The 144,179-nt window shown below is 44.6% G+C and overlaps 1 protein-coding gene across 5 annotated transcripts; it reads left to right on the forward strand.

Moving 5' to 3' along the window:
- The first annotated feature begins 39,300 nt into the window (after positions 1 to 39,300).
- On the forward strand, positions 39,301 to 111,668 carry fli1 (Fli-1 proto-oncogene, ETS transcription factor). 5 transcript variants are annotated; one of them, XM_070894266.1, is made up of 10 exons: positions 39,301 to 39,378; positions 40,173 to 40,256; positions 47,074 to 47,279; positions 48,803 to 48,957; positions 49,418 to 49,621; positions 62,064 to 62,132; positions 88,091 to 88,153; positions 90,413 to 90,472; positions 92,155 to 92,202; positions 109,697 to 111,668. In XM_070894266.1, the coding sequence occupies exons 2-10, from the start codon at positions 40,218 to 40,220 to the stop codon at positions 110,224 to 110,226; spliced, it is 1,374 nt and encodes a 457-aa protein (XP_070750367.1). In that variant the 5' UTR covers positions 39,301 to 39,378; positions 40,173 to 40,217; the 3' UTR covers positions 110,227 to 111,668. The 5 variants fall into 5 exon arrangements, 4 of the variants coding, with proteins under 4 accessions (XP_070750367.1, XP_070750366.1, XP_070750369.1 ...); XR_011595921.1 differs by lacking the exon at positions 39,301 to 39,378 and adding an exon at positions 100,553 to 100,709 and having other exon boundaries at positions 39,733 to 40,256; positions 109,697 to 109,782; XM_070894265.1 differs by lacking the exon at positions 39,301 to 39,378 and having other exon boundaries at positions 39,739 to 40,256.
- Positions 111,669 to 144,179: the final 32,511 nt, after the last annotated feature.

Below are 144,179 nucleotides of genomic sequence, written 5' to 3' on the forward strand. Positions count from 1 at the left end.
GTGGGCGCCTCACAACAAACCTGATCGTAAAAGGTGGGGTCGAGAAACAGAGGGGGTTCGACAGCGAGAAGCCCCCCCCACACCCACCCCCCCCGCCACATTCAGAAAGGAACAAAGTGCAAAGGCTGAAAAAATAAAATTGAAAAAAAGATAAAAAGCAGATTTGAGTGAAGAATCGGATGAGGAGGTGTTGACAGCGAGCTTCCTCTCTGAGACCAAATCCAACAACAACTCGTATTTATATAGCTCCTTTAGTAGTGAACCGTCCCAAGGGTCTTCGCAGGAGTGTCATCAACAAAAGTTGACACCGAGCCACATAAGGAGATATTAGGCCAGGTGACCAAAAGCTTGGTCAAAGAGGCTGGCTTTAAGGAGTGTCTTATAGGGGGAATGGGAATTGCAGAGGTTAGGGAGGGAATTCCAGAGCTTGGGGCCCAGGCAACTGAAGGCACAGCCGTCCATGCTGGAGCGATTATAATCAAGGATGTGCAAGGCACCAGACACCACGTATACCATGTGACTAAAACCAAGGAAACGTACACCGAGAGACAAAATGCAGGGACCACCTACACCCAGAGACCAAATCCAGGGACCACTTTCACTCAGATTCTAAAATAAGAATCAGAGTGCCCCAGTATGGGGAATAATGATGGCGGCAAAGCCAGCTCGAGTGAAGGTGAATCAAATGGCAACTGCAGGAGCCCGGTGACGTGTTTTTGTTAAGCCCTTCATAGGCAGTTTGATGATTGGATGTAACCAGGATCCACCTGTTCTTGCACCAAAATCCCACGAGCTAATGCCACCGGTGTTTTTTCCTGTGAAAAATATAGAAATGCAAAAGGAAAGAGGGAATCGGGCTTGGGCTGGAAGAAAAATCTTTGGATTAACCATTCATGAAGCTATTTTGTGAGTCGTCTGCATGAGGTAAAACATTTAATGAAAAAGGATGCATCTAGCGATAATGGCGGTGTCAGTCGTGATTTCTAACTCTAACTCCTAAGCCTAACACCTGAACCAATAACCTCAATCCTAATGAATAATCACCAATGTTCCCATTAAGCTGAGCAGCCACGCAGCAGTCCGGAGGTCGTGCGCAGGCCGCTCAATGGCTTTATATGCGAGAAAACTTGAATTGGCCATGCTGCCCATGAAAGGGGCCATGTAGCCAAAAGAATTAGAGGGAACATTGATAATCACTCACCCTGAATTGTGCAGTCTCAGTAGGGCCTTGTTGTGGTGTCAATCATTGTTGCGATGTCACCAATGATGCAGGTAGAGCATGCTGTTAATAGTCACTCCGAGCCTGAGGAGCGGGAAAGTTCATCCAGAGAGAGTTACTTTATTTGAACGGTAAAGGTTAGAGTAAAGCACACAGATTGCCATGGGAAGAAAGGACACCTCTTTTCCCTTCTTACAGTTTTCCTCCCACTGTTAAGGACCCAGAAATAATGCTTACAAGGCGTGTACAGCAGTTCTGATGAAGGGTCATTGACCTGATACGTTAACTCTGCTTCCTCTCCACAGATGCTGTCTGACCTGCTGAGATTTCCAGCATTTTCTGTTCTATTCCAGATTCCAGCATCTGCAGTATTTTATATTTGTGTACAGCAGAGAGCGTGATTTTTTTTTTCATTCACGGGATGTGGGCAAGGCCAGCATTTATTGCCCACCCTAATTATCCCATAGAAGATGGTGGTGAGCTGCCTTCTTGAACCACTGCAGTCCTTGTGGTGATGGTATTCCCACAGTGCTGTTAGGGAGGGAGTTCCAGGAGTTTGAATCAGCGACGATGAAGGAACGGCAATGTGCTTCCAAATCAGGATGGTGTGTGACTTGGAGGGGAACATGGAGGTGGTGGTGTTCCCATGTGCTTGCTGCCCTAGTCCTTCTAGGAGGTAGAAGTCGTGGGTTTGTGGAGTGCTGCCGAAGAAGCTGTGAAGAGTTGCTGCAGTGCATCTTGTAGATGGTACACACTGCAGCCACGGTGCACCGATGGTGGAGGGAGTGGATGTTTAAGGTGGTGGATGGGGTGCCAAACAAATGGGCTGTTCTATCCTGGATGGTATCGAGCTTCTTGAGTGTTGTTGGAGCTGCATTATCCAGGCAAGTGAAGAGTATTCCATCACACTCCTGATTTGTGCCTTGCAGATGGTGGAAAGGCTTTGGGGAGTCAGGAGGTGAGATACTGACCTGTTGCTGCAAAATGTCCAGTCTCTGACTGGCTCTTGTTGCCACAGTATTTATGTGGCTGGTCAAGTTAAGTTTCTGGTCAATGGTGACCCCCAGGATGTTGGGGATTCGGTGATGGTAATGCCATTGAATGTTAAGGGGTGGTGGTTAGACTCTCACTTGTTGGAGATAGTCATTGCCTGGCACTTGTGTGGCACGAATGTTACTTGCCACTTATCAGCCCAAGCATGAATGTTGTCCAGGTCCTGCTGTATGCGGGCAAGGACTACTCCATTATCTGAGGAGTTGCGAATGGAACACTGCAATCATCAGTGAACATCCCCACTTCTGACTTGATGGAAGGAAGGTCATTGATGAAGCAACTGAAGATGGTTGGGCCTGGTCCACTGCCCTGAGGAACTTCTGCAGCGATATCCTGGGGCTGTGATGATTGACCTCCAACCACCACAACCATCTTCCTTTGTGTTAGGTATGACTCCAGTCAGTGGAGAATTTCCCCCCCTGATTCCCATTGATCTCAGTTTTACCATGCAGCAAGACCTGAACAATATTCAGGCTTGAGCTAATAAGTGGCAAGTAACATTCACGCTAAGTACCAGGCAATGACTATCTCCAACAAGCAAGAGTCTAACTATCGCCCCTTGACATTCAATGGCATTACTATCACAAAATGCCCCACCATCAATATTCTGGGGGCCATCATTGACCAGAGACTTAACTGGACCAACCACATAACTACTGTGGTAACAAGAGCAGGTCAGAGGCTGGGTATTCTATGACGAATGTCTCACCTCCTGACTTCTCAAAGCCTTTCCACCATCTACAAGGCACAAGTCAGGAATGTGATGGAATACTCTTCAGTTGCCTGGATGAGTGCAGTTCCAACAACACTCAAGAAGCTCAATACCATCCAGGACAAAGCAGCCCGTTGATTGGCACCCCATCCACCACCTTCAACATTCACTCCCTCCACCACCGGTAGTACCATGGCAGCAGTGTATACCATCCATAAGATGCACTGCAGCAACTCGCCGAGGCTTCTTCAACAGCTCCTCCCAAACCCGCGACCTCTACCACCTAGAAGGACAAGGGCAGCAGGCACTTGGGAACACCATCACCTGCAAGTTCCCCTCCAAGTCACACACCATCCTGACTTGGAAGTATATTGCCGTTCCTTCATCGTCGCTGGGTCAAAATCCTGGAACCCCCACACTAACAGCACTGTAGGAACAACTTCACCACACGGACTGCAGCAGTTCAAGAAGACGGCTCACCACCACCTTCTATGAACCTACAAAAGTAGGAACAATGACAGACAGGTAAAGAGCATGTGGTCCATCGAACCTGTCTCACCCAATTGCGATACGTTGTGCATCACAACTTACACACTCCACCCCACCCAAAACCAAGTGATCTCCTGGGAGAGGCAAAAAACAGATAAAAAACCCAGGCCAATTTGGGAAAAAAAAATCAGGGAAATTCCTCTTCGACCCATCTAGGGTTAGGGCTAGGATTACCTAACCCTAAAACTAGTCCAGGAGATCACTCTGGCCATTAAATTGCCTGCAGTACCTACCTTCCGTAAGAGTTAATCTCTGCTGCAGCCAGAAATAAATCCAGCTTTTGCTTGAAGGAGTTCAGTGAGTCTTAATCCACGACATGAGAGGCCACCTTGTTCCAGAGGTCTACTTTTCTCTGTGAAAAGAACCACCTCCTGATATCTAACCTAGATTTTGCTTTATACAACTTAAATTTGTGCTCCCTGGTCCTGTCTAGCCGATTTAGTTGAAATAAATGGTCAGCTGGAACACCGTCTTTTCCCTTCATTATCTTAGAAACCCCAATCAGATCCTCCCTGAGTCTGTGCTGCTCTAAGGTAAAAAGTTCCAACTCTTTTAACCTATCTTGACAACTAAGATGCTTTAGACTTGGAATTAATCTAGTGGCCCCTTTCTGCACCCTTTCCAGAGCCTCAATATCACCCACCATGGGGCCAAGTTTCAGCCTGAGTTGCTCCTGTTTTTTTGGAGCAACTGGTTTAGAATGGAGTATTCTAGAAATTGCAATTCTCGGCATTTACTTTGCTCCAGTTCTAGTCAGTTAGAACAGTTTCACTTTGGAACAGAATTTTCTTTTCAAAAAGGGGCGTGTCCGGCCACTTATGCCTGTTTTCAAAGTTTAGGCAGTGAAAACTTACTCCAAACTAACTTAGAATGGAGTAAGTGAATATTTTTATACGCTCGAAAAAACCTTGCCTACACTTTACAAATCAGGCGTAGGTTACAAATTCGGCATAGGGAACGAGGGGGGGGGGGGAAGAGAGGGGGGGAAGGGAAGTAATTAAATTCTACGATCATTCAGCAGTCATACTTATACAAATAAAGATCCAACCTGAATAAAAATTTATAAGCAAAGAAAAGATTAAATAATCCATGTTCCTACCTGTGTGAAACAGCAGCAGCCTTTGAGCTGCTGTGCTTCAGGCAGGCCTTCCATGTTGGAGACAGGGGTGGCGTCAGTGTCTCGACGGCAGCCCAAAAGTGGCAGCAAGCAGTCTCCGAGCTGCGGTGCTTCAGGCAGGCCTTCCTACCATCAGTGGTTGGACGGCAGCTGAAGAAACAACAAGCAGCCTTCGAGCTGCGAAGGGGACTGAGGCCATTCGGCCACACGATAGGGGCGGTGTCAGTGGCTGTCCGGCAGCCGAAGGTACAGCAAGCAGCCTTCGAGCTGCGAGGGGACTGAGGCTATTTGGCCACGGGATAGGGGCATCGTCAGTGACTGGACGGCAGACAAAGACACAGCAATCAAGCAGCCTTTGAACTGTGAGGGGGACTGAGGCCATTTGGCCAGGGACAGGGAGAGGCAGCCACATAAACACTTTTAAACTTAAATTTGCAGAATGGGTGCTGCATTGTCAACACCACGTATTATGCAATGGTTCACCATCAATTCACTGCATAGGAGAGAATTGATTAGAGCTCACTGCACCAGGGACATCATAGCCCGTAGGTTGATGGGCAGGAGACCTTACCCACATCGACAATATCGAGCCAGGCGCTCGTACCTGGACATGAGCGAGGCTGATTGTGTCAAAAGGCTGCGTTTCCGCAGAGAAGTTGTCGCTGAGATCTGTGATATGCTGAGAGCAGATTTGCAGCCCAGAAGCAGAACGCCAACTGCCCTGTCTGTTGCAGTGAAGGTAACAGCTGCACTTTCTTTCTATGTCTCGGGATCATTTCAGGCTACAACTGGAGATGTGTGTGCCATCTTTCATCGTGCAATACATGGCTGCATTTACCAGGTCACGGCTGCACTGTATGCGTGAAGGAATGACTGAATCAATTTCCCAATGACCGCACAAGCGATCCATGAGAGTGCTGTGGGCTTCTTCAGGATTGTCGGCTTCCCAAATATACAGGGCTGCATTGATTGTACCCACATAGCCTTGCGAGCACCTGTGGAGGTTTCTGAGTAGTACCGAAATAGGAAAGGTTTTCACTCTATCAATGTGCAGCTCGTGTGTGACGACAAGCAGCGCATCATGTCAGTCGATGCGAGATACCCTGGCAGCACCCACGATGCGTTCATCCTACACGACAGCGTTATATCTGACATGTTTGAGCAGCAGCCAGAAGGGCAGAGCTGGCTACTGGGAGACAAAGGGTACGGCCTGACCACCTGGCGCCCCTACACGTGACACAGACAGAAGCTGACCGTCAATACAACATGGCGCACATTGCGACGCGCAACATCATTGAGAGGACCATTGCCATATTGAAACAGCGATTCCGATGCCTGGACCATTCTGGAGGATAGTTCCGATACTCTCCTCAGATTGTCGGTCACTTCACTGTTGTGTGCTGCATGCTTCATAACTTAGCCATCATGAGGCAGAAGGAGCTGGTAGTGGAACCAGAAGACCTATGTGAGGGTCCAGTGCATGATGATAATGTTACGGAACAGCAGGATGTGGATGATGACGATGATCAGGAAAGCATGCAAGTGCCTGATGCCGGAGCACGAGGTCGGAGGAGGGCCATCCATCATGCCCCTTTAACAATTGCTCGAGCCTTGCGCCAGCAGCTCATCCGTGAACGCTTCAACGACTGATGCCTGAGGGCTCTGCGACCACTGTTGAGCATGGACATGTTTATTCTTTGCAGTTGTTCCAACGTTGTGTTGTGTTAATGGAACATGAAACAGTTTTAATGAAAAAATATTTTATTGAAAAGTTAACGTCACTGTAATAAAATATTTGTTGTATCAAACTATACTTTTTAATATGACTCTTGAAGATGACTTAAAAACTTTAAGATCACTTATAAACTTGTAAAGTTACAAAAGTTACAACACAGTTTCAATGTGAAAAATCTTACACTCTGATGAACACTTAAACTTTAGGATCACTTTTTAGGTGCAAAATTAAATAAGATACAAAATGTGAGAGCATTTACACTATAAGATCACTTAAAAACCATAAGATCACTTATAAGTTGTAAAGTTACAAAACTTACAAAACAATTTAAATTTGAAAAACACTACTACAGCTACATCAAGAACAAGAACAAAAGCAGCAAAGAAAGGCTGCAACCATGTCTCATCCATATCTCAGTGAATGTTCACTTCTTCATGGGGGTGTCATTTGATTGGCCAGGCTGTGTGCCCTTAGTGCAGCAGCTACCTCAACCAGGCCCTCCCTGACGGCCTGTGCCGACACTTGCATGCCCTCCCTGATGGCCTGTGCCGTCATTTGCATGCCCTCCCTGATGGCCTGTGCCGTCGATTGCATTCCCTCGGACATTCCCTCCCTCAGTTCCCGTATCATTACTGCTATTTCTCCCGTCAGGACCGTCAACTCTTCACCCACTGCACTGACGCCACCGATGAGTGATCGGGTAAGCTTATTGGTCTCCATACCCAATGCCACAACCTGAGCTGCATCTGTTGCACGCTGCATCTCAGGAGAACGTGTCTCCAATCTCCTTCTCCTCTGCCTGGGTCTGCCTCGTGGCACCGCTACACTGGGAGGCGCGGGCACGGACGGTGGGACGCTCGGTGTTGCAAGCAGCACCACTACACAGGGAGGCGCGGGCTGGAACTGTGGGATGCTCTGTGTTCCAGACGGCAGAACTAGAGGGAGAGGCTCGGGCTGGGATAGTGGGACGCTCTGTGTTGCAGATGGCAGTACTAGAGAGAGAGGCTCGGGGTGGGATGCTCGGTGTTCCAGACGACAGCACTCGAGTGCGAGCCGTGGGCTGGGATGGTGGGTGAATGGGTGTAAACTGCTCCATGATATATCAGCAGCACCACTGGGACCCGCAACAGCGGAATCAAAACCATGGAAGATAGAACCAAAACCTATGCTAGGGGTTGAAACTCTGATGCCCCTTGATGGGGGCTCATAAACATTAATTTGGAAGCTCTCCCCTGCAGACATTTCATCATTGCTGCGATCATCCAGTCTGGTTCGTCCGCATCTGGTTGTACTGGTTCTTGTTCTGTATCATCAGGATCGTCAGGGTTGGCAGCAGCAGCAGCATCATCAACATCATCATCAACATCATCATCATCATGTTCTGCAAAATACATCAGAACAGTCAAATGTTTAACAGCAAGGGAGGGGGGCGGATGGGTGGCATGAGTACTCTCACACATAGCAGGCTAGGCAGCAGGTTGATTTAAAGGGCCACGATGCTTTTTCAGGACTTACCCTCTTCCTCGCGTGCGGGCCCAGCTTGTGCTGTACTGATTGCTTTTCTCCATGTACGACTCATCATAGCAGCTACCCTTTGTCCCAAGGGTGTCAGTGGATGCAGATTGGGCACGCCTCCTCCTGTCCAAGTTGCCTCCCTTTTGTTGTGGGCCAATTTCTTCTGCAAAGAGTAAAATCTAACTTTTTACAGAGTGTGTCAGTCTGCAAGGTGGGACATACAGATAGCCAGGTTACAATTACGATTAAATTAAAAATGGAAAATATTACTTACACTATCTCCTTGACCAAGGTCGTGCCATTTCTTTTTACACTGGCTTCCAGATCTCATGGTATGCACCACTGCGCAGTAATCTTCTGCAACTTGGTTCCAGTGTTTCTTCATTTCTTTTGGTGGCACTTTTATGCGATTTCTGTTGCTGGTATCTAGCTCCTGCCATCTGTGCTCAATTACATTGACTAACACCTCCACTTCCTCATGCAAGAAATTCTTTGTTCTTGGTGGTCGTTGATCCATTGCAAAGTTGAATTGGCACTCTTATTTCTCAAAACACACAGTCCTTAATTTGCATGCACCAATGCAGCACCTGTTCTGCAAGTTTAGCAGTGGAGGTGGGTGGGGTGGCTTAACCCATCCACCTCCACGGAGGTATGTGGGGGGCCTGACCCATCCACCTCCATGGCACGAACCTGGTATTGCAGTACTTCCAGGAACGGTGCAGTGGCTCTAGGCCTTTTGGCTAAGAGCATTGGCGCAGAGTGATCCTTGATGTGTGCAAGGTGACCTCTGGCGTTTGTGATTTGACAAAGAATTGGAACGATTGGCTACGAATTTCAAAAAAAAAAAGCTGCACTCACTGATTTCAACAGGTGATTTATTCAACAGTGCTGCTAAAAGCACTCCTTCACACACAAAAATATCACTAAAATTAAATCACAAACCTTTCCAGGGGTCCACGAGACAAATCTTCACTTTTCGTCTAGTCCCTTTAAAAATGGCCGAGTGCCAATGTTTGTTTCACACTGCGCGTTGCCGGCACGACATTGCCTTATTTAAATTAGGTCCGCCCCCCACTGCTTAGAGAATCGGCGCAAGTGTCTGGCTCCGTCCCCCGCTGTCTGTGCGCGCCGCGCCAAGCTGGTGAAGAGCTCCGAGGAGCCGGAGAATCTCGCAGTTTTTTTCCTGCGCACTTTTGAGCACGAAAAACGGGCGTCCAGCTCGAGGCTGCGCCGTTCTAGCCGCGGCCCGAAACTTTGGCCCCATGTGAGGAGACCAAAACTGGTCACAGTATTCCAAGTGCGGCCTGACTAAGGTTTTGTACAAGGAGAAAGCAGTATGCCTCGTCTTCTACTCAGTTGTCCTATGGACACACTCCAACACTCTATTTGCTCATCATCATCATAGGCAGTCCCTCGGAATCGAGGAAGACATGCTTCCCACTCCTGAAGTGAGTTCTTCGCTGTGCGGCATTGCTCATGTACCTTTAAGGATGTATGCACTAGAATGTCTAAATCTCTTTCTATTTCCACCATCTTTAATGCCATTCCGTGGAGGGTGTATGAATTTTGAGCATTTGCCCTGCCCATATGCATAATACTGCACTTATCTAAATTATGCATCATTTTCCAGTCATGAGCCCAGTCTCCCAACAAACTAAGATCTGCCTGAATCAGATGACCTCTTCCACAGTTCTAGTGCTCACACAGATCTTGGTATCATCTGCAAATTTACAAATTGTGCTGCCAACCCCTGAATCCAGATCATTAATAAAAATAGCTAAAAGCAACGGTCCCAGCACTGATCCCTGCGGGCACCACTGGTGACCGGTCTCCAAACAGATCCAAATCCATCTATAACTGCTCTTTGCTTGTGTCCTGCCAGCCAGTTCTGTATCCAACGCAGTGGGGTCAAATTTCGGCCTGAGTTGCTCCTTTTTTTGGGAGCAACTAATTTAGAATGGAGTATCTTGGAAATTGCAATTTTCGGCATTTAGTTTGCTCCAGTTCTAGTGAATTAGAACAGTTTCATTTTAGAACAGATTTTTTTTTCAAAAGGGGGCGTGCCCGGCCCCTTACGCCTGTTTTGCAAGTTTAGGCAGCGAAAACTTACTCGAAACTAACTTAGAATGGAGCAAGTGTAGATTTTTGTACGCTCAGAAAAAGCTTGCCTACACTTAGAAATCAGGTGTAAGGAAGAGCGATTTGGAGGGTGGGGGTTGGGGGGGGGGGTGTGGGGAGGGAAGTTTACACATCACTTTTACAAATAAAGAGCCATCATCAATAATAAATGATAAATAAATCAATAAATCAACCAATAAATCAATCAAAAAAATTGAAAAATAAAGAATACATTTTTTTTTAAAAAATCAATAAATAAAAAATTAAGTTTCTCCTCACCGACTGCAGCACCGGGAGCCCTCCAACAGCGTGCTAGAATGGGGCCCTCCCCAGTGTCTGTCCCTCTCTCTCTGTCTCTGTTAGTGTCTCTCTCTCTGCCTCTGTCAGTGTCTCTCTCTCTCTGTCTGTCAGTGTCTCACTCTCTCTCTTTGTCTGTCAGGGTCTCTCTGTCTGTCAGTGTCTCTGTGTTCTGACAGTGAGAGGTGGGGGGAGGAAAGGAGGAAGGCGGGAAGGAGGAGGAGGGGGAGGGGAAGGGGAAGGGGGGTAGCAAGTGGGGGAGGGGGGAAGGAGAGGGGGGAGGGGGGAGGGAGAGGTGGGGGAGTGGAGCAGGGAGAGGGGGAGGGGGAAGAGGAGGGGATGGGAAGGAGGGAGGGGGAGAGGAGAGGGAGGGGGGGAGAGGAGAGGGAGGGGGGAGAGGAGAGGAGAGGGGAGGGGGAGAGGAGAGGGGGGGAGAGGAGAGGGAAGGGGGGAGAGGAGAGGGAGGGGGGAGAGGAGAGGGGGGAAGAGGGTGGGGAAAAGAGGGGGAGGGGGAGAGGAGAGGGGGGTAGAGGAGAGGGAGGGAGAGAGGAGGGAGGGGAGGGGAGAGAGTAGGGAGGGGAGGGGGGAGAGGAGAGATAGGGAGGGGAAAGAAGAGGGGGAGAGGAGAGGTAGGGACGGGGAAAGGAGGGGGAGGGAGGGAGGGGGGAGAGGAGAGCGAAGGAGGGGAGAGGAGAGGGAGGGAGGCGGGAGGAGGAGAGGGAGGGAGGGGTGGAGAGAAGAGGGAGGGAGGGAGGGAGCCTGAACGGGCCCGGCCGATGAGAGGAAGCTGGGCCGAAGACTTCGGGCAAGATGCTGGGTGGGCGGGCCCCGCCGAAGACGTGGATGGAGCGGGAGCGGACCGGGAGAGAGCCAGCTGATGAGGAGGGGGGGGAGAGAGCCAGAGGGAGCAGGACCTGAATGCCGGGGGGAGGATGGGGGGTTGGGAGCCGGAGCAGGAGCTGAAGAGGAGGGATGTCCAGTCCGATCTTCGCCGCCCCAGTGAGCCCATTCGGCCAGGGCTAGGTGCGTTGTGCTTCGGGCCCCTCCCACACAGCCTCAGGCGCCTGGAGCTACTGCACATGCGCACACACTCTAGTGTGCATGTGCAGAGGTCCCGGCACTGTTTTCAGCACCGGTACCTGGCTCCGCCACCGCACAGCTTGTGCGGCGCTACGCCAAGAGCCTGTAACGTTCCAGCAGTGGGGAGAATACCGAGGTAAGTTTTAGGCGCGGTTTTGAGCGCGGAAATCAGGCGTGGCTCGCCGGGCTGCGCCGATCTAGGTGCGGCCCGAAACTTGACTCCAATATATTTCCACTAATACCGGAGGCTTCGATTTTATAGAGAAGCCTCTTGTGCGGTACCTTGTCAAAAGCTTTTTGGAAATCTCAGTAAACAATGTCGACTGGGCTTCCCTCATCCACCAACTTTGTAATTTCTTCTTCAAGGGCAATTAGGGATGGGCAATAAATGCTGACCTTGCCAGTGACGCACACATCGTAGGAACAAATAAAAAAAATTAACAGTACAATTAGGAGTACAGGAAGCCAAACAAGACAGGTATATTTGCATTAAACAAACCATCCTTTGATACGTATAAACCCAGTACATTGAATTCGACTTGGACCAGATAGAGTGAATTCCACCAAGCTTCGTACATTTACCCAGTACAGTGATTTCCAACAGGAATTCTACGTGGACCCAGTACAGTGACCAGAATGAGATGTGGCTCAGTCTCAAGCCAGTCTTTGTGCTCAACCATTTCAGAGATTCCAGGACGATATGGATTCATAGAAATTTACAGACAATCGACCCATCATGTCTCTGCCGGCCAGAAAAGAGCGATCCAGCCCAATCCCACTTTCCAGCTCTTAGCCCATAGTCTTGTAGGTTGCAGCACTTCAAGTGCATATAGAATCATAGAATCCTAGAAATTTACAGCTCAGAAGCAGGCCATTTCAGCCCATCGTGTCCGAATACAAGTACTTTTTAAATGTGATTACAGTTTCTGCTTCTATCACTTCTTCAGGCAATGAGTTCCAGACCCCCACCAGCCTCTGGGTTAAAAAATCCCCTCTAATCATTTATATATATCTAAAATAAAAAATGTTTAAAATGGTGAAAGATGGAATGGAATAGATCGAAGCAGACTGTTTTCTGCAGTTGTCAAGACAAGAAGCCACAGATACAAGATTAAATCTAAGAAATTTAGAACAGTGAACAAGAGAAACTTCTTTACACAGAGAGTTCATTTCCAGGATTAGTGGTTAGGTTATAAAATGCTGAAGTGACAAGTGGCTCTCATGTTTTTATCTAAGACAGACATCACCCCAGTGATTTGCTTCAAATATTGATGCAGTGGTTCAAGCTAAGAGGAGCCAGGTATTGTAGAGCAGCGCAGTAAATAAAATCTCAGTGTAAGTAGGTACCAATATAGTTTATAATTTCTGTTTTAACAACTTTTTCTGAATGTGGCCCACGCTAAGTGCCAGAATCATGCACATCACACACATCATAGAAAATGAGCTTGATACCCCTGATCTAGGATCTGGACAGTAGTTAAACAGCAATTTTTAAATTCTACTTAAGTACAAGGTTCTGATTTGAAAGCCATCTGAATGTTTCACCCAAGCTTCTCCCTGCAGATATAACCAGTTCATACCGAATGAGTTATCATGTTACATTACAAATCTCTTACCAAACAACGGAGAGTACAACAGTCTCAAATTCAATGCAAAACTTCCTTTCTAAATTAGAAATCTGTGATGTATATCAGGATGGCTTGTCTTGGGCTTGTGTTGCCAAGCTATGAAATAAACATTGAACAATAGAATCCAGCAGCCTTTATTAATGTTAATTTGCATTTAACAAAACCATCCTTTGATACGTATGGACTCGGTACAGTAAATTCCAATAGGGTTTCGATCTGCACCCAGTACACTGAATTCCAACAGGATTTATACCTGGACCCAGTGCACTGAATTCCAACAGGATTTATACCTGGACCCAGTAGAGTGAATTCCAGCAGGACTTCGATCTTCTGAAGTATGGGTTCACCTATCTCAAGTGATTTATTTAGTTGAGTCTGGAGACTGAATGGTGTCACGATATCTCATTTCCAGATTTCTCGATCTGACAAAATATAATGGAACTGTTACAAACTCAAGAAATGTGATTCTCCTGTTAATAGCCTGGACGTGTGAGGCTTTGCCTGTTTGCACAATAATTCGCTTTCAACGCCCTGTAGCCACTGGCTTTTCCATAAATGGCCCAGTGGATAAGACTGCACCAAGAATGTCATGGCTTATCGCCTTGACAGATACAAAAGCAGACCTGGAGCATCTATAGTTTTATTATCTAAATATACACTCACACAGCAACAACAGCAACGACTTGTATTTATATAGCACCTTTAATGTCGTAAAACATCCCAAAGTGCTTCACAGGAGTGTTATAAAAAATTGACACTGAGCCACATAAGAAGAAATTAGGGCAAAGAGGTAGGTTTTAAGGAGCTTCATAAAGGAGGAAAAGAGAGGTGGGGAGGTTTAGGGAGAGAGTTCCAAAGCTTAGGGCCCAGGCAGTTAAAGGCATGGCCACCCATGGTGGAGCGATTATAATCAGGGATGCTCAAGAAGGCAGAATTTGAGGAGCGCAGATATCTCAGGGGTTGTGGGCTTGAAGGAGATTACAGAGATAGGGAGGGGCGAGGCCATGGAGGGATTTGAAAAGAAGGATGAGAATTTTGAAATTGAGATGTTGCTTAACCGGGAGCACAGGGGTGATGGGTGAACTGGACTAGGTGTGAGTTAGGACACGGGCTGCCGAGTTTTGGATGACCTCTTTATGTAGGGTAGAATGTGGGAGACCAGCCAGGAGTGCATTGAAATACAAGCAGTCTAGCAATTTAGAGACTGTGGAGTGGTCGAGAGAAGTGGTCAGGTAGATCTGGATGTTGTCAGCATACATGTGGAAACTGACATCGTGTTTTCAGAAGATGTCAGCAAGGGGCAGCATGTAGATGAGAAATAGGAGGGGGCCAAGGATAGATCCATGGGGGACACCAGGTATAATGATGCGGGAGCGGGAAGAGAAGCCATTGCAGATGATTTTCTGGCTACGATTAGATAGATAAGAATAGAACCAGGTGAGTGTAGTCCCACCCAGCTGGACAATGGCAGAGAGGAGTTGGATGAGGATCGATTGGTCAACCATGTCAAAGGCTGCAGACAGGTCGAGAAGGACGAGGTGGGATAGTTTACCTTTCTCACAGTCACAAAGGATATAATTTGTGACTTTGATGAGAGCCGTTTCAGAGGCGGAAGACGGACTGGAAGGATTCAAACATGGAGTTCCAGGACACAGCACAGATCTGAGCAGGAGCGGTGGCATGAGAGGAGCACCAGAGATGGCCCAGGACACAGCGCGGGCCGGAGTGAGAGCGCCAGCATGAGAGGAGCACTGGAGATGGCCCAGGACACAGCGCGGGCCGGAGTGGGAGTGCCAGCAGTGGAAGCGACGTCTTAAGGGGAGCTGAGGCCAACTTAAAAACCAAAAAAAACAAGTGATGTCACAGGACAGCAGGTAGGTAATTGGTTACAGTCTAGGGGAATGGATTAAATTCAGAACTGAGAGAGTATTAAGTATCACTTTATTGAATTAATAATTTTAATGAAATTAACTAATTAAAACTAAAAATTAAAACTAAAAATAATCATGTGACTAAAACTAATTAATTATATAAATAAAATATGATTAGATAGAGATGGCAGTGCAGGTGGTGTGTCGTAACTGCAGCATGTAGGGATTGGTGAAGATCATTGAGATCCCGAGCAACCACATCTGCGGTAATGCCTCCAGCTCGATGAACTCCGCCTCTAAGTTGTTTAAGCTGAAGTCCAAGCTTCAGACATTGCGATGCATCAGGGAGGGGGAGAGTTACCTAGACACTTTGTTCAAGGAGGTAGTCACACCCCTTAAGTTAAGTAGTACTTTAGAATTAGGCAATGGTCAGGGACAGGAGGGTGTGACTGCGAGTCAGGAAGGTATGGGGACCCAGGATATAGTGATGGAGGAGCCTCAGCTCTTGACCTTGCCCAACAGGTATGAGGTACTTGCTGCCTGTATGGATGGGGGATGGAAAAACAGCACGGCGCCGTGGTACAGGTAGCCATTCAAGTGAGGGGAGCAAAAAGGAATGTGGTAGTGGCTGAAGAAGAACTTGGAGTGGGAAAGGGAGGATCCAGTTGTTGTGATCCACGCAGGAACTAACGACATAGGTAGAACTAGGAATGAGGTTCTGCTGAGAGACTTTGAGGAGTTGGGGTCCAAATTTAAAAGCAGTAGCTCATAGGTAATAATCTCTGGATTGTTACCTGAACCACGCACCAACTGACATAGCGATAAGCAGATTAGAAGGCTAAATGCATGGCTGAAAGGGTAGTGTGGGAGGCAGCGGTTTTGTTTCATGGGCCACTGGCACCAGTAGTGGGGAAAGAAGACGCTGTTCCATTGGGACAGGTTCCACTTAAACTAGGCTGGAACCAGTGTCCTGGCGAGTTGTATAACTGGGGCAGTAGACAGGGCTTTAAACTAATGAAGGCCGGTGTTGGTAGACGGATTCAGAAAAAAATTAATTTAAAAGCAGCAAGAGAAAGGTTAAGGCTCCAGAGCAGAACAGAGTTTCTGGTAAAAATAAGCAGAGTGGGTCAGGAAGGGACAGAGAGAAGAATAAAGATATTAGGGCATCAGTGACTAAGGTGACAACAGGGAAAAATAGAATAAAGCCAAAGCTAAAGGCACTATATCTGAATGTGCGAAGTATTCACAACAAAATAGGTGTCATATTTGACCCCGAAATAAGTTTCCAGCCACATATCTGCGGCATAACTAAAACCGCCTTTTTCCACCTCCATAACATTTCCCGCCTCTGCCCCTGCCTCAGCTCTTCTGCTGCTGAAACCCTCATTCATGCCTTTGTTACCTCTAGACTTGACTACTCCAACTCACTCCTGGCTGGCCTCCCAAAGTCTACACTATATAAACTTGAGATCATCCAAAACTTAGCAGCCCGTGTCCCAAATCGCACCAAGTCCTGATCACCCATCACCCCTGTGCTTTCTGACCTATATTTGCACCTGGTTAAACACATCGATTTCAAAATTCTCATCCTTGTTTACAAATCACTCTATGGCCTTGCCCCTCCCTATCTCTGTAATCTTTTTCAGCCTCATAACCCCACAAGATGTCTGCGCTCCTCAAATTCTGCCCTCTTGAACATCCCTCATTATAACTGCTCAACCATTGGTGGCCGTGCTTCAGCTGTTTGGGTCCTAATCTCTAGAGCCCCCTCCCTAAACCTCTCCTCCTCTCTACCCTCCTTTAAGACGCTCCTTAAAACCTACCTCTTTAACCAAGCTTTTGGTCATCTACCATAATTTCTTCTTTTGTGGCTTCGTGTCAAATGTATCTGTTTTGTCTTGTAACACAGGTGTGAAGTGCCTTGGGATGTTTTATTATGTTAAAGGCGCTATATAAATAAAAGTTATTATTATTTAAAATAGATGAATTCATAGTGCAGCTTTAAATTAACACGTTTGATCTAATAGCCATTACGGAGACGTAGTTGCAAAGTGAGCAAAGTTGGAACTAAATATTCCAGGATGTTTAACTTTTCAGAAGAGAAAGGCAAAATGGAAAATAAAGAATGGGATAACGACAGTCGAGAGAAAGGATATTCGCTTGGAAAATGAAGAAGTAGAATCAGTTTGGATGGAGCTAAGAAACACCAAAGGATAGAAAACATTGGTGGGAGTTGTCTCTAAGCCCCCAAACAGTAGTTGTAATGTAGGGCAGAGAATAAATCAGGAAATTAGAAGCGCAAGTAACAAGAGTAATACAGTAATCACGGGGGACTTTAATTTGCATATAGACTGGGAAAATCAAATTTGCAGTAATAGTGTGGAGGACGTATTCATGGAATGTATACAAGAGTTTTCTAGATCAGTATGTAGAGGAATCAACTGGTGAATAGGTTATTTTAGATCTAATATTGTGCAATGAGAAGGGGTTAATTAATCATCATAGGCAGTCCCTCGAAGCGAGGATGATTGCTTCCATGCAAAAAAGGGATGAGTTCACAGGTGTTTCAATGTTCCAGATTCTGAACTAATATTCTAGATCCTGAACTACATCTTGAAGGGTGGAAGATGCCTGTGCGTGGATTTTTTTAACGTGTGGTGGCCATTGCACACCAGCCACCACACGGGCTTGACAGAGCTAGGTCTCAGTCCAGTGGCAAGGATTAACCAAGACGACTGGAGACCAGCTCTGCTGCATGGACCCAGCGCACACACATATCGCAGTGTGGGCTGGCCCGTGCTGCCCCTGGACCATCGCCTGCTCTGAGCCCCAAACTCATGCCTCTCCTGGGTCCTGGTCACCTCCAGCTACAAACTCTTGCCATTCCTTCGTCCCTCCTGCTGTGCCTGCCCGCACTGCAATCAGCGACCTGGCTACACAGCTGTCACCCTCCTGCAGCAGCACGCGCTGCTCCCTGCAGTGGCATGGCGCCGGCACGCTGCTCCCTCCAATGGCCCCGTTCTGCTGATGGTCTTACAAGCCGTAACCGCGCCGATTTCCGGGCTGGGCCGCCGCACGCTGCTCCCGCTAATTAATGCTCCCTCCAGTTAATTAATAACCTTGTAGTAAAGGGGCACTTAGGGAAGAGTAACCATATTATGGTAGAATTTTATATTGAGTTTGAAAATGATTTAGTTAAATCTGAAACTAGGGTCTTAAATCTAAAGAAAGCAAACTAAGTAGGAATAAGGGGCGAGTTGACTTTGGGAGATTGGGAAACTACATTAAAGGGTATGATGGCAAGAAATGGCTATCCTTTAAAAGAATTAATACATAATATTCAATAAATATACATTCCTTTAGGCACAAAAATCCCCAAGAAAAAAATGGTCCAAACGTGGCTAACAAGAAAAGTTAAAGATAGTATTAGATCAAAGGAAGAGGCTTATAATGCTGCCTGAGGATTGGGAGGATTATCATCATGGGAGGATTTTAGAATTCAGCAAAGGAGGACCAAAAATTGACAAAGAAAGAGAAAAAAATAGGAGAGTAAATTAGCAAGACACATAAAAACTGATTGAAAATGTTTCTACAGGAAACAATATTATCATGGAGAGGTTTGCTAGTGCTGTTGTTGAGGGTTTTGTCATATGTCTTACATTATTATATATAACTGTATCCTAACATGATATACATGACTGTAATAAGATATGACCTGTAACCACCAGCATACCTTTCCACCAGGGGTGCACTTGCAAGAGACAGGTATATAAGGACAGGTCTTAGGCAAGTGCAGCATTCCAGAGCTATGAAATAAAGGTGCAGGCCCAGAATGACCTTGACTTCACTACATGCCTCGTGTGAATCTGTACTGAGGGGACATGACTTTACAGTAGCGATGAGTTACAGGATTACAGAATCCACAGAATGGCGAACAACGTATCAGATGAAAAGTACAATGCGGGAGACAATTGGGAGGACTTTATAGAAAGGCTCCAGCAAAGCTTTGTAACCAAAGACTGGTTAGGCGATGATAAGGCAGACAAGAGAAGAGCCCATCTCTTGATGAGCTGTGGCTCGAAAACATACGCTTTAATGAAGGATCTGCTGGCACCCGAGAAACCAGCAAACAAGTCGTTTGAAGAATTGAGCACACTGATAAGAGACCACCTGAAGCCAGCGAGCAGCCTACACATGGCCAAAAACAGGTTCGACAACTACAGACGCTGTGTGGGCCAGAGCATACCCAACTTCGTGGCGGAACTTCAGAGGTTGGCTAGTTTATGTGAGTTCTCCGATGAACTGAGGAGAGAAATGCTGAGAGACTTTTTCATTGAAGGAATAGGCCACGCAGGCATATTCCGAAAGCTCATAGAGACCAAGAACCTGACCTTAGAGGCAGCAGCACTGGTTGCACAGACATTCTTGGTAGGGGAAGAAGAAACGAGGTTGATTTACAATGCAGGTACGACAACTAACAAAATATCGGAACAAAAATTCACAGTACTAAACAAGCTGCTACCCCCACACACAGACAAAACCAGGAGAACAGGCTCTCGACAGCAGGCAGTGGCGCTAGAAGCCGTCAAGGGCCACAGGAACGGCTGTTCATATCTCATCAACCCACAATGCAAGCAATCAACTACAAACTGAGAGAAGCTCAAGAGAGATCATTCTTTGGGAACACTTTGAACAATCGAACCGGTCTGTGCTGGAGGTGTGGGGGTGGGCACTCGTCAAGGCGGATGTCGATTTCAGCAGACTATTTGCAGGAACTGTGAATATACAGGGCATTTGGCACGCATGTGCAAAAAAACGGCAGCTCAGCTGGTATACGAATCGGATGGGTCGGAAAGCGGACCAGAAGACGGTGGGGACAGTACCCGCGACACTGATGTACAGTGGATCAACACGATCAATGGCCGCTGCTCCTACAACAGGACGCCTCCTTTAATGATGAGGGTCCTACTCAACGGGATACCTGTCAACATGGAGCTGGATACGGGAGCGAGTCAATCTCTCATGGGCGCTCAACAATTTGAACAACTGTGGCCGCATAAAAGAGACAGACCAAAACTCACAAGGGTCGACACCAAACTAAGGACCTATACCAAAGAAATCGTACCAGGCCTTGGCAGCGCCATGCTCTCTGTCACACACAAAGGGACAGTGAACCAACTTCCCCTGTGGATTGTCCCTGGAGACCCCGCAGCACTGCTGGGGAGAAGCTGGCTGGCAAAACTAAACTGGAAATGGGATGATGTCCATGCCATGTCATTAGAGGAACGGACCTCTTGCTCAACAGTTATAAAGCGATTTGAACATCTCTTTCAGCCAGGTGTGGGCACTTTCAAAGGGGCCAAAGTCAAAAGCTACATCACACAGGATGCTAGACCGGTCCATCACAAGGCCAGAGCTGTAACCTATGTGATGAGGGAAAAGATTGAACACGAACTAGACAGGCTTCTGCGGGAAGGCATTATATCACCTGTAGAATTTAGCGACTGGGCAAGTCCCATCGTCCCAGTCATGAAGCCTGATGGATCCGTACGAATCTGTGGGGACTACAAATCTACCATAAACAGAGTCTCCCGACAGAACCAGTACCCACTGCCCAGAGCGGAGGAATTATTTGCCACATTGGCTGGAGGGAAACTTTTCTCAAAACTAGACCTCACATCTGCGAATATGACGCAAGAATTGACCAAGGAATACAAGCTACTCACCACCATCAACGCACATCAAGGCCTTTTCATGTACAATCGATGCCCATTCGGCATCAGGTCGGCAGCTGCCATATTCCAGCGCAACATGGAGAGTCTGCTCAAGTCCATCCCAGGAACGGTTGTATTTCAAGATGACATACTTATCACAGGCAGGGACACCGACTCCCATCTCCGTAATTTGGAGGAAGTACTAAAGCGGTTGGATCGGGTAGGCCTACGAGTCAAGAAATCCAAGTACCTGATTCTCGCACCCAATGTTGAATTTTTGGGAAGAAGGATTGCCGCTGATGGAATCTGCCCAACAGAGTCCAAAACAGAAGCAATTCGCCTGGCACCCAGGCCCCGGAATGTCTCAGAACTTTCTCGGGCTACTCAATTACTTTGGGAACTTTCTGCAGAACTTAAGCATGCTGCTGGAGCCTCTCCACATGCTACTCAGGAAGGGGTGCGATTGGTTTTGGGGGGATGCCCAGGAATGCGCCTTCAACAAGGCACGCAACCTTCTGTGTTCCAACAGTGTTTTGACTTTCTTTGATCCAGGTAAAAAGCTAGTTCTCACATGCGATGCGTCAGCATAAGGGGTCGGTTGCGTTTTGCAACATGTCACTCGTGCGGGCAAATTACAACCCATAGCTTATGCCTCCACGTCACTTTCGCGGGCGGAGCGCTGGTACGGAACGGTAGAGAAGGAGGCACTCGCGTGCGTGTATGGTGTCAAAAAGATGCACCAATACCTTTTCAGGGCCAAGTTGGTATTAGAAACTGACCACAAGCCCCTCACATCCCACCTATCCGAGAATTCAACGGTGGGCACTCATGCTAGCGTCCGACGACTATACCATAAGGCACAGATCAGGCACAGACAACTGCGCCGACGCGCTCAGCAGGCTACCCCTGGCGACCACGGAAGGGTCTGACAAACAGGACTGTGAGATAGTCATGGCAATCAATGCCTTTGAGTCCACAGGTTCGCCCATGACGGCTCGCCAAATCAGAGCCTGGACGGCCAGCGACCCCACGTTATCCTTAGTAAAAAGATGTGTCCTAACCAGTGACTGGGCAGAGGCTCGCGATGCCTGCCCCGAGGAATTAAAACCCTTTCACATGCACGTGCATGAGCTATCACTACAAGCAGACTGCCTGATGTGGGGCAGCCAAGTAATCATGCCTCTGCGAGGCAGAGAGGCATTTGTCCGGGAGCTCCACTGCGAGCACCCGGGGATCGTTCTCATGAAGGCCATAGCCATATCCCTCAACTGGTGGCCTGGTATTGACGCGGACTTGGAGTTCTGCGTCCGAAGGTGCACCATTTGTGCCCAACTCAGCAATGCCCCAAGGGAGGCTCCACTGAGCCCCTGGCCCTGGTCTACCAAACCGTGGTCGCGGGTGCACGTAGACTATGTGGGCCCATTCATGGGCAAAATGTTCCTCGTAGTTGTAGATGCATTTTCAAAGTGGATCGAATGCACCGTTTTAAACTCGAGCACAACCTCCACCACTGTGGAGAGCCTCGCAACCATGTTTGCAATGCACGGAATCCCTGACATATTGGTCAGTGACAATGGTCCGTGTTTCACCAGTGCAGAATTCCAAGACTTTATAATTGACCACGGCATAAATCACGTTAAGACGGCACCGTTCAAGCCGGCCTCCAACGGCCAGGCAGAGAGAGCAGTGCAAATCATTAAACAAGGCATGCTTAAAATCCAAGGTCCCACGCTGCAGGGTCGCCTGTCGCGACTGCTGCTGGCATAGAGATCTCGTCCACACTCATTGACTGGGATCCCCCCCGCGCAACTGTTGATGAAAAGGACTTTAAAAACAAGGCTCTCATTAATCCTCCCAGACATGCACGAAATCCTTGAGGCAAAGCGCCGTAAGCTGACTGAGTACCATGACAGAAATTCGAGGGGGAGATGGAATGAGATAGGGGACAAAGTGTTTGTACTAAACTATGGCAGGGGTCCCAAATGGCTTGCAGGGACAGTAACGGGCAAGGAAGAAACAGGCTACTGGTAGTACAAATTGACAATGGCAAAAGCTGCCAGAGGCATGTAGATCAAGTCAAAAGCAGCTTTACCAACAACACTGCGGAACCAGAGGCAGACTACAATGTGGAACTCGCACCACACCTGGTGGACAGACAGAGGGAACAACCTGAGGAAAGGGCAATCCTAACAGACAGCCCAGGCAAGTCAACAACAATCACACCAATCGAAACAGGCAGCCCCAGGCGAGATACCAGCAACCACACCCAAAGAAAAACAGACACCAAGGCAAACAACTGAACCATAACTCAGACGCTCCACGCGAGAGCGTAGACCACCTGAGAGACTGAACCTATAAAGACAATAAGACCTTGGGAGAGGGTGATGTCATGTATCTTACATTATTATATATAACTGTATCCTCACATGCTATACATGACTGTAATAAGATATGACTTGTAACCACCAGCATACCTTACCACCAGGGGTGCACTTGCAAGAAACAGGTATATAAGGACAGATCTCAGGCAAGTGCAGCATTCCAGAGCTGTGAAATAAAGGTGCAGGTCCAGAGTGACCTTGACTTCACTGCATGCCTCATGTGAATCTGTACTGAGGGGACAGGACTTTACAGGTTTAAACTAATTTGGCAGGAGGATAGGCACCAGGATTACAAAGGGGGAATAAGTGCTCAAAGGATTGGGAGAGGCAGAGAGCACTAAAGTAAGAAATAGTAATGTATTAAGTGAGATCCAACCAAGTGAGAATACAGGATGGTCTAAGATGGGTTTACAGTGTATGTATGTGAATGCATGAAGCATAAGAAACAAGGTAAGTGAGCTGCAGGCACAAATAACCACATGGAAATCTGATGTTGTGGCATTAATTGAGACCTGGCTCAAAAAAAAGGCAGGATTGGGTATTAAATATTCCTGGTTATAAGGTTCAGGAAATAGAGGGAAGGACAGATAGGAGGTGGTGTGGCAGTATTGGTTAAGGAGGAATGTTACAGTGCTGGAGAGGGAGAATCTCCTGTAGGGGTCAAGGACAGAATCTATATGGCTAGAGTTAAGAAATAATAGAGGTGCCATTACATTCGAGGTGTATTCTATAGACCACCAAATAGTGGGAAAGAAATGGAGGAGTAAATTTGCAGAGAAATTACAGAGAGATGCAAGAACTATAGAATAGTGATAATGGGAGACTTCAACGATCCTATTTTAGACTGGGGTCATTATAGTATTAAGGGCAGAGATGGGAAGAATTTCTGATGTGTGTTCAGGAGAGCTTTCTTGATCAGTATGTTTCCAGCCTGACGAGGGAGGCGGCATTGATGGATCTGGTTCTGGGAATGAGGAAGGTCAAGTGAAGTAAGTGTCAGTAGGTGAACATTTAGGGAACAGTGATCATAGTATCATAAGGTTTAGATTAGTTATGGAAAAGGACAGGGAGCAATCTGGAGTAAAAATGTTTAACTGGGGGAAGGCCAATTTCAGTGGGATGAGAACGGATCTGGCCCGGGTGAACTGGAATCAAAGATTGGCAGGCAAAACTATGGTGGAACAATGGGCTGCCTTTAAAGAGGGAATAGTTCGGACACAGTCGAGGTACATTCCCACGAGGGGGAAAGATAGGGGAATTAAAGTCAGTGTTCCCTGGATGACGAAACAAATGGAGAATATGATGAAGCAGAAAAAGAGCACATATGGCAGATGTTAGGTTGCAAATACATCTGAGAATCAGGCTATATATAGAAAGGTCAGAGGAGAAGTGAAAAAGTTAACGAGGGGCAAAGAGAGGGTATGGGAATAGAATAGCAGCCAACATTAAAGCTGATCCAAAAGTCTTCTATAGGCATATAATTAGTAAAAGGTTAGTAAGGAGACCTACATATGGAGGCAAAGTGTATGACTGAGGTACTAAATGAGTGTTTTGCATCTGTTTTCACCAAGGAAGAGGATACTGCCATAGACATAGTGAAGTAGGAGGTAATGGAGACACTTGATATGATAAAAATTGATAAAGAAGAGGTATGAGAAAGGCTGGCTGTACTTAAAGTAGATCAATCACCAGGAGCGGATGGGATGCGTCCTAAGATGCTGAAGGAATTGAGGGCGGGAATCGTGGAGGTGCTAGCCATAATATTCCAATCCTCCATAGAAATGGGAGTTGTGCTGGAGGACTGAAGAATTTCAAATGTTACACCATTATTCAAAAAGGGGAGTAATGATAACCAGTCAGTTTAACCTCGTTAGTGGGGAAGCTTTTAGAAACATTAATCCATTAATCAGGGACAAAATTAACAGTCACTCTGATAGGGGTGGATTAGTTAAAGGAAATCGTATTTAACCAACTTGATCGAGTTTTTTGATGAGGTAACAGAGAGGGTTGATGAGGGTAATGCGGTCTAGTAAGAAGGAGGAACTGAGGGAAATCCTTATTAGTCGGGAAATTGTGTTGGGGAAATTGATGGGATTGAAGGCCAATAAATCCCCAGGGCCTGATGGACTGCATCCCAGAGTACTTAAGGAGGTGGCCTTGGAAATAGCGGATGCATTGACAGTCATTTTCCAACATTCCATTGACTCTGGATCAGTTCCTATCGAGTGGAGGGTAGCCAATGTAACCCCACTTTTTAAAAAAGGAGGGAGAGAGAAAACAGGGAATTAGAGACCAGTCAGCCTGACATCGGTAGTGGGTAAAATGATGGAATCAATTATTAAGGATATCATAGCAGCGCATTTGGAAAGAAGTGACACGATAGGTCCAAGTCAGCATGGATTTGTGAAAGGGAAATCATGCTTGACAAATCTGGAATTTTTTGAGGATGTTTCCAGTAGAGTGGACAAGGGAGAACCAGTTGATATGGTCTTTCAGAAGGCTTTCGACAAGGTCCCACACAAGAGATTAATGTGCAAAGTTAAAGCACATGGGATTGGGGGTAGTGTGCTGACGTGGATTGAGGACTGGTAGGCAGACAGGAAGCAAAGAGCAGGAGTAAATGGGTACTTTTCAGAATGGCAGGCAGTGACTAATGGGGTACCGCAAGGTTCTGTGCTGGGGCCCCAGCTGTTTACATTGTACATTAATGATTTAAACGAGGGGATTAAATGTAATATCTCCAAATTTGTGGATGACACTAAGTTGGGTGGCAGTGTGAGCTGCGAGGAGGATGCTATGAGGCTGCAGAGTGACTTGGATAGGTTAGGTGAGTGGGCAAATGCATGGCAGATGAAGTATTATCTGGATGGTGACAGATTAGGAAAAGGGGAGGTCCAACCAGACCTGGGTGTCATGGTACATCAGTCTTTGAAGGTTGGCATGCAGGTACAGCAGGCGGTTAAGAAAGCAAATGGCATGTTGGCCTTCATAGCGAGGGGATTTGAGTACAGGGGCAGGGAGGTGTTACTACAGTTGTACAGGGCCTTGGTGAGGCCACACCTGGAGTATTGTGTACAGTTTTGGTCTCCTAACTTGAGGAAGGACATTCTTGCTATTGAGGGAGTGCAGCGAAGGTTCAACAGACTGAGTCCCGGGATGGTGGGACTGACCTATCAAGAAAGATTGGATCAACTGGACTTGTATTCACTGGAGTTCAGAAGAATGAGAGGGGATCTCATAGAAACGTTTAAAATTCTGATGGGTTTAGACAGGTTAGATGCAGGAAGAATGTTCCCAATGTTGGGGAAGTCCAGAACCAGGGGTCACAGTCTAAGGATAAGGGGTAAGCCATTTAGGAGCGAGATGAGGAGAAACTTCTTCATCCAGAGAGTGGTGAACCTGTGGAATTCTCTACCACAGAAAGTGGTTGAAGCCAATTCACTAAATATATTCAAAAACGAGTTAGATGTAGTCCTTACTACTAGGGGAATTAAGGCGTATGGCGAGAAAGCATGAATGGGGTACTGAAGTTACATGTTCAGCCATGAACGCATTGAATGGCGGTGCAGGCTCGAAGGGCCGAATGGCCTATTCCTGCACCTATTTTCTATGTTTCTATGTTTCTATGTTTCTATGACATAGTGTGCATGGATTTCCAAAAGGCGTTTGTTAAAGTGCCACATAATATGCTTGCTTGCAAAATTGAAGCCCATGGAATAAAAGCGACAATGCCAACCTGGATACGAAATTGGCTAAGTAACAGGAAACAGAGAGTAGTGGTGAACGGTTGTTTTTCAGACTGGAGGAAAGTATACAGTAGTGTTCCTCAGGTGTCAGTTCTAGGACCGCAGCTTTTCTTAATATATGTTAATGATTTGGATGTGGGTGTACAGGGCACAATTTCAAAATTTGCAGATGACACAAAACTTGGAAGTATAGTGAACAGTAAGGAGGCGAGCAATAGACTTCAGGAAGACAACATGGAATGTGCGAACACATGGCAGATAAAGGTTAATGCAGCAAAATGTGAAGCAATACATTTTGGTGGAAAGAATGAGGTGAGGACATATAAACTAAAGGGTACTATCCTAACGCGGGTGCACGAACAGAGAGACCCGGGGATATGTGTGCATAAATAATTGAAGGTGGCAGGGTCGGTTGAGAAAGCAGTTAAAAAAGCTTACAGGATCTTAGGCTTCATAAATAGAGGTATAGAGGACAAAAGTGTGGAAGTTATGATGAACCTGTATAAAATACTGGTTTGGCCCCAACTGAAGTACTGTGTCCAATTCTGGGCACCACACTTTAGGGAGTAAGTGAAGCTGCAGAAAAGATTTACGAGAATGATTCCAGGAATGAGAGACATCAATTACGTTGTGAGTCTGGAGAAGCTGGATTTGTTCTCCTTGGAGCAGAAAAGATTGAGAGGAGATTTAATAGAGCAGTTCAAAATCATGAAGGGTCTGGACAAGGTAGATGGAGAGAAACTGTTCTCATTGGCAGAACGGTCGAGAATAAGAGGACACAGATTTAAGGTGATTGGCAAAAGAACTAAAGCCGACATAAGAAAAAACCTTTTTACGCAGCGAGTAGTTAAGATCTGGAATGCACTGCCTTAAGGGTGATGGAGGCAGACTCAATTTTATCTTTCAAAAGGGACTATCTGAAGGTAAAAAAATTGCAGAGCTACGGGGAAAGGGCAGAGGAGTGGGACTAGCTAAGAGTCGGCATGGGCTTGACGGGTCGCATTGGCCTTCTTCCGTGCTGTAACCATTCTATGATTCCACGATTCAATGTATGTAAATAAGAAGAGATTAGTGAAAGTAAATGTGGGCTCATTAGGGGCAGAGACAGGAGAAATTATAATGGGCATAGGGAAATGGCAGAGACATTAGACAAATACATTGGGGGAATTATTCCAGGGGGTCAGTGGGTGCATATGGTGGCGGGTCAGGTGTGAAATTAAACATTTTTGACCATGGGTCAGGACTCCACTGTCCAACCGCCGCCACACACATTTTCCAGATGCCAGGTCTGTCAGCGCTGAACAGACCGAACACGCGGCAATGGGGAGGCAATTCAGGTCGTTATGACCTTGTTAACAGCCCATTAAGAAGTATTTTGAGATTAGGTTTACACTTTATCAGGTCAGCCACAGGGTCCGCACTGCTCGGGGATCATGTCAAGTAAGGAAGTCGGGAGTTGTATGACCATGGAATCATCTCATTACTTGACAGCTGTAAATGTGCTATAAAAGCTCCCATCTCACAGCTGTTCACTTTGCAAGCTCAGAAGCTGTTGCTCACTGCTTTTGGAAGGCAGATTGAACTTTATGCAGGTTACAAGTGTTTGCAGTAAATTATCCATTGTCACCTCATTGGATCACTCTCTCTCACCATTGACAGATCGCTTCTGTTATCTCAAGTTCACCTGCCATCTATTACATCAGCATCGGTGCCCCTGAAACTATCTCACCTTGGTCCTCAGAATCACAGCAGCACCAGGCACACCAGCAGCACTAGCAACAATACCAAGCTTTCTGCAATCAACTGATGATGCACAGGACACAAGGCATCAGCACATGACCACATTGCTTCCCAAGAAGCTAGGGATGGCCTCACCATGGCCAGATTTACTTCACTTGATGCTGTACATCTTGGCTGCCACATGGTGCACCAGGTTGGCACCACGCCACACTAGCACCATAAAGCATCCCTACAGTGTTCAATGTAGGGATGCTTTATGGTGTTGGTGTGGCGTGGTGCCAACCTGGTGCATCATGTGGCAATGTACAATGTTCAAGCCATTCCTTTCACACTCATCACCATTGCTTGGGGGGGGGGGGGGGGAGGAAAGTTAGGGGATTTTCCAAAGCATTAAACACTTCACTTTTACCAATAAAGAGCCATCATCAAAAATAAATTATAAATAAATCAATAAGTCAACCAGTAAATCAATCAAAAAATTAAAAAGTAAAAAAAAATAAAAAAAATCAATCAATAAATAAAAAATTAAAAGTTTGTACTCACCGACTGCAGCACCTATCCGTTCGGGAGCACTGGAAGCCTTCCAACAGCCGGCCGAAGAGCTGCTGGTCGGGCGGGGCCCGCCACCGAAGAGGTGTTTGGGCGGGGCCCGCCACCGGGGAGGAGTTTGGGCAGGGCCCGCCGCCGAAGATCTGCTGGTTGGGCGGGCCCCGCCATCGAGGAGGTAAGGGCAGTGGCGATGAGGCAAGACGAGGGACGGTGAGGCAGGCAGGCAACTCAGCCCGGGGCGGCAAACATCGTGACATCCCTTCGGCCAGGGATAGGGTCGCCCAAAGACAGGACGCGCTGGGAGAGACAGGACGCGCTGGGAGGGCCAGGAGCTACTGCGCACACATGCAGCTGCTGACACTCTTTTCGGCGCAGGGCTGTAGCTCAACCCGCAGCTGCTTGTGTTGAGCTGCGCCAACTGCTAAACAGTCCTGCTGAACACCCAGACTTGCAAGGTAAGTTTTAGGCGCGCTTTTAATTCTACAAAATAGGCAGGCCTCTCTCGGAGGTGCGCCATTCTGCGGGACAGCCGAAACTTGGCCCCATAGTGCTAGAGAACTGAATGGGATCAAGTGGCAACATATCCCCTGGATCTAATGACCTGCATTCTAGGGATTTAAAAGAGGTAGCTTCAGAGATAGTGGATGCACTGGTATTAATCTTCCAGAATTCCCTAGATTCTAGAACAGTCCCCAAGGATTGGAAGGTAGCAAACATAACCCCGGTATTTAAGAAAGAAAGACTTGCACTTATATAGCATCTTTCTCGACCACTGGACATCTCAAAGTGCTTTACAGCTAATGAAGTACTTTTGAAGTACAGGCACTGTTGTAATGTGGGAAACAAGGCACAGCAACTCTTACAAACAGCAATGGGGGAATGACCAGATCATCATCATCTTCATAGGCAGTCCCTCGGAATCGAGCAAGACTTCTTCCACTCCCAAAGTGAGTTCTTTGATGGCTGAACAGTCCGATACGAAAGCCACAGACCCTGTTACAGGTGGGACAGACATTCGTCGGGTTAAGGGGTCGGTAGGGCTGGTTTGCCGTGTGCTCCTTCTGCTGCCTGCGCCTGGCCTCTTCATGCTCCTTGAGTCGAGACTCAAAGAGTTTGATTCCCTCCCAGATATACTTTCTCCATCTCGGGCGGTCTGCGGCCAGGGTCTCCCAGGTGTCAGTGGTGATGTCGCACTTTACCAGGGAGGCTTTGAGGGTGTCCTTATAATGTTTCTGCTGTCCTCCTGTGGCTCGTTTACCATGAAGGAGCTCCGCATAAAGCATTTGCTTAGGGAGTCTCGTATCTGGCATGCGTACTATGTAGCCTACCCAGCGAAGCTGATCGAATGTGGTCAGTGCTTCAATACTGGGGATGTTAACCTGGTTGAGGACACTGATGTTGGTGCGCCTGTCCTCGCAGGAGAGTTGCAGGATCTTGCGGAGACATCGTTCCGCAATGACCAGATAAACTGTTTTTGTTATGTTGATTGAGGCATATATATTGGCCACGACACCAGGAATAACTCCCCTGCTCTTGTTCGAAATAGTGCCATGGGATCTTTTCATGGGGCCTCTGTTTAATGTCGCATCTGAAAGACGGCACCTCCAACAGTGCAGTACTCCCTCAGCACTGCACTGGAGTGTCAGCCTAGATTTATGTGCTCAAGTCCCTGGAGTGGGATTTGGACCCACAACTTTCTGACTCAGAGGCGAGTGTGCTATCCACTGAACCACAGCTGACACTAGCATTATTCCTAATGCAATGTAATTTAAAGAAAGGAGGAAGAGAAAAGCCAGGGAACTATAGGTCAGTTAGCCTGACATCAGTAGTAGGCAAAATACTATAATCTATTATTAGGGATGGAGTAACAGGATACTTAGAAAATCATAATATGAACAGGCAGAGTCAACATGGTTTTATGAAAGGGAAATCTTGATAAATCTATTGAGTTTTTTGAAGATATAACTAGTAGGATGGATAAGGCGGAATGTAATATATTTAGATTTTCAAATTCCATTCGATAAGGTGCCACAGAAGAGGTTATTACACAAAATTTGGATTCATGAGATTGAGAGTAATATATTAGCATTCATGGTTAATGGACAAAAAACAGAGAGTAGGAACAAACAAGACTTTTTTGGGTTGGCAGGCTGTAACTCGCGGGGTACCACAGGGATCACTGCTTGGGCCTCAGCTATCTATATTAATAACTTAGATGAAGGGACTGAGTGTAATGTATCCAGGTTTACTGATGATACTAAGTTAGGTGGGAAAATAAGCTGTGAGGAGGACTCGAGGCTGCAGAGAGATATAGACAGATTGACTAAGTGGGCAAGAACGTGGCAAATGGAATACAATATGGGGAAATGTGAAGTTATCCACTTTGGTAGGAAAAAGGAAATTTTTTTGAATGGTGAGAGATTGGGAAATGTTTGCATTTAGAGTGATCTGGGAGTCTTTGTACATGAATCACATAAAGTTAACATGCAGGTGCAGCATGCAATTAGGAAAGCAAATGGTATGTTAGATTTTGTTACAAAGAGATTTGAGTATAAGAGTAAAGAAGTCTTACTACAATCATACAGGTCATTGGTGAAACCGCACCTGGAGTACTGAGTACAGTTCTGGTCTCCTTCCCGAAGGAAAGACAAACTTGCCTTCGAGGGAGTGCAACAAAGGTCAAAGGTTTCCTGGGATGAGGATTGCCCTATGAGGAGAGATTGAGCAGACTAGGCCTATATTCCCTAGAGTTTAGAAGAATGAGAGGTGATCTAATTGAAACATGTAAAATTCTTAGCGGGCTTGACGGGTAAATGCTGAGAAAATGTTTTCCCTAGCTGGGGCATCTAGAACACAGGGTCACAGTCTCAGAATAAGGGTTCGGCTATTTAGCTCTGAGATGAGGAAAAATTTCTTCACTCAAAGGATTGTGAATATTTGGAATTCTCTACCCTAGAGAGCTGTGGATGCTCAGTCGTTGAGTATATTAAAGATAGAGGTCGATAATTTTGAGGGAATTAAGGGATATGGTGATAGTGCAGGAAGGTGCGGTTGCGTTAGAAGATCACCCACGATATTGTTGAATGGCAGAGCAGGCTCACAGGGCCAAATGGCCTGCTCACAGGGCCAAATGGCCTACTCCAGCTCTTATTTATTATGTTCTTAGGTTGGGAACGGATTGGGAGGCGACAACATGTTCAAGGACTTTGGAGAGGAAAGGGAGGTTGGAACATATATACATCCAAATATATAGTCACACAACACCCACACATGTATACATCCAAATACATGCATGCACCCAGACATATTTACTCAAATGCACTTACACACACAGACATACACACTCAAACATAACCACTCAAAATAAACTAACCCAAACATTCTAACATTCACAAACATACACACACAAATGCATACACCCAAACATGCACACCCAGTACTTAAAGCACACATACAAACCCACTCTTACACTAAAAGAACTGCACATATATCCACCCATGTAAATAATCAGGCCCACAAGTCTGCATGTATAAACATAGAAATACATAGAAATGCAACATAGAAGCAGGCCTCTGGGCCCAACCAGTCTCTGTGGGCCTGTACACTCCATGACAGAAAAGCGTTCTAATCATATTTACCCTCCTCCTCCCCACCCCCTTGTCATATCACTTCATCCCGCTTTCCTTTATCCACCTATTCAATCTAATCTGGAATGCTGACACAGATTCTGCCTTAACCACTAACCCTGGGCATGAATTCCACAGCACTAAACTCTCTGTGCAAAGAATATCTTCTTGAAACATAGAACCATAGAAAATGGGTGCAGGAGTAGGCCATTCGGCCTTCGAGCCTGCACCACCATTCAGTAAGATCATGGCTGATCATTCACCTCAGTATCCCTTTCCTGCTTTCTCTCCCCACCCCTTGATCCCTTTAGCCGTAAGAGCCATAGCTAACTCCCTCTTGAATATATCCAATGAACTGGCATCAACGACTCTCTGCAGTCAGGAATTCCACAGGTTAACAACTCTCTGAGTGAAAAAGTTTTTCCTCATCTCAGTCCTAAATGGCTTACCTCTTATCCTTAGATTGTGTCCTCTGGTTCTGGACTTCCCCAACATCAGGTACATTCTTCCTGTATCTAACCTGTCCAGTCCCATCAGGATTTTACTATGAGATCCCCTCTCATCCTTCTAAACTCCGGTGAATACAGGCCCAGTCGATCCAGTCTCTCCTCATATGTCAGTCCTGCCATCCCGGGAATCAGCCTGGTGAACCTTCGCTGCATTCCCTCAATAGCAAGGACGTCCTTCCTCAGATTAGGAGACCAAAACTGAACACAATATTCCAGGTGAGGCCTCACCAAGCCCTATACAACTGCAGTAAGACCTCCCTGCTCCTATACTCAAATCCCCTAGCTATGAAGGCCAACATACCATTTGCCGTCTTCACCGCCTGCTGTACCTGCATGCCAACTTTCAATGACTGATGTACCATGACACCCTGGTCTCATTGCACATCCCCTTTTCCTAATCTGCCGCCATTCAGATAATATTCTGTCTTCATGTTTTTGTCCCCCTCACATTTATCCACATTATATTGCATCTGCCATTCATTTGCCCACTCACCTAACCTGTCCAAGTCACTCTGCAGCCTCTTAGCATCCTCCTCACAGCCTACACCGCCACCCAGCTTAGTGTCATCTGCAAATTTGGAGATATTACACTCAACTCCTTCATCTAAATCATTAATGTATATTGTAAATAGCTGGGATCCCAGCACTGAGCCCTGCAGCACCCCACTAGTCACTGCCCGCCATTCTGAAAAGGACCCGTTTATCCCGACTCTCTGCTTCCTGTCTGCCAACCAGTTCTCTATCCACGTCAGTACATTACCCCCAATACCATGTGCTTTAATTTTGCACACCAATCTCTTGTGTGGGATCTTGTCAAAAGCCTTTTGAAAGTCCCAATACACCACAACCACTGGTTCTCCCTTGTCCACTCTATTAGTTACATCCTCAAAAAATTCCAGAAGATTTGTCAAGCATGATTTCCCTTTCATAAATCCATGCTGACTTGGACTCAACCTGTCATCGGCTATCCAAATGCGCTGCTATTTCATCTTTAATAATTGATTCCAACATTTTCCCCACTACTGATGTCGGTCTATAATTACCTGTTTTTTCTGTCTCCCTCCTTTTTTAAAAAGCGGGATTACATTAGCTACCCTCCAGTCCATAGGAACTGATCCAGAGTTGATAGACTGCTGGAAAATGATCACCAATGCATCACTATTTCTAGGGCCACTTCCTTAAGTGCTCTGGGATGCAGATTATCAGGTCCTTCAATCCCATCAATTTCCCCAACACAATTTCCCGCCTAATAAGGATATCCTTCAGTTCCTTCTTCTTACTAGACCTTCGGTCCCCAAGTACTTCCGGAAGGTTATTCATGTCTTCCTTCGTGAAGACAGAACCAAAGTATTTGTTCAACTGGTCTGCCATTTCTTTGTTCCCCATTATACATTTACCTGAATCTGACTGCAAGGGACCTACGTTTGTCTTCACTAATCCTTTTCTCTTCATATATCTGTAGAAGCTTTTGCAGTCAGTTTTTATGTTCACGGCAAGCTTCCTCTCGTACTGTATTTCCCCTCTCCTAATTAAACCCTTTGTCTTCCTCTGCTGAATTCTGAATTTCTCCCAGCCCTCAGGTTTGCTGCTTTTTCTGGCCAATTTATGTGCCTCTTCCTTGGATTTAACACTATCCTTAATTTCACTTGTTAGCCATGGTTGAGCCATCTTCCCCGTTTAATTTTAATCCAGACAGGGATGTTCAATTGTTGAAGTTCATCCATGTGATCTTTAAATGTTTGCCATTGCCTATCCACTGTCAACCCTTTAAGTATCATTTGCCAGTGTATTCTAGCCAGTTCACTTCTCGTACCATCGAAGTTACCTTTCCTTCAGTTTCCTCTGTCTAATCGATGGCCCTTTGGTCTTGAACCCTCAGCAATCTGCTTTAAACAACTCTGTTCCATCCTGTCATAACTTCAATCATTTATATAATTTCCCCCTGTAATCTGCGTTGTTCTGATGATAAGAATGTTTCAAGTCTTTCTTGGTATTTGTATTTCCTCAGATTAGGGGGCATATATATCAGGTACAGATCTACACATAAAACTCGCACATGCACATGTACAGACAAATCACACGAGTAATCGTATTTTTGAACGGAATTGGAGAAGCTATGACATTAACATCATCAGACGGCTGGTACTTTGAGAGTGACCGCCTGCAGTGATGAATTGGGCAGACACGGTGCTGAGAAATCCGGATCACACCACAGCCAAAAGAGCAGCGAGGTTTTAACCCTTCCGCGCCATACTTCCTACCACTTAGAAAGTCACATCTACCGCACTTTGTCCCCATTGGAATCTATAATAGCACATCTGGTCATTTAGACAACAAAGTGACGTTTGAAAACAAGTGTTTATATTGCAGAAGTTGTGTGCTTTGGTCCAGAGAATTACAGTACTGCAGAATTGATTGACACCGGCTTTCTCGGTGCAGCTTTCGGGTTTGATGAGACCCAGCACACAGAATGCTAAGCATTTTGCGTGAGAAGGAGGCAGTGGTACCGTAGCATGTCCCCGGTTGGTCTGGTTAGTGGGACAGCTGGTGTTGGCACTGTTACATTGATAACATCACTCTGCACTCGGGAGCTCCTGCATCAGTTCCAACCACTTCTATACGTTAAATTCTGGCTCCTGTATTTTTTTTTTATTGGCTTCAGGAAATGAATGCAGTTGCAAGCCAGACTGTTCTTTAAATGGCCTTGTACAAAATTGTTAACTTTCTTTGACTGCCACGGGTAATCAGAATTTTTAAAGAACGTGGAGTCACTGAAGAAACCTGTAGCCCATTCAGCGGCCTCCACCTGTGGTGCAATAAATAGCAGGCAGTGGATTGAAACCAGTGCACTCAGCGTGATGCCTAAAACATTAGAAATATTCCTAATATAAACAGAAAATGCTGGAAATACACAGCAGGTCAGGCAGTACCCATGGAGAGAGAAACAGAGTTAACGTTTCAAGTGGATGACCTTTCATCAGAAATACTCCAATTTCACCCTGCCGCCTTCGTTGTTAAATCGGTAAAGTCCTGTAAGCGAGCAGGGAGCTGGTTATAGCCAGTCTGGTGCAGATTAGAGAGGGCGCAGGGGTGGGGGAGGGGGGCATATTTTAAAGTTCTCCAGATAGTTATAGGCCACGTGTTGTGACACAAATGTTTTTCAATTGGGAACTTAAAAAATGTATACAATTTGATCTGGTTACAATGATATAGCCTCGTCTTTACACAGTCCCTAACCAACCCCACTACTCCTATTACTTGAATTTTCGGCCCTGTCGCTTCAAGAACTGTAATATAATTGCAGACTAGACAGATTTTTCTTTGAATGTTCATTTTCACAAAGTGTCTATCTCCTGAAGCGCTAGCCTGTCTTTTCCCTTTTCACATGCTGACTGGCTTGCTGTGTATTTCTAGCGCGCTCTGTCATCATAGTTCCAACAGTTGCAGTTTATTTTCCTTTTTATCTGTAAAGTGACCTTTTTGTGAAAAGATCGATATTTTGGTCCATGAGAGGAGTGGCTTCTGTGGGTGATGCACTTTAAGTAATATCCAATCACAGTTTGCCACCTTAACGAGTCCAAGCCTGCTATTAAAGTGAGCACTTACCTTGAGCACGCTTCATTGACCATTGTAATATACATTTGGATTACAAATTATCCTAAGGCTGGGAGGCAGAGAGTAGCGGTGAACGGATGATTTTCTGACTGGAGAGAAATATGAGTGGGGTCCCCCAGGGGTCGGGTATTATATTTCTTGTTATATATAGATGACCTGTACTTGGGTATGGGAGCACAATTTTGAAATTTGTAGATGAAACAAAGCTTGCAACGTTAAGTATATAGTGAGCAGGTTAGTAGCAGACTTCAGGAGAACATAGACAGACTGGTGAAATGGGCAGACATATGGCAGATGCAATTTAATGTGGATAAGTGTGAAGCGATGCACTTTGGGAGAAACATGGAGAGGCAGTATAATCCAAATGGTACTATTTTGAGGGGTGCAAGAGCAGCGTCATCTTGTGGTGCATATTCACAAATCTTTGACGGTGGCAGGGCAAGTTGATAAGGCAGTTATGAAAGCGTATGGGATACTTGGCTTTCTAAATAGGGGCATTGAATACAACAAAAAAAAAGTGACTGGTTAGGCCTCAGCTGGGGTATACAATTCTGGGTTCCACACTTCAGGGAGGATGTCAAGGCCTTGGAGAGGGTATGGAGGAGGTTTACCAGAATGGTACTAGATATGACGGACTTCAGTTATGTGAAGAGATTGGAGAAGCTAGGATTGTTTTGCTTAGAGCAGAGAAAGTTAAGGGGAGACCCAGTAGAGGTGTTCAAAATTATATGGGGTTTTGATAGAGCCAGTAGGGAGAACCTGTTTCCTCTGGCAAGTGGGTGGATAATCAAACGTCATAGATTTAAAATAATTGGCATAAGAACTAGAGGGGAACTGAGGAGAACGATTTTCACACAGAGGGTTATGATGATTTGGAACACATTACCTGAAAGGGTAGTAAAATCAGATTCTACAGGAACTTTCAAAAGACAATTGGACATGTATTTGAAGAGGACTAATTTACAGGGTTATGGAGGAGAAAGCTGGTTTGTGGGACTAAGTGGGACAGCTCTTTCAAAGAGCCGGCACAGGCAAGACAGGCTGAATGGTCTCCCTTCTGTGCTGTAAGATTCTATGATTCGCAACTCTCTTCAAACTTAGACAGATCGTTTTGTGAACTCCCCAAACTTCTGTAACACGTTTCCTGTTATCACATGTTACTTCTCTTGTTTATGTAGGACTCGAGTGCGCTGTACATTGTGTCTGAGCTCTCAAGGGCCAGATGCTGTATCTCAAATACAACCATTTTTATATCAACTATTTACTGAACTTCAATCGAGTTTGCAATGTAGTGAACAAAGAAAGAGTGAATACATGACTGGCAATGAGAGTGTGAAAGTGATGCAGTGTGAGCCCTGTTAGCGAGTTGACTCGTGTCCCCCTCACTCGTTGTGCTGTTGGGTCTGTTTGCGAGTTTGGTGTCTCAATTTTTTTCCCCATTGCATTCTTTTATTTCCATGCTTGACAGATTGTCAGATTTAAAAAATCTCTCGGACCTGGCGTTGCTTGTTTTCATTGGTTTCAGAACTCTGCTCTGCTCCAGGTCTTGCTGGGTCCAGCGTTCACTCGCTCATTCAGTTATTCATTTGTGCGAAAGGGTGTATATTTGAATGAGTGTATATCTGTATGTGTGTGTCTGCTGTTGCTTGAGTGAAACCAAATGTCAGCAAAAATCTAAAGGTAGAAACGATTGAAACGTTGTTAACAGGGTGTGATTTCTGGAAGAGTAGGATGAACATTCTCTCTCAACAATACTTTAGACTTCCTTGCAAAGTCATGAACTAGTTAACTTTGCATTGCCCAGGAATTTAAATACCTTCCTCAGTTCCGTTAGTGTGTAATTGCACGGTAGAGCTGAACACAGACAGAGCGACCCGTCTGGCCCCTTTCACCCCGACTCTTTATATGTTACTGTTCAGAGAAAAATGTTTCAATATGTTTGAGTTTGGATCACCGTGGGGGAGGGGAGACTGGCGGAATTGAAGGGTTCATTATAGAAAGAGGATAAATGTACCCTAAATGACTGTTTACAACATACTTTGGTGTTTTATTTCTTTATTTCGCTATTCGAGTTGTCTGGGGCTTATAAAGTTAAACGCAGTCCCTTTTAAACAAAGTCCAATTTTGAGTTAAAGTTCGGACAGACCTGGAGCTCCACACAGCGTCGCTTCTTGGTTTAACTCCTTTAAAAATATATAGCGAAAAATCTGATGACTTTTCCTGCTCTCTGAGATCATGGTTAAAGTTGAGGGGGGGAGTTATCCACTGGGATGGGCTTCAAATGCAATCTGGCAGAGGAGGATTTCCATTTCACATAATTAATTAGAACAAATCTAAGAAATTGATAAAGAAAACTAAGACTTTTTTTTAAAAAAGAGGGCATCACCATAACGCGCCGTGAATAATTCCCTGAGGCTTTGCTGAACTCGGTCGGTCTGGAGTTTTCGAGGCACACAGCTCCCACTGTACCACAGTATGGATGGACTCTCTTGTCAAGACTTTAGACAGTCAGTATTAGACTAGCAATGGGCCGCTAACGCGTCTGTGTCCCAGGTACCGTGCCGGAATCACAAAGCGCTACAGGTCTTTTAACCAACATTAAAGGTAAGTACGTTTTTTAAACACTAAAGCAAGGAAATGCGACAGACAAAGCGGATCAAGGGGCAGTTGAAAGCATTAAAACAGGAATAAATAAAATAGTGATGAGGAAGAGCCGAGTCTCCCGTCTTAACGGATACATCCAATCTACCCGAGGAAAGAAGCTGGGAAAGTGCTGGCAGACCACAGAACACGAAGGTGAAGAGAGGAAGAAAGTCGGAAGGAATAAGAGGGAGGAAATAACAGAGAAGTGAAGAGGCGAATCGAGGGGCCTGGAGGAAATTAAAGGAGAGAAAGAATGGAAGTGAAAGGAATGTACACAGTATTAACCCTACATCTGATTAACAAAGGACGGGAACCCGAGGAACAGACAGTAACTGGAAAATAAATAGCAATCAATCAATCAATCAATCAATAATGGAGAGAGAGAGAGATATGAAGATAGAGAGATATGAAGATAGAGAGATATGTAGAAAGATAGGTAGCTAGATATGTAGAACGATAGGTACATAGAGAGATATGTAGAAAGATAGATAGATAGATAGATATGTAGGTGGCTGGAGGAGCAGTGTTGAAAGAGTTCCTGAGCCGCACCACTTGTAGGAGCGTCTGCTGCAGATTAGGAGAAAGTAATTTTCTATCTGAGTGAGTTTGGATGCATTTTATGTCCGCGGTGTGCGGTTGGACACGACCAGGCCATCGACAGGGAATGTAGAGGGGTCAAGGTACAGTGGTCTGGGCGAAAGGGGCACTGGCTAAACCCGACTGCGGTACACTCTCAAATGTGGGACTTCTTGCAGGACGTGGAAGCAATCGGAGCGGGACACGGAACAGCTTGGAGGAAGATGTTTCAGACTGTCCCAGACACCTCGTCTTACGTAAAGGTAAGATTGAGGCAGCAACGTTCAATCACAGCCGCCCAGCAGCCTGATATTAAACTAATTCAACATTGCCCAGAAAACGGCCTTTATTGATAGGAAGGACAGAAGAGAAATTGGAGCATGCTGAAAAATATTGTTGAATCTGTCCTCGTTTAACTCGCAATTAACTTCCTCGCTGTAACTGCATTTATAATTACAACGTGTTTAACTCCAGTGTCCCCGTTAAAACCCTGTCCACCCAAGTGGGTTGCAATATCAGAAATCGGCTAAATCTGAAAAGCAAAACTAGGCCTGCGTCGAGTTAAATGCTGGTGAAATTCATTCCTTCCCATCCACAAACCCCTGCTTTCGCCCATTTTATCCTCACCACCGTAATATTACCTGCTCGGACTGCCGCTCCACTCATTCCCAGCTGCAACTCAGAGCTGCAGTGTAGCGAGTAACTTCTAAAAGGCGATACACAGCTGGATGCAGTGCAACGATTTGGAGTACAGTGTTGAAGACTCCTAATGTCGCTGTGGAATCTCATTCTCTTTCTCCATTTTTTAAGTTTAATATAAATTTAAATTTCCAATGATCCCCGCCAAAATCCCAGCTCAGTGATGAATACGGTTTTAAAACGAATATTAATCTATCATAATTATCCTTTTTCGTACAGACACTCATATTGTGTGCCGGCCACACTTCGGGCCTAGTCATAGCGTGTGTGAAACTAAACTAATCCAAGATAAATGACTAAACGAGCTTTTGAAATGTAACATTCAACTCTGGATTGTATATAATGTGAATGTGGAGTAACTCTAGGTCTGCCTTGGAAATAGTGACTTGAAGGTGGTAGGCACTCGACTAAGGAAATCTGCAGTCGTGATCCGCTATAGCAGCTTTCTGTTTTTATAGACACATGGCTAGCGTCTCAACTATTTGCCTGTAGAAAGTGTCTAACCAACTCCAAGCCGAAACCTTCTTTACCCCTCTTTAGGTAGCGGGTTTATCCATAGGACCCAGATGCTTTAAACTCATTGCATCCCCTCAGACGGGAAAAATCCGCCAGACCTTAACAGAACAGTTAAATAAACCATTAAACATAAAATAAAAAGAGCATTTGTAGCGCCGAATTTTGATTCATTCGATCAATATAATCCGGTCAATGTGGGTATAATGTGTGTGTATCTAACATAAACAATATGTGACTTACTTTAAAAAAAATCTTATGCAAAGTAAATATTCTGTACATTTTGCAGCCACTGAGGCGGTTTCTGACCTCTGTGTCGTGATTTTCAAAGTGAAAAGCATGCAGTTGCAGGTGTGTAAAGGTCTGGATCCATTTATTTCAGACACTGTAGGCAGCTAACACTTAATCAAACGGGAAGCAATATCACTGAGGCTTGAAACGCGCCTCAGACTTATCAAAGAGGACCTTCAGAAAACATTTATGTCTCTAATATTCTGCGGCGGTATTAAAGAGTGCAGTATGCGGACCTCGGGCTTGTGCCTAACGCCCTTGAAATAGCACATTTTTTCATCCAGTCATAACGTTTGTGTTATTTCACAAAGGCTGATTTTCAGACAGTCTCCAACCAAGGGGGAGAGGTCTGCGAAAGTGGAACAATTCTCAGTCTGTTCCATGCTCTCTCTCCTAGCCAGGGTTCAACCAAAGCTCACCAAGAGAGAGAGAGAGAGACTGCGTCAGAGAGAAAGCCCCCTCCATGGGGCTCACATGGGGTTATAATCGGCCCCTTCATTACAGTGCCCAGAACTGCGAGACCTTGATCTAATTACAACGCGAACATTTATTACTTTCTAAAGATAGCTGAGTATTAATTTTGAAGTACTTTGAGACAAAACCCCAAAGCAGGCAAGCAAGACATACGTTGCAGTTATATTATTTTTCATTCAAGCGCATCCAGGTCCTGGTTGCAGACTTGTTTTGCTAAGGTCAGCGGAGACTAGGAGTTCTCCAATAAAAATAAATCTCAAATTAATTATGGCCCCGAGCAACGGCCCAGACAGCTTGCTTGTGTGTTTGGAGTCGCAGATTTTTTTTCCCCTTTCACCATTTTTCTTACGCCCCTTGTAATTGTGGGAACTCCCCCCCCCCCAACTCTTTAAAAAGCAGAGTTGATCAGGTTCATTTTATTTTCATTTCTACAGTCCCGTTCCGCCCGCCGAAAAGTGAAATGGCATGTTAAAGTTCACCTCCAGAGCGGACTCATAAATTATAAGTTGTAACCTTCCTGTTGGTTATAAGGTTTTAACACATGCATCACACGCTCAGACCATTTCCCCAAGCATTTTAAAAATCTCATGCCAGAAGCAATCTGAGTGGTTTTTTTTGTTCCAAATTATAAACAAATATTGATGTTTATTTGCCTGGCTCTGCTTCCAACTTGATGACTAAGATTCGGGAGCCCTGACTCTCTCTCTCTCTCTCTCTCTCATGGCCCAACTGGGGCCCAGACTCAACGTTCTGGTGACCTGAGATACCTGCATACAGGGATTGGGGTCTGTATAGTAGCGACACATGGGGGGGATGGAGGGGATGGAGGGGGCCCAGTGAAAGGCCCCATCCCATGATCGAGGGGCAGGAGGAAGATGCTTAGATGGCATGGTGCCGAGTGACAACAAGAAGGATTCCGGGCAAAAGTTGGATCTCAGAACTGAAGAAAGTCCTGTGGCCGAACTGGTTACCTGGACAAAAGGTCATGCATTAGATGCAAGAACTGTGGGTAACCAACCTATCACATGTATGGCAAAATAATAAGAAATAATTAAAACGTGCTGTTGCCCTCAGTGTTCAGCAATAGCATTCCTCTGGACTTGACTCAGAAAGTCTAAATGCCCCTGCACGTGTACTCCCAGGTTTAATCCATTTTCAAAGTAACTCATTACACTGAAGCTTTCTTTGGGGCTTAGGATACGGGGCCAGGTTTCAGTTATTGAGTAAAAACTGCCCTCAGTATAAATACAGGAACGAAAGCCGACAATTACCGGTGAATCTAGCACTCGCCCCATTGGTGAGCACACCGTGGCTCCCCGGCGGTCTCCTCACGTCCGAGGCTGCAGCTGCACTGAACTGCTGGCTGGATTGATGAGGATAATTTCAGAGGGGGGAGGGAACTGCAAGCTTAACTCGCCAATTTAGAGAGAGAGAAAAGAACGAATAAGGGGACTGGAGACCTGTGGACGCGTTTAAAATACCAGGAGTACAACCTCTAGACATAACGGGAGATTTCACATAAATACATTTAAATATAGAAAAACTTCACCTAACCAGGTAAACTCTTCATTCTGAATTATACCGTTTCAGTAAAGGTTCCCAAATGTATATTTTTATATGAAGATTACCGGTGTAGCACTCACCCGGTGAAATGTGTGTTGGGTTGAGTGGTTAGACGGTGACTGGCCGACTTTGTGTAACTTTTAAATACTTTGCTGCCAACTTTTCTGCTGTTTGTGATTGCGTTGAGGCTGGGATCCTCGTGCTTTATATATAGAAATGCCAGCTTGTTCATTAACAGGGCGCAAACAGCCAAGGTGAACACCAAACGTGTCACTGGAAGGGGAAAACTGCAGCGTTACTCTTTTCGTGACATGAGCAGTAGCCACAAAATGTGGGTTAGTTTACTCTGAAATGAAAGGCAGTAATGATGTAGTTTGTGTGTATGAGTGTGTGTCAGTGTTTGTGTCCGTATGAATGCGTGAGAGAGTGTTTGTGTGAGTATGAGTGTGTGTGAGTGAATGTATGTGAGCATGAGGGTGTATGAGTATTAGTGTGTGTGAGTATGAGTGAATGTGAGAGTGTGAGTGAATATGTCTGTGGGTGTGTGAGAGTATGGGTGAGTGTGTGTGTATGTATGAGTGTGTGTGTGTGAGTGTGTATGCATATGTGTGAGAAAGTGTGTGAGGATGAGTGTGTGTGGGTGTGTGTATGTGTGTGAGAGAGCAAATTAGTGTGTGTGAGTATGTGAGTGTGTGCATGTATGTGTGTGAGTGTGTGTGTGTGCATGGATGTGTGTGTGAGAGTGAGTGTGTGTATGTGTGAGAGAGTGAATGTGTGTGTGTGCATGTATGTGTGTGTATGTGTGAGAGAGAGTGAATGTGTGTGTGTGCATGTATGTATGTGTGTGTGAGAAAGAGTGAGTGTGGGTGTATGTATATGTGTGTGGAGCAAGAGCAGACAGGGCTGAGGGTGAGGGGCGCTTCCCGACAGGAAAGCGCATTTGAACCACGGAAAAGCGAAATCGCTATTGTTTCTCTTTCCTTATCTTGACGGCCAAAATATCCTGCTTAAAAAAATGTGTAATGAGCCCCCACCATTGGTTCAGCGGCTTCCTCTCGGGCGGCTGACTTCACTTCCCAAAATTGCCAATCTTTCATCCGGTTACCTCGCCTGTCCGAGCAAGAATTGCGGTTGTAATTACCTCCTGACCGTGTCATGTTTGGGATATTGTTCCGATTTGGGGAAAAGGGAAGAAATCGGGTGAAATGGACGGCACGATTACGGTAAGGGGGAGACGGGAGGGGTGGGGAGTGCTTTAGAAGCTGCCCGTCCCAGGCGTTTTGCTCCCATCCCCTTTCCTTGGGGGTGACGCGACTTTTTCTTTCACAAGTTTCCAACCCAAAGCGGTAAACCGATTTCCTCATTTTACCATCTCCTGCTAAATTTCCTTTTCCTTTCAAGCGCTGAGGCCGGAGTCGGAGTTGCAGTTTCAGTCAGTGGGACGCCTGGGATAGGGAGGGTTATTGAAGCGAGCCCTGGTGAATGTCACCCTTTCTGCACCAAATGGGTTTCGCTTTTCCAAGTCACTGGGATGGCATTGTCCCAACGCCATCCGGGCGCCGGTCGAACTGTTCCTGCTCCGTAAGCCTGGCCATCACTAGCCCTGGTTTAGGCGGGGTGGGGGAGGGGAGGGAGGGAGGGGGGGGGGGGGGTCCGAGGGCTGGGGGTGAGGGGACTCTCAATGCAAGGTGGCTGGAACCTGCCCGCGGATCGCAGGGACTTTCATGAACTGCGCAATGTTGCATGGCACAACGCCCGGGAGCCACTCCGCAAGTCGACGGCCCTTTCGCCACCTCCAGACGCACCAAACACGCGGCGAGCACAATTCAGCACGGAATGAGCCATTTCATATGTTTAGAATTTACTAGGATGTATTTCTAACGATACCAGTCGTGTAATTTTCCGCCCTGTGTGCTGGCGAAACCCCGCTGCTTGACTCAGTGCGGCGCCTTCCCTCCATCTGCAACTTTCAGACAGAATGTATTTCGCTCAGATGTTCCAAACGTGTCTCTGGGCCAGCGAGTGGCCCCCGTCTGGCAGCGGGTCCCACAATATACAGAATAATGTGGGACTCGCTTTAGCATATCCAGTGTCACAGATTAGAGAATGCTCAACGGGAGACGGAGGTGAGCGCTCTTCAGGTCCAACAACTAACCGTTTAAAATGAAGATACAATGTTATTTAAATGTTTGATTGACTCATAACTGAACACCAGGTTCCCCATTAATCCCCCTCCCTTATCGACCCAGCATACACTTCCGTTCTTTACACCCCTGTTTCCTGACAGATTTCCTTTTCCTTAATGCAATAAAGATGAAAAACTATGTCTTTTCTCTGTCCCTGCTCTCCCCGAAGGACTGTCATATTTGTTCGTGTTTAATATTTGTCAGTGCGCATTTCTTTATGTTTTTCTGTGTTACTTGTTCTGGGCTGGACTAGGGTTAGACACTACTGTCTCTTTCTCCCTCCTTCCCTCTCCTTCCCTCTCCTCTCTCTGGCTCTATCCCTTTCGCTCAGCCCAATGCAGTTTGGCTTTGGGTTGCGCCGATGGTTTCTGACAGCTGGCAAGTGCAAGCTGATGAACGAAAATAACCGGGCAGGACTACAGTGTGTGAGTGATATTTGCTACTGCTCCTGGCTCTCTGTGTGCCGCTGTGTACAGAGGCGCAGGCTGCTGACTCCTGCAGTTGGAAACACGGCACAAGTATCTTTAACCATTCAGATCGGCTTCAAACCCTATCAGTGCTGATGCTCCCTTCTAATGCTGCGGATCTATTCAGTCCATAGACTGCCACACTCATTCAGGGTCTGCCGTTTACACAGCATTCCTCCCAACCGTGTGGAAATCTCGATCATTCCCAGAGATTTCTGGGCTTTTTAAAAAAGAGTTGGTGTAGAGACGCCCCTGCAGTAGAGGCGCCAATCCACGTATAACGGATCCAGGTTCCAGGCGCAATATTCTTACAGCCGGTTATGTATTATTGTCCCTTTAGCATTAATTGAGATTATATGGTCCCTAAAATTACTCAGTTAATAATTCATCATCATCATAATTGTTGAGTTAGTGGTGTGTGTTCCAAATGATGGACATCTCAGACGCATACACACACACACACACACACACAAACCTATATACTTATATACACCTATAAACACACAAATGTACATAAACCCAATATATATACACATATATAGATCATAGAATCATCGAAATGTATGGCAGAGAATGAGGCCACACATACACATACACACACACACATATATATAGGAAATCTCGATTATCTATATTGTGACGGTTGATTTAAAATAGATATTGATGAGCACACTTATTATTTTTGTGAGTGCACAATCGTCAAATGAGGTTAGAGTTAGTTTAAAAAAAATAACCAGTTGCTATTACAATAACATATAATGGAACTTTGGTCTGGGGCGGGGGCGCTGTATCTTGACTCTCTGAATATCTGCCTATGTCGGAGGGTGCAGTTTTTGGAGCTGTGTTCGCGGTCCCTACCTGTAACTCTCTCACTGCCTTGTTTTCAGGAGGCCCTGTCGGTTGTGAGTGAGGACCAGTCCCTGTTTGACACCTCGTACGTGGCTGCACACCTCCCCAAAGCGGATATGACGGCTTCAGCTACCGCCGACTATGGACAAACACACAAAATTAACCCTTTGCCTCAACAAGAATGGATCAACCAGCCTGTCAGGGTTAATATCAAGAGGGAATACGACCACATTAACGGCTCCAGGTAACGTCGGGTCAGCCAGCCCCTTCCAACCAGAGTCATAGACTCGATAACTTGCATTCAGCCCAACTCAACTGTTAGTAAATACTCCACAGTCTTGATGTGATGCTGTCCGAGAATTGCCCAGCCCAGTCTCACCTGTTCAGTACATATGACGCAGTGGTGTTTGTGAAGAACAGCGCTAAAGAAGACACAGAAAGTCATACATTGCTATTGCTTTCAATAGAATTGATCATTTATGTTAAGTGTATTTCTATATATAACATTAAATAATGTTTGAATAGGCCCATTGTAATTACAGCATAACACACAAATAACTTGCATGTAATATTTTTGCAGTCTGAATTCTTAAGATAATATTCATTACAGCTCACAAGAACCGAGTGCGCCCTGTAAATAGGCCCAGGTACCGAGTGCTTCTCAGGGGCGCACTGTCCACTGGGAGGTGCTCGGGATTGGCTTGTGACCTGTTCACTCTATGCCCAAAGGGAAGGCTTGCCTTTCGGTCAGTAGTGAGGGCCGGGTGGTAATATTAAACATCCAAATAAAATATCTTCTAACCACAATTGGCGTGCCGGTTCAGATTTGTCAATATGGAACTGTATGAGATGCGGTCCATTACTATTCTGGAATGTGGTCGTCGCAGGCTCATTTCTAGTTGCGCTGAAAAGATGGGGTTAGGCCTTTTGCACAACTGAATGGATTGCTAGGCCAGTTCACATATGGAGGTACATATAGGCCAGACCGGGTAATGCGGGCAAGTTTCCTTCCCTAAAGGACATTAGTGAACCAATTGGGTTTTTACAGCAATTCGACAACTTTTACCGAGTCCAGATTTTTAAAATTGAATTCAAATTCTCAAATTGCAATGGTTGATTTTGAACACACGTTCTGTGGATTACTAGTCCAATAACATAAGCAGCCATTACACCACCATGCATCCCTCTGCAATACATCTCGGCTGCATTCTGTCCTTTCTTCCTCGACTTTATTTCTTCATTCACTTTTCTTTCTTCGCCACCTTTCTCAGTCCCCTTTAAAACCCATCAAAATACTTATTCTAATTGTGCATTGGATGACATGCCTGAGTTGATTTTATCACGATATTGGCGGGTCTTGCATTTGGAAAAGGCAGGAATATTGAAGGTTAAATGCACAGTGAGCAAGGCGAAATTGTAAACCAATTTACAAGGATATTTCGTTTTACCTAGTGCACAAAACATCTTGCCCATGTTTCCTTCAGGAGATGCGATGTGTGTTGTATTTATGTGAACAATGGATAATCCCCTGTTGACCTGCTTACACAAAGAGATGTAATTAAAGTGACTCACAGTGCGGAGCGGTAACTGCTGCCCACATTTTCAGAAAAAGGATGTTAAGGGAACGGTAGGTTGTAATATGAGTCCGAAAGAATGTAAGCAAAAGGCTAGGTGGAGAAATGGAGAGAGCTCACTGTGTTGCACCTGTAGCTCTTGTATCTGTGTCCCTCTCTCTGACTCCTCTCTCCTGCTTCTTAACCCTGACAGGGACTCACCTGTAGACTGCAGCGTGGCCAAATGCAATAAGCTGGTGAGCGGCACCGACACCAACCCTATGAGTTACAGCAGTTACATGGACGAGAAGAATGGACCTCCCCCGCCTAACATGACTACCAACGAGAGGAGAGTGATCGTCCCGGCAGGTAACTAGTCTCCAACACAGCCTCTGGGGTCGGGGTCGGGCTGCGAGAGGTAGCGCCGTCGTCTCTCGGGCCAGCAAGGGGCACTCGGGACCTTCACATTAATGGAAGTCTCTTTCCACAGACACTCACAGACTCCGAGGGCCCCCTCTCTCCGTTATTACTGTACTAAGGTGAAATATCAGCGATAAGGCTCGACCACATCGCTAAAGTTGACTGAATTTGATCCAATTATGCACTGAATTGCAATTACCAGAAATTAGCCGAGTGGGTTGCATACATCTGGATTGTGTCATTCGGTCGCTAAGTCGGCTGGGTGGGAGCTAAGCCCCAGCATTTACTACACAGAGTGGCACTGTCCCTTTAACTAGAACAACGTGTGGATTGCGGAGTTAATGTTGTGGAGTCGGTGCGGTTTGTGCAGGATTCTGGATGAGTTATTTGAATGACTGGTGCTTTACAGATCCGACTCTTTGGAGCCAGGAGCACGTCAGACAGTGGCTGGAGTGGGCCATCAAGGAGTACGGGCTGCTGGAGATCAACACGTCCCTGTTTCACAACACGGACGGCAAAGAGCTCTGTAAAATGAACAAGGAGGACTTTCTCCGACTGACCTCCCTCTACAATGCCGAAGTTCTGCTCTCACATCTCAATTACCTCAGGGAAAGTAAGTGCCAGTCCACTTCTCCGCATCAGTCTCAGTGAAAGTGTTAGTGAGTTAGTGCTGCTAGTATTGGGGTTCCGCCGGTGTATTGTGATAAAGATTTAACTGAAGAGATGCTAACCTGTCCCGCAATTCCTGGGTTGCGGTAAGAGTGTGTTATATCCCCAGCTCTTTGCTCCCAGTATATTTCAATATAATTGTATTTAATTAATTAAGCAGAAGGAAGCATTTCACCGACACGTGTGGTCCTGCTGTTTTGAAATATTTGCAGCTTTCAAACGTATGTCTTGATAATGTTCCTGCGAGCTGCAGTATGCATGTTTGGAGGCTTTGAGTGTCCCCTTTTCACGCAGTGAAGCTCGTGTCCGTGGAAACATCTTACAGCTCCCAGTTTTATCACTAGAGATGGAAAAACTTGAATCGGCGCCTATGGGGTTAACTCATTGTGGCGGGGAGGGAGCACTCTCATTTCTGGCATATGTGTCTGGGAGCAGGACTGGGTTTGCAGCATGCTTATATCTTTGACTGTTATTGTAACTTTTTGAACACCTGTTTTCGATCTGGTGCAGCCATGGTACACGAGGGAGCACCCGTGCCAGAGAGGAATGTATTCTATCTGGATTGTTAGATTCTTGCCCCAATCCATTGATGTAATACACCAACACAGCTTGATCAAGAATTAAACATTATTTTTTGTATATGGCCTGCCGCTGCAGTAAAAGTGTGTACTGCGCACAAACCGATATAATATTTACGTCTCATATAACCATGTTCATATATTTTAATTGAATGCAATAGAATAAATATAATTAGATGACATTGTATTGATGGAATTGGTGAGTAGATTGCACCCTTTTCATTTGCCATTGTAATCTCCTATTCCTGTGTCTTAAGCCAGTCTCTCTGAGCCTGTCTGCCCTCATTGTGGAAGGGCCTTTGAGAGGAGACGCATTTGCAGTATATATGAAATAACGTTATATAAGAAAGCGGCGTGGGATGGCAGAACCACATGCAGAATCTGTGTCTGCAAGGAACTGCGGAAACGAAGCACCGCTCCCCAGCACCATTGCCCCGTTCACTAACTGAAGTTTATTTCAATATATTGAATCTTGTGGGGCAGAAACGTCCACGCGAATATCGGGTAAATTATGTCCCTGACTCACTTAGCTAAGAGATCTTCCCCGCTCTCTAAGGACTCAGATCTCGGATTTTGAAAACGTGGCGTTTTGTCTTTAGTGTCTTTAGCAATGAATTTCTGGGGCTTTTCTAACGCAGGGTTATAGACGGAGGTTGGTTTCAGTGGAGCTGGAGTCGGGTTCGATGGGATGAAAGTTCGGTATAGACCGGTTAGACTCTCACATGGACGCTGATAGATTTGAGTTTCCGTTTAAACATCCTGCTCTTAAAATATGATATTAACGGTGCTCCCGGTGACTAGTCATTGTGACTCCTCTCTGCCCCTCTCGGTCATCTATCTCTCGATCCCATACATTTAAAGGTTGCTTCCTGACATGCATTGAAGTGTAGATGGAAAGCTGGGATTAGCGTTGATGTGTAATTCTGATCTGACGACGAACACACTGACCTACAGTGCCTAATGCTGCGACCTCAGTACACGACACTTGTTCGCTTCCTTTTTGTGTTAAGTCTGCCTGATCCTGGCGTTTTGTTCCGCCCTAAAGGTAGTTCAAAATTTCTAAGCTCACGTTTATCTGTAGAAAATAATGACGGAAGTAGAAGAGATTCTGTTCTAGTTATGAAATATTAGTGTACACGGTGGGTTACATTCTTGCTCTTCTCCACCACTCAGGAGACGTGCAGCCTGTACCGTGTGGCCATTTACAGGGGGAGATGCCACTATCGGGTTGATGATGTTGTCCGAGGCTTGGTACAAGGTCTGGGCACCAATCTCCTTCTCTGGGCAATGTTAAAGAGAGACGCCCGCTCGGCTGGTTATTCTTACATGGTCTTGGGTTGCTTTTTCACAGCAGTCCTACACCTGGGGGCTTCATAGTATAATTATAGCCCGGGCCATTGCGTCGCAAATCCACAACACTCAGATGTGAGGACAGTCGGTGTAATCAGTGCGGGATCGGATACGCCCCGACCCTCCCTGTTACCTCAGTGTGTGCCAGTCACGGCCCATTCTGGCCGCTGCATGCTTCTGTAATTCGGCCTTTGTTTCAGTCTATACCAGAGAAGGATAGGGGTTCATTACCAGTGCTCCGCTAAAATCCTAAAAATAAAAGTGGCTTGAGGCTCGTGAGATGTGAGCGATGTACGATGTGAGATTACATCAGGGCAAAGAGGGGAGACTGTTCTGACTAAACTGGAGCACTTTTTTTTCAAATGATTATAGATTCAATCTGAAGCGGTTTCAGGACCACAGCTCCTGCTGGGGGAGCGTGCAAGGGGTGGCAGCGATTAACTGTCGAGTCATTCGAGGCATTTTAGAACTAAACCTGAAATTACTAAAATATATTGGGATTTAAATCTTGTTCGATGTTTAATCTGAGCGGACGAGACAGTCATCTAGTTCAAAAAAGGTTAAAACCTACTACTTAACCCCAGCCCCTATAGTCAACCTTCAGGGGCAGAGGCTCATTGCTCGTTCCAGATATTAGTTGACCTCCTTCTCTCGCACCGCTCCACCGCACCCCCGCCCCCGCCCCCGCCCCCAACACACACACACACACACACACATAAATACATACATACACACACAAACACACACAAATGCATACACAACCACACACACATTCAAACACAAACACACATACATTCACACACACACACACATTTACGCGCACACACACACAAACACATACACACACATATGCACAAATAAATACAAATGCACACATAAACGCACACACACACATGCACTGACACGGAGTTGATGGACCGCCTTGATAGTTTAACAACGTTCTCCCCAGCCAGCTACGTTTAAAATATAACGTAGTGAAATTTTCCAAATTATTACAGAGGCTAAGAGCAGAATGAGATTTTAAATAAATAAAAAGTGACAAAGATTTGATGGATGGGTTTATAAAAGTTATTAAATTATTCTGACTGCTATTTAATGTGTTGTAAAATTGTTGTTAAGCGCCTTGGGACGTTTTACTACGTTAAAGGCGCTATATAAATAAAAGTTATGATTAATGTCATAAATATAACCCTAATGTCACATCCTGCCAGCATCGTTTGTGTTATACAAACTCTTCATTCAGTTGCCAAGATGCAGCACAATTGAATTTAAATACAAGTCTTGGGTGACTATTTAAAAGTTCGCAGTTTCGGTCTCCCTGAACTAATCTTTAGCTCATTCTGACAGTATAAACGGCACATCGGCTCCTTACAGTCGCAGACCATTAAACACTTCGCTGCAGAATCCGTTAGAATTTCGTTAAAGTGTAAAGTGGACCGTTCATCGAAAGGCTGAGAATCTTTCAGGCCTGCTGTGCTGCGTGTCTCTAAATAGCAACTAACTTGGAGAATGTGTGATGAACTGAACGAAAAGCAGAGAAAAAAGGGAAAGGGATAAGAAGGGGAAAAATCAACGAAATAATCACAAGATAAAGGAACCCAGAGGAAGGCAAATCCATTGACGGTTAACGGGTGCGTTCTGGGTGAAGTCTGACCTAGAGCGAGAGTACAAGCGGCAGAGTTTCACTGCTGCAAGGTTGACCCTACACCCGAGCAAGGAGAAGAGAAACAGGCAGAATAACAGAGATCTGGCACATGCCAGCAGCCACACACGGTGGGTGCTGCAGAATAGGGACAAGTGCTGTATTGTATGTGAAGCGACCCGAGATGTTCTCGACACGCGATAAGGCACTGTGCAAATGCTCTCCGTTTGCACGCTCCGTGTCTCAAACGGTCACAGTTCCACACTGACTGACACCCCTTACTTCAGTCTCTGGCTCCAGTATAATAAAACACCGCTGCTTCTGCCAAACTCTGTCTCAGGTGTCCCAGTGTGTGAGCGTCTTTAAGTGATGCCAGCTGCCGTTTTGCTTGCTGTCTTCAATTGTATTTATTTAAAGGTGATTGTATGTCGCATTATTACTGGTTTACACATTGGTCTCCACTTTTTGAGGCAGCGTGTTTATAGATTATAATTAAATCCAATGAAGTTTGGGATTAAATATTTCAGAACTGGTGCTTGATGTTACTGACCTGGGGGCAAGAGATTGAGGTTTTAATCCATGCAATCTTCCAAACTTAAAAAACTTTAAAAGGCCTTTCCCCCGGGAAGTAGTTGGGTTCTGCTTATGGTCAGCTCGCTCGGAATTGGTGTGCACTGATGCGCCATAGTGTTAAATCCCGTTCCAATTCCCTAATAAACCATACATTTCCTGCTGTTATTCTGGGACTATTTCTTTCAAACTGTGCACCCTAACCTGAGGTGTATTCAGCTCAAATCGCAAAAAGAATCAGTGAACGTCTCAATGTGTCAGTAACAGAATGCTTTACAACTTGAAATATTTGATTAAAAACTCAATTTAATCGTTGGCTTCTCTCTAACTTAAAGAGACAGGACCAGCCAATTCCTCAAACTGCTCAACTGAAGGAGTGTAGTCTCTATAAAACAAAAAGAAAAGGTGCAGGGAGAGAGGCTAATTAGACAGGGCAGAATCATGCTTCCACATGTGGCGTTATTACAGTACAATATTATTCTGGTAGTTCTTTCAGAAAGTATAATAACACAGAGGCAACAGTCTGGTGAGTTTCATTTAAAGGGAGCAGAGTTTTTATAGAATTGCATTCACCAAACACATAGATATTCTGCAATTCAATTCTAAATGCATCATAGAATTATATCGAATTTTACACCACAGAAACAGGCCATTCATCCTAACAGGTCTATGGTGGTGTTTATGCTCCACAGGAGCCTCCTCCCAGCTTAGTTCATCTCACTTTAACACCATATCCTTCTATTCCCCTTTCCCTCATGTATTTACCTAGCTACCCCTTATCACCATCAGAGAATATTTTTGTTTACCTGGGTGTGATGCTCTTAAAGTATGGTTTTTGGGTGTCCTCCCTCTCCAATACGAAGAGCTGCTTCTCTAAGTGAATTCTTGTCCTCTATATTGATGGAAACTCCTGCACCAAACCCATTTTACACTGAAACTGATCGTCTCCCCCACAATGCAGCTCTTTCGCCACTCGTCCTGACGTCAGGCATGCCAACTTTCCCTGAGAGTTGGTGACTCACTTGCTGTTTTGGACCCATTTTCTAAATCTCACAGAAAACATTCTAAATCTTAGGGTTTGATTCTCTCATTTATTCATCATTTTAAGTCAAAATGTGGTGTAACATACAGCATGCATCATCATACTTCAAAACATTGAAGAAATTTAAGATACAAACACACATACACCCAGATACATATCGATTTTCCAGTACAAGTCATTGTGTGACAAGTATTTCTTACAGGAGTATAAGATATCTGACAAATTGTTACTCAATAAATAAGACAAGTATATACTAGAAAAGGAAAAAGTTGCACGGCTGTGGGGAAAAGCCGGGGAGTCGGTTTATTTGTATGGCTCTTTAAAAGAGCCAGCACAGGCATGATGGGCTGAATGGCCTCCTTCTGTGCTGTCATGTACATCGTGACTGCTGCGTTATTGGTCTATATGTATTTTGTTACTTACATTTTTAAGTCTCTGGTCACTTACGTGATTTTTTTTCCAATTTTGCTATTCACCAATCATATTACGTTTGTCCTCCATCACATTACAGCCAAAAAATATACACAATCATATTCTAATAAAAAAAACCTCCAACATATTGCTGCCAAGACAGTTCCCTACCCACTCCATTGTTACGCCCATTTACAACATAATAAACACATTCAAAAAATCAAAAGTTCACAGACAAATCATGAAAATATTCATAAATTTGCCCACCCCGCCTTCCAATCCTAACAATTACTTGCCACCTTGAGGCTGGAGCAGCATAACCAAACATCTTAGTCTCCATTTTCCAGTAGTCAGTGTATGGCTCCATGCCTTGGACGTCTCTAATCTCTGACTCTGACCCCTCAGCAGCTGCAAGCTTCAGACTTCACTCCTTCTGTTCGTCACTTACTCTCAAATTTATTCACCAATTTATAAGCTCATTTAATCTGTTCCCCTCTCCAGATAAAGTCTGCTCCAGCCACACACTCCTGATCTGAGTCTCCTCTCCATAGCTCATCTCATGATTGAACTCCGGGCCATTTGATGTTCTTGACTCTGTGCTGCTCATTGCTGTAGCACTGGTCCTAGATAATCCATAAAAATACATTGGAATACTGATCAGACATATCAATTGCTTTAATAAAAAACTCAAGAGATTTAATCACAAGTTATGCTGTTTGTAGATAGGTACATAGTTTAGAAACAAGTTGCTAATAGAAAGATGAATGTGATTTTCTTCTAGATGTATTTTAATGTAAAAGGAGGAATCAGGAAATGAAGATTTATATTGAGTACAAAAGGAAGCTGACGATTGCAAACCATATTCTAAATATAAATTGATATGAGAACACACAAGTAACTGATGATAATTTAAATTATTTTAATAGCCTGTTTAATATTTTAAAATTATGTTTCCTATTATCTGAGGCTGAACCAGACCATTCACAACCTTGGCGTTCTATTTGAACCCGCGGATAGCTTCCGATCCCATATCCACTCCATCACCAACAGCTCCTACTTCCTCCTCTGTGACATCGCCCATCTATGCCCCTGCCTCAGATCATCTGGCGTGAAACTCTCATCCATGCCTTTATTACCTCTAGACTTGACTATTCCAACGCTCTTCTGGCCAGCATCCCACCTTGCAACCTCCGTAAACTTGAGCTTATCCAAAATTCTGCTGACCGTATCCTAACTCATACCAAGTCCTGTTCAATGGCTCCCAGTCTGGCAATTCCTCAGTTTTAAAATTCTCATCCTTGTTTTCAAATCCCTCTGTGGCCTCGCCCCTCCCTATCTCTGTAACCTCCATCTGCCTAGCAACCTCCCAAGATCTCGGCACTCATTCAGTTCTGGCCTCTTGTACATCCTCCACCATTGGTAGCCGTGCCTTCAGCTGCCTGGGGTCTAAGCTCTAGAATTCCCTTTCCTAACTTCTCTGCCTCGCTACCTTTCTCACCGCCTTTAAAACATTCCTTAAAACCTACCTCTTTGACTAAGCTTTTGGTCACCTCTCCTAATACCTGCTTATGTGGCTCAGTGCCTAATTATGTTTGATAATGATTCTATGAAGCACTTTGGGCTATTTTACTACATTAAAGGCGCTGCATAAATGCAAGTTGTTGTTGTTATTGTTATTGTCCATGAACAATATCACATGAGATCAATTACCGTAGAAATATTAGCCTAGAAATCAAGCTGTATGTTTTCATGAAATTACTTTGTCTACTATCTTTACAGAGATGTCATTACATTGGTTTCTAATCTATTAATATCCCTAAAGAAATTTCATACAATAGCATTAAATATTTGTACCACAAAATGGCATAGTTCAACTAGTTGGGGTTATTTTGGTGAAAACAGGTGCTAACTGGGTGCTGTGCTAATAAGATACACCTGTTTGAAAGCCTGGTTTTCGCACGCAAGTTAGGTCTGAATTGTTGCTTCCTATCATTTGAACTTGTCCAGAGGCGCCACAACAGGTTGTCTGATTAGATGCAATTTTCCTGGAGCAGTAAATGTGGGCTCCACGCATCCACTTCCATTGCGGAGTGGGCTGGCTGGCACATAGTGGCAGGTTTCAGGGTGGCTCAGAGACCGAGGGAGAGGGACCGAGGGAGAGGGACCGAGGGAGAGGGACCGAGGGAGAGGGACCGAGTGAGGGGGACTGAGGGAGAGGGACCGAGGGAGAAGGACCAAGTTAGAGGGACTGAGGGAGAGGATGCTCATGGACTGAGGGAGAGAGTGCACAGGTTCTCGGATGCTGCACTAGTGGTCCTGTTGGAGGAGGGCCAGAGGAGGAGAGATGTCCTGTAGCAACAGGGAGGAAGCAATCCATCTTGCCCTCCTGTTCCTCTCTCCTGCAGCAGCTGGTGCTGCTCTACCTGGCCTCATCTCCTCCTCCCATTCCTCCTACAGACCAAGGGAGACCCCTAGCAAGATGCCGATGACCAAGCATGCCCTTTCTCCTGGTGATTCCTATAAGGTGTCCAATAAGGTAGAGTAGCACAGCAATCACTCTTTTTAGGTGAAGTTTCAGAGAATTTCGAGATTAAATGTTAATAAAGCATTGGTGACATCTTGACAAAGTATAGCACAACGTCTTCTGATATGTTTCTAACCTCCAACAACAAGTGAACAGTAAAAGGTGATATACCTTTAAGTAGCACTTGTAATTCTCAGCAATGACATATTTACTTCTGTTCGGCTGGTTGTTGTTAGAAGTGGTTGTTCAATGAAGCCTTATCCACCAAAATGGCGTGCAGCCTCTTTAATGAGTGGTAGCAAACAATTTAAATGGCAATCAGCTCCTTAACGATCCTCCACATGGCTATTACAAGCGCTGGTTTGAACTCCTTTACCAAGATGGTGTCTTGTTCTAAATGCAGGTTAAACCAGCATTGCAGCTTAAGACCCCATCTTGGCCACCCCTTTACCTCTTTAGCACCTAAAGTATTTGTCAAAAATCACCCCCGTTATCTCCTGTTTCATTGCTCATGGTCAGTTGCAGGAAATGGTATAAGTTCAGTATGTGTTCTACATGGGAGCAAAGAGAAATCAGACAGACCTGAGATCTGGAAAGAATTTTGTGTGAGATGTGCTCAGAGATAGTGAAGTATGTGTGTTTTGATGCAAACTTGACATCTATTATTGGGTCAGACCTACTGAAAAGTCATTTAATACAGAATAAATTCAATTAGTGGTGGAGCATTCCCAGATAGCATTACATAAGTATTGAAGCACATTTAATAGTTTTTAAAAATTTAGCTGGGATGCTATGCACATTAGGAGGTGTGTGATGTCCCCATATTCACATATCACCAGGCATGTTTGCCTATTACCATGAGCTGCTCATTCTCTCCCTATGTTCACTGGGATTGGCTTGTTGGTCCACACTAGTTGCAGCATGGAACTAGGATTTGGAAAGAATTTTTTAAGAGATCTGTTTAAAATACTGTGAAGTTAGTGCATTTTGACAAAAGAGAAAGATAGAAAGAAAAAAGAGAAATAGATAGAAAGTTAGAAATAGATAGACAGATGGGCAGATAGATAACTAGATAAAGAACCATTTCTTAAAACCCATTTTTATTGTTCCTTTCCCATATTTTGATATTGCTTTATGACATATGGCTCAAACTCCCCCTTCTGGAGAAGTTAGGCTGTTAGATTGGAAACCAACAATAGGGAATTGAGCTTTATGTCCTGAAGCCATTTCACCATCCTTCTGGGAATCTAGACGAAAAAACTCTGAAGAGGGGTGTGATAGCAGATGGAAGATCCATGCTTGGCACTGAGGCACTGGGTGAGGCACATTTAATCTCTGGATTGCTGTACTCTCAGTCTTTAATGCAGTGTGAGGGTGACAGTTTGGGCCCAGTTATGTCCTCCTATGGTTCCTCTTCATTGCCACATATCTCCAGGCAGCCAGCCCAGAATGCCATTGGCCATGGGCCAGTATAAGCTTGCCCAGGTTCTTAGTGACGGGTGCTGTGTGGCTTGGGTAGGAAATTACAGCCTTACAAAATTATGAAAATAAAACAAAATTCAAGTAAGCATTTAAAGTGCAGCATTAAGATAAGTGTTGTGAGCAAGGAGTCACACCCACATCTGTTTTACAGTCGGTACCATTCCCCAGACCCCCAAAATATGGGCCTCAAAGGAAATAAAACACATCCCAGCCACATAGTTACAATTTAATTCTACTGTGTAAATAATTCTATGTGAAGTGATTGGATTGCACTGATTGAAGTCTAGAGGGTTAGAACAGGTCCTAGTGCTGCAGCAGCTGAATTCACTATGAAAGGTGCAGTGCGGAGGTATAACCATGTGTAACGAATTGTGGTGACATTAGGGGCAATTGAAGTTTTGGATGGGAGTTTATGAAAGTTTTCATTCTGAGGTGGGGGTTGATGGATTAGGGCTCTCTACTGAGTGGGAGTGATGGTGGATAAAACAGCACCTCGTTCAATACAAATGCAAGAGTGGGTAGGGGAGCAAGTGTTACTATTGACCATTTGGGGTGGTTTCTTTTCAGGTGGGTTGGACGATAAGTGGGATCGAGCAGAGCAGCTGTGTCTTGTAGTAGGAGGGATGGTGTTTGGTTTAGTTCGTGGTGATAACAACAGTTACACTCATCATTCCCAAACTCTCTTTTAGATTAAATTAGTTTTTCTAAATGGTGCATTTTTTTGCTGTATGTAATTAAATGAGGTGATGGAGACATCTGCTTCCATTCAATAATTTTTTTATGAGAAAGGGCACATATAGCAAAATATTTTGGGATGGCAGATATATGCGGAGCAGGCTTGAAGGGCCAATTGGCCTACTCCAGCTCCTATTTATTATGTGTCTCCGTCATTCCCAGTGGCTGCGTGCATTGTGGAGTGTGGAATAAGGTAATTGTATCTAGTCCCCTTTCATACCTCTGAGGTGCCCTGTGTCACCTCACTTTAATTCCTTTAAGAAAAATGGCTCATTCCATCGTATTACACTATACCCATTAACCCTGATGTATTGTATACCTCCCCATGAAACTGCTAATGGCTTAGAAAAGGAGGTTGGGTTACTTTTAATTTTAAAATAGGATGATTTACCTAAAGGAAACCTAGGTGGCAAAATAAACTGAACACCTGATTGGGGTTCAGAAGATGAGGGTTATTTAAGTCTGGTGTAAACACGTTGCGACTTTGTCATTGGTAAGTTATTGGATGTCTCTGCTAGTATGATACAGATAGGCCAGTGCCAGACAGTCTGGATTTGAAAATGGCTTCAATGAATACTGAACATCAGAGCCAGAGAGCTAGACTGAAGGGAATTCTCCATCTATTTAAATGTCAGCCTCGCTCAGTTGGTACCTCAGAGTCAGAAGGTTGTGCATTCAAGCACCACGAGAACTTGAGTACACAATCTAATCTGACAGATCAGTGCAGAACTGAAGGAGTTGTCTTTCAGATGAAACATTAAACCAAAGCCCTTTCTACTTGTTCAGGTAGATGCAAAAGATCCCATAGCACTATTTGAAGAAAAGCAAATAGTTTTCCCAGTGGCCTTATCTACAAGCCACCTTCAACCAACACCAAAAGCAGATTGGGAGTGAAATTGGTCTGCGCCAGTAGCAATTAAACAGGCTCAGAGTGAATCGGCAGATCGTTCTACACCACGCCCAATTTTCATTTCTATTGACTTCAACTGGGCACAGCATAAAACAGGTGGCTGATTCACTATGAGCCCATTTTGCACTAGTGGCATAGACCAATTTCACCCCATTAACAGCTCATTAATGATTTTCTGTTTGTGGAACTTTGCTGCGTGAAAATTAGCTGCCAAACATGTATTGAAATAAAGTAATTCCTTGGATGTAATGCACTTTGTGACATTCCTAGCATGTTTTAAAAAAAAAATCATGCACAGGATGTGGGCGTCACTGGCAAAGCCGGAATTTATTGCCCATCCCTATTTGCCCCTTGAGAAGGTGGTGGTGAACCACCTCTTTGATAACTGAGTGGCTTGCTAGGCCATTTCAGATGGCAGTTAAGAGACAACCAATTTGCTGTGGGTCCGGGTAAGAATGGCAGATTTCTTTCCCTAAAAGGTGTTAGTGAACCAGATGGGTTTTTTAAACCACAATCCGGTAGTTTCATGGTCACCTTTACTGATACTAGCTTTTTATTCCAGATTTATATAATTAACTGAATTTAAATTACCTAGCTGCCGTGGTGGGATGTAAAGGGTATTCTATAAAAATAACTTGTTTATTTCCATCTTCTGACCTAATTTGTTTTAATGATAGAATAGAGCAGTCTAGATAAAGCACAAAGCCATGAGTTATAGTCAGCCTACTGGGTGATATTTATCATATCACATTGCTGGCCAAAGCACATCTGATTTCTGACACTTATTAAACTTATTTTACCATATTATAAGTATTTTTGAAGCTTTAACGCAAGCCAGTTAAGATGCTTTGTGATTTTATTTTGTCATCTGTTGAAGCACTGAGTCTTTTTTGACTTCTGCTAGCAATTGCCTGCATTGCTGCCTCATATCCCACATCTCATCATTCAGTGTTACAGTGCATCAGCTATGAGGTGTGTGTGATTTGCAAATGCTGTGAAAGATTCACTCGGATTTTGATGGCATGCACCCAGTGTGATCCTGCCAATTTGTGGAGTTTTACAGAGTGCTACTGTAATGAACTTGCATACTATTGGATGTTTGTTGCAGGTCTTTAATTAACTGGTTGCTATATCTTCTGTAGGTAGCTCTCCACTAAGCTATTCCACGTCATCTCATACTGACCAGTCAACACGTCACCCAGCCAAAGAAGGTGAGTTCAATTTGCTTCCTTCAAACTACCATTTTAATAGGAGAGTTTGATATATAGCTGAAACACACTTTTTGTTTTGGTGAGGTCAATGCAGTCTCAATGTGTTAAAAATAATATGATATTTTATCAATGTCCACAGGTTGTGTAGGTTGCTCTATAAAAATAAATCCTCATTTAAAGGGAACTTCAGCACAGAGTCTGTGTGATGCACAGACACACCTCCAACATCTTCCTCTCTGCATTCTTATTGTGCTTAAACCACGATTCACTGGGGTAGATTCTCGACTTACCAACTTACATGCAGGAAACTGACAACGTGGATCAGTCTGCTTTAGAGAAACTGCCTGATTTGTATTTCCATTGGAAATGAAATTCAGGCTATTTCCCGAATAAGCAGCCAAACCGCAATGAAGGTTTTATGCCTGGGTGGCAAGTTGAACATCTACCCCAATGTATCATCTCATTTAATAACTCATCCTTTTCACTAAATATGAAATCCTTATCTTCCACATTCCCCCCTTCTACAATCTACAAGATTTTAAAATCCAAGCTGGATGCCACCTAATCATTACTCAGTTACCTCCTCTTTTCAACCTTTGGCGAGTGCTGTACTATAAGCCTTGGTGTTGGTCTTCCAATTTAAAGTCTAGACATGGATGTAATTGAACTGTTAGCAAGCCATAGGCACTGGGTAAGAAAAGTGAATTTTGGCTGCCAATTTTCTGCTCAACAGCTATCACTAGATATTGAGTTTTAACATGCCTCTAATCCGTAACTCACTATATCCCTGACCTTTCGATTAGTTTCCAGCCTGTAACTCACTCCCGGGTATCTGTTATTCTATATATAAACCTCCGCCACACCCCAAACCCATCGCTTAGATTCCAACCTGTAACTCGTTTCTGGGGGTAAATTTTAATATTGCGTGATTCTGTAAAATGGATGACCACGAATAGGCAGCCCGTTTTATATCTTACCTGATTTTAATTTAATTGACTTCATCGCTGCACGGACATTTCCTCGATAATTTTAAGCTGTTCCAAAATTATAACCACTAACCCCCCTTAGCTCATTAGAATAGGACCGCCACCTCGCAAAAGTCGAGCGAACGCGAGTTTCCTGAATGGGTGTAAATTTATGTCGAACAATTTGGGGGCAGTAGGAGCTGATTTCAGTTTTCTGGTGTTTTATAGTGATTTTTTATGCGTTTTTTTAATGTCACCGTACAGTATTTTTGTTATCTTGTAATGCTTATTTTGGAATCGGAAACTGTTACATTGAAAAGAGTAAAGCTTTCAATATTACATTTTCTTAAACATGTTTAATGTGCAGATAATGGACCTGATATATACTGGGGCGAGATTTGCAAGTTGTGTGTGGAGAGGCGGGGGGGGAAGGGGGAGAGAGGAGTTATGATCGAGAAACCCGGAAGGTCCGGGTTACAATTGGTCTGAAGTTCCCCTAAGCTAAAGAAGGAATAAGTTATCCAGGTTATTCCTGGTCACTAATCAATGACTCCTGCTGCAAAGCGGACATAGAAATGGTAGAGCTTAACACTCACTGTCTGGACTCACTCATAAAAATTGCCACATGTGCGAGTTAACAGAATGTATCAGGACCCATGGGTGAGCATGGGTCATCGGGGGCAGTTCTACTCTGATCTACAACAGCAAGGATTTGAAACCAGTCAGCAGTCATTTCTGTCTATAAATGTCCATACTAGCAAAATACCAGAACAATTACAGATCCCTGTTGAAAAGTACAGCGACCGTATACTGCTGCAGCTGTCCCATCTCGGTGGTGTAAAACAGGCTCGAAGAATAAAGTTCAGTTTGATCAGGTCTGTCAACACTGACAGTCAGTAAACATTAAAAAAAAACAGGCTCGAGCCAACAACAAAGCTCAGATAGTTGAACTTTCAGTTGCCCAATTCCCCGATGTACTTAATCAGAGCGTGGCATGCTTTGCTCCTACTTATCTAATTAAAAACGGCAGCAGTCACTAGGGATGAGAATCAAATTTACTCAACACTAGAAAACAGTAAACAGCATTATAATATAGCTTTCCTCCCAAGACACATAAGTGCTGGAATGGGTTCCCACAGGAGATCCCACCCAGCTCTTTAGTCAATGTTTTTGATAAGTCGTTAAGATTCAGATCATAAACGTTTAGATATATTCAGCAGTAAAGACTAGTCGTGCAGCAGGTAATTTGCTTGCGTGATGTGTTATTGCTCGTGCTATTATAGTAAGGAGCAGCCAGGATTCATCTCCTAGATACAAACGCAAAATGCTGCGGATGCTGGAATCTCCTAGACACTGATGTGAACATCGCAGGGGCATTAAAAAGAATGTTTATTTTTCATTTTCTTTGAAAAGATTTGTGCATTAGTTGTAGGCAAATTGGAGATAGGGATAAAAAACTGTCTGACTGGCAGGGGCTGTTGCAGGCAGGAAGCTCATGTGATGAAACCTCTAGGAATACTTTGGCAATGCTTTGTTATGGTGAAGGGAACCTATCATTGTGGGTCTGATGTTCACGGTTTAGGGTTGTAGGATTGAAGGTAGCATGTGGAGCTTCCTCCTTGCCTGTTAATCCACACGCACTGATTCTATGTCAGTGGGCACATTATCCCATGACCAGCATCACTGTGACAGGGCTGAGGCCAGTTTGCAACCAGCAGCAATGGTCTAATGTCTGTGAATAACATGTATTCTAGCTGGTCCATGGAGACCACAAGCCCATTCAATACTATGCTGAGGTTCGGCATCTGGACTGCACCACACCCCTCCTTGTGCATGCTTTCTTTGAAAAATGCACTGACTAATGGTTGGGTCCAGTTCCATGGGTGTGGACTGTCCTTTGCTACCTCTGTCAATTGGCCACTTTTCATGTGTGAATCATAGAATGATACAGCACAGAAGAAGGCCATTCAGGCCATCGTGCCTGTGCCGGCTCTTTGAAAGAGCTATCCAATTATTTCCACTACCCTACTCTTTTTTCATAGCATTGCAAATATGTCTACCATTGAAAGTTGCTATTGAATCTGCTTCCACCATCCTTTCAGGCAGCGAATCCCAGATCATAACAACTTGCTATGTAATGAATGTCAGCAAGTGATCACAGTGGGGTCCAGGCTGTTTTTGTCCTCATCTCAAGCCCAGAGATGCTAAAGTTAATTCCAGTATCCTCTCTTACCTTTGTATGAAATTAACTAACTCCGCACAGATCAGTGATTGAATGTGGATTGTATGGCTCAGAGCTACACTAAGTGGCCCATTTACCCAATGAGGCAAAAGATAAATGGACCAACAGCACAATGGCAGTGTATTGGAGCAGAACATGCCACTGCACAGAGAAATTGGCCACGGAGTCACACAGGCAAAACGCTGAGTGACAGAGAGGGGAAACACTGAGTGACAGAGAGGGGAAACACTGAGTGACAGAGAGGGGAGGCACTGAGTGACAGAGATCAGAAGGCAGAGTGACAGAGAGGAAGAAACTGAGTGACAGAGAGGGGAGGCACTGAGTGACAGAGAGGGGAGGCACTGAGTGACAGAGAGGGGAGGCACCGAGTGACAGAGAGGGGAGGCACCGAGTGACAGAGAGTGGAGGCACCGAGTGACAGAGAGTGGAGGCACCGAGTGACAGAGAGGGGAGGCACCGAGTGACAGAGAGGGGAGGCACCGAGTGACAGAGAGGGGAGGCACCGAGTGACAGAGAGGGGAGGCACCGAGTGACAGAGAGGGGAGGCACCGAGTGACAGAGAGGGGAGGCACCGAGTGACAGAGAGGGGAGGCACCGAGTGACAGAGAGGGGAGGCACCGAGTGACAGAGAGGGGAGGCACCGAGTGACAGAGAGGGGAGGCACCGAGTGACAGAGAGGGGAGGCACCGAGTGACAGAGAGGGGAGGCACCGAGTGACAGAGAGGGGAGGCACCGAGTGACAGAGAGGGGAGGCACCGAGTGACAGAGAGGGAGGCACCGAGTGACAGAGAGGGGAGGCACCGAGTGACAGAGAGGAGAGGCACCGAGTGACAGAGAGGGGAGGCACCGAGTGACAGAGATCAGAAGGCAGAGTGACAGAGAGGAAGAAACTGAGTGACAGAGCGGGAAGACACTGAGTGACAGACAGGGGAGACACTGAGTGACAGAGAGGCGGGTCACTGAGTAAGAGGGAGGGGAGACTGAGCAACAGAGAAATGGGACTCTGTCAGCGACAAACAGGCGCTGTGTCACAGTGAGGTGAAATATGAGCCAAGGAAACAGGACATTGAGCCACCGGGATACAGGCCATTAATTTGATCGGCAAAATTACTCAGTGTCTGATGTCTGGCACCAAGAGGTGATCTTGTGGCAGAAACATGCATTCCCATTGGAGGGGGAGGGAGCCTAGTGGAAAAGTAAACCTCAGCACCTCTCGAGCCCCTGAAGGGTCAATAGCACTGGTTGGATAGGCCATCTGCCCACCCACACAGCCACAGTTAGCTCTGGGGAGAAAAGAGAATTATTTTAAAAACTTGACTTAAAAACCACTCTTCAGCTTGTACCTGCTACACCAGGTTAGAACTGGAATTACAGGCCTTAGAAAATATGGTTCAACTGGGATCTTGCAACATCTTCTGCTCTCTTTTTGATGCTTTCCAGGGCTGGTGTGAGATGGGCCTAATAGACATGATGCAATTCCCAGTAAGGACACCCTGCACTCTACTGGGTACTAAACCTTCACACAAAAAACCATTGAACCTTGTTCTTTTTCCCTAAAAATTTACAGAGCAACAAAGACAAGGTGTTGCTCGCCTAATGATTTTGGTACTGAACTTACAACCCCCATGGCAAGTTGTGAAATCAGTAAATCTGATCATTTATAGGCTAGCACCAGAAGCTGCCCATAAAAGCTGCTTTTTTATTGTAAAAACCCAACTGGTTCATAAATGAGCCTGCCCCTCCTACCTGGTCTGGTCTGGCCCATATGTGACCCCAGTCCCACAATATGTGGTTAACTCTTAATACCCTCTATATGTCCTGGTGAACCATTCAGTGGCAAAAGAGCCGCTACAAATCAGAACAATATGAGAAATGATTCTCTACCAAACACCAGTGTAGAAGCACCAGAACCACCTACAGCTGTTCATGGGGAAGGACCAACACTACCTCCTCAGGGCAACTGGAGAATTTCAATTGACCCAGTGTTACCCATGTCTTCAGAACAAATAAAAAATAGAGGAGAACATGGTACTGTTTTGTAAGTGAGTTAGAACTTTTTGTACTTGGCAAGAGAAAATACATATGCACAATATGAAAAGTGTATCCAGTATTAAACTGAAATATCATTGGTCATTCCTGTCAAGTGATGTATGAACTCCCACCCTCTTGGTGACTAGTACAGTCCAGGAGAGTACTCACTGATACTGTGGTCTGCAGTCAGGCCAAGGTTCTCGATCAGGCCAACATCCCAAACATCGAAGCTCTGGCCACACTCGACCAGCTCTGTTGGGTGGGCCACATTGTCCGCACGCCCGATACAAGACTCCCAAAGCAAGCACTCTATTCGGAACTTCTACACATCAAGTGAGCCCCAGGTGGGTAGAGGAAACATTTCAAGGACACCCTCAAAGCCTCTTTGATAAAGTGCAACATCCCCATCGCCACCTGGGAATCCCTGACCCAAGACCACCCTAAGTGGAGGAAAAGCATCTGGGAGGGCGCTGAGCACCTCGAGTCTCGTCGCCGAGAGCATGCAGAAAACAAGCGCAGGCAGCGGAAGGAGCATGCGGCAAACCAGACACCCCACCCACCCTTTCCTTCAACCACTGTCTGTCCTACCTGTGACAGAGACTGTAATTCCTGTATTGGACTCACTTTTAGAGTGGAAGAAAGTCTTCCTCGATTTCGAGGGATTGCCTATGATGATGATGATGGTCTGGGACTACCTTGGAGCTGCTCTTGCTCTGCCACCGTAACTTCACTGGAAGTGGGACAGTAACCCTGTTTACACACGCAGATCCAACAGAGCGAGAGTAGCTCCAAGGAAATTTTAAACCTTTAGACCGGCTCTGCAAATGGTGTTTCAAATAATATTTACTTGCGGTGTATGTATGAGTGGGGCTCTGTCACTGAATAAACTATAGATTTGACAGTCATAAATATAATATATCATCTGCTATAAATTTTGATCCCAATTGCAGAACAATGTTCTTATTACACCAGATTAAATCTGGTTGCACAACAAGCTTTAGGACAATTTAAGACCTTGAAAAACCCTCTCTCCCACATTTGGTAGTATGCTGCTTGTGTGGGAACGTCATAATGGACATGATGAAACTATTCTTCTGTACTTGTGGCATCAGAGTTCTCGTTTGGATGAGTTAGCCATGGCTCAGTGATAGCACTCACTCCTCTGCATCAGAAGTTTGTAGGTTCAAGCACTGAGCACATCATCTAGGCTGACATTTCAGTGCAGTATTGAGGGAGTGCTACACCGTTGGAGGTGCCGTCTTCAGACGAGACGTTAAACCGAGGCCCTGGCTGCTGTCTCAGGTGGACATAAAAAATTCCGTGGCACTAGATCAAAGAAGAGCAGGGGAGTTCTCCCTGGTATCCTGGCAAAAATGTATCACTAAAACAGATTACCTGGTCATTACCGCACTGCTGATTTGCGGCCTTGCTGTGTGCAGATTAGCTGCCGCGTTTCCTACATTGCAACAGTGACGGCACTTCAAAAGTACTTAATTGGACATAAAATGCTTTGGGACGTCTTGATGTTGTGGATGGCCCTATATAAATTCAATCTTTCTATCAAATTCTCCATGTAACTTGTCATTAATAGGATGCTCGAGCTGGATTGGCTCTGTTCCAGCTTTCAGCCCCAGTCTGAGCATGGTCTATCCTTGCAGCAAGTTGTGTGGTGTGGACTCAAATCCCCTTGTATAAATTGAGACTGCTTCCAATTAATTTCACTTAGGACTCTTACAACCAACAGAAAGAGAAGAATGATCCTATCAGTCTGGCTGGATTTAAACCCAGGTTATAAATGTGGAAGGGCATTACCCAACCCACTGCACCACTCAGTCTTCCAGTCTCCTTTTATCACAATTCTTTCTATCTCTCTATCTATCTATCTATCTATCTATCTATCTATCTATCTATCTATCTATCTATCTATCTATCTATCTATCTATCTATCTATCTATCTATCTATCTATCTATCTATCTATCTATCTATCTATCTATCTATCTATCTATCTATCTATCTATATATCTATCTATCTATCTATATATCTATCCATCATTTGTGTAGTTTCAATATTTTGGACCATATTATGTGTTTGTTTTGAGAGAGCCACATATATTAACAAGTTAAGCATTTGTCCACTAATGTTGCCAATCATAATGTCTGGCTCTATAAATTCATAGAGAGATGGAGATCTGTTCACTTACTGTGGTGTCTGATTTTTCTGCTTCAGTATCAAAAGACAGAAAATTTCCTGCAATGAGATCACAGGTGCGGCCTGCCAAAAGCCGCCGTCTCCTGTGTGAAATTCCACTCCCTGTTCGTGAGGTCACTGGAGCAGAACTTAACAACGTCACTGGAAAGGGAAATTCAACACAAAATGTCTGTTCCCAGGCTGCCTGTCAGCAGCTGCTTTATTAGAGCGTGCAGCAAGAGAGTAGAGGAGGATTCAGGGACTCCAGTCACCCTGTCGATCTCCCTCTCTGCCACAAGTAATGACAGTTTGACATTGAAATGTAAAATTAATCCTCACTGCCAAGATTTCAAGTTCCCCGTTGTAGTTCTTTTTCAGCTCCAGGATTTTATACCAACAAATGTTTGATGTTCTCATTTGGATAATGTGTTTTTCCAAATAAACAACCAGCTTTCCAATTAACTCAAAAAATGTTAGCACCATTCAGACAGCAGCACACAGACTCCTGGGTATCCATTATTTTACACCTTATAAAGTATCTCAGACCTAAAGGTGATGCCCTGAATGAGGGCTTGTGGCAGTACCGATAAGGGTTAATGTTCCACGGTATCTCACTGGTTAATGCATTAATGTAAATAAATCCTCTGTGCATTATTTTAACACAGTTGGTGATCAGTTTAAATAAAGGACTAAAGGTTGAATTAAGAAAGTTTATGAGAATACATTTACTTAGTGAGCTACCGGAAAAATTTTAAGATATATAGCACAGCATGTGTTGTCACATATTTCCTGTACCACACTTCCTATAAAATTTCTCTCTAACGTTCATGCTTAATCATATCCAAATTTACTTCAACATAGGCAAATGTTGCCTATATACTTCTGACTGGCTAATTATAATACAAGACTGACTGCCAGCCCTGATCCTCCTAGCTGCCTCCCAATCCTTTCTGGAGCTGCTGTCTCACTGTCCCACCCATTGCTTTAACATACACTAGGATTGCTTCTCAGTAACGCTTTTAAGTCATTCATTTTTTTTCTCTGACTTTAACACTATTACCACTCCCATTATACTACTCCAGTTATACTGCTTTAATTCTTGTAAAGTCTTCTCTCCTAAGTCTCTCTTGCCTTGCTCCTAAGCTCCGGTGTGCCACTTTATGCTTAATCCGAATGGCACGCATCTGCATTTTGAAAATAATTTCCCCTCTCCAGAGTCCCTTTCCCTAATTACTTGTCTGTCCTGCATCCCGGATCCCCACTACCCAAAGTCACGTGCTCCATCTTGATTGGTGCTCACATTTCTCTCTGGCTACATTTGATAAACCGAGTTTTGACCAGTTCCGCAGCTCACCCAAAAACCAGGTGCTAGTTGGTGGTGGTACTATTTGCTAACATCAGGAATTAACACTATATCTGAATTAATGCTGTGCACTTCTTACTAACTTATGCTCCACAGACATGCTCCTCACTCTCTCTCCTAACTCACTTCTCTCCACCAACCTCATTGCGAGCACAAATAAAATCTTCCTCTCACTGTCCCGTCCTTACAGCATCTGCAACCCCAAGGTAACAAACTTATCCTCAGCTCTGCAGCTGTTCCTCTTTTCCTGAATATCTCACTCTCAGGCAACACTTTAACAGTAATTATTTTATCTCCTTACTTTTGCAAAGACTTCAGATTTAAATGACCATCACATATTTTCTCTCTGCATAAATTTAAAGAAACACTGGGTCAAATATTGTGGTCGGGGCACACGTCCGGAGTACGCTGCCGATCTGCAAAAAGAATACACACCTACCCGATGGTGACCCTCCTGCATAAATTTGCACTGTGACGCTGCGAGTAGGAAGGTACTGTAACTGCCTGCGGATCCCAGGGGCGCAACCTGTGCGGAAACGTACCTGGGATCACGTGGGCCCAGTCCACCAATCAGAAAACAGATTGTCTTTTATTCATTTAAATTACTGCATTGCTTGATTATTACAGCCTTTAAAATACATTACAGATTTAGCTTTTATTGTGGGAATCCAATTCATTACTCCTTATTCCCACGACTAAACAAATACTGTGGACTGTGCAGAAAGTTATGAAATGTAAATGTTATTTTTTTTAAACCTGCAGCTTTAACATTCACCAGGATTGCTTCTCAGTATCGCTTTTAAGTCATAAAATTTTTTTGAAAGCATTTTTTCAGGTATCCCCTTACACTGTGGAAACAGGCCCTCAGCCTGGGCCTGTTTCCACCAGCTGTAACATTTCCATATGTAATTGCTGGGCAGTTAGTGGGCAAATAGCCCAACTCTGTGCCAGCAGTTAGGTTTTCAGTGGCGGAGTGGATGGGCCTGTCAATGCGTACATTGACAGACCGCAAGTTCGAGATTTAGTGCAAAATCTGGGCCATTATTTTACTAAAGTATCTCTAAACTTATATCTTTACATTATTTAATATTCCTGTCCTTATCAAACAGCAACTCCTCTGACTTATTGTAAACAGTGTAACGGAAGGTTCACTGGCAATATATGAAATAAACTCACTTAAACCTAAAATTATCTTGTATCCTCTTGTACATTACAATGTGCTTCAATTTTGTGTGTACAGTTTTCTGAAAGTCACACATCAAGTGTGGACTGGAGAGGGCCCCCTACAGGTCGGCAGGTAGGAAACATGTCACGGGCCTGTAAGGACAAGCAACTGTGCCAAAAGAATTGATGGCCAGCATTGCTGCTCCCTTCACAGAAGCTCTGCACTCCACTTGGGCCAGTAGAAATGCTCCATCTATACCAAATGGCAGTCCCACTTATTGCAGCTCAGTCTCACTTATTACAGCACAGAGCCACTTATTGCAGTATAATCTTACTTATATTACAATTCTAAAGGGAGTAGAGGAACAGAGAGACCTGGGGGTGCATGTACTCAAATCTTTGAAGTCACCAGGACATGTTGAGAAGGCTGTTAGAAAAACAAAAGGGGCTTCTTGGCTTTATAAATAGTGGCATAGGGTACAAAAGCAAAGAAGTTATGCTAAACCTTTATAAAACACTGCTTAGGCTACAGCTGGAGTATTGTGTCCAATTCTGGGCATGTCAGGCCTTGGAGAGGCTGCAGAAATTTACTAGAATGGTCCCATGGATGAATGACTTAAGTTACGTGGAGAGACTAGAGAAGCTGGGATTGTTTTCCTTAGAGATAGAATCATAGGATCTAATGGCACAGAAGGATGCCATTCGACCATGTCTGTGCTGGCCGAAAAAGAGCTATGCAACCGAATCCTACGTTCCAGCTCTTGGTCCGTAGCTCTGTAAGTTATAGCACTGCAAGTGCATATCCAAGTACATTTTAAATGTGATGAGGGTTTCTGCTTTTACTACCCTTGCACTCTTCCAGGCAGTGAGTTCCAGACCCCCACCACAATCTAGTTCTCCTCAACTCCCCTCTAATCCTTCTTCCAATTACTTTAAATCTAAGCCCCCCTGGTTATTGACTTATCTGCTAGGGGAAATCTATCCACTCTATCCATGCCCTTCAAAATTGTATACACCTTAATTAGATCTCCCCTCAGCCTCCTCTGTTCCAAAGAAGATAACCCCAGTCTATCCAATCTTTCCTCAGAGCTAAAATTCTACAGTCCTGGCCAAATCCTTGTAAATCTCCTCCGTATCCTCTCTAGTGCGATCACATCTTTCCTGTAATGTGGTGACCAGAACTGTACCCTAGCTGTGGCTTGACTGGTGTCTTATACAGTTCAAGCATAACCTTCTTGCTCTTATATATGATGTCTCGGCTAATCTTATCTAGCTGTCCTGCTACCTTCAGGGATCTGTGGATATGCACGCTACACTTCTCAATATCCTACCATTTATTGTGGATTCCCTTTCCTTTTTAGCTCTCTTAACAAGAAAACATTTAATATAGGTCTTCAAAATCATGGATTTTGATTGAGTGAATAAGGAGAATATGTTCCCAGTGGCAGAAGAGTTGGTAGCCAGAGGACACAAATTTAAAGTAATTAGGAAAAGAACCAGAGGCGATATGAAGAGAAATTATTTTACTTAGCGAGTTTTTGTGATCTGGAAAGCACTGCCTGAAAGGGCGCTGGAAGCAGATTCAATAATAACTTTCAAAAGGGAATTGGATAGATACTAGAAGGAGAAAAGTTGCAGTGCTGTGGTTTAAGTGTAGGGAGATGGGTCTAATTTGACAGCTCTTTCAAAAATCCGGCACAGACACGATGGACCGAATGCCCTCCATCTGTGTTGTATGATTCTATGATTGTGTGAAAGTGCGTAGACCAATATCATGGGAGAACAGCATCAGGAACGTTGCACTGTTAGCCATCTCTCCCACTCTCTACTTTTATATGGCCAAGGTATGTGGCGGTGAGCTCAAGCACCTAGTAGCCAAGATTCAACATCTTCAGGAGAGAAGCCTGGGAAAGGAAATGATTCATTATTATTGTTCTAAACTGGGATTTGTGTCGGATATGCAAATAACATATGAAAATTGATTTCAAGGTCAGACAGTAGAAACGATCAGTTTCATCAGGGGAGTAGGATGCTCTATACAGACAATCCCCAAACATTACTGAATGGATCAGTGTTTGGACTGCCGCAGAAATCTCCCCAGCCTCCTCCTGACGCGGCCACTATTAGTGCCGTGTGCAGGTGCGTGTATTGTGTGAGCGACACAATGCACACTCCACTCGCTTTTATTCAGCAGCCCGCCGCCTCTACCTGAATTCTAAATTAAAAGGTGCATTACTCAGACAAAAGCTAATCAAAGTCCACCGTATGATGCTTTAATAGGTTTTCTACAAACCCGCGCTGTGTTATTTGTCCAAGTGGAGGCTGAACAAATATCCCATCAGGCGGAGAGATGGAGCTGGTGGACTCGGGGGGAGGGCGGCTGGCTGTACTCACTGCTAGACAGGTGGTGTCCCGTACAAAGGGAAAGCAATCTGCTTCACTCACTATTGATAGAAAGAAAAAATCTCTCATTGTCTCCTTAATTAATAGGAGTGTGCGCTTATTGCTCCTGCTCTGTGGCAGCAGCGAGTCCCAGCCAGGCAAGGCCAGTGTAACAATCAGCTCCAAACATGCACCAGCTCTGGGGGAAGAGCCGGCAGTCATACACACAGCTATTCATGATCTAACTGAGAACCCCAACAGAAACACCCCCTCCACACCCCATTTCATTGCAGTTATGGTCAGGGTAGCTTAAATAGGTTTGATCAAGTGGCAAGGTTTGGCAATAAATTAGATTTATGGAAGATTGGTTGAAAATGTCTCTCCTCGCTGTTTCTCCCGGGTTCAACCAGGCTGTAAATGATGTGCCTTTCTATTCTGGAGTTTGTTTTTTTGTGAATATAAATTCCGAAATAAAGTGAAAGCTCAGCCTGGCCGAAACCGGAGTGAAGTCCCTCTCACAGTGCGAGTCCTAGGTTAGGCTCGGCCTAATGGAACCACGCTGTCCCGAGACTGGACACACGATGACAGGAACCGATTTTGATACTGGACTAAAATATTTAGAGTGACCCCTCCCCCCTTTCAAAAATCCCCACAAATCTGATCTGATTCAATACTGAGATGTACCATGTCCCGGGTAGAATGGGGTCAGGCAACAGTGGTGCAGACTCGAGGCTCCTAACACGGGACAAACAGAAGCTTTAATTACCAGCAGAACTCCTGTGGCCTTTAAGAATCTACAGGGCAGCAGTTTCAATGGGGTGTCCCTGCGTTCCGCGTATTCCCATTTGTTGAATCCCGTGTATTTTATTTCTGTCTCCCTAGGATATTTGAAATGGGATTGAGACTGTGACACTCTCTTGCCCATGGGAAACTTTTATTGAGAATGCTAAGTGTCCCCATGCACTAGCTTCTATATACTCTGATTAGGAGGAATCTCCTTCATATATTGTACCCGCCCGCTTATTTTGGGGGACTCTCACTGACGGGGTGAGGAAGGGGAGGGGAGGGGAGGGGGACGGGGTATTTCCATCATCTTCTGTTATTTTTACCCTGCGTTGTAAATGTCCACACGAAATCCACAAGTTCCAAGCGAATTGCCATAAAGTGCACAGCTTTCAGTACGTAACATTCTCTTTTGATAGGTTCACGGAGGAAAAGGGGACTGGAGTCTCTCTGTTTGTCCTGATTTTTGTCATATAATCATACAGAAAAATAAATACTTATATAGCACCTTTCAGAACCTCAGGACCACTCAAACAATTTTACAGCCAATGAAGTACTTTTGATGTGTAGTCACTGTTTAAATGTAAGACACATGGCAGGCAATTTGAGCACGGCAAGATCCCACAAACAACAGTGTGATAATGACCAGATAATCTGTTTTAGTGATGTTTGTTGAGGGGTAAATATTGGCCAGAACACCGGGGATAACTCCCCTGGTCTTCTTCAAAATAATGCCTTGCGATCTTTTACATTTGAGAGAGCAGACTTGGCTTCGATTTAACTTCACAACTGAAAGATGGCACCTCCGACAGTGCAGAACACCTTCAGTACTGCACTGGAGTGTCAGCCTAGATTTTATGCTGAAGTCTCTGGATTGCGACTTGAACCCACAATCTTCTGACTCTGTAGTGCTGGACCTAGAATAATTAAAAAAAAAACGTTAGAATAGTGAGAGGGCTGCCACCAAGCTACAGCTAACACCTTTGGGTGTCTCTCCCAAAAAGCTGTTCCCTTAATCCCATTCTCCTGCCCTTTCCCCATCAACTTTTCTTTCTCAAATATTTTTCCACTTCCCTTTTAAAAGTTATTATGAATTTTGTTTCATCAACTGATTCTGGTTGGGAATCCCACGTCCCAATAATCCTCAGTATTAAAATCAATCCTCCTAATCTCTTCCTTTATTCCTTTGCTGATGATCTTAAATTTATGCCGAATTGTTACCAAAAGCTTTTCCCTGATTTATTTATCAAACACTCTCATGATGTTGAAAGCGTGTAACAAATCCTATCTCAATCTCCTGTGTTCTTCTGTAAAGAGCCCCTCTTTCTCTAGTCTCTCCTCATAACTAAAGCCCCTCATTCTTAGACTCCTCTTAGTGACTCTCTCTGCACCCTCCCCATGGCCTTGACATGTTCATGTGGTGTGCAAAACTGGACACAAGATTCTAACTGGTCTAACCAATCATTTGTATAGTTTCAGCATTACTTCTTTGTTTTGTACTTTTCCCCCATAAAAAACGAGGATCCCATATGCTTTTTTTTACAGCTTTATGAGATGCAAATTGAGTGGTGCCCCGCCCCCCACTGAGCTTTGTACAGCCATGTAAACCTGGCCAATTCACTGGTAGGATTTGTTCTTACCCAGTCTTCCCCATGACCAGATTTAGTGAATCTGGCAGATTGTCACTAGCTACACAAAAGCTATGCTCCACCAACACCAAATCATTTTGATGTGGAACACTGAGGCTATATTACCGGTCTTGTATTGGTGCCAACTAGTTCGGAGTAGAAATTGAGGCAAAAATGGCATCATAACTCTGGTATTCTGTAGTCTTCAGAGCCAAGAGCCAATGATGTGTGAGATGGCTTCCTAGGAGGAGAATCGCACACCACTTTGATTTGGCACTATATGGAGTATAACTCCAGTTGGGTGCATAGCCAAGTTTAAAAAGTGTTTGGGTGGTCTGCTGGTTTGCCAGGGCACTTACTGCAGAGTCTTTTTAATGTGGTGAGATAGTGGGCACACCCTCCTGCATTCTCATTATGTTTAAAATAATTCACTGGAGGAATATCTGCCTGCTAATGTACATTTACAGAACTGTAACCTGCCAGGCAGAGTGTAATATAACAGGGTGTTTCAAATTGCATTTGACATCAGACCTTTCAGTCTCATATTGATAGTGTGGTATAACTACAATCAAAAGTGCAGTATAAACACAAATATTATCAAATGATTGAAAATAGTATCTGGATTTTCACTCCCCAACAAGAGCGGCTGAGGTGAAGGGATCTGCCTGCAGCTCAGTGACATTATTGAGTCCCATTGACTTGCAGTCTGGGTCCTTGATGTGTGTCTTTGATGTGATTTAAATGCATTCTCAGGATATGGGCATTACTGGCAAGAATGGTATTTATTGTCCATTCCTAGTTCATAGAAATTTATAGCACGGAAGGAGGCCATTTTGACCCATCGTGTCCACACCGGCTGACAAAGAGCTATCCAGCCTAATCCCACTTTCCAGCTCTTGATCTGTAGCCCTGTAGGTTACGGCACTTCAAGTGCATATCTAAGTACTTTTTAAATGTGGTAAGGGTTTCTGCCTCTACCATCCTTTCAAGCAGTGAGTTCCAGACTCCCACCACGCTTTGGTGAAAAAGATTCCCCTCAAATCCCCTCTAAACCTCCTACCAATTACTTTAAATTTATGCCACCTGGTTGTTGGCCCCTCTGCTAAGGAAAATAGGTCCTTCCTATCCACTCTATCTATACACCTCAATAAGGTCTCCTCTCAGCCTCCTCTGTTCCAAAGTTGCCCTAGGAAGATGGTGGTGGGCCTTCATCTTAAACTGAATGGCTTGTTAGACCACTTCATAGGGCAGTTAAGAATCAACCAGGTTGGAAAAGAAAGACTTGCATTATTATAGCGCCTTTCATGATCTCCGGATGCTCTAAAGCCTGTGAAGTGCTTTTTTGAAGTGTCATCATCATAGGCAGTCCTTCGAAATCGAGGAAGACTTGCTTCCACTCTAGAAGTGAGTTCTCAGGTGACTGAACAGTCCAATACGGGAATTAGTCTTTGTCACAGGTGGGACAGACAGTCATTGAGGAAAAGTGTGGGTGGGAAGTCTGGTTTGCCGCACGTTCCTTCCGCTGCCTGCGCTTGCTTTCTGCATGCTCTCGAGGTGCTCAGCACCCTCCCGGATGCTCTTCCTCCACTTAAGGCGGTCTTTGGCCAGGGACTCCCAGGTGTCGTTGGGGATATTGCATTTTATTAAAGAGGCTTTGAGGGTTTCCTTGAAAAGTTTTCTCTGCCCACCTGGAGCTCGCTTGCTGTGTAGGAGTTCCGAGTAGAGCGCCTGCTTTCGAAGTGTAGTTAGTCACTGTTGTAATGTATAGGCCAGACCGGGTAAGGACCGTAGGTTTCCTTCCTTAAAGGACATCAGTGGACTAGTGTTTTTTACGACAATTCGACAGCTTCAAACATCATTCGTAATAATATCGGATTTTTATATCCAGAATTGATGTTCTCTGGATCATTAGTCCCGGCCCCTGGATTATTAGTCTAGTAACAGAACCACTACACTACCCAGAAACTGCCACATCCATAGCTAACTGGGATCTACAGTGTCCCAGAACTGAAAGCGAGTGAATTTCATTTAATCATATTCCACCGCCTCCACCTCCGAAATAACTTCGAAACCCGGGTTGTGATGTTTTTTCCCCCTACATTGAGGTTTCATTGTATGTTACACGGGCGGGGTGAGGCTGTGATGCCGGGCTGGAGGTGTCTGCTGGCCAGAGACTGAGACAAAGCACAGTGGCAGCAACTCAGAACGCCTCGGTCCCACATTATGTTTTGTCTGGTTTGAACACTCGGCTGCAAACCTGCGCCATGTAAAAATACTGCGAGAGGGAGTGAAACAAAGAGAGGGCTGTGTGCGAGCCTGCAGCTCAGGAAACGCAAGTCTTCGGGGACCCCAGACAACCGCTGCAGCCCGTGAATCAGGCCAGTTTGGGGGTTGGGGCCGATCACTTCCCCGGGGCATTTTACTAAGTGATTACAGTCCGAATGAAAGATTATTCTGTTAAATATTATAAGACGACTCCGGTCATTTTTAAACTTGATTTTGGTGCCTAATAAAACAAACTGAAGGATATTAAAGAAAATGATTTATTACTTTCCCCCCTTTCCATCCAAGATGTACTCGATTATAGAGAAGACATTTGCTTGAATGAAATATTTTAAATATCCGTTTGCAATGGTCGAATCTCACTCAGCAGTTTTATATACCATATTAAACATTGCCCGTTTATATTAAAATTGATTTATGGTGTATTGTATTTGCTTGCATGAGAGAATTTGAAGAATTGATTAATCTGCAAACACATTAATTGCCCAATATTCTCTTTTTGTTACAACGAATAGTTCGGGATAAAAGTAAAACCAAAACAAACCTCCGCTTTGAGGAAAATACGGAAAGGAAAGTTTTTGCTAACGAAGCCTCAACCATGTTTTGGGTGCGCGCCCAATACTTGTGCAATTGTAACACTGCACTCTCCACATGTTTACAGTGAGATGATTCAATCCGGGGCCATTTCCTAAGCCCCTGTTTGTGTATTGCTTCTTGCAGTCTGGCTACTAACTAATTATTTAAACCCATGACCTCGCCTCCTCTTGGCCAGCGTACAACACACTCACACAAACCTCAGCCATCAAGTTTGAACATCGCCCCCTCCCAGCTCCGTTTAAGTTTTCCACATTTAAATAATGTTTTTGAAAGGCCACAGTTTGTTTTGGAGAGCTGTTGCACATTCCTTGCTTTCATTTATACAGATGACCTTAAACCTTTTTTGGAGAGGGGAAAAAACCCTCAAACATTCGCAAATAACCATGTGTAGATACTTAAAATACTGGCCTAACAACAGGCTCAGTGTACGTCGTTGATTGAAATAGTGGAGCTGCAGAGATGTGCAATATTGTCAATGCCTGATGGTCTGGTGCCAGATTTCTACAATCATAGGATCATGTAGCACAGAAGGAGGCCATTCGGCCTATCGTGCCCATGCCGGCTCTTGAAAAGAGAGATCCAATTAGTTCCACTGCTCTTCCCCATAGCCTTGCACATTTTTCCTTTACAAGTATTTATCCAATCCCCTATTGAAAGTTGCAATTGAATCTGCTCCCACCGCCCTTTCAGGCAGCACGTTCCCGATCACAACTCTCTGTGTAGAAAAACAACCTTAATCTCCCCTGGATCTACTCTTTAAGTTTTCAGCAATTTTTATGTTATTTTCAATCGGCAGACGGGATGATCAGATATTATTGGCCAATGTCATTTGGAAAACTGGGAGTTAGAGGGCGACCAAACGCAACCGTTTGTCATTACACAAAGCACAGGGACAGCAATAAACCTAAACAACAGCTGCCAGCGGACGGACCTGGGACGAGCTGTGCACCTTATTTATTCAAAAAAACAGACTTTTCTCCGATGGTGAGATCAGTGACGTACACCTTGAATTTCACTTTGTGAAACGGACAGCAACGTCTGTGTCCGCACATGCTCAGTTAAATGTTGAAATCCAGAAGTTGCTCAGTGATTCTCTGCTCCTCCAGAGGATGTACCCTAGATATCCTCGCAGATGGCAATCTTTGAACTGATGTGAAATCCTCTTTTACGCTGTAATATCGATGTTAAAAACCCCGAAAAGGTGGACTGGGAAAATAGATTAAAGTGTAGGACGGTTGATGAACAGTGGTGTACATTTAAGGAGATATTTCACAACTCTCAAGAAAAATATATTCCAGTGAAGAGGAAAGGGTATAAGAGAAAAGATAGCCATCCATGGCTAACTAAGGAAACTAAGGACGTATCCAATTAAACACAAGGACATACAAAGTGGCCAAAACTAATGGGAGGACAGAAGACTGGGAAGCTTTTAAAAGCCAGCAAAGAACGACTAAAAAAACGATTACGAAAGGGAGGATAGACTATGAAAGTAAACTAGCACAACATATAAAAACAAATAGAAAGAGTTTCTATAGGTATATAAAAAGGAAAAGAGTGGCTAAAGTAAATGTTGGTTCCTTAGAGGACGAGACCTTGGAATTAGTAATGGGGAACATGGAGATGGCAGAAACTCTGAACAAATATTTTGTATCAGTCTTTACGGTGGAGGATACTAACAATATTTCAACAGTGGATAGCCAAGGGGCTATAGGGTGGGAAGAACTTAACACAATCACAATCACTAAGGAGATGGTACTCAGTAAGATAATGGGACTAAAGGCAGATAAATCCCCTGGACCTGATGGCTTGCATCCTAGGGTCTTAAGAGAAGTAGCATCAGGGATAGTGGATGCATTGGTTGTAATTTACCAAAATTCCCTGGATTCTGGGGAGGTCCCAGCAGATTGGAAAACTGCAAATGTAACACCTCTATTTAAAAAAAGGAGGCAGACAAAAAGCAGGAAACTAGAGACCAGTTAGCCTAACATCTGTGGTTGGGAAAATGTTGGAGTCCATTTATTAAAGAAGCAATAGCAGGACATTTGGAAAAGCAAAATTCGGTCAGGCAGAGTCAGCATGGATTTATGAAGGGGAAGTCATGTTTGACAAATTTGCTGGAGTTCTTCGAGGATATAACAAACACGGTGGATAAAGGGGAAGCAGTGGATTTGGCGTATTTGGACTTCCAGAAGGCATTTGAAAAGGTGCCACACAAAAGGTTACTGCACAAGATAAAAGTTCACAGGGTTGGGGGTAATATATTAGCATGGATATAGGATTGGCTAACTAACAGAAAACAGAGAGTCAGGATAAATGGTTCATTCTCTGGTTGGCAATCAGTAACTAGTGGGGTACCGCAAGGATCAGTGCTGCGACCCCAAATATTTACAATCTATATTAACGACTTGGAATAAGTGTAACGTAGCCAGGTTTGCTGACGATACAAAGATGGGAGGAAAAGCAATGTGTGAGGAGGACAAAAAAAATCTGCAAAAGGACATAGACAGGCTAAGTGAGTGGGCAAAAATTTGGCAGATAGAGTATAATGTTGGAAAGTGTGAGGTCATGCACTTTGGCAGAAAAAAAATCAAAGAGCAAGTTATTATTTAAATGGAGAAAGATTGCAAACTGCCGCAGTACAGTGGGACCTGGGGGTACTTGTGCATAGACATAGAAACATAGAAAATAGGTGCAGGAGCAGGCCATTCAGCCCTTCAAGCCTGCACCACCATTCAATATGATCATGGCTGATCATTCAACCTCAGTACCCCAGCCTTCTCTCTATACCTGCTGATCCCTTTAGCCGTAAGGGCCACATCTAACTCCCTTTTGAATATGTCCAACGAACTGGACTCAACAACTTTCTGTGGCAGAGAATTCTACAGGTGCACCACTCTCTGGGTGAAAAAGTTTCTCCTCATCCCGGTCCTATATGGCTTACCCCTAATCCTTAGACTGTGTCCCCGGTTCTGGACTTCTCCAACACCGGGAACATTCTTTCTGCATCTAACCTGTCCAGTCCCGTCAGAATTTTATACGTTTGTATGAGATCCCCTCTCGTTCTTCTAAATTCCAGTGAGTATAAGCCTAGCTGATCCAATCTTCATATGTCAGCCCTGCCATCCCGGGAATCAGTCTGGTGAACCTTCGCTGTACTCCCTCAATAGCAAGCATGTCCTTCCTCAGATTAGGAGACCAAAACTGCTCACAATACTCAAGGTATGGTCTCACCAAGGCTATGTACAACTGCAGCAAGACCTCCCTGCTCCTCTACTCAAATCCCCTCGCTATGAAGGCCAGCATGCCATTTGCTTTCTTTACAGCCTGCTGTACCTGCATGCCTACCTTCAATGACTGATGTACCATGACACCCAGGTCTCGTTGCACCTCCCCTTTTACTAATCTGTCACCATTCAGATAATAATCTGCCTTCCTGTTTTTGCTACCAAGGTGGATAACCTCATATTTATCCACATTATACTGCATCTGCCATGCATTTGCCCATTCACCTAACCTGTCCAAATCCCCCTGCAGCCTCTTAGCATCCTCCTCGCAGCTTGCACTGCCACCCAGCTTAGCATCATCTGCAAACTTGGAGATCTTACATTCAATTCCTTTGTTTAAATCATTAATGTATATTGTAACTAGCTGGGGTCCCAACACTGAACCCTGCAGCACCCCACTAGTCACTGCCTGCCATTCTGAAAAGGACCCGTTTATTCCCACTCTTTGCTTCCTGTCTGCCAACCATTTCTCTATCCACGTCAATACATTACTCCCAATACCATGTGAAACGCAAAAGGATAGTATGCAGGTACAGCAAGTGATCAGGAAGGCCAATGGGGCCTTTATTGCAAATGGGATGGAGTATAAAAACAGGGAAGTCTTGCTTCAGCTATATAAGGTATTGGTGAGGCCACACCTGGAATACTGCAAGCAGTTTTGATTTACGAAAGGATATACTTCTTTGGAGGCAGTTCCAAGAAGGTTCACTAGGTTGATTCCGAGGATGAGGGGGTTGACTTATGAGGAAAGGTTAAATAGGTTGGATCTTTATGTTGGAACAACCTTCCGGATATAAAAGGGGTCAGAGAGTCTAGTAAGGAGGAGGAACTGAGGGAAATCTTTATTAGTCGGGAAATTGTGTTGGGGAAATTGATGGGATTGAAGGCCAATAAATCCCCAGGGCCTGATGGACTGCATCCCAGAGTACTGAAGGAGATGGCCTTGGAAATAGCGGATGCATTGACAGTCATTTTCCAACATTCCATTGACTCTGGATCAGTTCCTATCGAGTGGAGGGTAGCCAATGTAACCCCACTTTTTAAAAAAAGAGGGAGAGAGAAAGCAGGGAATTATAGACCGGTCAGCCTGACCTCAGTAGTGGGTAAAATGATGGAATCAATTATTAAGGATGTTATAGCAGCGCATTTGGGAAATGGTGACATGATAGGTCCAAGTCAGCATGGATTTGTGAAAGGGAAATCATGCTTGACAAATCTTTTGGAATTTTTTGAGGATGTTTACAGTAAAGTGGACAAAGGAGAACCAGTTGATGTGGTATATTTGGACTTTCAGAAGGCTTTCGACAAGGTCCCACACAGGAGATTAATGTGCAAAGTTAGAGCACATGGGATTGGGGTAGTTGCTGACGTGGATTGAGAACTGGTTGTCAGACAGGAAGCAAAGAGTAGGAGTAAATGGGTACTTTTCAGAATGGCAGGCAGTGACTAGTGGGGTACCGCAGGGTTCTGTGCTGGGGCCCCAGCTGTTTATATTGTACATTATGATTTAGACGAGGGGATTAAATGTAGTATCTCCAAATTTGCGGATGACACTAAGTTGGGTGGCAGTGTGAGCTGCGAGGAGGATGCTATGAGGTTGCAGAGTGACTTGGATAGGTTAGGTGAGTGGGCAAATGCGTGGCAGATGAAGTATAATGTGGATAAATGTGAGGTTATCCACTTTGGTGGTAAAAACAGAGAGACAGACTATTATCTGAATGGTGACTGATTAGGAAAAGGGGAGGTGCAACGAGACCTGGGTGTCATGGTACATCAGTCACTGAAGGTTGGCATGCAGGTACAGCAGGCGGTTCAGAAAGCAAATGGCATGTTGGCCTTCATAGCGAGGGGATTTGAGTACAGGGGCAGGGAGGTGCTGCTACAGTTGTACAGGGCCTTGGTGAGGCCACACCTGGCTATTGTGTACAGTTTTGGTCTCCTTACTTGAGGAAGGACATTCTTGCTATTGAGGGAGTGCAACGAAGATTCACCAGACTGATTCCCGGGATGGTGGGACTGACCTATCAAGAAAGACTGGATCAACTGGGCTTGTATTCACTGGAGTTCAGAAGAGTGAGAGGGGACCTCATAGAAACATTTAAAATTCTGACGGGTTTGGACAGGTTGGATGCAGGAAGAATGTTCCCAATGTTGGGGAAGTCCAGAACCAGGGGTCACAGTCTAAGGATAAGGGGTAAGCCATTTAGGACCGAGATGAGGAGAAACTTCTTCACCCAGAGAGTGGTGAACCTGTGGAATTCTCTACCACAGAAAGTAGTTGAGGCCAATTCACTAAATATATTCAAAAGGGAGTTAGATGAAGTTCTTACTACTCGGGGGATCAAGGGGTATGGCGAGAAAGCAGGAAGGGGGTACTGAAGTTACATGTTCAGCCATGAACGCATTGAATGGCGGAGCAGGCTCAAGGGGCCGTACGGCATACTCCTGTTACTATTTCTTATGTTTCTTATGTAAGCCTTGTTAAATGAGGTGTAACTTGGTTTATAACAGCTTACTATGTCATAACTGCTGCCGAACAACCTGTCTGGCCCTGAAAAACTAATTTTATATTCGTGAAATGTCAAATGTTTCCAATATGTTAAAAATTCCATAAGTTTCAAATATAATGTTTTAAAGTTTGTTTATATTTCAGCTTCTACCTTAACTCCATGCATATGTCCCAATCTTTATCTCGCTCTCTGTAAAATTTATAAAAAGTGAAGGATAATCTGTTCATTTTACTTCCTGGTTTACTGTCTGTGAGAATTCTTCAAAATGATTGACTGCTTAGCCTGCTTGATGACATTACTTGTTGGACATCGGAGATCCCCTGGACTTGGCGCCAGAATCAAACTAACATTGGAAAAGGTGAAATCGACGCCACAGAAATCACTAGATCTTTGTGGGAAGCTTTCTTAGAGGTCAGCGGCAAGCACCTTCACTTCGCTGCTGACTGCAAAATCCTGGCCACAGTATAGTGCCCCGACCTCTCCATTGATAACTACCTCCGTATTTTCTAATTAGAATAAACCACAGCGAGCAGTCAATGCCCAATGTTTATCTCAACTTTCAGTACTGGCAAATAATGGACCAATTATGGGAACACTCTTGGCTATATATTTGCCACAAGTTTCCTGCTTGAAACAGATTTGAATTTATAACAAAATGGACAAAAAGGATACATTTTCTAATTTGCGCACTCTGAGTTTCTTTTCCCCAAGTGCAGAGCAGTTCCAGTGGCCGTATTGGAACTGAAATTGATGCTTGTCGATTCCCATCTGAGCTCCTTCTCCCATGCCAGACTCGGGGTGCCTCTGACAGATCACCCACTGACAATATCTTGCTGCAAATATCACAGTTAAATTTTGAATGGATGCTTTGAAATCAGTGGGACTCCTTGTACAAACATTCAAGCCTACTGGAATTCACTGGAACTGACCCAGCAGGAGCAACAGAGCATCTGGGAACTTAGTGAATGGCAGAACCAACAGGGTACCTCCTTAACCAATGAGATTTAAGGATTGAGAAAGAAACAGGAACAATGCGGAAGGAAATAAGGTGAATTAGAGTCAAATCAGGTACAGAAAAAGAAATAAAGAGAGGGAAAGAAAAATTGGAGTGAGAGAAAAAAAAGACAGAAATTAAAAGTAAGAAACAAAAATTACATTTTAAATTTGACATTTAAAACATCTCTAACAATAATTTACTACATGCAGGAATGAGCTTGAACAGTTTAAATTGTTTTCTTTCTGGGCCAGAGAAGTTGTTTAGCACTGTATTAATAATTATCATATCATTAAAAGAGTATACGTACCAGACTTAACTTTCTGTGATGAGTTTACTGGGAAATTAATGTATAGGGCGAGATGCTGTTTGTGCAACAAAAAGGTGTGGTGGTATAAACCCTTTAACGTTTATTTGTTAAATTTGTGGGTTCTCGTCATTGTGCCCCTTTAAGGTAATTTGAGAGTTGTAGTGTAAATCGACCAGCAAGTTCTGGACATTCGCAATTTATGATGTAACTTTTAATCCCTGATCTTGCTGGCTGCTTTGCACATTAACAGCATGCATTGTTTATATGCTGTTATTTTCCGGCAAATTTAAGTGGCAACGGCATGAAAAATGGTGTTAATTCAGGAAAATGGCACTTGCCCTTGATGTTAATCGGGTGGAGCTATGATAATTGACTTCTCATTGTTTTCAGCGAGGGTATTGGTGGAGAGATGAAAAAGTCCCAACAAAATATGGCATGGCATATGTAATGGCGCGAGTCACATATATTGCGTAACTCCATTTTTTGCACCGTTAAGGGGTACCTACATTGCAAATGCACCACTAAATGCCAATCCGGCCAATGAGTTTAGATTGTTGAGCAGTACATTACTGCTGTGTCACACCATATTGACTGCTGCTCACACTAATACCAACCATTGTCACACCAGACTAACTGCTCACACTTAAACCAGCCATTGTTATACACAGACATATAGACCAAAAGATTCTATTCACATATGTAAGAGTTTGTGTCACAGCTGCATGTTGTACTGATGACAAGAACAAACTGACTGTGTGTTTGGGGGAGGTGAATCCTGCTGTTGCTGAGCTCTGAGTATTTAAGCCTTGTATATTGCATAATTAAAAAAGAACTTGCATTTATGTAATGCATTTCAAAACTCTCCAGTGAATTTCACAGTTAATGATGTACTTTTGATGTGTAGCCTCTGTTGTAATGTAGGAATCACAGCAGCCAATTTATACACAATCATGAATAAGATAAATGACCAGACCATCTATTTTTGTGATTTGCAATATCAGAATTCACATATAACTTTAATGACCCACTGGGTCCTGAAGCCAGCCTGTTAATCCCGCTTGGTGCTTGTCCGACTCCAGAGTACATAGGCTGTTCAATATTGGCGAGGCTGGAAATTTATATCAAGCACTGGCCCCTTCAATTCTGTTGGAACATTGGATAAGCTAAGAACTGAGTTGGTACAGGATTAACAAATTGCTGGCTCACTCAATTCAGCCACTTGTTTTTTTTTAGATCCATCGTATGATACTGGTAGGAGATCCGGATGGGGCAATAATATGAACAATGTGACAAAAAGTAAGTACCTCTAAATATTAAACAAAAACGATTTAAAAATCAAGATGAAGAGGCAGTGCCAATAGAACAGGACAATAGCAAGGTTGAAAAAAGTTGAAGAGCTGATTTTCTGTATGCACACTAGCGGAGCCAAGATCAGTAACCGCGCCGATTGGGATATCATGGAGCTGAAGTCCCGATACGTGTGGCCGACGAGGCAGGCTCTTCAACATAATTCAGAAAATTGGCCTCAATGAGTATTGATTAGGTGACACCAATCCTGGGTTTTATAGATTGAAGGAAGACCTGAGGAAGGTAAGGAGTTTCGGTTCTGAGATCTGGGGAAAGAATGTAATCGAGTTGGAGATAGTGTAATGAGTTTTGATTTCATTCAGTGAGATTGCAAGGAGGAGGAAAGAGGAAAGTTGTCTGGCTTTTGCCCAAGTGCAGTGGATCCCCTGGACACCGTGAATATTGGAAGTTTGGGCAGGTGAGAAAGCACACCTGTAAAGTAACCCGCAGAATTCTGTGACATGCACTGTGCCCAGGTGTCCCAGTAGCACAGAACCAGTAAATCCTCCCCTGGTGTGTGGAGGTGGTGTATCACAGTTTATCATCATCATCATCATAGGTGGTCCCTCGTATCGGGGATGACTTGCTTCCAAGCCAAAAAGGGATGAGTTCACAGGTGTTTCAATGAAGGACCTAATATTCCAAGTCCAAAACTACACGTGTGGAAGATGCCTGTGCATGGAATTTTTAACGTGTGGTGGCCGTTGCACATCAGCCACCACACGGGCTTGACAGAGCTAGGTTTTGGTCCAGTGGCAAGGATTAACCAAGACGACTGGAGACCAGCTCTACTGCATGGACCTAGTGTGCACACATATTGCAGTGTGGGTTGGCCTATGCTGCCCCTGGGCCCTCGCCTCTTCTGGGCCCCATAACTCACACCTGTCCTGGGACCCAATCATGTCGCTCTGCAATCTTTCGCCACTCATGCACCCCAACCTTGCTGCTCCTGCTGTACCTGCCCACTCTCTAATCAGCGAGCTGGACCTTGGCGACGTCCAATTTTGTTGCCCTCTTCACAGCCGTCGCTCTCCTGAACCAGCTCGCGCTGCACGTTGAAGTGGTATGCCTCCAAGCTGCTCCGTTGAACGCCCCGACCTGATGATGTTTATGAGCAACATAGGGGGACGGTTGAGAGGATGGTTGGTGGTATCATTTCTGAGTCATTACTTTCAATTCGCACCCAAACCGTAATACTTAAAACATCCTCTAACTCTAACTGTAATTATTGCATATTTAGGATTAAGTCCATTTGACAGACATTTTAATCTTAGTTTAGTGTCGGAATTATTTTAAAAAACAAAAATTTTAAAATAAGAATCGGCAATCCTCCCAATCCGAGCTAACGTGCTATCTTCCTTTTTATGTTTTCTTTGATTCTTAACTATTCTTTAGCATTTTTCTTGCAATAAATGATAATTAAGATAATTGACATTGTAATGTCTTTTAAATTATTTTGTGCTCAATTATTTGCCCTTCTCTTTCAATGGTGATTCTTGCGGGGGCATTTTCACAGACGCCAGCAGCTCGCGAGCATTTTGCCCAACTTGCCATTCTTCAAGAGTTTGGCATCTATTGGCCATTTGACCATGGGATGCATCATAACCAAGCAGATACAGTCCACACCTGATGTGTACAGCTGCACACTTACAGCAGTAGCTTGAAAGCCAATTATAACATTCCTGCTCCTTTCAGCTGACTTAGCACAGACCAGAGATCAAACGTAGGACCTTCTAGATGTAAATCCAGCATCCACTGCATTTTGTTTTTGAACCTTCCAGATCTATATGGCTTTGGGACATACTGTTTAGTGCGTTTGTCCCTGAACCATCAATACAGCTATCCCATTCCAAATTTTAGTGGTTGAAAGGCACATGGATGAGTAAATGCAGTAAAAGTGGTCAGTTTCTGTTGTGAAACAAATGTTATTGAAAGATTCGTTGGATGATAAAGGCCCTTCAGCCCATCCACTCTTCCAGAAAGCCAACCCTACCACCTTCCTTTTATAGTATTAAGCTGTTTTTCAAATGAATCCTGGCCTTGGGAGCCCATTGCAAATGTTGATCACCCTCTGTGCAAAGAGATACTTCTGTGGGTTGGTGTAGTGTCTCCAGAGATGTATTCGACCAGCAGCCATCCAGTTATCACAAAACTGTGATACCAAGCCTGTCTTTACAGTGGTATAAAGTTTATGAATCTATTTTTCAGCTTCTCCTGGAGCAACGCAGAGTGTGAATAAAAGTACAGAACAGCCACGGCCCCAACCAGGTAATAGTGAGGAGTAAAAGAGAGTGCGATGGATTTACAGATAGTTCTATAGATATAGTGAGACGAGATGCAGGTGAATGTAGAGTATTCATTTAGTCTGCTTCCTTTTCTTCCATTTTCCTCCCACATCTCTTAAAGGTCCTGACTCTTGCTGGATGCAGTTACAAAGGCACCAATTTCCCTCTGGTACCCTGCCCAAGTGGCTTAAACAGTGGCATTGATAGGCAGGCATAACAGCTGAGCCTGATTCATACCAGTGCCTGCTCCAAGAGGAGACTAGATAGCAGTTAGGACTAGGAACCCTGGCTGATTTATCCTCCATACCCCATTAGTGATTCATCATCATAGGCAGTCCAACATGCCATCCAGTTATCACATTTGTCGGGGGATTGGGGGGGGTGGCACTGATTTACCACACGCTCCTTCCGCTGCCTGTGCCTGACCTCTTCACGCTTGCAGCGTTGAGATTCAAAGAGCTCAATGCCCTCCCGGATGCATTTTCTCCACCTAGGGCGGTCTTCAGCCAGGGTTTCCCAGGTGTCAGTCTTGATGTCGCACTTCACCAGGGAGGCTTTGAGGGTATCCTTGTAACGTTTCCACTGCCCACCTATTGGCTCGTTTGCCATGAAGGAGCTCCGCGTAGAGCAATTGCTTAGGGAGTCTCGTGTCTGGCAAGTGAACTAAGTGGCCTGCCCAGCAAAGCTGATCGAGTGTGGTTAGTGATTACATCTATTGTAGCCTCCCTATAGCTGCATAGATATGGTTTCCGCCTGACTTTACGCAAAGGTACTGTGGCAGAGTGGGAGTAGTTCGAGGAAATTCCGGGCCAATTACACAATACCACATTTAGACAGTGAGCTCGTGTGTGTGTGTGTATATGTGTGTATATGTATATATGTGTGTATATGTATATATGTGTGTATATGTGTGTATATATACACACGTATAAAATATATGTGTAATATACCTTTGCAGCTTTACTTATTTTTAAATGAGATGTGATCAGTACAACACCTTGATCAAAAATGTAATGTATGTTTTTAATTTTAATGAAGGGAATAATGTCTTCTTACCCAGCCAGGGGATTTTTTTATTAAATAGACTGGTCGCAACCTAACCCAGCCATCTGATGGGATGGGTTGGGCATTTCAGTCAGCTCCATCCTTCCCATCTTCAGAGCACCAGCCCTGATTGGGCAGGAGGGATAAAGAGACAATCTTTTGCCCATCTAAAACTGACAATAGGGTTTTGTACACATGCAATCAGACTTGTTTCATGCAGGCGTATAGACATTAAAAGATATATTGCAATGGAAAACCAAATGTTTGTGTGTCTGGTGTTCCTTTCTCAAATTACCCAGCAAATACCTCTGAAAGCAGACCGTCTAGATCACAACTGGATGGGTAAACACCCTGGACACTATCAGTGTCTCTCTGATGTAATTAACATATACCAGTACATCTTCTGAGGAAATGCGTGCATGGCAACGAGCAGAGGCCAGGTGTGAGTGAGAGGGTGGGTCTGAAGCAGAGCATTTTTGACATATTTGTTGCAGCTTTCTATTCAGATGATTGCTTGTTATCGAATTCCAGCATTTGATTTGAACTTTCTTTTAATTTAAATCCATTTTTATTTAGTTTTCCATTCTGGTGAATACTGAGGAGAGTTCTTCTGTATTTCAGATCCATACCAAATTCTTGGACCCACCAGCAGCCGGTTAGCCAATCCAGGTAAGATGGTGAATTGAGGGACAATGCTCTGCACAAAATATATAGAATGTTGCAGGAGTGAAACCTGTGATCACTATTTGTACTGAAATTATAAATGCTCTTAGAAAAAACTTATTTGCAATTTCGCTAGAGACAGTGCCCCCTGGAAATGTGCTCTTTTTCTTAAAAGCACAGGTTGACCTATTATTTAATTATGTCCAAATAGTCACCAGAAAATTCCATCACTTGGCAAATGAACAAAGGGGCAGTGATTCTCAGCACTTTTCAGTTCTTCTTTACAACCTTACGTAGAAGGCATTTACAGAAAATGGTTTTACAGATGTTTCGTAACAGGGAGACATGTTTTGAAACTGAAAGGACATGTTGTGCTTCAGAAATTGTGTTTAGTTAGGATCTGTCCAGTTCCTTTATGCTGCTTATTCAGAACTGCACAATGTAGTGCATTATAATGTGGTGCAGCTTTGTAATGTGGCACAGTCTAGAATATTGTCGTGTGTTACAGTGCAGTATATTATAGAGTGGTGCAAGATATTGCAGTGTGAAAAAGTGGAGTTAATTACAGTGTGGTGCAGTATAATATAATACATAGAATCATAGAATCCATAAGCACAGGGGAAGGCCATTCGGCCCATAGTATGCTGGATCTTTGAATGAGTATCCAAATTGTCCCACTGTCCGCTCTTTCCCTATAGTCATGCAAATATTTCCTTTTTAAGTGTAGATACAATTTGCTTTTGAAAGTTACTATTGAACCTGCTTCCACCACCCTCCCACCCTCTCAGGCGGTGCATTCCAGGTCACAACAACTCGCTGCGTAAAAAAAATTCACCTCATCTCCCTTCTGGTTCTTTTGCCAGTTATCTTAAATCTGTGTTCTCTGGTTACTGACCATCCTTCCAGTGAAAACAGTTGCTCCCTATACACGGTATCAAAAACCTTCATAATTTTGAAAACCTCTATTAAATCTTCCCTTTCGGTTCTCTGCTCTAAGGAGAACAATCCCAGCTTTTCTTGTCTCTCCACATAATGAAAGAGCCTCATCGCTGGTATCATTCTAACAAATCTTCTCTGCACCCTCTCCAAGGCCTTCACATCCTTCCTAAAGTGTGGTGCTCAGAAATATGGGCACTGTACTCCAACAGAGGCCTAAGCAGTGGGGTACCGTATTTTAGTGTAATGCAGTTGACTAGTTTGATGAGTATTTTAGTGTGGTGTAGTTTATCACAGTATAGTTTTTCGCCTATTTCCACCTCCCTAATTTGCCCATCTCCGCCACTGCCTCAGCTCATTTGCTGCTGAAACCCTCATCCATGCATTGTTAACTTTAGACTCAACTATTCCAATGCTCTCCAGGCCGGCATCCCATCTGGCACCCTCTGTAAACTTGAGCTCATCCAAAACTCTGCTGCCTGAATCTCAGCACACACCAAATACCCTTCACCTATCAACTATTTACACGCTCACCTACATTGGTTCCTGGTCCAGCAATGCATCGATTTTAAATCCCTCCATGGTCTCCCCCCACCCCCACCCTACCTCTGTAATTTTCTACAGCCCTACAACCCTCCAAGACCTCTGCACTTCTAACTTCTTGTGTATCCCTGCTTTTAATCGCTCCACCATTGGTTGCCGTGCCTTCCGCTGCTTAAGTCCTAAGCTCTAGAATTCACTCCCTAAATCTCCACCTCTCTACCTCTCTCGCCTCCTTCAAGACGCTCTGTAAAACCTACCTTTGACCAAGCTTTCGGTACCAAATTTTGTTTGATAACGCTCCTGTGAAGAGTCTTGGGATGTTTTACTATGTTAAAGGTGCTATATAAAGACAAGTTGTTGTTGTCGATGTTGTTGTACAGATTTTTAAGTGTGGTGCAGTTTAACACAGTGTGGTACGGTATTTTAGTATAGTGCAGTTTACTGGTGTCGTACAGTATTTTAGTGGGTCAGGTTGTCACAGTGTGGTACAGTATTTTAGTGTGCAGTTTATCACAGTGTGCCACAGTATATTTTTGGTTTAATTCATCACAGTATGATGCAATATTTTAGCGTGGTGCAGTTTATGACAGTATTGTACCGTATGATAGTGTGGTACATTTTATTATAATGTGATACAATATTTCAGTGTCCAATTTATCACAATGTGGTGCAGTAATTAAGGGCCCAAGTTTCCACACGATAAAAAACGGGCGCCCCTCCGAGCTGGGCGCCCGTTTTTCGCGCCTAAAACGGCGCCTAAAAAAAATCGCGCTATTCTCGAGCGCCTTGCAGCTCCATGTCTGCCTGGCGCGGCGTGCAGGGGGCGGAGCCTACCACTCGCGCCGATTTTGTAAGTGGGAGGGGGCGGGTACCATTTAAATTAGTTTTTTTCCTGCCGGCAACCCTGCGCGTGCGCGTTGGAGCGTTCGCGCACGCGCAGTGTGAAGGAAACATTGGCACTCGGCCATTTTTGTCGTTCTTTGTAGCTGTTTAATTTTTGAACATTTTTTAATAAAAGCACATTGCCATCAGCACATCAGCATTGAGGCTTCTTGCAGCAGTGAGAAGGCTGCAGGAAGCCTCAGAAGTTGAGCAGCCATTCCCGACGGCACTGACTGTCTCCTTCCCGCCCGCCGTCTGGAACGGCTTCCTCCCCCCCACCCCCCCCGCCGCTGCGTTCGGTCGATCGGGCCCGCACTCCCGCCCGCCCGCCGTCTGAAACGTCTTCCTCCCTCCCCCGCTGCGTTCGGTCGATCGGTCCCGCACTCCCGCCCGCCCGCCGTCTGGAACGTCTTCCTCCCTCCCCCGCTGCGTTCGGTCAATCGGGCCCGCACTCCCGCCCGCCCGCCGTCTGGAACGGCTTCCCCCCGCCCCCCCCGCTGCGTTCGCTCAATCGGGCCCGCACTCCCGCCCGCCCGCCGTCTGGAACGGCTTCCCCCCGCCCCCCCCGCTGCGTTCGGTCAATCGGGCCCGCACTCCCGCCTGCCCGCCGTCTGGAACGGCTTCCCCCCGCCCCCCGCTGCGTTCGGTCAATCGGGCCCGCACTCCCGCCCGCCCGCCGTCTGGAACGGCTTCCCCCCGCCCCCCCCCCGCTGCGTTCGGTCAATCGGGCCCGCACTCCCGCCCGCCCGCCGTCTGGAACAGCTTCCTCCCCCCCCCCGCTGCGGTCGGTCGGTCGGTCCCGCACTCCCTCCCGCCCGCCCGCCTTCAGGAACGGCTTCCTCCTCCCCCCCTGCCGTCGGGAACTTGTGAGGCTGGCTGAAGCACTTTCACACAGGTAGGAAGATGGTTTATTTAATCTTTTCTTTGCTTATAAATTTTTATTCAGGTTGGATTTATTTGTATAATATTTGTAGAAGTATAAATAAGGATTTATTGTAGAATTTAATGACTTCCCTTCCCCCCCCTCCCCCCCCACCTCCTTCTGGACGCCGAATTTGTAACCTGAGCCTGATTTTTTAATGTGTAGACAAGGTTTTTTCAGTTCTACAAAAATCTTCACTTGCTCCATTCTAAGTTAGTTTGGAGTACGTTTTCACTGTGGAAACTTTGAAATCAGGCGTCAGTGGCCGGACACGCCCCCTTTTGAAGAAAAAATTCTGTTCCAAAGTAGAACTGTTCTACCTGACTAGAACTGCAGAAAAAAAAATGTGGAGATTTGCGATTTCTAAGATAGTCCGTTCTCCACCAGTTGCTCCTAAAAATCAGGCGCAAGTCATGTGGAAACTTGGGCCCTAAGTGTGGTGCAGTTTAACACAGTGTGGTACAGTAATTTAGATTGCTGCAGTTTTTCAAAGTGTGATACAGTATCTTAGTGTGCTATAGTTTATCACAGTGTGTAGAATATTTTAGTTTGCTGCAGTTTATCACAATATAGTCTAATATTATAATGTTGCCAGTTACATACATACAAACATATGAACAATGAAGGACAGGAAAATACCTTCTGATCCATCCAGCCTGTCCCACACAATTGCAATGCATTGTGAGTCACAATATGTACCCTTCCTCACCGATCCGGAAGCGTGTGATCTCTTCAAGGAGAAAAACAGATAACAACCATGTCACTTAGGGAAAAAATCTGGAAAAGTTTCCTCTGACCCATTTAGGTGATGGAAACAAATCCAGGAGATCATTATGGCCATGATTAACGTCATGCAGTACCTATCTTTTGAACGAACTGATCTCTGTCCCAGCCAGAATCAGATGAAACTCTTACTTGAAGGAATTTAACAAATCGGCGTCCACCGCACGAACCAGCAGCCTGTGCCGCAGGTCCACTATTCCTTGGGAAAAGAACCATCATCAATGGTAGTCCCTCGAATTCGAGGAAAACTTGCTTCTACTGCAAAAGTGAGTTCTCAGGTGATTGCAAAGTCCAATACGGGAATTACAGTCTCTGTCACAGGTGGGACAGACAGTCGCCGGAGGAAAGGGTGGGTGGGGAGTCTGGTTTGCCGCACGCTCCTTCCACTGCCCGCGCCTGCCCCCTGCATGCTCTCGGTGATGATACCCGAGGTGCCCAGTGCCTCCCCGATGTGCTCCTCCTCCACTTAGGGTGGTCTTTGGCCAGGAACTCCCAGGTGTCAGTGGGGATGTTGTACTTTGTCAAGGAAGCTTTGAGGGTGTCCTTGAAACATTTCCTCTGCCCACCTGGGGCTTGCTTGCCACGCAGGTGTTCCAAGAAGAGCGCTTTCTTTGGGAGTCTCGCATCCAGCATGTGGACAATGTGGCTCGCCCAACGGAGCTGGTCGAGCGTGGCGAGTGCTTCGATACTGGGGATGTTAGCCTGATCGAGAACACTGACGTTTGTGCATCTGTCCTCCCAGGGGATTTGCAGGATCTTGCGGAGGCATCGTTGGTGGTATTCCTCCAGCGATTTGAGGTGTCTACTGTATATGGTCCACGTCAGGAGGGCGGGTATCACTACAGCCCTGTAGACCATAAGCTTGGTGCCAGATTTGAGGGCCTGATCTTCGAACACTCTCTTCCTCAGGCGGCCAAAGGCTGTGCTGGCACACTGGAGGCGGTATTGAACCTCATCGTCGATGTTGGTGATAATAGGCTCCCGAGGTATGGAAAGTGGTCCACGTTGTCCAGGGCCACGCCGTGGATCTTGATGACTGGGGGGCAGGGGTCAGGTTGATGGAGGACCTTTGTCTTATGGATGTTTAGTGTAAGGCCCATGCTTTTGTATGCCTTGGTGAAGATGTTGATGATGACTTGGAGTTCAACCTCTGAATGTGCACAGACGCAAGCGTCATTTGCATACTGTAGTTCGACAACAGAGGATGGGACGGTCTTAGATCTGACCTGGAGGCGACGAAGGTTGAACAGGTTCCCACTGGTTCTGTAGTTTAGTTCCACTCCAGTGGGGAGCTTGTTGAGTGTGAGGTGGAGCATTATAGCGAGGAAGATTGAGAAGAGGGTTGGTGCGATGACGCAGCCCTGCTTGACCCCAGTTTGGACATTGATTGGGTCTGTGGTGGATCCGTTGGTCAGGATCTCGGCTTGCATGTCATCGTGGAGCAGGCGGAGGATGACGACAAACTTTGTGGGGCAGCCGAAATGGAGGAGAACACTCCATAGTTCCTTGCGGTTAACAGTGTCAAAGGCCTTTGTAAGATCAAAGAAGGCCATGTACAAGGGTTGGTGCTGTTCCCTGTATTTCTCTTGCAGTTGGCGCGCCATAAAGGTTATGTCCATTGTACCCCATAGTGGACGGAATCCACACTGTGACTCCGGGAGGAGCTCCTCAGCCATAGGGAGAAGACGGTTGAGGAAGATTCTAGCAATAACTTCCCCAGTGGCTGACACAGGGAGATTCCTCTGTAGTTGCCGCAGTCGGACTTATCCCGTTTTTAAAGATGCTCATGATTATTGCATCTCTGAGATCTCCCGCCATGCTCTCCTTCTTCCAGATGAGAGAGATGAAGTCATGCATTCATGCCAATAGTGCCTCTCCGCCATACTTTAGTGCCTCAGCGGGGATTCCATCTGCTCCCGATACCTTGTTGTTCTTGAGCTGACGGATGGCCTTTTCTACCTCTTGCAGGACTGGGGTTTTGCTGAGATGGTGGTGGGTAGCATGCTGTGGGATGGAGTCGGGGACACTCGTGTCAAAGACAGAGTCTCGATTAAGGAGATCTTCGAACTACACCTCCTGACATCTAACCTATTTCTGGCCTTATATAACTTGAGATTGTGACCCCCCCTGGTCCTCCCTAACCTATGGAGTTGAAAGAATTTCTCTATACTAACACAATCTATTGTAATAATCATCTTATAAACTTCTATCAAATCAACCCTAAGTCTATGCTTCTCTAAAGTATAGAGTCCCAACTTTTGTGAGCCTATCTTGATAACTAAGATAATTTAAACTGGCAATTAATCTCATGGCCCTCCTTTGCACTCTCTCCAAAGCCTCAATATCATCCACCATCAATGTTCCCATTAAGCTGCATGGCCGCACAGTGGTCTGGAGATCCCACGCAGGTCGCTGTACCGGGTTTTCAATGGGAGAACCACCATGCGTGAAGATTTGAATGGGCCATGCAGCCAGTTAAAGGGCCCGTGCATGAAAAAAAAATTACAGGGAACATTGCCCACTGTGTGAGACCAAAACTGGACACAATATTCTAACTGAGGTCTTGTAAATGGACAAAATAGTATGCTTTTTTTTATAGTCAATTGTCCTATAAATATACCCCAGCACCCTACTTGCTCAACCCATCGCTTCACAGTATTGGTAATGCAACTGTAGAGATTGATGCACTAGAAATTCAAGGCCTCTTTCTTTCTCCACCTGCTTTAGTACTTTACCTTGAAGGATATGTTCAGCATTTGACGTACCCACATGCATAACACTGCACTTTTTCCAAGTTAAACAACACGATTGGTATCCAGTTACGATCCCAGTCCTTCAATGCATTAAGCTTGGCCCAAAGCAGACGAGCATTGTCTACAGTCCTGACACTCTCACAAATCTTAGTTTTGTCTGCAAACTTGCAGACTGTGCCCCCTACACACACATCTAGATCAGGGTGGACAATTATTTGGGCTGGAGGGCCACTTAACTAGTTTTGATGGCTGTTGAGGGCCGCCCCGCAATGCTCCACCAATCGCATGGTCCTGCACAGCTGATCCCAGCCCCTGCCGCTGGGAGAGATACAGCGCATGTGCGGCAGTCTAGCGGCCGGCTGCGCAGCAAGTTTAAAGGGACCGTGCGTGAAAAAATTAGAGGGAACATTACATAAACATAAATATTGCATAAACATAAATTCAGACAGTAGTCAGGTGTTATCTTACATACACATGTATTCAAAACTGCTTAGAAATGAATCAAAGAGAAAAGTTGAAAATGTTGTATCTTCTGGTCTCTGTAAATCAGTGCTGTGAAATAGAACTGCACCATCTTTCAAGCCTGTGTCAGCATTAATTTCCCACTTCAGTCATCCATATGTCCCTCTGCAAAGATTAATAATGCCGTCCCAATTGATGCCAGATGAGAACTCCCCTGTCGTCATACTCTGGATACCAGGAGAGGAAAGGTGCAGCGCTGGTCACATTCTTCGGTAAAAGATTTGTGGAGATGAGAAGCCTTGACTCCACTCTAAAATGTATAGGGCACATTCGAGTATGCAGTGCATTCTGGGTATGAACATCCACCATTGGGTCCCAGAATTACGGAACGGAACCTTTAAAGATCGCGCCAGGGAGAATCTATTTTGAGAATTATTAATTTGAATAAAATATTACTATGTTTTTTCCTTGTCTGCATTTGGGGTTTGTCTCTGACCTATGAGAAGTAGAAGTGGATCGACAAATGTACAGCTCGAGCTCCGGCTAGCGTCCTATTTCTGTCCGATCCAGTGGGCTGGATAGAATGACTTGGCGGGCTGGATATGGCCCGTGGGCCGTATTTTGCCCACCACTAGATTATTAATAAAAATAGTAAAGAGCAATGGCCACTACACCGATCACTGCAGGACACCTCTGGTCTCCAAACAAATCCAAAGCCATTTACATATTTTCTGCCTGCAAGCTTTCAGCCAGTTCTCAGTCCAGCCCAGTAGATTGCCACTTAATCTATAGGGAAGCCTCTTGTGTGATACCTTATCAAAAACTTTTCAAAAGTCCAGGTAGACAATGTATTCCCGCATCCACTAAATTGGTGACTTGTTCAAAAAATATAGTCAGATATGTAAAGTAGGGCCTCCTTTTTTTGAAGTCATATTGGGGATTCATAATAAGTCCTTCTCTATCTAAATAGTCATATATTGCATCCCTATTGATTCCCTCAAGCATCTTCCCGATTACTGACATCAAACTAATGGGCCTATAGTTACCCAGATCCGTCTTATCTCCTTTTTTAAAGATTGTGACTACATTAGCCACCTTCCAGTCTAAGAGAACCATCCCAGACACCAGCGAGCTATTAAAGATACGGGCAAGGGGCTCGCACAGCACCTGTCTCATCTCCATGAGGACCTTGGGTGGATATCATCCGGACCGGCTGCCCTATCTATATTAAGGTTCCTAATTTTACTACAGTGTGGTACAGTATTTTAGTGTGGTTCAGTTTATCACAGCATGGTACAATATTTTAGTGTGTTGAAGTTTATTACAGTGTAGTATAGTATATTAATATGGTGAAGTTTATCACCGTGTGGTACATTATTTTAGTGTGGTGAAGTTTATTATAGTGTGATACACTATTTTAGTGTCGTGCTGTTTCTCACAATGTGGTGCATGAATTTTGCCAGCGCTCGGAGTGCGGGTTTGGAAGCAGGTCCGCTGTCAATATCAAAAAGTTTGACAGTGGGTCGGTATCCCGCTGTTAACCCTCTTCCTTGTCAGTTTCCCAAGTGTCGGGTCTGTCATTCCTGAACAGACCTGATACCAAGTGGTGGGTTGATAGTTAAAAGCTTGTTAAAAGGTAGTTAAGCAGGATTTTACCATCTACTTACCATTTTACCAGGTTTTTAACAAGTTTCCCGAAGCGCAGTTATCATGTCAGGTAAGTAGGTCAAGTGTTGTGTCAGCATTGAATGATTCACTAACCTGACAGCTGAAAATGGTCTATGAAAGCTCCCATTTCATAGGTCTTCACTTTCCAAGGTTAGAAGCAGTTGCTTACTGCATTTAGAAGACAGATTGATCTTTATGCAGCTAGCAAATGTTTGGAGTGACCTCATTGGAACAACCTCTCTCCCCATTGACAGATCGCTTCTATCATCTCAACCTCACCTGCCATCTATTCCATCAGCATCGGTGCCCTTGAAAAAAATCTCACCTTGGTCCTCAGATTCCCAACACGATCAGCCCCAACACCAACGTCGCTGGGCACAGTCGCAGCACCAACATCCACACCAACCTTCTCCGCAATCAACTGATGCTGCACTGGACACAGGGCATCATCATCCATGCACATTGCTGACTGGGACACCAGCGATTGGCTCAACATGTCCAGATTTGCCTCACTTAACATTGTACATCCTGGCTGCCAAATATTACGCCAGGTTGGCACCACCCCATACCAGCACCATAAACCATCCCTACAATGTCCAAGCTATACCTGCCAGACTCATTACCCTTGGGCGTGGTGGGGGGTGACGACATAATGTCTTACCATTCACTGGAACTCACTAAGACATTTTCAAAGGTGTACACAAATCTGTCCAAGAAGGCAAAGTGGTGAAAATAAAGATTTCAATGCTTGACAACTCACTAACAGAAACTTTACACGAACATTTGCTAAAGCACCCAAGTGTCTACCCTTATGTGTTGTTAGTTTGACTAATTGGACAAGGATGAGGATGAGTGGGATGAGTGGCTAGTGAGATGGGGGAAGTGATAATCTAGAGAGAGGGATGGGTGGGGGTGCAAAGTAAGTTAAGGATGTGCAGGAGTAGGGTAGGGAAAGCAGAGTAATGTGGGTGGTGAGGTGCACAGCAGGATGAGCTTGAGTGTGGCTTTGCAGTAACATTTCGAGATCTACTGTAAACATTGAAAGGTTTGCGCCACTGCAGCCAAGTCCTTCTGACGACATCCCTGCCTGTGCAATGAGCAACCAGACTGCGTTGATCTCCTGGGGAGGTCTTTGCTCAATGGAAGGGAAGAAAGCCTCCCTGCATGCTGTGACTCCCTCCAAAAGCACAAGAAGGAAGTCATGGAAGAACCTGGGTGAAACCGTGCACCTCTGTGCAGTGCTTGTCAGTGTTTGTGGCAGCTCAATGCTGTACAACACTGAAAGCACAACTGTCAAAATGAATGAGGGCATAGCCCCTTTAATGAAACCAGCCGATGCCGCGTCATCAGATGACGTCATCAGACCCGCTTCCTTTTAATTGGCCAGGAACCTCGCAGGGCAATAAGGGCAAAATCGCTTGGAGGAGGCGGGATGAAGACGGGAGCGGGTTTTGAGGCCGCTGTTTACTCTGGCCACACTGGACTCGCCACAGCTGGCGAAATCGCAGGCTAAGTGTGGGTCAGTTTATCACAATGTGGTACAGTATTTTAGTGTAGTCCAGTATATCAAAGCTATCATACGGGCTTGACAGAACATGGTCTTGGTCCAATGGCAAGGGGTCCAAGACGATTGGAGACCAGGCTCTGCACAGGCAACTTCCACCCTTTAAGTCATCCTCGACTCAGAGGGACTGCCTAAGAAGAAAAGAGTGTGGTACAGTATTTTATTATGCTGTAGTTTATCACCAAGAAGTACAGTTTATTTGTGCGCAGATTCATAGAATCATAGACATTTACGGCACAGAAAGAGGCCATTCAGCCCATCGTGACTATGCCGGCTGAAAAAGAGCTATCCAGCCTAATCCCACTTTCCAGCTCTTGGTCCATGACCATGTAGGCTACAACACTTAAAATGCATATCCAAGTATTTTTTAAATGTGGTGAGGATTTCTGCCTCTATCACCCTTTCAGGCAGTGAGTTCCAGGCCCCCACCACCCTCTGGGTGAAGAAAATCTCTCCTTAACACCCCTCTAATCCTTCTACCAATTACCATTAACTTCAACCACTCCTTGTGATAGCGTGTTTTACCTTCTCACCACTCTCTGGGTAAAAAAGTTCCTTCTGAATTCACTATTGGATTTGTTGGCGACTATCTTGTATTGATCGCTTCGAGTTATGCTCTTCCCCACAAGTGGAAACACTCTCTCTGTATTCACTTTATCAAAAACTTTATTAGGTCACCCCTCAGCCTTTTCTTTTCAAGAGAAAAGAGACCCAGCCTGTGCTTCCTTTTCTGATAGGTATACCGATTGTACCTCTTTAATCTACCAGAAAAATCCAGTTGTGCCTGTGGGAGAGGAGAGAAGAGGAGCATTTATTTTTTTAAAGTTTCGATCGGCTGCAAAGGCTGATCAGTCAGTGTGTTCGGCGATGGGCTGGGAGCATCTGTTAGTCAGTGAGTGTGTGTGCGGGTGCTGAGGTACCCGTCCACAGGCTGCCGTGGCACGCACTCACACATACAGGAGCCCGGGGGCTGTCCACCAGTACCGGTAAGTGAGACCCCCCGTGGTTCAGAAAATTCTCTGTTCCGGCACCGGTCAGGTCCTGAGGGTGCTGGACTGGAGAGCTATAACTGTACCCGCGTATCCTCACATTTATTATCCTTGTAAACCTTGTAAGCATTTAGTTCTTGGTATCTGAAATAAGCTTCCCTTTCTTGCCTTATCCTACCCTGTATGCTCTTTGATATCCAGGGGGCTCTAGATTTGAGAGTCCCACCCTTTTTCTTCATGGGAACATATATGCTCTGAGCCCTTACTATCTCCTCATTGAATGCTTCTCACTGCTCTGACACTGATTCATCCTGTTCATCCTTTCCTGATAGGTAGCTATTTCCAGTCCACTTTGGCAAAATCATATCTCATCTTAGCTGAATAAAATTGGCCTTTCCCCAATTGAGAACATTTATTTCTGGTCTATCTTTTTCCTTTTCTATGCTATATCTAACTGAATTATGATCACTACGACCAAAATTCTCTGCCACTGATACCTCTTCCACCTGCCCAGCTTCACTCCCTAAAACAAAGTCCAGAACTGCTCTCTCCCTTGTTGGACTTGCTACGTATTGGCTATGCATTTTAAGAATTCTATGCCCTATATACTTTTTACATAGATTTATCCCAATTAATATTTGGGTAATTGAAATCCCCTACTATTGCTGCCCTATTTTTTTTTGCACTTCTCAGAAATGTGCCTACATATTTGCATTTTTATCTCCTTCTGACTGTTTGGGGGTCTATAGTACACTCCCAGTAGTGTGATACATATTTTAGCGTGATTCAGTTTATTACAGCGTGGCACAGTGTTGTGTAGTGCAGTTCATCACAGTGCAGTAGCACATTTTAGTGTATATTTTCTCACAGCTGGTACTGTATTTTAGTATTGTTCAGTTTATCACAGTGCTGTACAGTATTTTAGTGTAGATCAGATTATCACTGTGGTACAGTATTTTAGTATATTTTAGTTTATCACACTGTGGTACAGTATTTTGGTGGATCAGTTTATCACAGTGTGGTACAGTATTTTAGTGGGTCAGGTTATCGATGTGGTACAGTATTTTAGTGGGTCAGGTTGTCACAGTGTGGTACAATATTTTAGTGGGTCAGGTTATCAGTGTGGTACAGTATTTTAGTGGGTCAGGTGGTCAGTGTGGTACAGTATTTTAGTATGTTTCAGGTTATCACAGTGTGGTACAGTATTTTAGTGAGTCAGGTTATCAGTGTGGTACAGTATTTTGTTATGCTTCAGTTTATTGCAGAGTGGTACAGTATTTTCCTGTGTATTTTGCTACTAGATGTCTCAAATTGTTAAGATTGCAATAAATTGCTGATATTGTGCACAGTCTTTTAATGAATGTCAGGTTTTTAATACACCAGATAGTCAAAGCTGCGAGAGAGACTACAGTAGCACTTACTGGCCAGATCATGCAACGACATCGTTTATGTTCAGGATTTCCATTCTAAATTTTGTCTGAGACAGTTTCATTGTTAACTCTTGATATAAATGCATTATCAAAAATTGTGACAACAACAACTTGTATTTATATAGCACCATTAATGTAGTAAAATGTCCCAAGGCGTTTCACAGGAGCATTATCAAACAACATTTGGTACAGAGCCACATAAGGACATATTAGGGCAGATGACCAAAAGCTTGGTCAAAGAGGTAGCTTTTAAGGAGCATCTTAAAGGAGGAAAGAGAGATAGAGAGGTTTAGGGAGGAAATTCCAGAGCTTAGCATTTGGCCGTTGAAGGCAAGGCCGACAATGATGGATCGGGGATGCTCACAAGGCAAGAATTGGAAGAGCGCAGATATCTCGGAGGGTTAGGATCATAGAATGAATCATAGAAGTATAGAATGATTACAGCAAAGAAGGAGGCCATTTGGCCCGTCAGGTCCCTGCTGGCTCTCTACAAGAGCACTTCAGCTAGTCCTATTACCTGTAGCCCTGCATTTTTTTTTCTTTCAGGTACATATCCAATTCCCTTTTGAAAGCCATGACTGAATCTGCCTCCACCACCCTCTCAGGCAGTGCATTCCAGATCATAACCACTCGCTGCGTAAAAACGTTTTTCCTTATGTCGCCTTTGGTTCTTCTGCCAATCACCTTAAATCTGTGTCCTTTGGTTTTCGACACTTCCACCAATGGGAGCAGTTTCTCTCTATTTACTCTGTCTAGACCCCTTGTGATTTTGAACACCTCTATCAAATCTCCTCTCAACCTACTTTGCTCTAAGGAGAACAACCCCAGCTTCTCCAGTCTATCCACATAACTGAAGTCCCTCTTCCCTGGAACCATTCTTGTAAATCTTTTCTGCACCCTCTCTAAGGCCTTCACATCCTTCCGAAAGTGCATTTCCCAGAATTGGGCACAATACTCCAGTTGAGGTTGAGCCAGTGTTTTGTAAAAATTCCTCCTAACTTCTTTGCTCTTGTACTCGATGCCTCTATTTATAAAGCCCAGTATCCTGTATGCTTTTTTACTGACTTTCTCAACCTGCCCTGCCACCTTCAATGATATGTGCACATATACCCCCAGGTCTCTCTGTTCATGCACCCCCTTTAGAATTATACCCTTTAGTTTATATTGCCTCTCCTCGTTCTTCCTACTATATATATCACTTTGCACTTTTCTGTGCTCCACGAGCCTGTCTATGTCCTCTTAAAGTCAATCACTATTCTCCTCATTGTTCACTGTTATAGGGCTGGATGAGATTACAGAGATATGGAGGGATGAGGCCATGGAGAAATTTGAAAACAGGGATAAGAATTTTAAAATCGAGGCATTGCTTAACCGGAAACCAATGTAGGTCAGCGAGCAAAGGGGTTATGAGTGAACAGGACGTGGTGCGAGTTAGGACACTGGCAGCAAAGTTTTGGATGACCTCAGTTTATGGAGGGTAGAATGTGGGAGGCTGGCCAGGCGTGCATTGGAATAGTCAAGTCTAAAGGCAACAAAAGCATGGGTGAGGGTTTCAGCAGCAGATGAACTGATGGAGGGGTGGAATTGGATGGTGCTCTGGAGGTGGAAACAGACGGCCTTAGGGATGGCATGGATATGTGGTCGGAAGCTCATCATGGGGTCAAATATGACACCAAGGTTGCAAACAGTCTGGTTCAGCCTCAGACAGTTGCCAGAGAGAAGGATGGAGTGCACACACTCACTCACTCACTCACTCACTCACTCACTCGTTCCTTAATGATCTACAATATAATGTAGAGAAGTGTGAAGTTATCCACTTTGGTAGGAAAATTAGAAAAGCAGAATATTTTTGAAATGGTGAGAGATTGGGAAATATTGCTATTCAGAGGGACCTGGGTGTCCTTGTACACAAATCACTGAAAGTTAACATGCAGGTACAACAAGCAATTGGGAAAACAAATTGTATGTTAGACTTCATTACAAAAACATTGGAGTATAAGAGTAAAGAAATCTTACTGCAACTATATAGGGTCTTGATAAGATCACAACTGCAGTACTATGTACAGTTTTGATCTCCTTACCTAAGGAAGGATATACTTATCTTAGAGGGAGTGCAAGGAAGGTTCACCAGACTGATTCCTGGGATGGGGGGATTGTCCCGTGAGGAGAGATTGCAGAGACTAGGCCAATATTCCCTAGAATTTAGAAGATGTGATCTCAATGAAACATATAACATTTTTACAGGTCTTGACAGAATAGATGCTGGGGAGTCTAGAACTAGGGGTCACAGTCTTAGAATAAGGGGCCGGCCATTTAGGACTGAGATGAGAAGAAATTTCTTCACTCAAAGGGTTGTGAATCTTTGGAATTCTTTACCCCAGAGAGCCGTGGATGCTCAGTCATTGAGTGTATTCATCACAGAGATTGATAGATTTTTGGATATTAAGGGGATCAAGGGATATGGCGACAGTGTGGGAAGCTGGAGTTGAGGTTGAAGTTCAGCCATGATCTTACTGATTGACGGAGAAGGCTCGAAGGGCCAAATGGCCTACTCCTGTTCCTATTTCTTATGTTCTCATGTTCTTATGTCTTGCTGTCATTGCTATTTCTTTTTCTGTATGATTGCAAGTCTTTTCTTGGCTTTTTAAAGCTTCATTTCAGGATCTGTTAAGACCAGTTTGTAAAGGTCTTCAAACTCAGTGCAGGCCCTCACAGCTTCACTTTGTAGATGCTACAACTTGCTATTCTGAGAGTGGAGCTGTGGGCTTGGCTGATAATTGCAGAGTATGTCATGCTTTTCAGATTTCACAGCGTTCAGGTTAACAGTGTCAGTGGCTGACAAGACACTGACATCAGTATTTGTGTGCTTTAGATACAGACCTTAGAAACATAGAAACATAGAAAATAGGTGCAGGAGTAGGCCATTCGGCCCTTCTAGCCTGCACCGCCATTCAATGAGTTCATGGCTGAACATGCAACTTCAGTACCCCATTCCTGCTTTCTCACCATACCCCTTGATTCCCCTAGTAGTAAGGACTTCATCTAACTCCTTTTTGAATATATTTAGTGAATTGGCCTCAACAACTTTCTGTGGTAGAGAATTCCACAGGTTCACCACTCTCTGGGTGAAGAAATTCCTCCTCATCTCGGTCCTAAATGGCTTCCCCCTTATCCTTAGACTGTGTCCCCTGGTTCTGGACTTCCCCAACATTGGGAACATTCTTCCTGCATCTAACCTGTCTAACCCCATCAGAATTTTAAACGTTTCTATGAGGTCCCCTCTCATTCTTCTGAACTCCAGTGAATACAAGCCCAGTTGATCCAGTCTTTCTTGATAGGTCAGTCCCGCCATCCCGGGAATCAGTCTGGTGAACCTTCGCTGCACTCCCTCAATAGCAAGAATGTCCTTCCTCAGGTTAGGAGACCAAAACTGTACACAATACTCCAGGTGTGGCCTCACCAAGGCCCTGTACAATTGTAGCAACACCTCCCTGCCCTTGTACTCAAATCCCCTCGCTATGAAGGCCAACATGGCATTTGCTTTCTTAACTGCCTTGAATCCATAAGTTGCTTCTGCTGAAAGCTAGTCTGGTGTGATGAGAATTTCCTGTCCAGTTGCTGAGCCCATATACTAGTTAGTATTTTTTTTCCAGTCAATGCGAGGATTCATTAACAGCCCCATCTATGTCTTCAATAAACATTGGGGGGCTAGAAATTTGCTTTTTGGCAATCAGTATTTTTTTGCCAGAAGTACCGCGCTCGCCTCACTATCGCTATCAGGCCTGAAATTCAGCCTTTAATTTGCATAGCGGTAAAAATTGGCGTTGCACGAAGATTCGCGGCACAAACAGCGAATGTTCTGTAACTTTACTCTGAAGCCGATACCACTGCGAGAGAGGTCTTGGGAGGGGGAAAACACCCCAAAAAAATAGCAAAGAGTAAAAAATCACAAAACATTCACAAGACACTTAACTATCGAATTGCTGAAAAAGAATGAAAAAATAAAAACTTTAACTGACCTTTTTTGCAGGTCTTCAAACTTACCGCTGCTCCAAGGGCTCAGCTTTTTACCTGTCGATATTTTTCGCCCTAAATACGGGTACGCTCAAAGCCAAATTTTTGGTGAAAGCGATATGTTGAGTCTTGCACGGCGGTGGTCCGTTCCCTAGCGGTACTTAAAACCACTGCCGCAAGACATCTCTGAATTTCCCAGCGACTGTTTTTTTCCCAAAAATGGCAAAATATTGCCAAAAAAAGTCGCAAGGTCGGCGAACTAGTTCAGTTCTGACATGGCCGATATCTGTGAATAGTGGATTACTGGGAGCAACTGATACCTCTGCATCTTTCCCCCCAGCATTCCTTGGGTGTTAACTGCAGAAAAATGGCAGCTAGTCTTTAAGGCTCAGTTCAATCCTGAGCAGTGTCGGTACTGACTGAGTCATTGGCGGAGTTTTGATTTCTTTAAAATTAGAGCTCCATAGATTTGTAGGGCATGGAGTTTGAGTTAGCATTTTGCATAACATTGCTGACCGGTAAATAACTTATACAAAGCTCTCATTTTCTTGCAGGAAGTGGCCAAATACAACTCTGGCAGTTCCTGTTAGAGCTGCTGTCTGACAGTTCCAATGCTAGCTGTATCACCTGGGAAGGGACCAATGGCGAGTTTAAAATGACAGACCCGGATGAAGTGGCTCGGCGCTGGGGAGAGAGGAAAAGCAAACCCAACATGAACTACGACAAGCTGAGCAGAGCTCTGCGCTATTATTACGACAAAAACATCATGACCAAGGTTCACGGCAAACGCTATGCATACAAATTTGACTTTCATGGCATTGCGCAGGCTCTCCAACCACATCCAACGGAGTCCTCTATGTATAAGTATCCCTCAGATCTTTCCTACATGTCCTCCTACCATGCACATCAGCAGAAGATGAACTTTGTATCTCCTCATCCCACCTCTATGCCAGTCACGTCCTCTAGCTTCTTTGGAGCAACCTCACCATACTGGAGTTCTCCTGCAACGGGCATTTACCCCAATCCAAATGTGCCCCGCCATCCTAACACACATGTTCCCTCTCACCTGAGCAGCTATTACTAGCATTAACCTCTGTTCCTTCTTGCTTGCCAACCTAGGTGGATCCATACCTAATCTCGGAACTCTAGGGATCCTGGAACTTCATCTGGCCGTGGAACATTAATCAATGCTAGGCCTGTTACCAAACTGGATTTCTCTCCATTCCTGGATTGTTGACTAGTGATGGGCCTGTTGCTATCTCTAAAAGTCTCCAACTGTTAATCTGTTGTCTGAAAGTGAACATTGACCAGTTGTGAAACTTTTGAGCATCCATGGGTTTTTAATCATTCTAGTCAACATTAAATGACCTTCCATGAAGCCAGAACAAACCTTGGACATTTGCACCAATTAAGGGCTTGGAGCCAGTTATTGACATTGGCCAGTCACAGATGTTGTTCCTTCGATCAGTTAGCAACACTGGATTACTAACCAGTCCTACAATGTAACCACAGTCATAAATAACTGTGGATCTATCAATATATTCCCAGTCGGATGACCAGCTGCGGACATTTGACCAGTTGCAGGACTACCGGAACTGAACGTTCCCCCAGCTCTTTATTTCACTGATGATGCTTTCTTCCAGAAAGGACCTCTGTAAAAGAAGATTCCTCCTCAGTGGAATGAACTGAAACAAAGAGATACATCTGTTGGGACTTCTGACCTGAAGGGCTATGCTAACAAGTGAAGAATATTGCTACAATGGGCTGTGTTTTGTCCTTAAGAATACTAAAGCTAATTAGATTACACAGATACGCGAACGCTGTGCGTTTGTAAGAATTCAATGTTGGATCAACCACGCATCCTCGTATAAAGCAAGTTACTGTATAAATTATGCAGCAAATGATGATTCCTTTAAGTTACAGTATTACACGAGTTGACCTCGGTCACAGATGCAGTTTTACTATCAAGTCCATTTTGACGAAATATAGTCATTTTGTAGCCTGTAGATCTTTTTATCTGTACATTTGCCATTTTACTGAGTAAAGGGACGCGTAGGGTAGTAATTGTTGGGAAAACTTTATTCTTATAAAGTGTTACTAATGACAGAAGCACTGATGCAGCTATTTTCTATAACTTGCAAATAGCTGGAAGCAATTTATCCCCTAATTCTTAGTGCTTTTGGACTTTTTTTTATGTAGCATTTTTAAATAATCACCGACACGATTTTCCCATTAAAATGGGGCATCGCCTACTATATATGCAATTAGTTCTTGTTGATAATTATGTAACTTTGCAAGTAATCCTTTGCAACATATTAAGTATTAAACCAAAACACTTATACAAGGGCTACTTCTGACATAAAACAACTGCCATTAAATATTTCCTCAGACAGATGGTTCTGTTATTACATACATGTATTTTTATGTGAAAGAGAACTGTATACTATTGAAGGAATGGTGTGTATGACAGTTTCTTACACTATGCAAAATGTTCAATAAAAAGTGGCAATAGGGAGTGCCTTAACAAATCCCTGTCACGTACAGCAACTTGTTACTGATGTAGCTGCTGACAGAGAACCCAGATTCCAATAGTTAAATGTGAGGAGTTTCCCTATTAATGTGAATGGACTGGGACTTTAGGCAACCTCATTTTCCTTTTCCTGTTGCTTTTCTTCTCCCCTACCTCTTTTTCATTTTGAGACACTTCCCATAACCTCAGCTGATAACTTGGATAAACAGCATGGTAAAGAGAAGCAGAGCTACCAATGTCAGTCAAATCCCAGGTGCAAGAGTTTCATTTGCAAGCTGTTGTACCCGAGGTGCCACCTTGCACCAAAAAGGGGGTAAGCTGAGTGAATTATGTGAGTTGCAAACGACAATCAATGGGTTTAAAGCCTTTACTGATTAATATTGGTTAAACTAACACAGACAGCAATTTATGTGAATGCATTAGTGAGTGTTGTAAAACTAATTAGCTGCTGACATTGCACAACAACTTGAATTTAACATAGTAAAATATCCCAAGGTGCTTAATAGGAGCGTAGTCATTCTTTTAAAAATTGACACTGAGCCAAAGAAGAAGACATTAGGACAGGTGATCAAAAGCTTGGTCAATAGGTAGGTTTTACAGAGTGTCTTAAAGGAGGAGGGAGCAGTAGAGAGGTGGCTAGTCAGAGAGACTTAGGGAGGGAATTCCAGAGCTTAGTCCTAAGCAGCTAAAAGCATGGCCACAAATACTGGGCACAAGAGGCCAGAATTGAAGGAGCGCAGAGTTCTAGGAGGGCTGTTGGGCTGAAGGAGATTACAGAGACAGGGAAGGGCGAGGCCATAGAGAGATTTGAAATGTGTTATTTCCATCTGTCTTACCCTCTTTTCTCTGTCTTTGTTTTTTCCTTTTCACAGCTTACTGGATTTGTCAGTGTTTTGCAACTATGGAACCAGAGTAATGCAGCTTTCAGGGCAGTAATGAATACACTATTGAAACTACAAGTTCTGACAAAGAATGGCTAAAAAAATGATAAAGACAGAGAAGATACATATGAGAGTAAACTACCAAAAAATATAAAAACAGACAGTAAAAGTTTCTACAGGTATATAAAAAGGAAGCGAGTAGCTAAAGTAAATGTTGGTCCCTTAGAGGGCGATACTGGGGAATTAATAATGGGAAACTGGGAAATGGTGGAGACTTTGAACAAATATTTTGGATCGGTCTTCATGGTAGAAGACACTAAAAACATCCCAATAATTGATAATCAAGGAGCTTTTGGGGGGGGGGGACTTAAAACTAACACTAGAGATAAAGTAATAGGCAAACTAATGGGACTAAAGGTGGACAAGTCCCCTGGATGTGATGGCCTGTATCCTAAGGTCTTAAAAGAAGTGGCTGCAGAGAGAATGGATGCATTGGTTGTAATCTACCAAAATTCCCTGGATTCTGGAGAAGTCCCAGCAGACTGGAAAACTGCAAATGTAACACCCCTATTTAAGAAAGGAGGGAAACAGAAATCAGGCAACTATAGACCAGTTAGCCTAACATCTGTCATTGGGAAAATGCTGGAGTCCATCATTAAGGAAGTAGTAGCAGGACATTTAGAAAATCATAATGCAGTCAAGAAGAGTTGGCATGGTTTTATCGAAGGGAAATCATGTTTGACAAATTTGCTAGAATTCATTAAGGATGTAATGAGCAGGGTGAATAAAGGGGAACCAATAGATGTCGTGTATTTGGATTTCCAGAAAGCATTCGATAAGGTGCCACATAAAAAGTTACTGCACAAGATAAGAGCTCACGGGTTTGAAGGTAATATATTACTGTGGATAGAGGATTGGCTAACTAACAGAAAACAGAGTCAGGATAAATGGGTAATTTTCAGGTTGGCAAACTGTAACTAGTGGGGTGCCACAGGGATCATTGCTGGGGCTTCAGCTATTTACAATTTATATTAATGACTTGGATGAAGGGACCAAGTGTAATGTAGCCAAATTTGCTGATACAAATTTACAATAGGTGGGAAAGCAAGCTGTGAGGAGGATGTAAAGAATCTACAAGGGGATATGGATAGGCTCAGTGAGTGGACAAAAATTTGGCAGATGGAGTATAATGTGGGAAAATGTGAGATTATCCACTTTGGAAGAAAAAATAAAAAAGCAAATTATTATTTAACTGGGGAGAGATTACAAAATGCTGCAGTATAGAGAGATCTGGGGATTCTTGGTCATGAAACACAAAAAGTTAGCATGCATGTACAGCAAATAATCAGGAAGGCAAATGGAATGTTGGCCTTTATTGCAAAGGGGATGGAATATAAAAGCAGGGAAGTCCTTCTCCAACTGTACAGGGTATTGGTGAGGCCACACCTGGAGTACAGTTTTGGTCTCCTTATTTAAGGAAGGATTTACTGGCATTGAAGTGCAGAGAAGGTTCACAAGGTTGATTCCTGAGATGAAGGGGTTGTCATATGAAGAAAGGTTGAGCAGGTTGGGCTTTTACTCATTGGAGTTTAGAAGAATGAGAGGTGATATTATTGAAACATATAAAATTCTGAGGGGACTTGACAGGGTAGATGCAGAGAGGATATTCCCCTCATGGGAAAATCTAGAACTAGGGGACATAGTTTCAGAATAAGGAGTCGCCCATTTAAGGCCGAAATGAGGAGGAATTTCTTCTCTCAGAAGGTTGTGAATCTTTGGAATTCTCTACCCCAGGGAGCTGTGGATATTTAAGGTATTTAATGGATAGACAGATTTTGAATGATAAGAGAGTCAAGGGTTATGCTGAGCGGGCAGGGAAGTAGAGTTGAGGTCAGGATCAGATCAGCCATGATCTTGTTAAATGGTAGAGAAGGCTCGAGGGGCCAAATGGCCTACTCCTGTTCCTATTTCTTATGTTTCTCAGATAATCCTCCCATGATTGGAATATCTTGTTTTTTATTCTCAATCTCCAGAAAGGGAAATGGTGAAAAATTCTAGGAACACTGACACAGTTCATACACACAAGATCTACATCCCGGGGAGGAGGGGAAGAGATCTTAATCTCACAGATGACACAAAGATTTAGATTGCTTTTAGCAGACTCTCCCCCAATATCTCAGTGAATAAATGCACTGACTGGTGCAGGAAGATGCAGATGAGGAAGTTGGGCGAGCTGACCCCAGCCCTTTGGGTGAATAGGCTACAACTGGCCTGACTGTTCCTGGATTCAGGAAAGGTAAATTGATTCACTCCTCTGGGGAGTGCAGCCACAGCCAAGTCCATGGCACCACGGTGGCTCAGCTGCACAGGGGTGGGGAGGAAGAAGAGTGGAAGAGCAATAGTGGTAGGGGATTCAATAGGGGAGCAAACAGGCATTTCTGCAGCTGCAGACATGACTCCAGGATGGTGCCAGGGTCAAGCATATCAGTTGTGGCTGCAGGACATTCTGAGGGGGGAGGGTGAGCAGCCAGAGGTCATGGTCCATATTGGTGCCAACGACGTAGGTAGAAAGAGGGATGAGGTCTTGCAGGCAGATTTTAGAGAGCTGGGAGCGAGATTAAAAAGCAGAACCTCAAAGGTAGTAATGTTTGGATTACTCTCAGTGCCATGTGCTAATGAGTATAGAAATAGAAGGATAGAGCAGATGAATACGTGGCTGGAGAGATGGTACAGGAGAGAGGGCTTTAGATTCCTGAGGCATTTCGACTGTTTCTACGGAAGGTGGGACCTGTACAAATTGAATGGGTTGCACCTCAACAGAGCCGGGACCAATATCCTCGTGGGGATGGGGCAAGGTTTGCTAGTGCTTTTGGGAAGGGTTTAAACTAGCTCGGCATGGGGATGGGAACGTGAGAGTAGATTCAGAAGAGGGAAACAAAGCTGGAATCGGAAAGCAGAAAATTAGAAAGTGAATTTGGAAGGCAACAAGGAAGTTTGGCAGTGCTAAATGGTATATACTTCAATGCAAGGACTCTGGGGAATAAGACAGATGAGCTGAGAGCACAGATACACTTGGGAGTACGATATAACTATTACTGAGACATGGCTGAAAGAAGGGCAATTATGGCAGCCCAACATTTCTGGTTGCAGGGTTTTCAGACAGGAGAGAGAGGGGGATAGAAAAAGGAGGAGGGGGGGTTCGCAGTATTGATTAAAGAAACAATTACAGATGCGAGGAGGGATGATATGTTGGAAGGATCATCAAATGAGACCATTTAGGTTGAATTGAGGAACAAAAAAGGGGCGATCGCACTGTTGGGAGTGTACTATAGACGCCCAAACAGTCAGAGGGAGATAAAAATGTAGGCACATTTCAGAAGTGCAAAAACTATAGGGCAGTAAAGTAGGGGATTTCAACTACTAATAGTGACCCTGAAATTCCGGTGCGAGGCTTCCTTCAGACGAATGCCTTCGACCTGAAATTTTTCTACGAATGTACCTGGTGGTCCCGGAGGTGCCTTCGATTCTAGTCGGAGGCCTTCTTTTCCCGCGAATTGCAGCGCACCCACATCTAGATACGGACAGAGAAGCTGGAGTCACGTGGGCCTGGACAACCAATCACGGTACACTATTCTCATTGATAGTAATGGGAACTCCGTTTTTACGAGTTCCCATTACTATCAATGAGAATAACCCCCTAGAACACCCAAACACAACATAATAAATAAAAAACACCTCACATATATTGAAATTAAAGTTAATTAAATGTTTTAGAAAAAAAATATATTTTTGGGATTTTTTTAAATGTGTTTTAATAGGATTTAAAATAAACTTACCTTAATGGACAGGGTTTTTATTCTAAAAATGTGTATTTAAATTTAATTTTTATATATTTTAAAACCCTTACACTGGTAAAAGTAGGCTATGTACCTGCTTTTACCAGGCGTAAGAGTTTGAAGGACATTTGCTGGGCAAGAGTTGGGCAAATAGCCCAATCTCGCCTGCGCGGATGTCCTTCTCCCGTGGATGCAGAAAATCTGTCGAGATATCTTGACAGATTGGAAAAGCTTATTCTTGGCGCCTGCGCATTAAGGGCCGAAAACCGGCTTTTGCAAGGCCTCGCCATACGTATTCCGTACGGACCCTGCAAGGCCAGGATTTCATGCCCATTAACTGGGATAGAATTAGTGTGAAAGGTATACAGGGTGCAGAATTCCTAAAATGCATTCAGTAGAACTTGTTTAGCCAGTATGTAGCAAACCCAACAAGGGAGGGGGTGGTTCTGGACTTAGTTTTAGGGAATGAAGCTGGGCAGGTGGAAGGGGTCTCAGTGGGAGAGAATTTTGGTGCTAGTGATCATAATTCAGTTAGATTTTGGGTAGTTACGGAAAAGGAAAAAAGATAGACCAAGAATAAAAGTTCTCAATTGGGGGAAAGCCAATTTTTACAAAGCTGAGATGTGATTTAGCCAAAGTGGAGTGGAAACAGCTACTTGAAGGTAAATCAGTGTCAGAGCAGTGGGAGACAGTCAAGGGGGAGATCTTGAGGATTCAGAGCAAGTATGTTCCCTTAAAGAAAAAGGGTGGGGCTAACAAATTTAGAGCCCCCTGGATATCAAGGAGCATACAGGGTAGGATAAAGAAAAAAAAGGAGGCTTAGTACAGATACAGCAAGCTCAGTACTGCAGAAACCCTAGAGGAGTATAGAAAGTGCAGGGGTGCAATTAAAAAGGAAATTAGGAAAGCAAAAAGAGAGCATGAAAAAATGTTGGCAAGTAAAATCAAGTAAAACCCAAAGATGTTTTATAAATACATTAAGAGCAAGAGGATAACTAAAGAAAGATTAGAGCCTATTAAAAGTCATAAAGGTAATCTGTGTGTGGAGGCGGAAGATGTAGGTTTGGTTCTCAATGAATACTTTGCATCTGTAGTGTATGAATAAAGAGTCTGACCAGATTACTGTGAGCTCAAAGTAAAGTGAGACCATAGTCTTTTATTTGCAGGTCTCCAGAGTGCCTCTCCAGCCTGTGAGGCCTCCTTAAGTACAGGTGCTGCCAAGGGACTGTGGGATCCCTTGGGACTCCAGGGGATGAGCCCTCTGGTGGTTAAACAAGGTATTTACAAGTTTACATATATAACAACACTCCCCACCGCTCCCACCCCCCCAAAGTCAATTGTGTAACTATTTACGAGCTGAGTCGATCTGGGGCCTTTCGTTCCCTGGTCGATCGTCTCGGTGCAAATGCTGGTTTTGGTGAGTCATTTGTTGGGCCCTCGCTGAGCTGCTGTGCAGCTGGTCTTGCTGGGCTGCCTGGTGTGGTGAGTTCTGCTAGGCTGCTGCGGGTGATGAGTTCTGCTTCGTGGTCAACCGCTGTGTCGGTTTCCACTGGTGTGTGTGTTGGGGGGTCAAAAAAGGCAGGGTCTGAGGTGGGTTGTTCTGGATAGTCCGTGAAAATGAGTTTGGTTTGGTCCATTTGAAAGTTTGACCAGAAACACCCTACTTCCCTCTTTGGCCACGACAGTGCCAGGAAGCCACTTAGGACCTTGTCCATAGTTCAACACAAATACAGGATCATTAATCTCAATTTCGCGTGACACATTTGCGCTATCATGATATGTACTTTGTTGAAGCCGCCTGCTCTCTACCTGTTCATGTAGATCAGGGTGAACTAATGAGAGCCTTGTCTTAAGTGCCCTTTTCATGAGCAGTTCAGCGATGGAATCCCAGTGAGCGAGTGGGGTCTCGTGCGGTAACTAAGCAGGACTCGGGATAGGCGAGTCTGCAGTGAGCCTTCAGTTATCCTTTTCAAGCCCTGCTTTATTGTTTGCACTGCTCTCTCTGCCTGACCATTGGATGCTGGTTTGAATGGGGTAGATGTGACATGTTTGATCCCATTGCGGGTCATGAACTCTTTGAACTTGGCACTGATGAAGCACGGCCTGTTGTCACTCACAAGGATATCAGGCAGGTCGTGCATGGCAAACATGGCCCGCAGGCTTTCAGTGGTGACAGCGGACTTGCTTGCCGACATTATCTTATATTCAATCCATTTGGAGTACGCATCTACAACCACTAGGAACATTTTTCCTAAGAACGGGCCTGCATAGTCAATATGGACCTGAGACCACGGTTTGGAGGGCCAAGACCATAAACTTAGTGGCGCCTCCCTGGGCACATTGCTTAACTGTGAACCTGTGTTACATTTGTGCACGCATCGATACCAGGCCACCACACGTGGGATCTGGTGATCACTTTCATCATTACAGTGCCTGGGTGGATACTGTGGCGGTCACTAATGAAAGTGTCCCTGCCATTTTTTGTTACCCGATAACCCACAGAAGGCAGTCTGCCTGTATAGACATTTCATCTTTGCGCCCATGGTACGGCTTTATTTCTTCCTGCATTTCTAATGGGACACTGGACCAGCTCCCGTGAAACACACAGTTTTTTTTACTAAGGACAGTAAGGGGTCCTGGCTCATCCAGGTTCCAGTCTGTCGGGCGGTAACGGGTGATTGCTCACTCTCGAATGCTTCCATTACCATAACTAGATCTGCGGGCTGTGCCATTTCCACCTCCGTGGTGGGTAATGGCAGCCTACTGAGAGCATCGGCACAGTTTTCTGTGCCTGACCAGTGGCAGATGGTATAGTTGTATGCGGACAACGTGAGCGCCCATTCTGGATGCGGGCCAATGCATTAGTATTTATCCCCTTACTTTCAAAAAAGAAGGATATCAGTGGCTTATGGTCAATTCAAATTTGAGCCCAACCAGATATTGATGCATTTTCTTTACCTCATAAACTCACGCTAATGCTTCTTTTTCAATCATGATGTAGGCCCTTTCAGCGTTAGACAGACTTCTGGATGCAGAAGCAACCGGTTGCAATTTCCCAGATTCCTTAGCTTGTTGCAATATACTCCCGACACCGTATGACAATGCATCACATGCTAGTACCAAACGCTTACATGGATCATACAACACAAGTAATTTGTTTGAGCATAACAGTTTTCTAGCCTTTACAAAGGCATTTTCTTGGCTTTTACCCCATACCCATTCGTCTCCTTTACGCAGTAAAGTGTGCAGTGGTTCTAACAGTGTGCTGAGACCTGGTGAGAAGTTACCAAAGTAGTTCAGGAGTCCTAGAAATGACCGCAGCTCCGTCATGTTCTGTGGCCTCGGTGTATTCTCGATTGCCTCCATCTTCGAATCGGTGGGCCTGATGTTGTCCACCGCGATTCTCCTCCCCAGGAACTCCACTTCAGGCACCAGGAAAACGCACTTCGAACATTTTAACCTGAGCCCCACGCGATTAAGCCGACGAAGAACCACCTCCAGGTTCTGCAGATGCTTGACTGTGTCACAACCTGTAACCAAGATGTTGTCCTGGAAGACAACGGTGCACGGGACCGACTTCAGTAAGCTTTCCATGTTTCTCTGCAATATCGCCACGGCTGATCAAATCCCAAACAGGCATCTGTTGTAAATGAAGAGACCTTTGTGCGTGTTGATGCAGGTGAGGCCCTTTGATGATTCCTCCAGCTCCTGCGTCATGTAGTCGAGGTCAAGTCCAGCTTCATGAACGTCTTTCCTTCCGCCAGCATCGCAAATAGGTCGTTGGCCTTTGGTAGTGGGAATTGATCCTGCAGGGAGAAACGATTGATAGTTACTTTGTAATCACCACAGATTCTGATGGTGCCGTCTCCCTTGAACAATCGGACTAGTCCATTCGTTGAATTCAATCAGCGAAATGATGCCCTCTCATTGCAGCCGGTCCAGCTCGATCTCCACCCTCTCTCTCATCATGTATGGTACTGCTCTCACCTTGTGATGGATGGGTCGTGCCCCCGGAATCAAGTGGATCTGCACTTTCGCTCCTTGGAACTTCCCGATGCCTGGTTCGAACAGCAAGAGGACCTGGACACACGAAGTGTCTTTGACGGGCGAGAGCGCTCGGACGTCGTCCCAGTTCCAGCGTATCTTCCCCAGCCAGCTCCTGCCGAGCAACGTGGGGTCATCGCCCGGTGCCACCCAGAGTGGTAACTTGTGCACTGCTCCATCGTAGGACATCTTTATAGTAGCACTGCTGATTATGGGAATCAGTTCCTTTGTGTAAGTTCTCAGTTTAGTGTGAATGGGAGTCGGGAATGGCCTTGAGGCCTTGCTGCACCACAACCTTTCGAAAGTGTTTTTGCTCATAATGGACTGGCTCGCGCCCGTGTCCAGCTCCATTGACACTGGGAGTCCATTTAATTCAACCGTCAGCATTATCGGGGGAAACTTTGTGGTAAATGTGTGCACCCCATATACCTCTGCCTCCTCGGTCTGAGGCTCTGGTTCGTCGTGATCTGCCATGGATCTGTCCTCCTCTGCAACATGGTGGTTTGCAGGATTAGCAGGTTTTGCAGCTCGCCTGCACATACTTTGGAGATGTCCCATTGTTCCACAGCCCTTGCAAATGTATCCTTTGAATCAGCATGAATGGAAACGATGATCACCCCCACAGCACTAACAAGGTGTTAATGGCCTAGCATTCATCACCCTTGATGGTGGACTCTGAGACATCTGCGGATGTGTAGCTGTAGGCATGTGAGGCCTGCGCTGTACGTTACAATTCGAAAACAACATTACTTTGTTCTCAGTACTCGTGTGCTGAGAGATTTGCTTGGTATTGTCACTGGTGGCGATGATCTCATCGGCTATCGCTATGGCTTTACTCAAGGTTGGGGTCTTTACAGTCAAAAGTTTGCGAAGTATTACTTCATGCTCAATGCCAAGTACAAAGAAGTCCCTGAGCATGTGCTCCAAATGTCCTTCAAATCCGCAATGTCCTGCAAGGCGTCTTAGCTCGTCGACATAGCTCGCCACTTCCTGGCCTTCAGACCTCTTGCTCATGTAGAACCGGTACCTCACCATCAGAACACTTCGGGTAAAGATGCTCCTGGACCAGTGTGCACAAATCATCATACGATTTCTCTGTGGCTTTCGCTGGAGCAAGGAGATTTTTCATGAGGCCATACATTGGTGCCCCGCAAAAGGTGAGGAGAATCGCCCGTTGTTTGGCAGTATTCGCTTCTCCTTCCAGCTCGTTGGTCACGAAGTATTGGTCGAGTTGCTCCACGAAGATTTCCCAATCATCTCCCTTTGAAAATTTCTCCAGGATGCCCACTGTTCTCTGCATCATTGCGGTGGGGTCCGTCATCTGTATCTCATCGCCAGTTGTAGTGTATGAATAAAGAGCCTGACCAGATACTGTGAGCTCAAAGTAAAGTGTGACCTTAGTCTTTTATTTGCAGGTCTTCAAAGTGCCTCTCCAGCCTGTGAGGCCTCCTTAAGTACAGGTGCAGGTGCTCCCAAGGTATTTACAGATTTACATATATAACAGCGTCTGTTGTCACAAAAGAGAGGGGCGATGCAGACATTGCAATCAGCGAGGAGGAGAGTGAAGTATTAGTCGAAATAAACATACTGAGAGAGGAAGTATTCAGGGGTTTAGCAGTTTTGAAAGTGGATACATCCTCAGACCTGGACGAAATGTATCCCAGGCTGTTAAGAGAAGCAGAAGAGGAAATAGCAGAGGCTCTGACCATCATTTCCCAATCTTCTCTGACTACAGGTATGGTGCCGGATAACTGGAGGAATGCTAATGTTGTACCTTTGTTTACAAAGAGAGAAAGGGATAGATCAAGTAATTACAGGCTAGTCAATAGGGGGAAAATTATTGGAAAAAATTCTGAGGGACAAGATAAATCTTCATTTAGAAAGACACGGATTAATCAAGGACAGTCAGCATGGATTTGTTAAGGGAAGGTCGTGTCTGACTGATCAAATTTTTTGAGGAGGTTCGATGAGGGTAGTGCATTTGATGTAGCAATGGATTTTAGCAAGGCTTTTGATAAAATCCCACATGGCAGACTGGTCACGAAAGTAAAGGCCCATGGGATCCAGGGCAAAGTGGCAAATTGGATCCAAAATTGGCTCAGAGGCAGGAAGCAAAGTGTAATGGTTGATGGGTGTTTTTATGACTGGAAGGCTGTCTCGAGTGGAGACCCGCATGGCTCAGTAGTAGGTCCCTTGCTTTTTGTGGTATGTATCAATGATTTAGACTTGAATGTAGGGGGTGTGATTAAGAAGTTTGCAGATGATACAAAAATAGGCTGTGTGGTTGATAATGAAGAAGAAAGCTGTGGACTGCAGGACGATATTAATGGACTGGTCAGGTGGGCAGAACAGTGGCAAATGGAATTTAAACCAGAGAAGTGTGAGGTAATGCATCTGGGGTGGTCTAACAAGGAAAGGAAATACACATTAAACTGAGAAGTGTAGAAGAACAAAGGGACCTTGGAGTGCATGTCCACAGACCCCTGAAATTAGCAGGCCAGGTAGATAAGGTGGTTAAGAAGGCATATTGAATACATGCTTTTATTAGCCAATGCACAGAATACAAGAGCAGTAAGGTTGTGCTTCAACTGCATAAAGCACCAGTTAGCCACAGCTAGAGTACTGAGTGCAGTTCTAGTCACCACATTATAGGAAATATGTGATTGCACTGGAGAGGGTACAGAGGAGATTTAAGAGGATGTTGCCTGGACTGGAGAATTTTAGCTATGAGGAAAAATTGGATAGGCTGGGTTTGTTTTCCTTGGAACAGAGGAGGCTGAGGGGAGACCTTATTGAGGTGTATAAAATTATGAGGGGCCGAGATAGAGTGGATAGGAAGGACCTATTTCCCTTAACAGAGGGGGCATAGATTTAAAAGTAATTGGTTGGAGGTTTAGAGGGGACTTGAGGGGAATGTCTTTCACCCAGAGGGTGGTGGGGGTCTGGAATTCACTGCCTGAAAGGGCAGTAGAGGCAGAAACCCTTGCGTACTTGGATGTGCACTTGAAGTGCCGTAACCTACAAGGCTATAGACCAAGATATGGAAAGTGGGATTAGGCTAGATAGCTCTTTGTTGGCCGGCACGGACACGATGGACCGAAATGGCCTCCTTCCAGGCTGTAAATTTCTATGATTCTAAGATGCTCATTTTTGATCCCCATCGAAGACTCCTGCTGGAAGTGTATGTGGATGTCAGTTCAGGACATGATCAGGTTAGGCTACACTACCCCCATGGTTGCTTAGCTGCTGACACTCACTGCTTGGGTTTATACATGAAGAATGGTCACTTGGGTGAGCAATATAACGAGAAATTAAATCCATCTCAATCGGACAGTAGGCATCATATTAGAAAGTCAAAGGGAGCATAAAAATAGACCCAAAATGGAAGCAGGAAGGACGGAAAGGACAATGGCGGAGACAGATAAGGTAAAAAATAAATAAGTGATACATGTAGTCCAAAAATGGTGTTGAACTACCCAAGGATGAAGCCAAAGAGACCTAGTGGAAATTCAACTTTCAATATGTCCAATCAATGTATTTAATTCACAACGAACATTAACGTCTGCTTTATTAATGATTTAAACACACAGTTTTTAGGTGCTTTTCAGTTTTTATTTTTAGCATTAAAATCAGGGGAGAAAAAATCAGAGCCTAAAATTCCCAGGGTAAATTGAGAGAAATTCAGTCAAATTCACTTGTTATTTTGAACTGCAATATATCAAACAAGTGACTAACAAGGCATAGTTAAGGTAAGTGATAACCAACAATTATTAACACAGACACCCCGAGGGTCATTTTAACCTAATCCGCCTGGTAGGAAATTGACGGGATCAAATCGGCCACCTGTTTTATTCCCGGACTGATTTTACTCTGCATTGACTGTGTTTCAATATATGACCCAGATCGCTGTGAACAAGGCCCCAACAGATCCATTAGTCAACTTACTGAAATCTCAGATGCCAGTTTCGTTAATTTCAGTCTCCATCTCTTTTGGTCTCTCGGGTATAAAATGAATCAGGTATTTGGCCTTATATAAAAGCATCGAACCTTTTTATAACCATATCTACTATTTGCATATTGCATATTGCAGATCCTGCAGATATAATACTCAACTTTTCTTTCTCTTCCTTATTAAAGACAGACATAAAATAATTATTTGCTGACTGTGATTTCTTTCTCTCTGAATCCCAGTTGCAAATATCTTTTGTTCATTGATTATATATGAAAACCTTCATTATTACTCCAAGATGTTCTCAGGAATCTCACATTCAATGTTTTATGGACGTCATTACTAGCTTTTTCTTGCCTTTAAAGTTAATCCAATCCCCTGCCTATGTTTTTAAACTTGGCTGTTGGTCTCAATAGATCCCTACATCCCTATTGAACCAGATTGGACTCTTATCCTTTAATCTATTGTAATTTGGCCAAAAATTAATTTCAATTGTTGTTTCACCAACATTTTTTTCAACTATTTCTCATTTTTCTATTTTAGATCTCCCAACCATGTGTTCCAATTAACCTGAACTTATTGAAACATAGAAATTGCTAGACAGAAAAAGATCATGGTCCATTTAGTTTATCGACCATCCTGGCACTCGCATGATACAACTATACAACTATGTTGACTAATCATAGCAATCAATCTTAATCAATTATTCTACAACGGACCAGACATGACATGAGGAAAACTGCTTCTGCATTCCTTTGTGGTCTTCTTTTAGGGGGAAAATATTCTGTATTTTTACGCTCATCCGATCAGCAAAGTAATCATTAGTGGGGGGAAATTTTGATATCTACACTAGTCCAAAATTTTATCCTCCCCAGATTTTTCACGGGTATCTGGAGTAGTAATGGGGTCTGCAGTTGTGTTTTTATTTTACGCAGATTAATACCTGTATTTAAAAAACACCATGCGAAACCTATTGTTAAAGCTTAAGCTTTCATATTAGAACAACTCAGATGGAACGTGATTTAGATCTTAAACAAGAATATTAGTTCTTTCAGGCTGTTCTTCATTTGGCAACTTTATGGTGATGCTGAGACGTAAATCAGTGACAGCTGTGACTCAGTGGTTAGCTCTCTCTCGCCTCTGAGTCAGAAGGTTGTGGGTTCAAATCCCACTCCAGGGACTTGAGCTCAAAAATCTAGGCTGACACTCCAGTACAGTCCTGAGGGAGTGCTGCACTGTCAGAGGTGCCGTCTTTAGGATGAGACGTTAAACCGTCTGCTCTCTCAGGTGGACATAAAAGATCCCATGACTCTATTTCAAAGAAGAACAGGGGAGTTACTCCAGTGTTGTGGCCAATATTTATCCCTCAATCAACATAAAAAAAGTTTATATGGTCATTATCACAGTGCTGCTTGTGGGAGCTTGCTGTGTACAAATTGGTTGCTGTGTTTCCTGCATTACAACAGTGACTACACTTCAAAAAGTACTTAATTGGCTGTAAAGTGCTTTGGGACTTCCTAAGGTTGTGAAATGTTCTATATAAATACAAGTCTTTCTTTTATCAGTGAGATGCCATGCAGAATAATAACCCACAATTTATAATTACAGGATTGAAGCTACAAAACTAATGAATATTCTCATTCGTGCCCTGTTTTAAACTGGTTCTGTATGACTGCAAAAAATCTGGTGGAAAAGGAAAGGCAAAACTGAAGTTGTTTCCCTTACATTACACGTTCCTTTGCAGCACAGTAATATCTGTACATTTTGTTATTTCTTTCTTGTTTGTAGAGCAAAATACAGGCAACTCTTCATTATCCGTACACGGATCTAACGGAGAACCTGCTACAACGGAACTTTTGAAAACTGTAGCACACGTGAATATCTCGATCAGCTCAAGTGTCAATCACACATAAATTGACTCAGGCGTTGCACTCCTTTCTCAGTTCGCAACTGACACAGGCATTAAATAATTGTTTCACACGTGAAAATCTCGATCACTTCAACTAGCAAGCACACATAAATTGAAGCAGGCGTGGACTTCTTTCTCACTTTGCAACTGCCACACGCATTAAAGCAGCTCAAGCAGTCGGGTGCACAATTTAAAATGTCTTGTGGAGGCACTAAAAGGAAGCGAAAGGTATTGTGAATTCAGCAGAAGTTAGAGATTATAAAGAAGTATGGAGCTGGCAGAAGTGTGCGTAACTTGATGGAGGAATGAAGTTGGATCATCAACAATTTACGATATCAAGAAGCAAGAGAAAGATCTAGAAAGATTCACCGATGCTTCTGAATCTCCCGTGAAGGTAATGGCCCGCAAGAATTTGCGAAAGCCGAAGCTTGACAAACTCGACCAGGGTGCTTTATGAATGGTTTGCTTTGAAGCGGTCTGAAGGTGTGGCAATTTCAGGGCTAATGATTATAGCAAAGGCCAAGGACTTCAAGGCGACAATGAATCCAGATGAAGAGTGCATTTTCTCAGAGGGGTGGCTCACACGATTTAAGCAGTGCCATGGCATTCGCCAGCTGGATGTGTTGGGCGAGAAAACAACGTCAGACAATGAGGCCACACAGAATTATGCAAGAACATTTGCTGGAATGGTGCAAGAAATGAAATTGACCACAGATCAACTGTACAACACCGATGAGACTGGCTTACTATGGAGGTGTTTGCCGACTGCTACGTTGGCTGCAGCAGGGGAGAGGGAAGCTGCGGGCTTTAAGACTAAGGACAGGTTAACAATCTTAAATTGTGCCGATGCCTCTGCTGAACACTGACTTCCACTTTTAGTGATTGGCAAATTAAGATGACCACCTGCTTTAAAGGGAATTGCTCATTTACCAGTCAGCTATAAGGCTCAGAGAAGTGCGTGGATGGACAAAGACATATTCATGGAATGGTTCTCAACAGAATTCGTCCCCCAAGCTCGAGAAAACATGAAGAAAATAGGCAAACCTAATGGGAAGTGTGTCCTGCTTCTGGACAATTGCAGAGCACACTCGCATGAGTCAAAATTAGTGTCCAGTTGTGGCAACATCTTCGCCTGCTATCAGCACCCCCAATGTGAACTCGCTCATTCAACCTATGGATCAGGGTGTCATACAAAACTTCAAGTGCCACTATAGGAACAACTTCATGTGCAGATTGATTAATAGCGATCTATCAATCATTGAATTCCAGAGAGGATACACTGTTAAAGATGTCATCTGTGCAGGCTCTCTGGCATGGAGAGAAATAAAAAATGTAACACTGATGAGGTGTTGGCGCAAATTGTGGCCCAATATCATGATTGAAGACAGTGCTTCTGATGACAAAGAATTCGAAGGTTTCTATGCTGGGGCTAATACAGAAGAGGCTGTCAAAGAAATTGTGGAGATTGTCAGCAGTACTCATGATACAAACGCACTTAAATCCCTAGCAGAAGAGGAGATTGCTCAGTGGATACATGTTGACATTGACACAGCTGTAGCACAATCTTGTACCGACGAGCAGCTTATCGGCATAGTCTGCAACTGTACAGGGTATTGGTGAGTACTGTGTGCAGTTTTGGTCACCTTACTTAAGGAAGGATATACTAGCTTTGGAGGGGGTACAGAGACGATTCACTAGGCTGATTCTGGAGATGAGGGGGTTACCTTATGATGATAGATTGAGTAGACTGGGTCTTTACTCGTTGGAGTTCCGAAGGATGAGGGGTGATCTTATAGGAACATTTAAAATAATGAAAGGGATAGACAAGATAGAGGCAGAGAGGTTGTTTCCACTGGTCGGGGAGACTAGAACTAGGGGGCACAGCCTCAAAATACAGGGGAGCCAATTTAAAACCGAGTCGAGAAGGAATTTCTTCTCCCAGTGCGTTGTGAATCTGTGGAATTCTCTGCCCAGGGAAGCAGTTGAGGCTAGTTCATTGAATGTATTCAAATCACAGATAGATAGATTTTTAACCAATAAGGGAATTAAGGGTTATGGGGAGCGGGTGGGTAAGTGGAGCTGAGTCCATGGCCAGATCAGCCATGATCTTGTTGAGTGGTGGAGCGGGCTCGAGGGGCTAGATGGCCTACTCCTGTTCCTAATTCTTATGTTCTTATGTTCTTATGTAAAGACAAATCTGATGAAGAGATGAGCGATTCAGACAATGAGATTGAAGTAAAAGAGAAGAAAACTTGGGCATGTGCTGAAGAGGCAATGAAATATATCATAGGTTTCTTTGAGGAGAATTCTCATTTCACTTCTCACGGGGTTCTGCAAACTCATATCATCCACAACATTTTAATAAAGAAGAAAATTAATTCATTTAAACAAGCAGATATAAGATCGCTTTTTTAAAATCAAGCTCAGTTTTAACACTTTTAACTCTTTTAACATAATAAAATAATTTCGAGACGATATGAATCTATTGTCATGTATTTTATTAACTTCACGCTATGATAACATGAACTAAGTCTTCGTGGTTGATTCTATCAACGTCAAATTTCAGCTCTGTGACGTGCTCTCGCCCTAGCGGCAAAATCGTTCACCCGGAATAGCCCGATCCCCGAGGGACCTGGATAATCGAGAGTTGCCTGTAATGAACATTTTTAAGATACGAGGGTAGAATACATGAATTTGTGCGCTCTCAATAGAGCTTCATGCATTGGAGTGTGTATTAATAATTGGGCACAAATCCAGTGTTCCTCACAAGAGTTTTTGTCCTCTGATTTTAATAGCAATATATTTAATGCCACTAACTAGTGGGAAAAGTGTGGAGGAGCAAGTTTGCAGAGAAATTACAGAGAGATTCAAGAACTGTCTAGTAGTGATAATGGGGGACTTCAATTATCCTAATATAGACTGAGATAGTAATAGTGTAAAGGGCAGAGGGGGGAAGAATTTCTGGTGTGTTGAGAACTTTCCTGATCAGTATGTTTCTGGCCCAACAACGATGGAGGCATTGCTGGATCTGGTTCTGGGGAATGAGGTGGGTCAAGTGGAGCAAGTGTCAGCAGGGGAACATTTAGGGAACAGTGATCATAGTATCATAAGGTTTAGATTAGCTATGGAAAAGGACAGGGAGCAACAATGGGCAAAAATACTTAATTGGTGGTGAAAGGTCAAAATTCATGGGAATCCCCCCCCCCCCGCCCCCCCCAGTTTAGACTCATTGGAAAGGAAATTTAATTTGGGACTATCTACCAGAAAATTTGAAATCCTAAAGTGCTTATGGAAGAAACTACAAACTTTAATCGAATTTTGGACTTTTACAAGACAAATTCATGTCTGTGGTGGGCCTAAGGAACTACAGGAGCCAGCTTGATTATTGGAACTGTCTGGGTGTTGGGACTAAGGTAAATTGTCTGGCGAAATGGATATTCGAAAACCCTTCTCCACAAGAGGCATTGACATTTCAACAATAACTCAGAGATGGCCAGCCATTAAACTAAACCGAGAAAAGCCATCTTCAGCATGAATAAGAACAAAGGGCCCACTACAGCCTGTATGCAAAAAAACAAGCACAAAAGGACATTGCGATTACCAAGCTAATATTTCCATCAGGAAACAGATTTAGAAGAGCAACCCATCCAAGACATAGTAACTTTTAACGAGCCCGCCAAAATATTACAAAGAAATGTCAAGCGCGCCAAATTTAAACAAAGAATTCTAACATGATTTGGCGCGAAGATTAGGACAACTCAAACCGTATAACTGGCCCCCTGTTTTAACAGAGGGTATGCCATGCTATGCCAGGTGCCATACTACGTGTGTGCCATACTGTGCCTATGTCATCAAGAAGGGAGAGAAACCAACGCGACACTTGTAAACTAACTTCTCCAACCTCGAGGTCCTGAAGTCCAAAAAGGAAGGAAGAACCTCACCATCGTGGCAGCAACCAACCACAGCCAACGTGGTACCACCGAAAAATCACTGCAATTGACCAATTTTGAAACAAAACTCCACAAGGAAGAAACCGAAGAATCAAAAGTTTCCACTCTACAATCTAAGACCTGACTACCAACAGGTGAAAACATTACCTAAAGAGACTTTGAACCTATTTCTATTGAAGGAAACCGGGTACTTACCCCATAGATCCAAAACACGCCTTACCACATCAGAAGACACAACCCAACTGAAGATTGCGCAGCAAGAAGTCTTCTCCGACATTCGGGGTACGGCAAGCAGAACCTACAGAATTCAACGAACCCCGAAATCGCGAACTACCGCTAACTAACAGAAAGGATTGGTAAGCATAGTTCCTGCCTGCCCTGGAGTCTAACCTAGCTAGGATTAGGTATTGGGAGGTGGGAGGTGTAATTTTTACTGTAAGCCCCTTTCAATGTGTAATGTATTGTTCTTTATTGGAGTGATTATAAGTTTGACATTGTATTTTTCTTGTCTGTAATAAAATCAAAGTCCTTTTGCATCAAACCAGTTGTCCTTTGCACTTTATCACATCCCCCAAATAAATCCAGAGTCTAGAACCCAAGGCAGTGGGAGCGATTTGAACCGCTCAAGCAGGTCAGAGGTGAACCTGATCCCTGGGACCACTCCTTACAGTGGAAGGCCAATTTTAGTAGGTTGAGAACAGATCTGGGGCTTAATTTTCCCAAATGCCGTTTTTTTTGCGTATTTTAAGAGTTACGCCCGTTTTCTTTGGGCCCCGACTACTCCAAAAAAATGTGAAAGTTTCCCCGTTCTAATTTTTGAAATTGGCAGCATGCAGCCTGTCCTTTAGCTTCAGGGGGTGGAGCCTGATGTCTGCGCCAAAAAAAGGATGCCTCCACTTTCTGCACATGCGCAAAAAAAAAATGATGTTTTTTATGTGACTGCTATGGCCGTGCATGCCCAGTCCAGCTCCTGGTCTGCAATCAGCCATTTTTAAAGAGCAAGTTGTGTGTGAGAACTTTGAGTGGTGTGTGAGAACTTTAATCCTCAGTGGAAAAAATCAGAGTTGCAATGTGCAACGCGGCTCAAGGACCAAGAATTTCTCACAAGAGGAAGTGGAGACCCTGGTTACTGCAATTGACGCCAGATGGCACGAGCTGGACACGAGCAGAGGTCACATAAAAGTTTCACCAAAAGAAAGGAAGAAACGCTGGAACCAACTTTCACAAGATTATTGTGCAATGGTGACCACCCCGAGGTCCGGAGGCCAGTGCAAAAATATATGGCAGGACCTTGGTCAAGTAGTTAGTATAAGTAATATTTTCATTTATTCACTGGAATTGCAATTGTAAATGTGACCATCTGTATGTCCCACCCAGCAGAACGATACTCTCTCTAAAAAGTTATATTTTCATCGTTGCAGAGGAAGGTGGCACACAACAAAAGAGAGAGAATTTGAACAGGAGGAGGCCCGGCAAATCTGCAGCCACTCACACCCTTGGAAGAAAGGGTCGCTGCTTTGATGGGTCCTGCCTGGAGAAAAGCAACCACCACTGCACAAGCTGGTCCCACACTTGAGGGAGAGGGCAAGTCCTGCATATATTCCACAGTTTGGCTTTGCTAAATGTTAAGTACTGCACGGGCTATGCTTTGGTTCATGGGAATGCCTCCATCAGCTCTGCTTCGATTGATGCAATGTGCTATCATTCATCATGGTTCTTCAAATCAGCCTGCTGCCTGCGCTGTGTGAGCCTACTCATGTCACCCACCCTGCCCCCTCCTCTGCTGCTAACCATTTGTCTGTTCTGTTATATTTTGCAGAACTTGTGGCCAACCCTGACGAGGCTGAAGCCGATGCAGAAACATTTCAGGTGTGGATGAGCCTGAAGACGAGAGTTTCTTCCAATCCGACCTTCCAGACCAAGAGCATGGGGGTCAGGGTGAGAGGCAAGGGGAGGGGTGGATGAAGCCCCCACTGTACTCACTCTGGAGGAAGTGCTGGTGCCGCCCATTGAGGTGCCAGCCCCTTTCCTAAGTGCTCCGAGTTTTGGGACATTCCATAGTTTCTCACAGTCCGAGGCTGCGGGTTCCAGTGGGGTGCAGCAAGCTACACCTAGGGCCCTATCATCTGAGGCGGCGGGTCCCAGTGGGATGCAGCGAGCTACATCCAGGGTGAGGAGGGGAAGGAGAGCTTGACATTGCTCTCCTGAGGTGCAGGATGTAACAGATGTGATTCAGATGATGGCAATGAGTGTAGAGAGCATTGTCCTTATGCCATCACTCCTGGACACCATCAGTGGGATGGGTGATGTATCGGGACTTGTCGGGAGAAGTAACAACACTCTCGCAATAAATGGGAACACTGTCCGTGTACATTAGGGAGGGAATGTCACAGGTAGCTGATACACTGTCAGTGAATGAGGGAGGGAATGTCGCAGGTAGCTGATACACTGTCGGTGAACATGAGGGAGGAAATGTTGGAGGTAGTTGAGATGCTGTTGGGGCACATGAGGGAGGGAATGTTGCAGGTAGTTGAGATGTTATTGGGGCACATGAGGGAGGGAATGTCGGAGGTAACTGCTGCAATAAGGGAACACACGCAGACCTCATGACTGTTGCTAGAATCAACTGCCACTATCATTCCAATCCCCAGACCAACCTCTGACGAGGCCCAAGCTGGACCTTCCACATTACCGCCTGCTCACACCCCCCGCATCAAGAAGTGCGCATTACCCGAGATGCTCGAACGAATAAGCTTGATACCAACCTGAGAAACACTGCGCCACCGCTTGTGGGGAGGGATGGAGTCACCAAGCCCAAGTGCAGCGGTCTTAGAATAAGGTGAAGGAGATATGGGTGCAGCCTTTCTTTGCTGCTGCTGCTGTTGTTGTTATTGTTGTTGTTAATGTTGTAACTGCTCTCAAATTAAAAGTTTTTTGTAAATGATGTAAATTTACAAGTTTAAAAGTTTGTAAGTGATCTGAAAGTTAGTAAGTGATCTTAAAGTTTTTAAGTGATCATAAAGTTTGTAAGTGATCTTAACTGAACACTTTAAAGTTTGATACAAGAATATTTTATTTAAGTTAAGTTAAGTAAAAACAAGTGTTAAACTTTTGAATAAATATATTTTAAATTATAACTGAATCAATACACTATTTGTTCCATTATTAACACAACTTTTTGAACTAAAGAAGAATCATTTACATTATTTGTTACATTAACACAACACAACATTACGGAGCAGGTCCAAACAGGAAACATGGTGCATTTGTAATAGTTGCCACCGAGCCTTCAGGCAGTAAAGCGTTCATGGATGAGCTGCTGGCGCAAGGCTCGAGCAATCGATAAAGGGTCACAACAGCCCGTCGTCATGCTCCGGGTTCAGGTAATTGCATGCCTTCCTCATTCTCCTCCTCCTCCTCCTCCTCGTCATCTGCATCTTCCCCCTCATCATCAACCACTCTCACCTCAGGTGGGACTTCTACTACCAGCTTCTGCTGCCTCATGATGGCTAAGTTTTGCAGCATGCAGCACACAACAGTGAACTGACCGACAATCTCAGGGGAGTATAGCAAGTAGCCTCTGGAAAGGTCCAGGCATAGGAAACGCTGCTTCAAGATGCCAATGGTCCTCTCTATTATGCTGTGCATTGCAATGTGCAACATGTTGTATTCCCGGTCACCTTCTGTCCGGGTTACGCGAAGGGGCATCATGAGCCAGGTGGCGAGGCTGTACCCTTTGTGTCCCAGTAGCCAGCTCTGCCCTTTTGGCTGCTGCTGAAACATGGCAGATATAGCGCTCTCGCGTAGAATGAATGCATCATGAGTGCTCCCAGGGTATCTTGCATCAACTGACATGATGCGATGCATGTCATCACAGACGAGCTGCACATTCAAGGAGTGGAAGCCTTTTCTATTCCTGTACATCTCGGAATCCTCCAAAGGTGCTCGCAAGGCGATGGGGGTACAATCTGGGAAGCCAACAATCTTGGAGAAGCCCACAGCCCTGTCATGCCTGGATGGTCATGGGGAACTTAGGTAGTCATTTCTCTGGGCATATAGTGCAGCAGTCACCTGCTGAATGCGGATATGTGTTGCATATTGAGAAATGGCGCACACATCCCCAGTTGTGGCCTGGAATGATCCAGATGCATAAAATGAAAGTGCAGCTGTAACCTTTACTTCAAGGCAGAGCAGTCCTGCTGATGCTTTTAGGGTGCAGGTCTGCTTTTATCAACTCACAGATCTCGGTTACAACTTCTTTGCGGAAACGCAGGCTTCTCACAGTCTGCATCACTCAGGTGTAGGTATGAATGCTGTCTCGATAAATCTGATATGGGTAAGGCCTCCTGCCCATCATCCTATGTGCTCTGAGGTTCCTCAGATGATGATGCGTAATCAATCTTTCCGCAGCACCATCATGCAGAAGGCTTGCAGGAAGTATGGTATTGTCAATATTGCTCCCATAATTAAATTGTAGATTTGAAAGAAGCTCAAAACAGCAGGACAAAACACTCGCACCTTCTTTTCTCTCTCTCTCTCCCCAAGGTGGATGTCCTAGTATGGACCACACCCTGGTCTGCGCATGCGCAATAGACTTGCTTAGAACGGGAAGCTAGGCATTCAATGAAGACATTTGGGGCAATGAAGTCTAATTCAATTCTTTAATTTTTGATGTTTTTCAAAGTACCTCCCCACCACCGAATGTCTCCTCACCGGGCTCAAGGGTAGGAGCATCGGCCAGCAGAATCGCTCCCTCGCCCGGACACAGGGGCTCTGCTTCCACCCTCTAGGCTTCTTTTGAAGCTGCTGTATAGCCTAAGGGTTCTCATCCCTTATATAAGTGGCTGCTTATATAAGTTTGGCTTCCACAGCCATCCCCCCCAGGCTTCTTTTGAAACCGAGCCCCGAGCATATTCTTCACCTTTCTGACTCCCTCCAAAACTTTGCCTAAAAACAATGGTGTCTTTCTGCGCCAATTTTTTTTAATGTGCGCTGCTTTTTCTTACGTGCCCAGAAGCTTTTTTGGGAGTGGTCACATAGGCCGCCCTAGGAAAAATGTAACTTGGCCAAACTTGCTTAAATGTGAAAAACTGGCGCAGACATCAGGTTACGCCCACTGTAGCGCAAAAAAATCATAACCTAAAAAAAAATCGCACTTAAGTGAATTATGCTGCCACATAAATTCTGGGAAACTTGGAGATTTCTATTTACTTAAAAAATGGTGCACGCCAAAAAAACAGCGCAGATAATTATGGAAAATTGAGCCCCTGGTCTGGGTAAATTGGAATCAGCGATCATAGTATCTATCATAAGGTTTAGATTAGTTATGGAAAAGGACCGGGAACAACCTAGAGTAAAAATACTTAATTGGTGGAAAGCCAATTTCAATGGGTTGAGAATGGATCTGGCCCGGGTAAATTGGAATCAAAGATTGGCAGGCATAACTGTAATGGAACAATGGGCTGCCTTGAAAGAGGAAATGGTTCGGATACAGTCGAGGTACATTCCCACTAGGGGGAAAGGTAGGGCAACTAAAGTCAGAGCTCCCTGGATGATGAAAGAGATAGAGTAAGGTGCAGAAGAAAAAGAGCGTGTATGACAGATGTCAGGTCGAGAATACATCTGAGACTCAGGCTGATTTTGAAAGTTCAGAGGAGAAAAAGAAAATAAGAGGATCAAAGAGAGAGTTTGAGAATAGAATGGCAGCTAGCATAAAAGGTAATGAAAAAGTCTTCTATAGGCATATAAATAGTAAGTAAACAGGTAGCAACAGGAAGGGTGGGACCGATTAGGAACCCAAAAGGAGACCTACGCATGGAGGCAGAGGGAATGGCTGAGGTACTAAATGAGCATTTTTCAGCTGTTTTCACAAAGGAAGAAGATGCTGCCATAGAATTAGTGAAGGAGGAGGTAGAGGAGATACTGGATGGGATAAAAATTGATAAAGAGGCGGTACTAGAAAGATTGGCTATACTTAAAGTAGTTAAGTCACCAGGAGCGGATGGGTTGCATCCTCGGACGCTGAGGGGAGTGAAGGAAGAAATCATGGAGGGATTAGCCATAATCTTCCAATCCTCCTAAGTAACAAGGCTGGTGCCAAAGGACTGGAGAATTGCAAATGTTACACACGTGTTCAAAAAAGGGTGTAAAGATAAATCCAGTAACTGCAGGCCAGTCAGTTTAACCTCAGTAGTGGGGAAGCTTTTAGAAACAATAATCAGGGACAAAGTTAATAGTCACTTGGACAAATATAGATTAACTAAGGAAAGCCAGCATGGATTTGTTAAAGGCAAGTTGTGCTGAACCAACTTGATCGAGTTTTTTGATGCGGTAACAGGGAGGGTTGATGAGGGCAATGCGGTTGACGTGTGTACATGGATTTCCAAAAGGCGTTCGACAAAGTGCCATATAATAGGCTTGGCAGCAAATTTGAAGCCCATTGAATAAAAGGGACAGTGGCAGCATGGATACAAAATTGCCTAATTGAAAGGATCAGAGTAGTGGTGAACGTTTGTTTTTCAGACTGGACGAAGGTATACAGTGGGGTTCCCCAAGGGTTGGTTCTAGGGCCACTGCTTTTCTTGATATGTATTAATGACTTGGACATGGGAGTACAGGGCACAATTTCAAAATTTTCAGATGACACAAAACTTGGAAGTATATTGAACAGTAAGAAGGATAGTGATAGACTTCAAGTGTGCATAGACAGGCTGTTGGAATGGGTGGAAATTTAACGCAGAAAAGTGTGAAGTGATACATTTTGGCAGAAAGAATGAGGAGAGGAAATATAAACTAACGGGTACAATCCTAAAGGGGGGTGCATGAACAGAGAGACTATGGGGTATATGTGCACAAAATGTTGACGATGGCAGGGTAGGTTGAGAAAGCAGTTAAAAAATCTTACGGGATCCTGAGCTTCATAAATAAAGGTATAGAGTACAAAAACGTGGAAATTATGATGAATCTGTAAAAAAACACCTCAACTCGGCCTCAACTGGAGTATTGTGTCCAATTCTGGGCACCACACATTAGGAAGGATGTGAAGACCTTAGAAAGGATGCAAACAAAGTTAAAGAGAATGATTCCAGGGATGAGGGACTTCAGTTTTGTGGATAGACTGGAGACTGGGGATGTTCTCCATCGATCAGAGAAGATTGAGAGGAGATTTGATAGAGGTGTTCAAAATCTTGAGGGGTCTGGACAGGGTAGATAGAGAGAAACTGTTCCCATTGGCGGAAGGGTTGAGAACCAGAGGACACAGATTTAAGGCAATTAGCAAACGAACCAAAGCTGACACAAGGAAAAGGGGTAAGCCATTTAAGACCGAGATGAGGAGGAACTTCTTCACCCAGAGAGTGGTGAACCTGTGGAATTCTCTACCACAGAAAGTTGTTGAGGCCAATTCACTAAATATATTCAAAAAGGAGTTATATGTAGTCCTTACTACTAGGGGGATCAAGGGGTATGGCGAGAAAGCAGGAATGGGGTACTGAAGTTGCATGTTCAGCCATGAACTCATTGAATGGCGGTGCAGGCTAGAAGGGCCGAATGGCCTACTCCTGCACCTATTTTCTATGTTTCTATGTTTCTATGTTTCTAAAAGCTTTTTTATGCAGCGAGTGGTTAGGATCTAGAATGTAGAAAGGGTGGTGGAGGCAGACTCAATCATGGCTTTCAAAAAGGAGTTGTATAAGTAAGAAAAGAGAGAAAGACTTGCATTTATATAGTGCCTTTCACGACTACTGGATGTCTCAAAGCGATTTACAGCCAATGAAGTACTTTTGGAGTATAGTCACTGTTATCAGTACCTGAAGGAATACAATTTCCAGGGCTACGGGGAAAGAGCGGGGGAATGCGACTAGCTGAGGTGCTCTTGCAGAGAGCCGACATGGGCTCGACGGGCCGAATGGCCTTCTTCCGTGCTGTAATACTTCTATGATTCTATGAATGGACTGCAAGAAGCTCCAGTATTTGCATAAAGTAGAAGGGTTGCCTTTAAGGAGCGAAGCTAATGCACAGCGACACTTACTGTTAAGCCAATCAGAAAGTGCTGTAGTCACATGCACAGCACAATTCAGCAGACTTGCAGAGTTCAGCTTATTAAATGCACCATAAGCAGCTTACTGCATGGCTGGGCAGCATTTCTGCAGATATATTTTGTTTAGTATCTGCAATCACAACAATATGCATTTATTTTGTGCTTTTAATGTAGAAAAATGTCCCAAAGCACTTCATAGAGAAACAATCAGAAAAAATGGACACCGTGAAAGAAAGCACTAATAGGTTGGATCTCCAAGCAGGAGAGGGAGGTGGAAGGGTAGAGAGGTTTCAGAGAGAATTCCACAATGTGGGCCAGCTGAAAGTATGACCACCAGGGGTAAAGGGTAGCTATTCACAGTGACAGAAGATGGGTAATGGTGTTCCACAAGGATCAGTGCTGGGACCATTGGTGTTCACAATGTGTATTAACGATCTAGACTTTGGAATCAAAAACATAATTTATAAGGTTGCATATGACACCAAATTGGGGCAATAGTCAATACTGAGGATGACTGCAACAAATTACAGGAGGACATTAATAAACTTGCAGAATGGGCAAATAATTGGCAAATGAATTCAACACAGATAAATGTGAGGTATTATATTTTGGTGGGAAGAATAGGGAGGTTACTTATTACTGGGAGGGTGAGAGACTGGGTGGGGTAGAGGAACAAAGGGATCTTGGAGTACAAATACACAAATCACTAAAAGTTGCGACACAGGTTAGCAAGGCCATAAAAAAGCAAACCAGGCACTAGGGTTTATTTCTAGTGGTATAGAATTGAAAAGTTGGGAAGTTATGCTAAACCTGTTATGCAAACCTTGGTTAGACCACATTTAGAGTACTGCGTACAGTTCTGGTCGTCATATTATAAAATGGATATAGAGATACTGGAGAGAATTTACAAAGATGATATCAGAAATGCGAGGGTATACATATCAGGAAAGGATGAACAGGCTGGGTCTCTGTTCTCTTGAAAAAAGAATGGGTGACTTAATAGAGGCCTTTAAAATTATGAAACGTTTTGAAAGAGTGGATACAGAGAGAATGTTTCCACTTGTGGGGAAGAGCATAACTAGAGGCCATCAATATAAGATAGTCACCAAGAAATCCAATAGGGAATTCAGGAGAAACTTCTTTACCCAGAGAGTGGTGAGAATGTGGAACTCACTGCCACAGGGAGTGGTTGAAGCGAATAGTATAGATGCATTTAAGGGGAGGCTGGACAAGCATATAAGGGAGAAGGGAATAGAGGGTTATGCCGATAGATTAAGATGAGGAAAGACGGGAGGAGACTCGAGTGGAGCATAAATGCCGGCATGGACTGGTTGGCCCGAATGGCCTTTTTCTGTGCCAAATATCCTAGGTAATCCTATGTAACCATGTCTGTCAGCTGTGGCTCAGTGGATAGCATTCTTGCCTCTGAGTCAGAAAATTGTGGGTCCCACTTCAGTGACTGGAGTACAAAAATCCAGGCTGACACTCTAGTGCAGTACTGAGGGAGTGCTGCACTGTTGGAAGTGCTGGTTTTTGGATGAGACATTAAATAAAGGCCTGACTGCTCTCTCAGATGGACGCAAAAGCTCATATGGCACTATTTCGAAGAAGAGCAGGGGAGTTATCCCAGGTGTCCTGGCCAATATTTAGCCCTCAATTAAAATCACAAATACAGATTATCTGGTTGTTAGAACACTGCTGTGGAAGCTTACTGTGCACAAATCGGCTGCCATTACAGATTACACATTACAGCAGTGACTAGACTTCAAAAAGTACTTCAGAGACTGTAAAGCACTTTGGGATGTCCAATAGTTGTGAAAGGTGCAATATAAATGCAAGTCTTTCTTTCTTTCACCAATAGTGGGGCAAAGGAAGGGGGGAATGCACAAGAGGCCCGGCTCAGAGGAACATAGGGGCCAGACTTTCGCCTTCATTGCTGGCAGTTTTCTCGGCGGTACAGCTGTTTTTCGATGAAAAACCGCTCGGCGAAAGTTTCCGCTTTAGTTTTTAGAGTTCAACCCACATTTTGAAAAGACCGCTAGGGAGCAAAGCACCCACGTGCATCTGTGTGCACTGCCGAGAAAACTGCCAGGATCTAAGTTTTGCCTCAACAGAGGACCCATATACACTACCAAGGAAACTGCCCACGAAAAGCTGCCGCAAACTGCCGAATACCCTGCAAAGAAAGGTAAGTTAAAGGTTTTTAAAAATTATTTTTAAAATTCTAAAATAGCGATTACATTAAAAAGTGTCTTGACAATGTTTTATAACTTTTTATTTTTTGCTTAAGTGAAAAAATATTTTTTGAGTTTTCCCCCCTCCCTAGGCCCAACTGCAGCCTCGGACTAAATTTTAAGTACTTACCGTCCATTCTGGTAAGAACTGCCCCTTTCACCTAGTTTTGCCTTTAACTGCCGAGAAACCGTCAAGAATCTTGGTGCAAGATCCATTTTCTTGCTGGGCGATATTTTTTACCTTTATTATGGAAACTTTCACCAGCGTTAGTTGCAGAAAGTTAGCAGTGTTTCTGGGCGGCAATCGGGCAGTGAGGGGCTTTAGGGAAAGTCTAGCCCATAGAGTTTGAGGCAGGCTGTAGGGTTGGAGGTTACAGAGGAAGGGAGGGTGAACCCCTGATGGGATTTAAATACAAAGATGAGGATTTAAAATTAAAGGCATTAGCGGACTGGGCCAATGTAGGTCAGTGGGGACAGGGTCAAAGCAGGACTTGCTGCAGGATACGATACAGGCAGCAGAGTTTTAGATGAGACGATATTTTGTGGTGGGGGCTGAAGGTGATGGCCTTGGTCTTACTAATGTTGGTGGCAAGCTGGGTGTCAGACAAGCAGTCTGATGTCACAGTGACTGTAGTGGGGCCGAGAGAGGTGGTGGAGAGGTAAAGCTGGGTGTCATCAATGTACATGTGGACGCATACCCTGTGTCTGCATATGATGTTACTAAGTGTCAGCATGGAGATGAGGAAGAGGAGGGACCCAAAGATTGATCTGTGGGAGTCTCTAGAAGTAATGGTGTGCACTCTAAAAGAGAAGGTGTTGCTGGAGATGAGTCACTGCGATCAGATATAGACAAATGGAACCAAGTGCATGCGATCTCTCATGCCTGAGTGAGAGCGCCTGTCTACGATGCACTTCATCTTTAAGATTTTTCTTCACTTTTCTGTCAGAATTCTAAATGACAGAAATCACAAGTAACCTGTTTTAGCCATTAAAGTTCAGTATTCTTGTCCTCTTCACCCACCCATATGGCCTCATATACAAGGATATTCCTCAGTTTAATTTTATCTCCTTGTTTTCTGAAGACATGGACTATGCAAATGATCAGCTGGCTTTCAGTGCCTTGAGTCAGTGAGTGTGTGAACTTGCATAGTGGAAAGGCCAGTCGGCTGGAGGGGTGGGCGCTGGGGGGACAGGCACACAAAGGGTTACTGGATAGGAACTGTAATTAATCTTAGGGGATATTGTTTGCAGAGACACATTTAGAAAATGCACAGAGGTTGCAGTTTGTGGAGATTGGAGCTGTCACTTTATGTCTGCACTCACCTCGACACCATTGCCTCTAAGTTCCGACCCTCGTTCCCGACTACCTGAGGGCAGCAGCGACGCTAGCAGCAGCCCAATATTTCAGTACTCCTCTCCTGTCGTCCCTGACACAATGTTGTGCTGCACTGACTTCATTACAATGAGGGTCAAGGTTCAATATTCGGGCGAGGATGACTTGCTTCCACAAGAGTTCACAGATGTTTCAAATGAAGGACCCGATGTTCCAGTCCTGAAGTCCAATTGAGGTGGGTGGAAGATGCCTGTGCGTGGATTTTTTTAATGTGTAGTGACCGTTGCACATCAGCTACCACACGGGCTTGACAGAGCTAGGCCTTTATCTAGTGGCAAGGGTTGAACCAGGACGACTGGAGGCCAGCTCTGCTGCATGGACCTAGTGCGCACACATATCGCAGTGTGGGCTGGCCCCTGGGCCCTCGGCTCTTCTGGGCCCCGTACCTTTATTCGCTGCACCTTCGCCCACGATGTTCCTGGGCCCGGCGCTCCAGCACTATTTATAGCGCCGACCTATGGTGGTGTTCTCACACAGGTCGGGGCAGCCCACGATGGGGCGCCCTGGACCTCACCATTCTGGCACCGGTATCATTCCCTGCACCCTCCCACTCTCGCAGTCCCACACACAAACAAAAATGGCCGTGCACAAATTTCTAGGTCCAGCAATTTAATTTTAAATATGGTAATAACTTTATGGTCCCAACAACATTTTTCTTTAAATAGGAAACTTGGCATTGAGTGGGTAGTATTGCATCCGACCTCCACTCCACAGCAATGACGAACCATTTTGGTTGCTATGCCTGTCAAAAGAAAAAAGTGACACTTGGTGTAGGGCATTGAAACCCATTGAACAATAGGGCAGTAACATAGGTAGAATTGTGCTTCTAATCTTTAACCACAGTATAATCTGAGGACCCCATAGAGTGCATGAGAATATCAGACATACATCAAATGGCTGGATTCATATCTGGCGCAAAGGAAGATGGTTGTGGTTGTTGGAGCCCAATCATCTCAGCTCCAGGACATCACTGCACGGGTTCCTCAGGGAAGTGTCCGAGGCCCAACCATCTTCACCTGCTTCATCAATGATCTTCCCTCCATCATAAGGTCAGAAGTGGGGATGTTCGCTGATGATTGCACAATGTTTAGCTCCATTCGCAACTCCTCAGATAATGAAGTAGTCTATACTCATATGCAGCAAGACGTGGACAACATTCAAGCTAGACCTGTTAAGTGGCAGTTTAATAATTACGCCACACAAGTGCCAGGTAATGACTATGTCCAACAAGACTGAGCCTAACCACTTCCCCTTGACAGGCAACAGCATTACCATCATCCATCAGCAACATCCTGGGGTCACCATTGACCAGAAATTCAACTGGACCAGCCACATAAATTCTGCGGCTCCTAGAGCAGGTCAGACTGGGTATTCTGCAGAAAATGGCTCACCTACTGACTCCCCAAAACCTCTCCCTCACCTAAAAGTCACAAGTCAGGAGTGCGATGGAATGCTCTCCATTTTCCTGGATGAGTGTAGTTCCAACAACACTCAAGAAACCATCGAAGATAAAGTAACCTGGTTGATCAGCACCCCATCCACTAATTTATACATCCTCTCCCTCCACAACAGGCATACCATGGCTGCAGTGTAAACCATCTACAAGATGCACTGCTGCATATTGCCAAGGCTTCTTTGGCAGCAGAGTTCCGAGAGTTCAGGAGGCCTGGGGGTCTGGGAGTTTGGGAGGTTAGGAGTCCGAGGGACAGGAGGTCCAGAAATCGGCGAGGAGTTCACTTCTGGCGGGGACCTCACAGCCCTCGGCCAGATAGGTAAGTGATTGGCTGTTTGATTGGTAAGTATCTCTCTCTCTTTTGTAATCAGATAAGTATAATTAGAAGGATGGCAGGGCAGCTCAGTCCTGTGGACAGTACATCCTGTGGCATGTGGGAAGTCTTGGATGCTTTGCATGGCCTAGACAACGGTAGGTGTCTCCAGCTTCAACTCTTCGAGCTCCGCGTTTCGGACCTTGAGCGGCGGCTGGAGTCACTACGGTGCATCGGCGCAGCTGAGCGCTACGTGGATAGCATGTTTCAGGAGGTGGTCACCCTGAAGCTTAAAAGCGTGCAGGCAGAGGGGTAGGTGACCACCAGATTGATGAAGAACGCTAGGCAGCTAGTGCAGGAGTCCTCCTGTGAGTGAATCTCGCATTCCAACCGATATTCTCTTCTGAGCACTGGTGAAGGCGATGGTACCTCTGGGGAGTACAGCCAGAGCCATGTCCAAGGCACCATGGGTGGCTCAGCTGCACAAGGGGGAGGGAAAAAGAATAA

This window comes from Pristiophorus japonicus, chromosome 11 (genome assembly GCF_044704955.1).
Source record: "Pristiophorus japonicus isolate sPriJap1 chromosome 11, sPriJap1.hap1, whole genome shotgun sequence".
Taxonomy (NCBI): Eukaryota; Metazoa; Chordata; class Chondrichthyes; family Pristiophoridae; genus Pristiophorus; species Pristiophorus japonicus.

What these genes read in the sequence shown, in the direction of transcription:
- fli1 (XM_070894265.1), top strand. Translation starts at nt 40,155, where the DNA reads ATGTGGGACTTCTTGCAGGACGTGGAAGCAATCGGAGCGGGACACGGA. An exon ending in ACGTCACCCAGCCAAAGAAG is followed by an intron (nt 62,133 to 88,090) that starts GTGAGTTCAATT and finishes GTTTTTTTTTAG; the next exon opens with ATCCATCGTATGATACTGGT. An exon ending in ACAGCCACGGCCCCAACCAG is followed by an intron (nt 90,473 to 92,154) that starts GTAATAGTGAGG and finishes TCTGTATTTCAG; the next exon opens with ATCCATACCAAATTCTTGGA.